This window comes from Leucopleurus acutus (assembly GCF_964270905.1).
Source record: "Leucopleurus acutus genome assembly, chromosome: 14".
NCBI classification, from domain to species: domain Eukaryota; kingdom Metazoa; phylum Chordata; class Mammalia; order Artiodactyla; family Delphinidae; genus Leucopleurus; species Leucopleurus acutus.
Genome location: NC_139156.1, coordinates 1,160,934 through 1,301,610, shown reverse-complemented (window position 1 = coordinate 1,301,610; position 140,677 = coordinate 1,160,934). Strand labels below are relative to the sequence as shown.

Here is a 140,677-nt window from a genome sequence, read left to right as displayed (position 1 = left end):
CACCCCTCGAGTTTATTTGGGTCATCATGATTTTGTGTGTCGTACATATGTCTGGAGTTCTTCATATGCAACCCCACACCCCGGACACTCTTAAGCACAGCTTTGTAATTTTTAAAAGAAGGCAAAGTCTACAGGAAAGAGAAGCATGTAAATATGTACCAGTGCTTGTGAAGTTGTTATTGTCTGTATGTAGAAAGGATGTGCACTGGAAAGGGAAAGTGGCTCAGTGAATGTTTTAAATAATACTTCATGCACCAAATTGCATTTGGTACATTCAGGAAAGCACACATTCAGTTGCAATGCCAGTTCTTCTCTTCAGATATTGTTCTTATTCACGTATCATAGGCACCTTCTTTTCATCTGATTACAAAATCCAGCATTTCAGGATTGGGCTTTTGCAAAACAAAAACGAAGAAGAAGGGCTTCCCTGGTGGCACAGTGGTTGAGAGTCCGCCTGCCGATGTGGGGGACGCCGGTTTGTGCCCCGGTCCGGGAGGATCCCACATGCCGCGGAGCGGCTGGGCCCATGAGCCATGGCCACTGAGCCTGTGCGTCTGCAGCCTGTGCTCCGCAATGGGAGAGGCCACAGCAGTGAGAGGCCCACGTACCAAAAAAAAAAAAAAAAAGAAGAAGAAGAAGAGAGAGAGAAAGGGGCAAACATGAGCCTTTGTCACTGATTCCTGCTGGTCCAATGAGCATCTGAAGAATTCAAGTATTTCATGATAACATGCGCTTTCTAAATTCTAGAGTGTACCTTGTTGCAAAGACAGTGGGCTGGACTGAATTCCCTGCAAGTATCGGGAGTCTCTTACTGCTAGCTCTTCAAACAGGGGACGCGTGTGTGTAAGTGTGCCACTCCCTAATGCAGCAAGAGGAAGGACCCTGAAAGGCTGAAGCACAGAAGTGTTTACTGTGTAACCGGGATGTGGACACGTATACAGCGTAACGGTTATTGCCATAATCACTGTGTGCGCAATACCCAGAAAAACACAAATGTTTTCATTTGTCTAAACTACAAATCCATGTAAATTTCAGCTTTCCTTGTTGACACGGATGTGTGTACCTGCTTCCATGGTCTAGAGCTCCAGTCGCTGAAGGACCGTGGCTCTTCCTCAAAGGGCTCTGCCCTCGAGGAACCTGCAGCCTTCAGGATGCCCCGAGTGCCTTACAGGGCTGTGAACACCAACGCTGGCAGTCAGGAAGGAGGCTGTGCCGGGAGTGGGTTTGGAGGCGCTGTGACATTAACCTACACTGACCATTACTGCATCATTGACCTTAAGATGGAGTGTGTGTTTTAACACAGTAATGGATTTACGTTTAGGCTCAGGAAAATCAAGGTGTAAATTATGTATCAAGTCATATATTTGTTTACTGTATATTTTTAAAAAGCTTTATTGTAAATTTATGCAGAAACGAATGAGGACTTGTTTTCTCACAGCAATGCGCCAGGCAGTATTTGTGTTCCCTGAAGCAATTCCTTAATAACCACACTCTAAACACCGGATAACTCTGTTCAGTGCTAAACAGTATTCAGAGGTCTAAAATAGGTTTGTATGGTGATCAACTACAAAATTTTACACATATTTTTGTATTGTGATTCCTATGATATATACCAGAGAATTTTTACTCATTTGTAAATTATTGTACAGTTTTTAATAAAAGGTTGTTTGAAGTCTTAGAATATCAAAGTTCTCCTCCTCACAAAGTATTAAAGTTTGGACGTATCGGCTATGTTAGCCACTTCTGTGTTCCGTGTCCATGCTCTGAACGACAGTGCCTCTTTCCACACCAAAAAGGGAACTTGGGCCTTCTGCTCACTAGGGAGGGGGTGCCGGGCATCTCACATATAGCCTCATCCTAAGTCATGGGGAGTCTTCTGGAGCACAGGCTCTGAAATCAGAGGTCCTGGCAGCACCTGGCTGAAGTCAGCCACCAGGGAGGACTGCTCCTGTAGCTGTTTGTCAAATGAGAACCAGAAAAGAAAAGTCAACCGCTGAGAATGGTGAAAGAATTTCTGTGAATGAATAAGAACACATTTTAGTCACAGTGATCCCACACAGGTGGTTAAAGCCTGTTTGATCTCTTTGGGGGAGTGGAAAACCAAGGTGGGACTGGGACAAGGGGATGGGAAAGTGAGGATTTAGCTCTGCATGTGTTCTTATGCCAGCCAGTACTGGAGTGTCCTCGCACTGACTCTCACTGTCCCAACTTACGCTTTGAAATTCCGGCTGCACTAACAGAACGGAAGGGTTGGGATGTCTTTTCCTTAAAAAACAGTCCCTGCAGGGATCGACTGAGTGACAGCATCGCCCTGTGACTCTGGGTGGGCTGAGAGTCCTCCTACTGTGTCTCACCCCAAACCTTGAACATTTTTTAAATTAATTAATTAATTTTGATTTTGGCTGCATGGGGTCTTCGCTGCTGCGCGCGGGTTTTCTCGAGTTATGGCGAGCGGGGGCTACTCTTCGTTGCGGTGCGCGGGCTTCTCATTACGGTGGCTTCTCTTGTTGCAGAGCACGGGCTCTAGGCGCGCGGGCTTCAGTAGTTGTGGCTCGCGGGCTCTAGAGCACAGGCTCAGCGCATGGGCTTAGCTGCTCCGCGGCATGTGGGATCTTCCCAGACCACATGTCCCCTGTTCCCCTGCTCGAACCCGTGTCCCCTGCATTGGCAGGCGGATTCTTAACCACTGCGCCACCAGGGAAGCCCTGAACTTGTTTTTAAGGGCAGTCAGGAGCAGCTCCCGTGGGCGCATTCCCCCCCCCCCCCCCGCCCCCGGCCTGGCCCTCCCGACTCGCCAAATGTTTCAGAGTCAGAGCCTCCTTCCCTGACGTGAGATCGCCCACAGGGCCTGGAAATGTGGCTGGAGTTCCGAAAAACTGTGGTTTCTTCCGTGCGTGGTCCCCGCCCGCCCTTCTGCGGGTTGAGCGGGAGGTCGGAACCCCGGTTTGCCCCGGGGGCGAGCTGCGGAGCTTCGCTGGGGCAGAACGCGCGCCCTCGGCCCAGTTCCGGAGCGTTCAGCACTCGCTGCGTGGACAGCGCCAGCTCCGAGCGGACTCCAGGCCGGGCTGAGGGGTGGGGGGAAGGCTGGGGGGGGGGCGCCAGGCCCGGCTCCACCCAGTCCACGAGAACTCGCAGACCCCGCCACAGGAGGCTCCAGGAACCGCCGCCCCTCGCCGGCTCCCGCCGTGGCAGCACGACGGCCGCAGGAGCCAGCAGAGGCTCTGCCCACGTGCCCGGGGATGCGGGGCACAGGAAGACCCGGGCCGGCCCAAGCTTGGCGGAGTCTTCCGCTGCCTGGAGGACGCCTTTGAGAACAAGACGCTGCAGCTGGACGCGCGGGGAGGCGTACACCAGGGTCCGCGAGCAGGAGAGCCCCACAGCGGGCCAAGCTGCCACCAGGAGGGACGCAGCGAGCCAGGCGGAGACGGCCCAGAGGCTGCCGCAAGTCTCCCAGAGAGGCCCAGCGTGGCCCAGGCCCGCGGCCCACAGCAGGTAGTGGCCGCAGTGCAGAGGCGCGGGCATCGGGGCCAGTGAGAGGGGGACGCGGGCCCTGGACTCCCTGAGACGCCACACGTCCACGACGGAGGCCGCTGGGGCGCAGTCCAGGGGCTCGCCCTCTTCCACCAGTCCCCAGCTCCTCCGAGGGGACGCGAGGGCTCTTCTTCTCCCTGACTGGCCGTGTCTGAGCCTGGACTTCTATCCTGCGCGCCCCCCTCCTCAGAACCCGCCCGGAGGCCTGGCCTCTCCTGCCCTGGTCTGCCTCTCCGGTTCGTCCTGGGTCCTGGGTAGCTCTTTCTCTGTGTGTCTCTCTCGGTCTCTTTCTATCCCTTCTGTGTCTCTCCAACCTCCCAACTGACATCAAGCTTCGCGGGGCTGGCCCTGGGGCAGCCTCACAATGAGGTGTTTCACAATGAGGTGTCTCCACTGTCCGGTCCCAGGGCCAGCGCATGGCCTGGCGTTCCGATCCCTGCCCGGGCAATACTCCAAGGAGCCCGGCTTTGGCCTGAAACATCTTTCCGGACGGAGTCCAGCCTGAGCCTGGACTTGAGATTGCATTCAATCCCCGCGGCCCTGGATGCCTCGGGTCATCAGGGAGCTGGTGGCGGGCCCTCGGCTGGCCAGGGGGGAAGGGGGTCCTGGCAGGACATTGTCGGAACGCTCACTCTCCATCCCGGGTGCAGACTCTGCACACACACTGGCCGGGACCGGTCGCAACCCTCTCCTCCTGCCCACCCTAAACAAGTTCGCCTCTCGGTCCTCGCAGGGGCCGGTCCGGGGCCTCAGCTCGCGCCTAGGGCCGGGGTTGCGGGTACAGTCACCGAGCCCGGCCGGGGCGGGGCTTGAAAGCAGAGCGGCAGCGGCGGGCCGGGGGCGTGGCCGGGGGCGTGGCCGGCCCGGGGGCGTGGCCGGCAACGGAGCCGCGCGGCCCAGCGCGCTCACACTTGGACGCCCGGCGCCCCCACGCGCACGCCTGGGCTCTGTGCGCCCCCACGTCGAGGCCTAGCTCGTGCGTCCGCCGCCGGGGACCCCCAGGACCGCAACGCCCGAACCGGGCCGCGCCGGCCAAAGGAGACGGCGGCGCAGCCGGAGGAGCAGGATGTCCTTCCAGGGCAAGAAGAGCATCCCCCGGATCACGGTGAGCTCCGCTCCCGGGACCCGCTCCGCGCCTCCGGCCCACTGCCCCGGGCGGGACCTGGCCTCCGGGCCCCGGGGAAGACCCTCCCGGCCCTGCGCCGGGCCCCCCTCCCTCCGTGTCCAGCCCCCGCGCTTGCCCCTGTGCCGGCGCGCTCCTTCCCGCGCAGCCCGGGGTCCCCGCGAGCGCCGCGCCGGAACCCCCTTATGGAGCCGGCGCATAGGCCCAGACCCTCCTCTGCTCCCGGCGAGGGCTGGGGCCGGGGGGAGGGCTGGGGCCGGGGGGAGGCCTGCTCCCCAAGCGCAGATGCACCTGCCTCCTCCCCCCCCACCCCGCCCCCGTGCGTCCGGGCCTCTCTGGGAGCTCCGATTCGGAGTGGGCCGTCGGCGCGGCCCTTTGTTGACACCCCCGGTCCGGCCTCCGGCCTCGGGGCACAGAGATGCCATCCCCATCCTACGCCCCTCCACCCCGCGCCCACGCCGCCGCCGCACCACCAGGAGCTCTTTGTCCTAGACAAAGCAACTCAACCCGGCCCGGAGCCCTTGGCGACCCGAACCCCTCCATGGAGCCGGGGTTCGGAGCCCCCGGGGTGGCGGGCGGTGGGGGAGAGAAGGTGGCTCGCTAGTCACTGTGCGGGCATCAGGCAGCTCAGGTCCGGGGAGGCGACCCTCTAACAGCACACGCACTGCTGCGGGAGGTCCCACTGTCCACCCCGCGCTGCCAGGAAACAAAGCCGCCCCCTCCGTGCGGCCAGGAGCCCAGCGGGAGGGAGGGAGGGAGGGAAGGATGGAGGGAGGGAGGGAGGCGGGCGCCTGGGCGCCAGCTGGACGGTGCCTGGGAACCCACGGATTCAGATCCAGCGGGAGGCGGTGGGATGGCCCAGGGAGTGGCCAGTTCACTTCCTGAGATACTCAGGGAGGAAGAAGCCCGCCCCACCCCTCGCAAACAGGAGAGGGTCAGACCTGATGCAGGCAGGGAGCCAGCCAGGGCCGGGAGGGGACTGATCCCGTCTCTGGGCAGCTCAGACGCAAGTGGCTGGTTTAGGGGAACTTCTGCCCACATCCTGAGGAGCACGGCACCTCATCCTGCTGCATTTCCCCCTTGGTTCCAAACCCAGGAAGGCTCCCAGAATCGGAGTCCAGACGTCTGAGCATTGGAGGGTGGGGGATTGAGCACGGCACCCAGGCCACAGTCACTTCCTGTCCAAAGCCTTCCGCGTCCTCTTCTTGGGCATCTCTGAGAACGCGCTGGTCCACTGGGGCTGGAGTTGGGGCTGTTGGAGTGGGGGCACTGCAGGGGGAGGCAGGAGGGTCTGAACACTGGCTCAGAAGGTGGGCAAGGTGGGTCCTCGTGATGTGACCTGTCAGGGCTGGGTCTAGGGCCCAGGGGACCGGGCAGTGAGCCTCTGCAGAACCCAGAAGGGAGAGGCCCAGGCAGCTGGGGCCAGGCCATGTGGTAGACCAGGAGTTGGCAGTAGGTCACACAGTAGGTATTTTCAGCTTCGAGGGCCACACTGTTTCTGGTGCAGCTGCTCAGCCGTGCAAGAGAGCGGCCCTGGGTGTGACTGCTCCAGTAAACGCTGAGCTTGGACATCGAAACGTGAACCTCATGGAACTTTCATGAGTCTTGAAAGTCTTCTTGTGACGTCTTTCAACCAGCACAAGAGGCGAGCCGTGCTCAGCTCGGGGCTGCACGGGACAGGTCGAGGGCCGTGCTGGCTGTGGCACCGCTGGCCGCCCTTCTGTAGACCGTGCGGTGCTGGTCTTACCGTTAGTCAATAGAAATCTGAGAATTCAGCCCAAACGGTTAGATGTTCATAAGAACAGAGAATGATGTGATAAGGCTCATAAGCGATGAATTATTTATCCTCTCAGCAGATTCATAGGAGAATCTGGCATCAGTCAGTTCTCTTGGCGTCAGGCTGATGGTGTGCAAAGAGCCAGAACCCCCGGCCCGGAGCCCTAGCCTGGCCTCTGGGTGGGCACCCCTGAGCCCCGGGCCAGGTCCCAGAGCCCCCTGTGAGACAGCTGTCACTCCGGCCTGGTCACGTCGCAGAGAGTGGCAGGCTCCAGCAGGTCATGGAGGGAAAGTGCTGCGGGGCTGGGCTCTCGCCCGCTTCGTTCTGCACTCAGCTCTTTGCTCCTGCTTTGTGTTTCTCTCCGTTTTTTTCCACTGAGGTCAGACCATCACCCCTGACATCATGCACGGCTCCATTACTGGCTCCCCCTCTGCCTCACTCCCTCCTTCCTGACCATCAGAAGTGGGCTTATGGCTGCCCAGCTCCGGGCTGCGGGGGCCCCGAAGAGCTGGCCGAACTTGCTGCCACTTTGTTCACCCCCTTGGGCCACCCGCAGGCGGCACCAGAACCGGCAGGCGCCCCGCTGTCCTCCGGGCCCTGCACCCCCATGGCCTCTGCATCAGCAGCCCCTGCTCCCCAACTCCCAGCCTCTCTGGAGTCCATCTCTCATCCGCCCCATAATGCCGGCCTGGGGCCCCACATCTCACCCAGACCACATCAGACCCCACTCCAGCGATGGCCCTGTTTCCATCCTTGAACACCACGGGCTGCTCTCTACAACAGGCTAATGTGAACTCTGTACGATCATTTAAACCCCAGCTTAAGGCCTCCCAGGTGGCGGCCCACTGATTCCCCAAGTCCAGCATGCCCCACTCTACCCACCTCCCATTCCCCCCCACCCCCCACCCCGCCTCGTTTCCTCTCCTGCATCAACCAGACTCTTTCCTGCCTCAGGGCCTTTGCTTGGGCTGTGCCCTGGCCTGAGCTTGAGTCACCTCCAGTTTTAGCTCCTCCAACAGGCCCTTCTCGGTCCCTGAGGCAGTCAGGCCTGTCTCCCATCACGCTGTCACGTCACCTGCTTTGTGCTCTTGCGTCTGTCACCATCTGTGACGGCCATGTGTGTGATGATGTCTGTCTCCCTCCCCAGGGGTAGGGCCCCTGCCTGCCAGCACTGCCTCAGGGCACAGAGATTCTGGAAGGCGCCTGCCCCAGCTGTCAGCCGGAGCCGCCTCTGTGGGTGGACGAGTAGGGCAGACCTTCCAGGCCAGCAGGGGCGAGTGAGATGTGGTCCACCTCCGCCCTTGGCCTGGGCTTGACAAATTAGGCGACGGGTGTGAAGATGTACGCGTGGTTCACTGCACCGCTGTTCGCACCGCCTCGGCTTTGCCGTGGGGAAGCGGGGAGCTAGCTGGTCGTACACCCTGTGCCTCTGGCGAGGCCAGACTGCCTGACCTGTGTTTGCAGGTCGTGTGCGGGACCCGTAGGCAGCTGCCCCCAAGGGCCACCGTCTCGGGCACCCTCTGCCCGCCCTTGGTGTACCCTCTGCCCGCCCTGGGTGTGTGCTGGCTTTCAGGCACACAAATTGTGCCTGAATGTTTCCATCATAATTCCAGGGTAAAGCTTGTGCTCAAGATACTGTTGAGTCACTTAGTTTGGAGGAAACTTACCCATTTCTTTGTTTCTGATAGAGTGACCGCCTTCTGATCAGAGGCGGGAGGATCGTGAATGATGACCAGTCCTTTTATGCCGACCTGTATGTGGAGGACGGTTTGATAAAGTGAGTTTCTACCTCAGATATCTTCATGGTCACACGTTGATCACACACTACCCAGAAGTTTACTTTTGGGCGAGATCCACGTGAATGGTTCTTTCTTTCCCAAAAGCTCGTTCCCTGGAAATAGCTTTTGCCCAACCCGAGCCTTCAGTGAAGCCTCAGAGAGCGGAACGATGGCTTCCTCATTTCTTTGTTCACACAGCTTCAGTACGGTGTGGGGCTCAAAGTAGGTGTTTAATAAATGCTTATCGACCACACCTATCAGCTTGTCTGCTCGTGCCTGTCCAGTAGCTCCAGGGACTTCCCTGGCCGTCCAGTGGCTAAGACTCCACGCTCCCAATGCAGGGGGTGCGGGTTCGATCCCTGGTCGGGAACTGAGTTCCCACATGCCACGCGGCAGGAACAAAACAAAACAAAGGAGCAGCTCCAGCCTCTGGTCAATAAGCAGCGAGTGGACACCTAAGTGACTGCCACAAGGTTGGCTCCTCCGTGTTGACGGTCCTGAGCCCCAGAGTGTGGGCTGGTCAAGTCTTGGCCGTATCGCCCTTTTCCTCAGGGACAAGAGCCCAAGGGCAAGAGTCCCGGCTCTGCATCATTGCCAGGAGCCCGTTCACGTTTGCTCAGGGCTCTTCCTAACCAGCGAAATCTCTGTTGCTTTCAGACAAATCGGAGAAAACCTCATTATCCCTGGGGGCATGAAAACGATTGACGCTCACGGCCTGATGGTCCTGCCGGGCGGAGTGGACGTCCACACAAGGCTGCAGATGCCCGTCCTGGGCATGACCCCGGCCGATGACTTCTGCCAGGGGACCAAGGCCGCCCTGGCAGGAGGGACCACCATGATATGTGAGTGTCTCCTGTGGGGAGTGTCCATCCCAGCCCGTGGTCCTCTGGCAGGTTTGCATGTCGCAGGAAGAGCTTCCCCTGATGGTGTTTTTCTCAGGCCTCTTTCCCTTTATTACGTCTCATTCTAAGAAATCCTTGAGTGCCTGTCTAACCCTGTCCCTCATCCTGAGTCGTGCTGCCTGGGCCAGCTCTGGAGCGCGCCTGGGATTTCCACGGGAGCACAGGGGTGTGCGCCCAGTAATTTGTTATTTCCCGGGAAGCTAGCAGCTGGCTAAGGACCAGGTTTGGAAAACCCAAGTGCAGGGGTCGTGTTGCCTGAAATGTCAGACACATTTGCCCCTGAACCTCACACCCTCTGAGGCTTGGTTTGCAGAAACTCCCTGCCCATGTCAAAAGAGCTAAAGACGGAGGCTGTGTTTTAGGAGAAGGATGATGAAAAATACCATTACCCTATCAACAAGCCCCAGAGGTACCGTTTCTTTAGTGCCGACCCTGTGCCAGGGCACGAGCGCCATCCTGATGAGTCTCAGCTCCATGCTCTCCTCGTACAACCCCCTGAGCTGCGCAGAGAAGCCCCAGTTAACAGCTTGTGAGGTGAATTCGCTTGCCCACCGCGAACTTGCTCGTGGCCAGCGCAGGGGCCAGGAAGAGGCCCCAGCGTGCAGCCCTCCTCCCGTGGCCTTGAGCGCCATCAACTCCGCAGTCCCGAGCACAGACACATCCACTAGGTTAGACCTGGCCTAACACACCCAGTCCAGCCCCGGCTGCACCGCATCCTGGCTGTGACTGTAGGCGACGCAGCTCTCTTTTAGACGCGTCTCGCCTCCCTGATCTGTCAGGCGAGAGGAAGCGGGCGGAGGATGGAGCACGTGGGCGCGCGTCGTGGCTCTGCTGTGTCCGGCACGCAGTGAGCGCTGCCACTGCCGCCGCCGGGAAAGGCTGCTCTGGGGCCCTGGGCTACTTCGCAAGTGACATTTAGGTGTTGCAAAATCCTGGCCTGGTGTGGTTTACTGAACTACGACGTGGAAGGGGAAACCCAACAGTGGTCCACCTTTTAGTCTGATTAAATCGCGAGGTGCGATTTCAGGCCCTTGGTCCTGCGTGTCATTGGCGGCCCCCCGGGCTGAGCAGGCGCCGTCGTGTTATGTCACCTGCGCCTGCGGGTGCTGAGGCGTCAGACCTGCCGTGAGGACAGAGATGCTGCGGGGCCGGGCTGGCCTAGGCGGAGCCGCCCGCAGCTCCAGGCTGGAGCTGTGAGCGCCCTGCAGGGTGGGGCCCTGGGCTCGTGACCTGAGCTGTGGGAAGCAGAGGGCCCACGTGCGGGCGCGCTGCAGGAAGGCACGGCATTTGCCTGTAACCCCGGGCGGTGTGCCTTTCCCCCCCCCCCCGCCCCCCCCCCCCACCACCGCACTCCCAGCTCTTTCCCTGCACCTGGCAGAGGCTGCGAGCTGGGTTTGGACCTTGGACGCGGGGTTGCCGGCCGGGGGTGGGGGGGGGGGGCGGTGACGGTGCAGTGTCCACGTGCGTTCCCAGTTTCCCCGGGGGGTGGGGTGGGAGCACCGCTCAAGGGCTGTGCGGCCAGTGAGGCAGGAGGGAAGCCAGCCCCGTGCGCTGCTGTGGGCAGGCTCGCGGGTCCAGCGCCACGGACAGTGGTGCCGCCCCTCCCCCTCCAGGGGCACCACACTCAGGCCAGGCCTGTGCGGGAGGTGGAGGCCTAAACTGCCGCTGGGCTCTTTGGGGGGTGACGAGCGGCGGGAGACGCCTCTTTGGCCAGAACCGACGGGCAGGTTCCCAGCAGCCTCAGCCCGGCGTTGGGTGTGAGGCCTCTTCTCTGCTTTTCTCAGACGTGCTTCCTGGTTTCCTGGGAACACGAAGCCGCTCTCCCTCGGAGGCCCAGGTGGTCCCAGTGGCACGGGTGGGGGGCTTAGCTGACCACGCTGTCCCCACAGTGGACCACGTGTTCCCCGACACGGGTGTGAGCCTGCTGGCAGCCTACGAGCAGTGGCGGGAGAGGGCGGACCGTGGAGCCTGCTGTGACTACTCCCTGCACGTGGACATCCCCCGCTGGCACGAGAGCACCAGGGAGGAGCTGGAGGTCCTGGTGAAGGACAAGGGTGAGCGGGACGCCCAGCCGGGCGGAAGGGCAGCTGCAGGGCCTGGCCTCCCCGGCCTCGGGTGGGCGCTGTGTGCACCTGAGCCCGGGGCAGGGGATCGCGAGCTGGGAGAAGGTTGGACAAGAGCCATTCGAAGATCCGTTGGGCTGAGAGGTCACCTGCGTCCGAGGCTGGGGACGCATCCCGTAGCTGTTGTGCTCACAAGAGGACACAGCAGGGACTTCCCTGGAGGTCCAGTGGTTAAGACTTCACCTTCCAGTGCAGGGGTTGGATCCCTAGTTGGGAAGCTAAGAACCCACATACCTCACGGTCAAAAAACCAAAACATAAAACAGAAGCAATATTGTAAGAAAATTCAATAAAGACTTAAAGAAAAAGAGGACCCAGCAGTCGCAGCTGTCACCTCGGTCCTCTTGTGTCTTGGCCCTGGATGAAGGGTAAGCGCTGTAAGCCTTCTTAGCATCTTAAGAGCCTTCAGAAGATGCCTTAAAACCTACTGCCAAAAAAAATCAAAATAAAATAAAACCTACTGCTGCCTCAGCTGAAACAGGACGGTTTACAGATAAGGCTTAATTTTTGTTTTAATCAGAAGTCCTGAAGCTGAAACCACATCAGAGTTTATAGAGGATTTGACAAGTTAGCTGGACGTCGTAACTGAGCTCCGGCGACTGGCTTTGAGGGTGGGCCTAGCGCACAGCCGGGAGAGGAGCTGGAGGGGCTGAGACGGGGGGTGCTGGCTGCAGACCCCTGGCCGGGCCCTGGAGGCCACAGGGCCCTCCCCACAGGAGACGCTGCCGCCCGCCCCACTGTACCTCCGAGGGAGGCAGGGAGGTTCATGGAGGCCATTTCCCAAAGCGCGACGGTCCTCACACCAGTAGCCTTTGGCATTTAGGACCCCCAACCTGGGGGTGGGCAGGGGGCTCTCAGCCTCTGCACCTCATTCCAGGCAGTGGCTCCGCCACCCGGGTTGTTCCTTAACAGGATCGGGAGGCCTGCGGCCTTGCAGCTCCAAGCAGAGGTAGAAACCAGGCACCTGCCGCCACCATCCTCCTGCCGTGGCAGAGCGCTGGTCCTGGCCTGCTGCGTGGCGTCCAGGGACAGGCCTGCATGCTGACCAGTAGCCTCCACCAGGCGCCCTGGGGCAGGTTGTCACCTGGGGGGTCGGCTCGTGCAGCACTGGGTGACAGTTTCCCCCGCGTGCCTTTGCTCAAGTTCGCACTTTCGACCCAGCGAGATGACAGGGAGGAGGGCGGGGCCGCGCGCCGCTGGTTTGGATGGTGGGGGGTCAGGTGAGTCCCCAGCTGGTCCCGAGTCCACACAGCACAGGAGCTCGACCCTGGCCTGATGGGCCCCTGACGCCGCGGGCAGCCGGTCCTGTTCCTTCTGCTTTTCCTGAGGGCCTGAGCGGGCGCTGTGAGCGGGACCTGTCAGGTGCCACTGAGGCCCGCAGGCTAGGTGGCCAACATGAGGGCCACCCCAGCGCCCAGTGCGGGAGGGGCTCCTGTGCAGCCCGGGCGGAGCTCAGGCAGCGAGCCTGCAGCTCACGGCTCCCTTCCGTCCAGGGGGCACGGGGCTCCCGGGGCTCCCAGGGGCCATGGGGGTTTAGCAGGTGGGGGGCGGGGTCTCACCTGGCTCTGCCACTGGGGAACAATTGGTTCCTGACCCCAGAGCTCGAGGAGCAGGAGGCGCCGGGGTGACTCTGTCCCCATCCCGGCCCAGGAGAGTGTGGGGCTGGTCCCCCAGGGCCACGAGGCCAGCTGGTGGGGCCCCTGGAGCTCGGGGAGAAGTGGAGGCTCCTGGCATCCACCCCTCCTGCCTCCCCCCAGGTGTGAACTCCTTCCTGGTCTTCATGGCATACAAGGACAGGTACCAGTGCACGGACGGCCAGGTAAGGCCAGGTTTCGAGTGGGGGAGCGAGCAGGTGTCTCATGCTGCTGTGGATGGGAGACACACAGCCTCACGCAGCCCATGTGTCTCTCCCCAGATGTACGAGATCTTCAGTGTCATCCGGGACCTGGGAGCCGTGGCCCAAGTGCACGCGGAGAACGGCGACATCGTGGACGAGGTGTGGGCGGGGCTGGCGGGGTGACCCCTGCCCACTTGGGTGTGAGCACTGATCCCACAAACCCTGACGGAGGGAACCTGGAACTTGACCCAGTAAATGGCTTGCCCAGGTCAAAGGGAAAGCAGGCAGGGCGTCAGGGAGTCTGGGCGGCTCTTGGCCATAACAGATTTTTCCATGATCATCACACTTCTGATCAAAAAGCCTCCAAAACCAGGGACTTCCCTGGCGATCCAGTGGATGCGATTCTGCACTTCCACCGCAGGGGGCGCAGGTTCCATCCCTGGTTGGTGGCGGAGCTCCTATGCTTCGCGGTGTGGCCAAAAAAAAAAAAAAATTCTCCGAAATCAAAGTGTTGCTTCTTGGTGAGGGGTGCCGAGACTGGGGTCTCCGAGCCCTCCGCCCCCTGGACTGAGGCCCCTCCCATGAGCACACCTGTTGGGTTAGTGGCGCTGTCCTCAGTCGCGCCCCAAGCTGCCTGGGGGGTGCCTGGCCCTGCTGCGCACGCCCCCACCTTCCCTGTGGGCCCAGGGCTGTGAGGGGGGTGCCCCCAGCCTCTGCCCCTCACCCCGTTTTCCCGTCCGCCCACAGGTGCAGGTTGGGTGGGGCGCCCAGGATCTTCCAGGCCTCCTGGGGACCTGGCGGGAGGTCGCACACACACGGCCACCTCCCCAACATTCCAGACCCACAGAGAAGCTTCCTGGGACCCGTAGGGCTCTGCCCCTCCCAAGTTCAACGGGAGGGTGGTGACACTCAGGAGGGGCATGTGGGGTTCCGGGCATCGGGTACTGTATGTGCTTCCAGGGTTCGAGGCCAGGCCCGGCAGGAGACGTCGTGGGTCACGCTTAGTGTTCAGGACGCTGGGCCGCGAGTGCCGGGGAGGCTTATTAGGGGGTCGGTGGGATTCTGCTCCTCCATTCTCCACGCCGAAGCTCGTTTACACCGTAGGGCGCTGTGGCTCAGACCTGTAGTATGAGTGAACTTGCCCAAGAAGAAGCCCCATCCCCGACTGCGCACAGCCGCCACGCACACCCCGCCGCGCATGCCCCCGACCGCACTCCCCGCCGTGCACGCCCCCGACGCACACGCCCCCGACCGCACTCCCCCACACGCACGCACGCCCCCGACGCACACGCCTCTGACCGCACTCCCCCGCCGCGCATGCCCCCTCCACGCACACCCCGCCACGCACACCCCGCCGCGCACGCCCCCCGCCGCACACTCCCCAACCACACTCCCCGACAGCACGCCCCCGCCGCGCACGCCCCCACCCGCACTCCCCGCCGCGCACGCCCCCCGCCGCACACTCCCCAACCACACTCCCCGACAGCACGCCCCCGCCGCGCATGCCCCCGCCACGCACACCCCGACGCGCACGCCCCCGACGCTCACCCACTGGGGAAACAACACGGCAGGCAAAGCTGTGGGGTCTTGTCCCCTCACTTAGGTCCTGCGACCTTAGGCAAGTCCTTGCCCTTTGCAAGCCCCGTTCTCTCATCTGTAATTGGGGGCGCTGAAGTCACTCCACTTCGGGACCCCTCTGCTCCATTCTGAGTTCTCTGGGATTGGTGACCCTCAGGGGCCTGGAAGTCTGGGCTCATCTCGGGGAGCACGGGTCGTCTCAGGGTCAGGGTGTTCTGGGCTGTGTCCAGGCTGGAACGTGGTGTGTATTTAGGAGCAGAAGCGGCTGCTGGAACTCGGCATCACCGGCCCCGAGGGCCACGTGCTCAGCCGCCCAGAGGAGGTAGGTGTGAGCTTGCTGGGAACACTCCCCCGACTGGGCCTCCATCAGGGGTTGGGCCTGGCCCCGTGGTCCCGGCAGGGCTGTGATCCCTCTGTCCTCGTCTGGAGGCGTAAATCAAGGCTCACGTCCCCTCCTACCACTGGTCATCCTGAGGCCTTTATGCGAGGCGAAGAAGGTGGCGTGGTCAGCCCTGGGGGCTGCATGGGTCGGCCCAGATTCTGGGCACCGAGCCCCAGGCTGGGGTCCTCACCCGCCCAGGGGTGCTTCTTCTGGGCCCGGGATCCATGGGTGGTCCCGGGGCATCTCATGCCCATACTGGTCAGGAGGCCCTAGTGTTCTCGTGTGGCCTGAGCGCCCCCATCCCCAGGTGGAGGCTGAGGCCGTGTACCGCGCTGTCACCGTAGCCAAGCAGGCCAACTGTCCCCTGTACGTCACCAAGGTGATGAGCAAGGCCGCGGCCGACGTGATCGCCCAGGCCAAGCGCAGAGGTGAGCGGTGGCCTGGACCGGGGCACGGGGCCAGGGTCTCTCTGGGGGTCTGTCACGTCCTCAGCTTCCCGGGGCTGGGCCAGCTGGACAGAGGCTCAGCGCAGGCAGACCCCACGGGGACGCAGCGCCTGCTCTGCCAGCCTCTTCATGCTGGGGTGGCCTCTGGTGCGGGGTCACCAGGGCTGTGGCCGGCGGGAGATGTGGGCACCTGGTCCTTGTGTGGGGTGGGTGGCCTGAGTCTCCCCTCTTATCCGAACAGCAGTGGAGCACCAGGGGACCTTGAAACAAAAGAGAGGCCTAGTGGCCCTGTTTGCACAGAAGTGAGTGTCAGAGCTGTGCTCCGTGTGTGCGTGTGTCTGTGTGCGCGATGTGTGTGGCATGTGTCTGTGTGTGTGTGTGTGTGGTGTGAATGGTGCATGAGAATAGATCCTCATGTCATGTAAGGGAGCCTGGCCCAGCTGACCCTGGGGGCCCATGTTACTGTCCGCTGGACACATCCTGCGTCCAGGAGCTGGGGTGCGGGTCCTGAGGGCTGGATGCCCTCTGGCCCTGGAAGCCCAGGCCATGGAGGAGGCAGGGGGTCACTGACGGAGCCAGGTCCTTGCACAGAGGCTGTGGCCAGGCGGGCCGGGCAGTCAGTTGACGGTGTGTCACTGCAGCCTGTGGCCCCAGCAGGGGTGTGAGGCAGCAGGGACAGAGGACCCCCTTCGGGAGCCCCAGGTGGCCTGGGCCGGGCGCCTCCGGAGCAGGGGAAAAGCTGTCCCAAAAGGCTTGGGGGATCGAGGGGCAGTTTGCGTCAGCCCTGGGACCACAGGGCCAGACCTACCCCACGGTGCAGGCCGGGTCAGGGGGGCGTTCCCAGGCCCTGTCTGGGTCTGGGGACATGGGGGCCGGCAGTGCCCCTCACGGCCTCACCGCAGGGGTGGTCGTGGTCGGGGAGCCCATCACCGCCAGCCTGGGCACCGACGGTTCCCACTACTGGGGCAAGAACTGGGCCAAGGCCGCAGCCTTCGTCACGTCACCCCCCCTCAACCCGGACCCCAGCACTGCAGACCACCTCGCCTCCCTGCTGTCCAGGTAAGGAGCTGCCTACGTGCCCCTCGCCCTGGCCTGGCCTGTGCCCGCCGGCAGCTCCAGGCCTCTTGCGTCGGGAGACTCCACACCGGGGTCCTTGCCCTCCCACCTGCGCCCCGAGGCCCCAGCTCTGCCCTCTCCGACAACCTCTCCCCCACCCCCCGTGGGCCGAGCAGCCAGGTAGGGGTGGAGCCAGCTGGGCCTTTGGCGGCTCAGGAAGGACAGGCTCCTCTGGGCTCTGACTCCGGCTCTCCTCAGCGGGGACCTCCAGGTGACCGGCAGTGCCCACTGCACCTTCACCACTGCCCAGAAGGCCGTCGGCAGGGACAACTTCACGCTCATCCCCGAGGGCACCAACGGCGTGGAGGAGCGCATGTCTGTGGTCTGGGAGAAATGCGTGGTGGGTGCAGAAGTGGGGACGCAGGGTCCTCCCCACAAAATGCTGCCTGTTCATCAGAGAGGGAAGCCCCTTGAGCGGCAGACTCACCAGAGCAGAGGTCGGGGCTTGTGGGCCCCAGCGTGTTGTCCCCCCAGCCTTGCCATCCAGGGCTCCCTAGACATTTGCTTCTGGTCCTAATGCACACGACCCAGGGAGAGCAGGGTCCCTGCCCTGGTGGAATTACACTCTGCAACGTGTCCCTAGGAGGCCTGAGATTTCCTCAGACATCCATCTCGCTCGGAGGGTCCTGCCCACGGCCTCTGCCCCCATGACCCCGGCCCCAGTCCTGAGCCCTTCCCTGAGCTGAGGCCCTGACCCCAGGCTCCTGGCCACCCCAGGGGGATGGTCGCGTCCTTTGGGGACACAGACATCATCGTGAAAGCATCAGCATTCATTTGCCCACAAAGTGAGCATGGAGACCAGCTTGGTGCCCAGGAAGAACCAGACCTGCAGGCACGACTGAGGCACACGACACGCGGCCTAGGGGACAGGGGCCACCTCCACACAAGAGCCCCAAGACCAGACCCCGCCTGCGGTCAGGAAGGGCGCCCCCCCGACTCACCCCCGCCTCTTACTTCTCAGGCCTCAGGGAAGATGGACGAGAATGAGTTTGTTGCTGTGACCAGTACAAATGCAGCCAAAATCTTCAATTTTTACCCAAGGAAGGGGCGGGTGGCCGTAGGCGCCGACGCCGACCTGGTCATATGGAACCCCAAGGCCACGAAAGTCATGTCTGCCCAGAGCCACCACCTGGTGAGAGACGCCTGGGCCCATGTCGGGGGCGGGGCCTGGGGAGCCCCGCAGCCTTCCTGGGGGTTGGGCAGGGCAGCGGAGGCGGGAGGGTGAGCCCTCTGCTGGCTCCTCCCGGACCGCTCTGTGCTCTGAGAACCATGCCTCAGGGGCAGGGGTGCAGGGCGCGGCGGCCACTCCCTCTGAATCCCGGCCCGGCCGAGTGGGCGCCCCGCTCAGGGGTCCTGGATCAGGAGAACGCTGAGCAGCCCCTGGCTGTTCTCCCCAGAACGTGGAGTACAACATTTTCGAAGGCGTCGAGTGCCGAGGAGCCCCCGTGGTGGTCATAAGTCAGGGCAGGGTCGTGCTGGAGGACGGGGCCCTGTTCGTCACCCCCGGGTCTGGCCGCTTTATTCCGCGGAAGACCTTCCCCGACTTCGTCTACAAGAGGATAAAGGCTCGCAACAGGGTAAGGCCTGAGCCCGGCAGGCGGGTGGGCATGAGCTCTCAGGCCTCCTCCAGGTCAGCCCTGCCCACGGCCACTGTCAGGACAGCACAGCGGCCCCGTTGCTCCGGGCGCTTCTTAGCGGTGCTTCGCCCGCGTTCGTTACCAGGCAGCCCGTGTCACTGTAGAAAGCGTGGGTGTGAAGCAAAAAAAACGCCTTGTAGCCACCCCCCAGGTACACCGCCACTAAGGCTAGCAGAGCCCGCCCAGGATTTCCCCGGGAGCAGACGGGATGTTAATAAATTAAGGAAGGAGAACACGTGGTTTACCGGCATCCGTGAACCTGGAAGTCGTGAGCCCTCGTCTGCCCACGCGACTTGGCCGGCTGCCCGCTGAGTCTGGTGGCTGCACCAGTGTCCACCCAGGCCCTGCGCTGCCCGCACAGGTGGTTCACGCCTGCGCACAGTCACATACACACACACAGCTGCACACGGGGTTACTGTACGCTCTGGTTTGCTTTATCCCAGCCCTGTTTCCAGTTTTCTAGACTAAAGACGTGTCTGAGCTCGTATGAGGAGGGATGGCTTTCGGGCTGGGCTGAGGGCCAGGTGCTGGTCTCCTTCCCAGGAAAGGAGAGCGGAGGCTTCCCTAACTCGCAGACGCTTCTGTCTCAGGCTGCAGGGCCCACACCACGGCTGCTGCCCACATCTGACCTGGGCACAGCACCCCCTCCTCCCTCAGGGTTCGAGCAGGGCTGAGAGGCAGGGTCCAGGGCAGAGGGCTGGGCATCGCACCCCTTGGGGTGAGGGCCGGGGCACCCCTGGGCATTGGCCACTGGGAAGCTCCGTGAGGTGGCAGGCCAGCCCCACGTACAGCCGCAGCACGGAGCAGGGAGAGGGGACGGCTCCCCGTCGCACACCCGGGGTGATGGGGGCAGACCCGAATCTGCAGAACTCCACACCCCACAGTCGCTCTTGCCCTGCGCCCCTGCCCCACTGTGACCCCTGCAGGGCAGGATCTGGTTCAGCCCTACAGTCACGAGTGTGAGGCACAAATCCCCAGGCAGGTGCCAGCTGCAGACACAGCACAGCTGAAGGCTTCGCCTCGACGCTCGGACTGTGGGTCCGTCATGGTGGCCACTGGGAAGGGCCTCTGCCTCTGGCGGCCCTTTTCAGGGAGGGCAGGACCCAGGGCCACCACCTCAGGGCTTCCTCAGGAACACAGCGGGGGCTGCGTGGGGGCCACAGTACGGTGGGTCCTGAGGAGGCGGGGACTATGTTGGGACCAGTTTCTGATTCCAAAAGGAGCCTCCTCTGCAGGCCACCCCGTCCGAGCATCTCCTCCAGCTCGGGGCACTGCTGCCCAGCCTTGGGGGAGGGAGATGTGTGTCCACACTCGCGGGCTGTCACCCCTGTTGGCGGGGAGCCCCCTGCCCTCGAGCCCGGGGCCCGCGCAGCACCCCCTCACGCCAGCCTCTCGGCCCACAGCTGGCAGAGATCCACGGCGTGCCCCGAGGCCTCTACGACGGGCTGGTCCACGAGGTGATGGTGCCCACCAAGCCGGGGGCCGGTGTGCAGGCCCGCGCCTGCCCGGGGAAGATCTCAGTCCCACCCGTTCGCAACCTGCACCAGTCGGGGTTCAGTCTGTCTGGTGAGTTGAGCCCAGCGTCTGTGGGACCCGAGGGCCACGTGGGAGCCCGGCCTCCAGCCCCTCACTGCCCCATAGCGCAGAGGCACACATGTGAGGTGCATAAGGACGGGGCCTGGGGGCTTCAAGGGCTCTGGGGGCCCGGCGTGCAGCCACCGGGCTCAGGCCTCTGATCAGGGTCTCAGCTGTGCTCCCAGCATGCTAGGATTCTAAGAGAAGCCCTGAGCCCCAGGCACTCTCTGCACACGGAGCCAGACCCTCCCTCTCTCTTCCCAGCCCTTGGTTGGGAGCCCACCAGCCCCTGACATCCTGCCTCAGCCTCCCTACTGGGGAGGTGATGGACGTCCCTGCCTGCCCCCTGGGGATGTAGGGCCAGGGGCGGGTCCCCTTTGGAATCCAGCATCGTCCTAAAGGCTAAAGACAGCCTTCTCCCATCATGGGGGTCGGTGCGGGGCAAGACCTACGGGCGGGGCACGCAGGACTGGCCCAGCCTCTGCTCCTCCGGACCGGATTCCCAGAGGGTCAACCTTGACCTCCAGTCTCTGGCCGCATGCACACCTGGCCTCACTTGCCTGCCCATCTGAGGCCTCAGTGGTGGGAGTGCCTGACTGGTGGCCTGGCTGAGCTGCCAGGGCCGTCGGGGAGCGTGGGGGGCCTGCAGTGTGGGGCTGTGGCTCCGCATCCCTGGCCTCGCGGGTGTGGCCTGTTTGCGTCACCTCGCCAGCGCCACTTCCACTCCTGGCTTCCCCACAGGCTCTCAGGCCGATGACCATATCGCCAGGCGCACGGCTCAGAAGATCATGGCGCCACCTGGCGGCCGCTCCAACATCACATCCCTGTCCTAGGTGCTGCACGTGCCAGCGGCGGGCGTGCCTGTGGGCGACAGCCACTCCCCTCTGTTCCCTTCCCTTCGTTGAACCTATTTTGAAAGGTGCCTGGCCTCACCTTCCCCTCCCCAGAAACTCTCTTCTTGGGGTCCCAGGTCCTGTTATCAGGAGCCCCCGCAGGAGAGGCTGAATTTGGGGAGGTTTCACTGCCAGGGCAAGGAGGCTGGACACGGTGGCGGGGACAGCTCAGGTGGCCCTGAGCCCGGGTGCCAGGTGCCTCAGGAAGACAGGGGCCTCCTAGGATGCCCAGGGCAGCTGGGCCAGGACGAAAGGCTGGGGGTGTTTTGCCCTCGTCCCTATCAGGAATCACTGCCCTGAGGACCCCCAGCTCTGCCACCCGCTCCCACGGGCAGAGGTGCAGCCCGTCCCTGTGTGCCTTAGCGCAGGCAGGAGCGCCCGGCCCTGCCCAGAGCTGCTGTGACTCCAGGGACCCACCAGGAACACAGTGTAGGGCAGCTGCCAGCAGGACTTCTGCAGATTCGCCTGTACACTTTTCCAGGGGCCAAACCTCTGCTTCCGTAGAGCCCGTGTCCAGGGCATTTTAGGGCCCTTTAGCTGAGATGCTTTCCTTTTACTGAGTGTGCGTCGCAGTAGTTTATTAGAACAGCAGATTTGTGTGGTGAGGACGCCTGTAGCCAGGAACCTGCCTGCCACCCACAGCCCAGCAGCACTGTGCCCCAGTCCATGTGACTCAAGTCGATTAAAGGCATCTGGGCTGGAAGCCGACGGCGTGTGGAGAGCCCCGACTTCTCTACCCCTGCGCCATCCCCTGGGGGTTCACGCTTGGGATGCTGGGGAGTACCCTGCAGCCCCCTGGCCTGGCTTCGAGCTGTGAGGCCGGACCTCGAGACCACCTGCAGGGCCAGCTGTGCTTGGCCTCCGGGCATGGGCAGGGCTGGGTCCGAGCCATAGGGAGGCTCTCTGCCTCTCAGGGAAGGGGCCCCAGGCCTGCAGGTCAGAGACAGCCAGACATTCAGAGGGGGAGGGGTGGTTGGGAGGATGCCCGCCTACATTCTACTTGATGGGCCCAAGGCAGCCCAGCAGGTTGGGGGCAGCGTGACCCCTGGGGACCCACCAGGAACAGCACGATGAGCTCACACCTCCAGCGGGCAGCGGCGGGGGGAGGTGTAGCCTACATTCTGCTCCTGTAAGGCAGAGCAGCCCAGGGTTCTGATCCAGACCCATGGGCTGAGCTGCACCAGAACCTTCTAGAAGATGGAACTGCTGGGTTGGCCTCGTGGCCTCAGCCTCTTTCTCATAAAAACGGCGCCAGTCCCCCAGATGTGGGACGCTCCCAGGAGGGGTCTTCACCCCAAGAGCACCAGGAAGGGTCGGGGCAGCCCCGCCCCCCTCACACGGCCAGGCACTCTGGGCCCTGCCCAGGCGTCCACTTCCGGTCATGCTCCCTGGGGGGACATGAACAGCCCCATCTGTGAATCCGGGCCTTCCATGTGCTGTGCTGGACCAGGGCAGCCCCCGGAGATGGTCCGTCCCGGTGGTCCTGCAGCACTCCCGGGGGCTCCCTCTGGTTCAGGTTTGTTTGGTCAGCGTGGCCTCAGAGCTGGATTCCTGGGGCTCCACTGAGGCCAGTGTTCACGGCACCAGTGTCCCCCTCCCCCAGAGGGAGACAGGGTGATCGGGGAGCCAGACCACACCCACATCCCTGCCACCAACTCAGGAGATAGACATGCTGTCCCCTCGGGCCTCAAAACGCACACTTAGGTGTACACAAAAACCCATGTAAAATACGGGTTTATACAAAACCCCAAACCTACTCCCTGCCCAGTTCCTGCCTCTGACATCACCAAGTCTCCACCCAGAACTTTCTCTGGGGATCGGCACCGCCACAGGGCATCCTGCAGTACCGCCCACCTCTGGACCCTGGCTCCCCGGTGCTACCTGGGCCCACGTGCCCCATGTGGGCTCGCTGTACTGTGCTGCTGACCCTAACTCCCTGCACCTGGGGGAGCAGGGGCCGTGAGCTGTTCCAATCCGTGGGTGCTCCAGTCCTTGTCGATTTCACGGTTCTACCCCAGGTGCCCCTGTGCTCTGACAGGCACCACCTGCCCCTCAACCCTGCAGCGGCCTTAAGGCGCCGGGGGCAGGAGACGGGCATCCACCCCAAGGCTGAGGACCGGGGCTCCGGGGAGGCCCTGCCCCAGCAGGCACCGCCCCGACTCCCAGACGAACGTTCTCTGTAACGCAGCAGGCACAGAACGTGCAGAACAGCCAACACCAAGTGGTTCTCATGTTGTTTTTCTCAGAGGTGGAAACTATACAGGAACACAGCAGAAATTACCAGAACGGTCTGTATCTCTATAAAAGACTCTTCACGCCCACACCCCTCCCCCCTTGATGGACAGGAGCCGAGCAGCTCCTGGGCTGGCCCCCCACCCCCACCCCGGCTCCAGGCGGCATGGCCGGGCGAGGCGAGCTATGTACAGCAGGTGGCAGGAGACCAGGGTGCCCGTCCAACCACGTGGCCCGTCGGGGGCCACCAGGAGAGCCCGCGTGCGGGCCACGTGCTTCTGTCCGCCACCGCCTGGGCGCCCCGCCCTCCGTGCCCACTGCTCTTGGCCACACCCACAGCCTCTTGTCACCACGTGCTGCTGAGAGCCGGAGGGCAGCCTCAGCGGTCAGACTGTCCAGGGAAAGTCCAGCCGGGCTGCAGCGGGAGCCGCTGGCCTGGGCCTGGGCCTGGACCCGCCGGGCCGCTCCGTGGGAAAGTCGATGCTGGGCCTCCGCCCGCCGCCGGGTCCCTCTGGAGGCCCCGAGTCTCCGGCGTGACCTGAGCTGACGCCGTGGGCAGGGGCCGCCTAGCCGCTCCCGGCCGAGGGGCAAATGGTGCCGCACACACGCAGGGCCGAGCGTGCCCCCTCGCCGTCTGCCAAGGCCTCTGCGCCCTCCCCGGGCTCAGGTGCGGGCAGGGGCTCGCTCGTGGGGTCCTGGCTCCTCTTCAGCCTGAGGGGAGACACAGGGAGGGCCTTGACGCGGCCTCGCCGGCAGCCCCGGACGCTGCTCGCTGGCCCAGGGCCTGTCCAGGGACTCCTGGAGTGGGTCCCGCAGGAACACGGACACATGCTGGGCATCTCTGCCTAGGCAGAAGCTCCTCCAGCCACACTGGCTCAACAGGGCGTGCGGGCACACGGGGCGTTCCAGCCCAGCACCCGCTGTCTGGCCGTTCGTGGCCCTCGGTCTCGGAGCGGCAGGGCTGGCGAGTCTCAGCCCATTTCCAGCCAGAAGCTAAAAGGGGGCCTAGTTTAAGCGCAGGTTCTGCGGGTCAGCAATTCTGGAACCAACCGCCTGGCCAGGTCCCATCACTACACAGCCTTGACCTCCAGGACGATGGCCACTGTCCTAAACCAGTGTCCACACGTCGTCCTGGTCACTGAGGCAGGACAGAGCACCAGCTAATCCTGCTCACTTGCCAGGCCAGAGCTCAGAGCCGCCTCCTCCAGGAAGTCCTCTGGCCTCGCCCCACTCCTCCTCCTCTCGGGCCCCACAGCACTGGGCCGCCTCCCTCCACTGTGGCAGGTGTCTTGGGTGTCTATTTGTGGCCTGTCGTATCTCCCTGCCAGCCAGCTCTGCCCTTTCTGCCCCACAGGCCTGAAGAACCGACTGAGGGGTGGGAGTTGTGACTGCAGGGGCCGCCCAGGAAGTCGTCTGCCCTCAGCTGGGCAGGTCCACCCAGCGTCTGCCCAGGAGATTCTGGCCACTGGCTGAAAGTGCCCAACGAGCCCTTCCCCCAGAAGCCTGAACAGGGACCTCCCACCCTCTCCCCCAGGGCCACTGCTCAGAGACCCCGAGGAGGGCAGGGGTCAGGCTTCCCAGCCCCGCTGATGCCACGTGGCTGCTGTGGCCAAGAAAACCGAGGCCCAATTCCCCAAAGTCCTTTCTGCCCCCATTACTGGCCCCCAGCACGCACACTCACTTTTCTCTATTAAAAATCACGAAGTCTTGCTGGATGGCATCAAGGCAGTCCTGAAGGTAGTCATTCTCCTGTTAGTCAGAAAGACACAAAGATGAGCGCACGGACCCCGCCAGGTTCCCTTGCATCCCTCAGGTGAGCTCCTGGGCACCCCTGGTCCGCTTCTGCTCCGTGGCCTCCCCCTCTCTGAGGAGCCTGCCTTTGGGCTGTTTTGGCAGCCGGAGCGCATGGGAGTTTGCATCTCCAGGTGACCCTTAGCCGGAGACAGAAGGACGCCCGGCCCCTATCTCAGGGTGGTTGCAGTGTGTGCAGAGCCAGACTCGTGTGGAAGCCACACCGGGCTTGGTTCCCTCCCCTCCCCGACACACACCAGGTCCTCCTGGTCACTTGAGCCTGGTACACAGATCCCATCTGAGGGTCTGACTCCGGGGAACCTGACTAAGAAAGTCCCCGGCAGGAGCTGTCCCAAGAAGCAGATGCTCAGCATGGGGTTCTGGAGTTGGGTCCCGCCCTGGCCAGATGCAAGGAGTGCTGAAGGGCCCTGGCGGGCGTGAGACCCCGACCACTAAGACCCTCGCCTCAGGTGTGTCGGGAGAGGGTGCAGGTGGAGGGGACGCACTGGGACTGCGGGTCAGGGTGGTCGCGCCTGGCCCCATGGGTGTGTGAGCCACGGGCTCGGGGCGGCCAAGCAGCAGCCCCAGCCGCAATGTGGAGACGCTCCATCCCGCAGCCCCGACAGGGAGCTGGAGACAGGCTGAGACAGCGGAACTTCAGAGAACGCTGGACTCACAGCCTTGAAGTTTCCTGCATCAAATGTAAGGCCCTGATAGGGAAGGAGTGGGCCTCTGGGACGTGGGAGGGGCCACCCGAGGAGATGTTCGTGGGCACGTCAACCCTGCGCCCCTGCACTCCCGAGCCCGCGGGAGGGCCTCTCGCCCGCTGGAGGAGAGTGACACCTCCACCCCAACTCCTGCGGACGACGCAGAGCTACAACCACAGCAGGCGAGACACAGCACTCGCCCGCTCAAGCCCTGCCCCCCCTGCCCTCCTCGTCACGTGCACCCCTCGCAACTGCACAGGCGCTCAGCCTGCTGGTAAGGAAGGTGTTACTCAACGAACCGGCAGGACGGGCCTGGGAGGGGCCTGGGGGTGGGGCTATGTGGCTGGACAAGGGAGAGTCTGCCCTTCCAAGGCTTGGGTCTAATTCCCCGGCAAGAGCCCCTGGCGTGTGTGGGTCCTAATACGCTGCAACGTGGAAACATGGGAAAAATGACGGCCCAGGTGAAGAGTCCAGAAGGTTCAGAACGGCCTTGGGAGAATGCCGGGGGGTGGCGGGCGCGTCAAAGTCTCAGAGGACTGGGCAGCTGGAGCGCGTCAACAGACTCAAGGATAAAGACCCTCGGACCCATCAGATGACCGTGTTCCTCTGGAGGGCCCGAAGGACACTCCTTCCAGCCAGATGACAAGGAATGAGCTGGGGGGGGGGGGGGACACGGTGCCCTGGGGAAGCTCAGTGGCGTCTGTCTTGTTCAGGAGGTTCTGCTCCAGGACCGAGCCCCCAGAGGAGGTGATGACGGGACCCAGAACAGTGGAAGCCGTAACCTCGCCTACTCAGCTGCACTAAGGGGGGTGGGACTGCCGCAACAGGCCTCCAGGTTAGAGTGGCACGCAGGGCACCCCGACCCCCAGGGATGTGGACGATGTTCGACAGATCACGGCGCTTCCAGGGGTCAGAGACGGACAGCCAGTGCTTGCACGCGCGCGCGCGCACACACACACACACACACACACACACACACACAGAGAGTAAGATCAAGGGTGCGGGAGCAGAAGGCTGGCGTCGGCCACCTTGATGGAAGGTCACAATTCTTTTTCTCATTTCCACATTGAATTCGGTTCTCAGACCTAGACCCATGGGCTGAAGGAGAGGCAGGCTCCCTGTAGGGAAGGCCCAGGCTAATTCACAGCAAGTGTACACGGCAGCCATACCCTCAGCCCTTCCCAAAGGTGCAGACTTCCCTCATGTCTGCACACAGGAGGGGGGAAACGCCCAGCCGTTTAGGTCTGTTGGAGACAGGGTCTGCGCTAACACTTGGCCCACGTCCATCTTAGCCTACCCAGTGGCTACCGCCCCCTAGCTGCTGCCTGCATAACCAAGACCGATGTATTTGGCATCTAGCAGAATTCTCAGATTAGCACCTTGACCTGTGGAGTAACAGCTATTATCATGGAAAAGCCCAGTGATAGCTCCTGAAACTCTACCCCCTCTCAACAAACCAGCCGAGACAAGAAATAGAAAACAAACCCACCCCCAGAGTGGAACAGCAGTGACAGGTGCCACTGCGAGGGACGTCTGAGGCTTTGCCTTTACCTGTGGGGACCCAAGGATGCTGCTTCCATTGTTTTCCCGTTGAATTCATGAGCCTGGCCCTGCAGAGATCAGACGGCTCGTGGCAGGAGAGGGGAACGGGGACAGATTTAACCTAGTGGTGGCCCGAGCGCCACCGCTGAGCCTGAAGCGGACGCTTTATCAGAACAGATGACGCAGCTGCTGGTGTGTGGCGTGCAGCCACTGACCGGACACACACATTCTTTCCGATCCCATCGGCAAAGAGGGCTGGTATTTTGCATTCACCTAGGACTAACACAGTATAAAGCCAGCCCCCAGTTATGATGGTTCGGCAAACGACTTTTTGACTTTACAGTGGTGTGAAAGTGATATCAGATAGTAGAAACCGTACTTCAAATTCTGAACTTTGATCTCTTCCCGGGCTAGCGATATGCGGTCCGATCCTCTCCTGTGATGCTGGCCAGGGGCTCCAGCTCAGCCCCACGACCACAGGGACCCAGACAGCCATGCTCAGCCCCACGACCGCAGGGACCCAGACAGCCATTCTGGTTTTCATGTTCAGTACAGCATTTTGATCATTTACATGAGACAGTCAACACTTTATTATAAAATAGACTCTGTGTTAGACGATTCTGCCCGGAGTGTTCTAAGCACGTATAAGGCAGGCCGGACTAAGCTACGATGTTTGGTAGGTGGGGGATTGTAAATGCATATTGACTTATGATATTTTCAACTTACAATGGGTCCGTCAACCCTGGCTCAGTGCTGATGATAAACGGACAGGTGCACAAACTCCGGCCGGAGCCAGTTCTGGACCGGAAGCTCAGGCCACTCAGGGCTGAGGGCCGAGGTCACGCCAGGAGGTGAGCCCCTGATGCATGCAGACCAGAAGAGATACCATCTGAGGGTGAGGAGGTGCTAGAGTGGGGATGGGGGATGGAGAGACGCTGTCCGCGGCCTGGGGGTTGGCGGGGGGAGGGGCTGCGGTTCATCTCACCCTTCCGCACCCAGGTTCTCCAAGGACAAGAGACACTCCTGCCCAAGGAGCCGCTCGGAGGGTCTGGGCAGTGATAGAGGCAGACGGTGTGCACAGTGACGTGCCCCAGGGACCCTCCTTCCCGAGCCACGGGCTGTGCTGTCAGCAGGGAGCTGGGGCTGCGCTGCGCACCCCGTCCGGCTCCGGTGCCTTTCCTTGCAGTGGCACATGCGTGTGGTCCAGCGACCTGCCGTGGGCTTTTGGACCCTTTGCCGCACAGAGTCAGGAAGCCACGGAAATGTCTATCCCTCTGGGGCCTTTCGCTGACTGGGTGCCGGGCGCAGGGGCAGGAAAGGCCGCTTCCCCAGACCGTAACCCGCACTCAGGTCCCTGAAGGGCAGGCTGCTCTCCGAGGACGCTGCCTGAAACCCAGACTTGCTGCCCCCCACCCCGACTGCATGAGTGGCTGTTCCGGGCGCCCTGCCTGAGTCAATCCATGCACACGATCCTCGGGGTAGACATCCACGGGCCCTATCGATGCTGATACACACAGCGTCTGACCCCAGGTGTCACCAAGGTGGGGAGTGACGAAGGGCCTGGGCATGGGGACCAGGCACCAATCCCTAACTTTGTCACAAATGACCCGTTGAGCAACGTAGATGTAATTCCCAAACCCCTCAGGATGCCCCGGAAATGCCAGGGACCCAGAGTAGCCGAACCGTCTCGAAAAGGAACAGGTTGGAGGACTCACACTTACTTCCTGACCTCAGAACTCACCAGAGAGCTCTAATTGTCAAGTCAGTGTGGCACCAGCAGGACAGACACACAGCTCAGCGAACTAGAACGGCAAGTCCATAAGTAAACCCCTACATCCACTCCATAAATAAACCCCTACCTTCACGGTCAATTAATTTTTGAAAATGATGCCAAACAATTCAACGGAAGAAAGAAGAGCTCTTTCAACAAACAGCGCTTGGACGACTGCACGTCCACAGGCAAAAAAATCAGGTTGGACCCTACCTGACACTATCCATAAAACTAACTCGAAGCGGATCCTACACCCAAACTGTAAGAGAAAGAACATAAAACACTTAGAAGAAAACACAGGAGTACCTCTTTGTGACCTTAGGTGAGGCAGTGGTTTCTTAGAAATGACACCAAAAGCATGAATGAACAAAGAGGAAACAGATACGTGGGACTTAATCAAAACCAGACTTCCGCTGCAGATGGTGTCAACCAGAAGAAAGAAAACCCACAGGACTTCCCTGGTGGCGCGGTGGTTAAGAATCCGCCTGCTATTGCAGGGGACACAGGTCTGAGCCCTGGTCTGGGAAGCTCCCACATGCCGTGGAGCAACTAAGCCCGTGCACCACAACTACTGAGCCTGTGCTCTAGAGCCCGTGAGCCACAGCTACTGAAACCCACACACCTACAGCCCGTGCTCCGCAACAAGAGAAGCCACCACAATGAGAAGCCCACGCACCGCAACAAAGAGTAGCTCCCGCTCGCTGCAACTAGAGGAAGCCCGCGCGCAGCAACGAAGACCCAGTGCAGCCAAAAGTCAACAAATTAATTAATAAATTTATTTTTTAAAAAAGAAAGAAAACCCACAGACTAGAAGAAAATCTTTACAAATCGTCTGTCTAAGGCACTTGTGTGCAGAATATGTAAATAAATAACTCTTATCGATCAATAATAAAAAACAGAAATAAGAAATGTAACTTCAGCTCTTTCATATAAAGAACTCAAAGCCATCACTCCCACCCCGATAGCAAGAACAAAGTCAGACCAACAGGAAATCAAGGACAGCTCCACACCTGCAGTGCCCCTGCTGGCACCAGGGGCTGCCATCAGGGGAGGGGATGGGAGCCCACCCACCTTCTCACTGAGAAATTGAGGCTTCCAGGGAAGACCCCATCCTGGCCTTTCACCGCAGTGAGAAGAGGCTGACACCCATCTCTCTGCCCAGGACCCAGGCCGGGGGCAGCACAGGCCCCCCAGGTGTGAGAGGCTGCATCCCAGGACATCCCCACAGGCTCGGCCGGGTCCGGGGGCTGGGGGACTGCCGAGCGCATACAGTGTCCCCGCTGTGACCACCACCATCCACACCCGCAGCCCTAGTTGTGTTGTGAACGCTGGCCATGCCCCAGGGACGGGTCCAGGCTGGATCCCCTGCTCCCTGGGAACGCCCCCCACTTCCAAGAGCAGCTGACCTGGGGCAGGATGGGGGCTTTGACAGGTTAAACCATGTCCCCCAGGGTGGGGTCCTGGCCCCATTTCCTCAGAATGTGAAACGACGTCCCTGCAGATGCCACCAGTCAAGTAAAGGGCAGGTCACCTGCACTACGCATCCTACCCAGTGTCACTGGTGTCCTTGTGCGAAGAGGAGGCAGAGACACCCACACGCATGTGCACACACATGCATATGCACGCGTGCACACGCACACACATGCACTCACACGTACGTGCATGCACGCACGCGCACATGCAGCCTGCATGCGCACACATGCACGCGCACACATGCACACACACGCGTATGCACGCACACGCATGCACAAAAGCGTGCGTGCACGCACGCACACAGGTGGCCCCGTGACCACGGGGGCAGAGCCTGGCCCTACGCAGCCACAGCAGAGCTGGGTGAGGCAGGAGGCACCCTCATACCCCGACGGCCAGTGCCCGCCCTGCAGAGGAGGGAGCAAAGGGCAGGCAGGAGCAGCTGGGCTGGGCGTGGGGCCCAAGCTCACCGACTGGGAGCTGTCCCTGCTGCTGTCCCGCGACCTGTTCTTGGCCAGGCGCTTCTTCTTCTTGTGCAGCGGCCGCGACTCCAGGATCATCTCCTCCAGCTCGAAGGTGGGGTCGCAGTGCAGGCGGCCTTTCTGTGGAGGACGGTGCTGAGCCCGGCGCCCGGCCACCCTCGCCCGCCCCGTCCACCCTGGGCCTGCAGGCTTACGTTGGGCACGAAGCCGGGCTCCACCTTCTTCTCACTCAGCTCGGTCCACAGCACATCGGCCAGCGCGGGGGCCGCCTGCATGTCCTGCAGGCTGGACACGCGGTGCTTGGGGTTCACGGTGAGCAGCTGGAACAAGGCCCCGGTCAGCCTGCCCCGGGCCCAGGTCTGTCCGGCGCTCACCGGCCCCGGTGCAGGTCTCCCCGGAGGCATCACCAGGCAGCAGCTGCAGCCTGGCTCACTGCCCTCCCACTTGGAGCCCGACAGGATGGTGGCTGTCACGGCCCCAGGAGGCCCCAGGGCAGCCGTGCGTGCGTGGCCAGCATCAAGCCATCGCCTTTTCCGGGGGAACCAGCAGAGACCCAGTCCAAGGCTCCCCAGCCTGGTGTGTGGACCCTCCTCACCCCCGGCCTGGGCCCGCGGTGGCCGAGGTCCCGCCACGTGAGCCACCTGGCTGCTGTGGGCACAGCTGCGCGGGGCGAAGGCTGTGTTAAGAGCCCCTCTCGGGGGCTGGGGGAGGGCCTCTAGCTGCTTGGCTACACTTCCAGGGCCAAAGGTCTCCGGGCAGGGGCCAGGACCTGCCCGGCAGGACCCCGGGGCCAGGAGACGGGAGCTGGGGGTGAGCCGGGCCACAAATGCCCAGCGCGCCCTCCCTCACCCATCCTGACCCAGCTTCGGCGCCCCAGTGTGCTTGACGGATGGCTCTCCGAGTGGGGAGCTGGCTGGCCAGCCGAGGAGCGGCTCCCCGGCCTGGGCCCGGACCCCAGGGCAGGCACTCCGGTGGTGACGCCGCAGCCCCAGGCCCCCACCAGGCTGAGGCCCCCGGGCCGCTGCTGACTCGCGCTCAGGACCTGGGACGCGCGGGCGTTCTGGGGTTTTCTCTGCTTGCTCCCCGCGGGGCGCTGGCCAGGCCAATGACTGCCCACCTCCAGCAGGAGGCATGGGGCAGGGGGACCAGAGCAGGGCGGCCCCGGCACCCAGCCCCACACACCCTCCCTCCAACACACACGACGGGGTGACCGGCCCTGAGCCTGGGCATCTGTGACGCGCAACCAGGTCGTGAGGATTAAATTCAGATGCACCAGTGCTCACGTGGGCCGAGCTGTTACAGCAGGACAAGGAGCGGGTGACCGCTGGAAGCCCGGCCGGCGAGGGACACAAGTCGCAGAAGGCGCGAACCAGATGCCTTCTCCGGGCCAGGGCCTCCAGGCTGCCCACCCTCGGGACAGGATGCCCGTCGATCCCCACGTGTCCGGCCGGGCCTGCGCTCCAGGCAGGGCCGGGAGGGGCGGCTCACCTTCCGCAGCAGGGCCACCATCTCCTTGGACCAGGTGGGCACGTACTGGACGCTCACGGTGCTGAACAGCTGCACCAGGGACTCCGCGGTGTTGCCCGAGTGGATGTCGTAGGGCCTCTGGGCAGCAGAGGCAGAGCTGCAGCAGGCGCCTCCCCGAACCCAGGGCCACCCGAGGTGCGCCTACATGCCCCCAGCCCCTGGTGCAGGCCCAGGGAAGAGCCCAGGAGGCCAAGCCTGCAGTGCAGCCGGGGAGGTGACCCGAGAGGCTGCCAGCAGGCTGGGAAAGACGCACAGGGCGCCTGGGCCTGGCGGACCAGCTGCAGAGGGCAGAGGGGGCTGCCTTGCCTAGGGCCTTCTCCAGGGCAAGTCCTCGGAGGCCCCGACGAGGAGGTGGGAAGGGCAGATGGTGACCTGACGAGGCCCCCAGCCTCCGGGGCTCCAGCGCTGGCTGGGCCGCGGCAGCTGCGGGGATAGCACAGGGGCCCACCCGCACACGAGCCTCACGGGAAGTCCCGAGGCGGCAGCCCTGCTGGACGGTTCTCTGCCTGCCCCCAGCCCCCTCCAGCGTGCAGCCTCGCTGACGGAAAGCACGGACCGCCCTGAGCACCTGGGGGTGGGGGCAGCCTCACCCCTTTGGGAGCTGGGGCCACCCCGGGGGGACACAGCTAGCTCGGGGTCTGGGGACTGAGCCCGCGGGCCGCAGGAGCTCCGTACCCATCCACGCAGCAGTTCGTAGGCCATCACCCCCACCGACCACCAGTCCACCTCGAAGGAGTAGCCAGTCCCACCGTTGACAAAAGACTGGAAGATCTCCGGAGCTTTCCAGGGAGGGAAGGAGGAGCTGAGCATCCCTGACCGCAGGGCCTGTGACCCCAGCCCTGGTGACCGCAGGGCCCATGACCCCCAGCCTCGGTGACCACAGGGCCCGTGACCCCAGCCCCGGTGACCGCAGGGCCCGTGACCCCAGCCCCGGTGACCGCAGGGCCCGTGACCCCAGCACCGGTGACCGCAGGGCCCGTGACCCCAGCCCCGGTGACCGTAGGGCCCGTGACCCCAGCCTCGGTGACCGCAGGGCCCGTGACCCCAGCCTCGGTGACCGCAGGGCCCGTGACCCCAGCCTCGGTGACTACAGGGCCCGTGACCCCAGCCCCGGTGACCGCAGGGCCCGTGACCCCAGCCCCGGTGACCACAGGGCCCGTGACCCCAGCCCCGGTGTCCGCAGGACCCGTGACCCCAGCCTCGGTGACTACAGGGCCCGTGACCCCAGCCCCGGTAACCTCAGGGCCCGTGACCGCAGGCCCAGAGACCAGGCTGCCGCTGGAGCTGGACTAGGAAGCTGCCCTCGGCGGTCAGTCCGTCCTTCCCCACTGACCGCCTGGTTCAAATCCCGGTCCCATAGCCTGACGAGGGCGGTGGGCTATCTCATTATCAGACCCACAATACACGCCCGTCACTCAGATTCTTCTGCACGGATCAGGCCTGGCTGTTCTTAGCCTGACCGTCCCCTGTTGCTGTGCCTTTAGGTCAGTGACCCGACCGCACCAGCCACAGGCCAGGGGAGGAGACCGGCCGGCAGGCTGGCGGGGCCGCAGGCTGGGAGGGGCGAGCCTCACCCATGTACGGCTTGGTCCCGGCCAGCGCAGTCGCCCTCTCGCCATCCTTTATGATGGTGGCGATGTTGAAGTCAGTCAGGTGCGCGTGTCCTGCGAGGAGAGAGGACAGCGTGACTGTCCCAAGGGGATGTGTCCTGCGGGCAGGGGCGCACACCCTCCGCGGCTTTGGGCTCACACGCCTAGGCTCACCTCGCTCATCCAGGAGGATGTTATCGGGCTTCACGTCTCTGTAGAAAGAGCAGGAAGCAGGGAGATGAGTCCAAAGATTCCGGCAGGGCTGGGGGTTCCCACGAGCTGGGTCCTAAGACCCCCTCCCCACCTGGCAGCACCCTGGCAGAGCTAGGTGCACCCAGCCCTTCACCTCCTGAGGCCAGACGGCGGGGAGAATGCCCAGCACTGGACGCCGAGGGGCACCGAAGCCCCCAGAGGATGAAAGCAGAACCCCCTCGCCTGGACCCCCGAGGCGGGGCCCTCTCCCAGAGCCCCGCAGCTGCGCAGAATTGTCAACTGGGGGTCTGTGGCTCCACCAGCTGGCCTCAGGCCTCGCCTTCCCAACCTCTCGGCACTCAGTAAACGTTCGGTCCTGCACCGTGACCAGGTAACAGAATCCCACAGGCAGAAACGCAGAATCACGTCTACTTCACTTTCTACCACGTGGGATTTTGTGTTTTATCCTGTGGCAGTTTCATCTTTCTCATTTCATCTGCCTTCAGATGCTAAAATTAGTTTGAATGTTAAAATGTTAAAATTAGCTTGCATTTGCCAAAGACATGGCAGATGGGCACAAGGGCACCTGCTGGGCGGGGGCAGGGATACTGCAGTTGAACAGACCAGGTGAAGCCCCCCTCCCCACCCCATGAAGGCCACCAGCCCTTGTGCCCAGCCTCAGCTGGGGATGCTCAGACAGGACCCACCCCAGGCGGCCACCATACGTGCAGCCACGGAGCTGGCCTCAGAGCCAGGCAGACGGGCCCGGTGCCACACCTGGGGCAGGGCTGCGGGTAAGGGCAGGGCAGAGCACACAGGAGCCCATCTGGGTCCTGCTGGAGGGCGGCACCCGCCCCGTCAGGTGTGCACACACCTGTGGATGATGTGCTGACTGCGCAGGTAGTCAAGGGCCAGTGCCGTCTCACAAACGTATAGCCTCACGGTGTCCTCAGAGAACTGGACGTTCTGCTGCAAGTGGTAGCGCAGGTCTCCCCCCGGCAGCAGGTCCACCACCATGAACATGTCCTCCTCGTCCTGGAAGGAGTACCTGTGGGCACCGTGGGAGGACCTGGCATGCGCACGGCTGGGGGACCAGAGTCACAGCTCCTGCCACACCTATAAGAGCCCTGGCCCCAAGGCCACCCCCCACCAGGCACCCCCAGGAGAGGGGCCCTGCCCAAGGAGCCACCTGGAGCCAGAGCCCTCAGGAAAGACAGAGAGGCCTATCCCCATGGGAGGTGCCCAGCTGGGACAGAGATGCCCATGGCTGACTGATGGAGAGTGGAACACTGCACTGTCTCTGGGCCATTTTTCTGATGCCCTGGTTTCCTCTTCTCCAAAAAGGGGATAAGGAGGGTTGTTAAAGAAGAAATTGAGACAGTGAGGAGAAATGCTCAGGTAGGGCTGGGCAAGGGACCAGCTTCTAACAGCCGGCAGCTGTAGTGACTGTGGTGGTGATGGTGGTGATGGTGGTGACGGTGGTGATGGTGGTGACAGTAGTGACAGTGGTGACGGTGATGATGGTGGTGACGGTGGTGACAGTGGTGATGATGATGATGGTGGTGATGGTAGTGATGGTGGTGATGACGGTGGTGATGGTGGTGGCAGTGGTGACGGTGACAGTGATGACGGTGGTGACGGTGGTGATGGTGATGATGATGGTGGTGATGGTAGTGATGGTGGTGATGACGGTGGTGATGGTGGTGGCAGTGGTGACGGTGATGGTGATCATGGTGGTGGTGGTGACGGTGGTAACGGTGATGATGGTGATGGTGGTGACGGTGGTGATGGTGATGGTGGCGACGGTGATGATGGTGATGGTGGTGACGGTGGTGATGGTGGTGATGATGATGGTGGTGACAGTGGTGACGGTGGTGATGGTGGTGACGGTGACGGTGGTGACGGTGATGATGGTGGTGATGGTGACGGTGATGATGGTGATGGTGGTGGTGACGGTGATGGTGATGGTGACGGTGACAGTGATGACGGTGGTGACGGTGGTGATGGTGATGATGGTGGTGATGGTAGTGATTGTGGTGATGACGGTGGTGATGGTGGTGGCAGTGGTGACGGTGATGGTGATCATGGTGGTGACGGTGATGATGGTGACGGTGGTGACGGTGGTGACAGTGATGATGGTGGTGATGGTGATGATGGTGACGGTGGTGATGGTGATGATGGTGGTGGTGATGGTGGTGATGACGGTGGTTACGGTGGTGACTGGTGACGTGATGGTGGTGATGGTGATGGTGGTGGTGACGGTGGTGACGGTGATGATGGTGGTGATGACGGTGGTGACGGTGGTGACTGGTGACGGTGGTGATGGTGGTGATGGTGATGGTGGTGGTGACGGTGGTGATGGTGATGATGGTGGTGATGGTGGTGACGGTGATGATGGTGATGGTGGTGGTGACGGTGGTGACGGTGGTGACAGTGGTGATGGTGGTGACGGTGGTGATGTTGAGGATGGTTTTGGGGATGAAGGTGATAAAGAAGAAGACAGTGGTGAGATGATGAAGATGGTGGCAGTAGGAAAACAATGGTTTAAGGACCTCCGTCCACTTTGTAATCTCTTCTGTGAGCTCTCAGATAATCAGCTGGCTCTTGTCTCAAGAGTAAAGTTACAAAGAATTAAGTTTTCATGTCATGTTCCTCCCTCTTCCCCCCAGAAGCCACACTGGTCTCATTCTAGGGGCTCGCAGGACTCCAGGGAGAGCGGAAGGGGTTGAGCTCACTGCAGCTCCCCCACCCCTCAGCTGGTCTTGGTGCCCAGTCTGTGGAGGAAACTCAGGTTTAGGCGCTAAAAGCCTCCCTCCCGGACTTCAGTGCCAGAAACTTCATGTGTCACAGGCATCCTCTGTGGGGAAGTCCGGGCTTCCTGCAGGCCAGGAAGCCCTGCGTCAGTGCCATGTGTGTGTGCGTGTGTGTGTGTGTGTGTGTTGTGTGTATGTGTGTGTGTATGTGTGGACACCTAGTCCGGGCTTCCTGCAGGCCAGAAAGCCCTGTGTTAGTGCCATGTGTGTATGCGCGCGTGTGTGTGTGTGTGTGTGTGTGTGTATGTGTGGACACCTCCCAGGGCACTGGGAGGCGAGGGGGGAGAGAGGGGAGGGGAGGGGGAGGGTGCCCGGGGCAGGAGAAGGGCTCCACCCCCGCCAGCTCACCACAGGTTCACCAGGAAGACGTGCTCGATCTCCTGCAGGATCTCCAGCTCCCGGAACACATTGCGGACCTCACCCCGCTCAATGCACTGCTGCTTGTTCATGTACTTCATCGCGTACATCTTCTCCGTGTCCCGCTTCTGCACGATGCACACCTGGGGGCAGAGAGCATGTCAGCACCGCTGCTGGGACGCGTACCGCGGCCGTAACAACACTGAAATGACCGGATTTCACGTCCTTGGCGGGAATAAGTCTCCTGTGCAGACTGAAGCCGGGGGGACCCGGCCTGAGAGCACAGATGCCAGGGGTGGCTAGGCCTGCGTGGTGCCCGCGCCCCTCACGGGCCGAGACCTGGGCTCCCCCTTCCCAGGGCTTGGGGCAGTGACTGGTTCGGAGGGTTGATGGGGCATGAACGAGAGGACCCCCCGCTTGGTGCCCTGCACCCAGGGAGCCCAGAAGCAAGAGCTGCTGCTCCCACCAAGCACAGGCCACCGTCCCCATCACAACAGGGACGCTCTCAGATAGTGGGGCCCTTGCACAGCTCAAATCCCAACCCTCTGAGCAGCGAGCTGCAATGTCAGTAAGCAGTGTCGACACTGCCAACACGGGGCTAACTGCTTGCAGAGAGACCAGGATGCAGAGGGGAGTGAGAAGCACAGAATGAGGAGAAACTCGGCCTGGGGTCCCTCGTGGCCAAGGAGCATCAGTCAGAACCCGGACAAAGGAAACCAGGGCCAAAGAACAAAATACTGGGCTGCAGTACCAGTGCCACGCCCCCCATTCAAGTGGAGACACCATCCCCCCAAGACAGGTAACCCCAAGCCATTTCCCACAGGCTTCAGTCTCCAGATCTTCAAGGAGTGACAGCCAGAGACCCGGAGGAAGTGGAAAATCCTGGAGCTCCAGATGGGTGGGGGACGGTCCCAGATGCCTCACCCAAAGGCAGGTGGCTTGGCACTGATCAGACATCTCAACGGGCACCAGATCTTGGGCCAAACCTGCTAGATCCAACCCTTTGGTGAAACCCACGTCCCTCACGCAGGAACGCATCTTAGAAACGCAGTGACTTTTCCAAAGATGTTCTTCCCAGGTGAACAAACTGTATAACACACTTTCAAACCACCTTAACATCCAACATCCTTATGGACATGGGCAAGTAAGAGCAATGAAATATCACACAGCCACTGGAATAATATTTATAAATACTTTTAATGACGTGTGACGACTTAAAAAACGCCAAGGGGAAAGGTCAAGCTACATTATTCAATGCAAACAGTGTAGAAATGACACACCCATATAGACAGAAGCCAGACCTGCTCGGGCAAACAGAGCAGCCCCGCTGGGGCTGGGGGCAGGGCACGCCGAGCCCCTCCCTGGCTTTCGTTCCTGCAGCGTCATCGTGGCGCCATCTGCTGGCAGACGCCCGAGGCCCAGGCGCACCCATGTGGTGAGACAGCCAGAGTCCTGCACACCCACGTCTACCGGCTACAGTGACCCTCACGGGCACAGCTGCGGTTTCGAGGTGACTCCACGCTCAGCCCCGCGCTGCCCGCAGGCCGTGTCAGGAGCCCCAAGAGGCAGAGCTCACAGGGGACGCCCACGGGCACAGAGGGGGCATCTTTCATGGCTGAGCTCGGCACACCCCGAGCCCACACTGCCCCACCTCGAACCCAGGGGCACAAACCCCACCAGGGGCTGCGACGGCCACCCAGATGCCCAGGAAGCCCTGCCTGAAGCTGCGTCACGTGGGCCGACGCCCCAGGAAGACCCCACCCCGGGGACTGGAGGGGTGGGGCTGGGGTGCCGGCCTGAGACCCACATCGCTTCAGGCCTCCAACGACGCCCACCTGGTCTCGAAGCTGTGAAACCACGCGGCCCCGCCGGCGACAGGGCGCGTGCAGAAGGGAGCCCTGGACTGTGGGTGGGCAAGGGCAGCTCTGATGTCCCCCCAGCTTCTCTCCCCAGCCAGAGGGCCCTGCCTCCCGGGCCTGTCCCTCCCCTCAGGCCTGTCCACTCTGACTGGCTGGCCGGTGGCCTCTGAACTTGGCTGACCCTCCGTTTCTCCATGTGGCTCGCGAGCTTGTGAGGGGTCAGTGAGGACGGTGGGTAACAGGCTTCTGCCAACTGGTTGTGGTCAAGGGCAAGTCCGGGCCTTGTGTGCACGAGTCCACCCAGGGCCGTGTTCCCTGCTGTGACCAGCTAAACGATGGGCCCCACGGATGTCCACATCCTCGTCCCCAGACTTTGTGGGCATGTGACGTCACCTGCAAAAAGGACGCTGCAGGTATGGTTAAGCTGGTGATGTCGAGGCGGGAGGCGGTCCTGGCAGGTGCAGGCAGCCCTAATCGTAATCACAGGGTCCTCGCGGGGGCGGCGGGGGCAGAGCGGAGACAGAAGAGGGTCTTGCTCGGCTCTGGCCCCACAACGGAACGCCACAGGCTGCGCAGCTCAAACAACAGGTGTTTCTCTCATGTATTCCGTGGAGGCTGGACGTCCGAGGTCAGGGTGCTTCCTGGCTCGCAGGTGGCGCCTCTCACCGTGTCCTCGCGTGGCCTCGCACGGTGACATCGCGTAGAGAGTGAGCCAGCTCTGGCCTCTTGTTCTTACAAGGACTCCATTCCCATCATGGGGGCCCCTCCCTCACGACCTCATCCAACCATCACAAACACCATCACCCTGGGGGCTGGGCTGCAACGTGGATCTGGGGATCCAGGCCACGCAGAAGGAAACGTGACACCTGGAGGGGCTGCAGCTCTGGGAGGAGGGCTGAGGCAAAGGACAGACTCTCCCCTCCAGCCTCTGAGGGAGCACCGCCCTGCGGGCCCCTTGATCCTAGCCCAGTTAGACTGAGGCCAGGGCTCTGGCCTTCAGAAGCATGAGAATAAATGTGTGCTGTCTTCAGTCACTCAGTGTGTGGTCACTCGTTACAGCAACCCCAGGAAACAAATGTAGCCACTCAGCCCTCAGATGCCCTGAGGGACCCGGACGAGGGTCGGTGTCACTGCCATGGAACACTGCTTTCCAAGCTGCCAGGGCTGCTCGGGGCCGTAACGGGCAACCTGTCACTGAGTACGCCAGGCCCTGTTGGACAGAGACTGGCCAGGAGAGAAGCCAGGGCAGGTGGCCACACTGCAAAGCCCCTAAAGGCCACGCATTTTAGGACAGTGAGCCTTTCTGAATCTTTCCTCTCATTTCAGCAAAACGGCCCCCAGGTTGCCCTGGGATGGCCAGAGCACTCTCCCCAGCTGGCTGCCCTGGGCGTTGGGGACGCACACCCAGAACCTTCCAAGCTGCCCGGGGACAGCACGGGCTTGACTTAATGTACTTTCGTGCGTCTCCATGTGCCCGGTCCTGGCCGGAGAATGTCACCCAGAAATGCAGACTGACGAAGGGGAGCCAGAGACCCGGTCCTGGGCGGCTACGTAACTATGTTTGGTAAAGTGCAATTACACCAGTTAAAAGCCTGTCACATCTGCTCTCCAAATGCCTTCTCAGGACTTCTGAGCCTGTGGCAGGGTTGGGGTGAGGCACTAGACTTCTCCTCCGCTGCCCCCCAGCCAAAGATCCAAGGGGCCGAGAAGGAAGCGGCCGGCAGGGCCCCAGAGGGGCAGGTGGGCTGCCCCACGGGGGCTCCTGGCCGAGGTCACGGGAGAAGAACCGCAGAGCTTCTGCACAGGCCGTGGGGCACATTCCATGGCTGTCAGCCTGGCTGAGTCCCTTGGGAGCGCTGAAGGCCAGTGCCTGCCCCTGGGGCTGCCCCCAAGCTCCGCACGATTCCATCGCTCAGCAGGAAGAACAGCCCTGCCTACCTCAGCTGCAGGGAAAGGCCCTCGAGCCCTTTTAAGTGTGAAACTTCAGCCTTCTTCCCACCCTTGGCCTGGAGCTGGGAGACCGGGCTGATGGGTGCTACCTTTGTAGGCTGCCAATCTGGGCAAGAAAATGGGCTGTTATGCAGACATGGGCCAGAAACACAAGTAAAATTCTGCCACTGCTGAGATGCAAGGCCAATGGCTCCCTCCCAGAGAGCCCTGATGTAGAAACACCACGTCCCAGAATAATATCAGCTCCAGCTCCAGCTGCCAGCCGGCTTCTGATCACACAGACCAGCCAGTGCAACGCCACGCGCTCTAGTGGACGCTGCCCCAGGGAGGAGAGCGCCAGCTTCCCGCGGGCTGTGGTGCAGCCCGGCAGCACCTTCATCACCAAGAGGAACTCAAGGCACCACTGCCGAGCCACCTGGCCCGACTTTCCAGATGCAGTGAAATTCCGGAAATGGAAATCCCCAATGTGCCCACCAGGTGGCCTGATGGCAGAAGGGGGGGCCATCCGTGGTCTGAGGTTTCTGGATCCAGAGGAAGCTGTTAGAGCTGGTCTTGGCCTCAGCATCACCCGGCCCTGCCTGGTGGGGGGAAACCTGGGCCCAACAGGACAGGAAGGGCCTGTGTGCTGAGGACCACACCGGCCCAAAAAGGGCGGGAGCCCGCTGCAGCTGCGTGGGGCTGCCACGCAGGAAGGACAGAAAGAAGCCCAGAAAGGGTGCTGCCGACGTCAGTGAAGACGGCCTCAGGACAGTGATTTTTTTCTGAACTTTCTGCATTTTCTAGATCACTTCTTTGTTTTTTAAGATTTATTTATTTACTTAACTTTATTTACTTTTTGGCTGCGTTGGGTCTTCGTTGCTGCGCGCAGGCTTTCTCCAGTTATGGTGAGCGGGGGCTACTCTTCGTTGCAGTGCGCAGGCCTCTCATTGCGGTGGCTTCTCTTGTTGCACGGGCTCTAGGCACACAGGCTTCATTAGTTGTGGCGCACAGGCTCAGTAGTTGTGCCGCATGGGCTTAGTTGCTCCATGGCATGTGGGATCTTCCCAGACCAGGGCTCAAACCCGTGTCCCCTGCATTGGCAGGCAGATTCTTAACCACTGCACCACCAGGGAAGTCCCTTCTAGATCACTTTTTTTTTTTTCCCCCTGCGGTACGTGGGCCTCTCACTGTTGTGGCCTCTCCCGTTGCGGAGCATGGGTTCCGGACACACAGGCTCAGTGGCCATAGCTCACGGGCCCAGCCGCTCCGCGGCATGTGGGATCCTCCTGGACCGGGGCACGAACCCACATCCCCTGCATCGGCAGGCGGACTTCCAACCACTGTGCCACCAGGGAAGCCTTAGATCACTTTTAACATTATTGTTTTGAAAGCCAGTCGAAATTTTCAAAATGAAAATAAGCGAGGGGGTCCTGGGAGAGCTGACAAGAGCTGTGGGATCGCTGGCCAGAGCGCCTTGTGGGCAGTAGAGATTCCTCCTGGCTCTTCCCTTCCGAATGCAGGCTGGCGGGAGGGAGACACTTGTGAGAGCTGGTCTGCGAACGTGACTCTGGGGGGCGTGGTGTTGGGAGTCCGTGGGTCATCCATGGACATACAGTGCCCAGGAGTGGTCACTGCCGTCCTGTGTCTTGCGTGTCACTTGTCATTCAGAGCCATACGGACCTTCGCCAGCTCCCCCCAGACTGCCTCGTCTGTGCTGCGACATCTCCGCGTAGCCTGTCCAGCAGCACAGCTCAGAGGGTGCTCGGTTCAGGAGAGGCCGAGTTGTTTTTGACCACCTGTGACACGGCGGGCTTTGCTCTTCTGGGCTGACCGTGGGAGAAGCTCTGGATCCTGGTGAGGGCTGCGCCTTCTGTGCCCTCTTCCGGGACGCCTCTGCGTCCGTGGCTAAGTCACAAAAGGCTCATTGGTTTATAGTCACATTAAAGTAGGTAGCCATTTAAAGACTTAACTTTCATTTACCAAAGATTATCCCAGATCACATGAACTTGAAAAACATTTGGATTGGTTTCTGTATTTCTGAGAGTTTTAGAGATACTTAATTTATATAAAGGCTTATTTGTCTAGTCCTAGGACTAGACATGACATTCTGTGTCTTCTTTTTCATTTAATCTTCCCATAGGATGAACAAAGAGTGTATTCATAAAAAAGAGGTCATAAAAGGTTTTTCTTTACCTTTTGAGTAATCTGCCTAGAAAACAAAGATTCTGTGTCTTAACCAAACAATTTCCTGGGCTTCGTGTTGCCTTTATCACATCTTTGATTACTTAGAAAAACGGACTCTTCTCAATATCAAAAGAACTAAATTTTCTTTTTCCTCAAGTATATGGCTTCCTATATTTGCCTTTAAAATCTCTGTCACTTCAGAAACTAACACAACATGGTAAAGCAATCATACTCCGATAAGGATGTAAAAAAAAAAATCTTTGTCACTTAGGTTCAATGGCTAAATATTGTTTCATAGTGACCTGCAATCTTATTTAATCGTGTTTTCAACTTTTTGACATTTTTTACAAACTTCCCAAAATCAAATTCAAAATAAAGTCTTTTCGACCTTGAACTAAGTTTGGGATTTTCAAGAGGGCCCCTGGAGAATCTCAAAAGGTTTATTATCTTACCTTATAAAAAGAGAGATATTAAACTAATTAGGCATATTTGATATGTTAAATTACATGGGAAATATTGTCAAATTAAAACGTGATAAATCTTCTCTATATTTGTATGGGTATATGTTACTTATGTATAAGTGTTTCCAAAGTTATACAAAATGGTTAGAAATCTTTCAGTGTCCTCACTCTCTATATAATCAGTCATAATTCCAAGTATTATCTTAAAATACTATATGCCACAGAAATAACCAAATTTCCATGTCAATTGCATCATTTTTGCAATAAACTCATCAGATCTTTGACCATGGCTACTTTTCAACTTCAGTCATTTACACATAGTTACTGTTTTACTCTGATGCTTTCCTGAAAGCTTTTACAATGAACTTCAGACAAAAGTGCTTCATCTTTAAAAAGTTCACGGAAAGAACGCTGACAAGGACCCTGGAAGACAGGTTTCTGGTAACTAAAACCACACCACTGAACCAGATGAGCCTTTCTAAAATCTAGTGGAAAAACTGATGGGTTCATAAAACTACTAATCCAAGATCAAGGAAAACAAGAATTAATTACATGGGACTAAATGAACTCATGAAGATGATTATTATTTTTATGACTTTTTGTTTGAAGCATTGTTGGTTTTTTAATGTTCTGTTTTCCAGGCTTAAGAAATTATTTTTCTCTTTCTCTTTAAAGCAATCTGGAAAAGTATACCTTTGTAAAGAGAACTGAGACATTTATCTTTTCCCTGATCCCTCCAAAATTCAGAAACTCTTATTAAATGTCCTGTTTTCATGAAAAATTATTTACATATAGGGTCAACAGAATATGTTCTCCTTGTAACAGGATTTAATTTAAAACATTGGTTATGTTACCAGACTTCCACTGGAATGTCATATTTTAAAACGATGTACATGGGATCAAGTGGTTCTAGGTATTTTCACCATAAGAATCTTTGCTGCAAGCAGAGACAACTGATTGGCCATAATACGATTCTGCCATAAAAGATAAAATAATAAAAATAAAACAAAGAGAGACATTTAAAAAGACTTAATGAAACATGAAAATTAATAGCAAAATTTTTTAAGGATTTTATTGTAAAAAATAAAAATGCAAGAAAGATTTGAATACATTTAACATGTGTGTGGATTCATGATTATGGTTGTATTTGGGTATAGCTTAGAAAAAGCAATGAAACTTCCTTTCTTAAAAGTCGACCGGCCATTAAGGATTCAAGATTTAATGTTGGATGTAAATTCTTTACGATATAAAAAAATCCGCTTTCTCTCTGGGTTTCCCTGGAAGTAAAATGAACAGACAAGGGACGCTGCTGTTTTGTATCAATATACGGAATGTACATAACTAGTAGGACATATCTGGGCTACACGGAAATGTTCCATCACACGCTCAGCCCTTGTATTTCTCCAAATCATCTCGGCCAGATTCTGTGCCAAATACCCAAATTCTGTCTACATCACGTTCTCCACCATCAAACAGCAAAAAGCTTTCACCACTTTCAAGAAATGTATTCTCATCAGGAATCACGTAATCATTTCTTTCTAGGGAACAGGAGGAGGCTGAGTCTCCTTTCTCTGCCAACTTCCAACAGTGCATAAGATACATTTGGGAAAGATGGCGTGAGACACTGTATCTAAATTAGCTACGGGATTGATAATCAATGCTCTCCAAGACTGTTGTGAATTACTAGCCACCTCTTTGACATCTGCTGTAGTTTGGGAAACTTTTGGTTTTGACGGGTGGCAGGGATGGCTGTGCCCACGAAGAATTTGCCGACTGATATGCTATTTTCAAGTGTAGTTTGCAATCTGGCTTTTACGGCATGGAAACCCAACTGTCAAACCAAACTGTCAACCGGTTATTTTATCTTTTACGGCCAATTAGATGTGCAGGGAAACTGCTTGGGACAAAGATGTTTACAGCGAAAACACCTGACACTCGAATCAGGTCTGACCACAGACCAAGGTGGACCCTGTGGAGCAAAGCTTGTGGAGCAAAGCTTGTGGAGCCCGGGAGGTTGTGGCCTGGCGCCTGGTCTACGGGCTCGTGTCCTCACGAGTGGGTAAAGGTCACTTCTTAGCAGGTCCAGGGATCGCAGGACGTCTGGGGACATCGAGAAGAGAGGAGCGCACCCAAAGTCACGGGTACCGAAGGTACAGCCTGGTGACAAGTTGCTGGCTTGGCTTCTTAGCCTCGAGAGGCTTTTAAAAGTCTCATCTGGAATTCCTTATAAAAGTTCCAGCAAAGCAGACTTAAAAGACCTACATGTTCAATCTACTCTTGCTGCACTGATATCAATAATCAGGCCAAGTTTAATGAAACCAGACTGATTTTGCAAACAAACTAATCTCCCATTATCTCTATTAAGGATGGGGGGGCTTCCCTGGTGGCACAGTGGTTGAGAGTCCGCCTGCCGATGCAGGGGACACGGGTTCGTGCCCCGATCCAGGAAGATCCCACATGCCGCGGAGCGGCTGGGCCCGTGAGCCGTGGCCGCTGAGCCTGCACGTCCGGAGCCTGTGCTCCGCAACAGGAGAGGCCACAGCAGTGAGAGGCCCGCGTACCGCAAAAAATTAGTAATAATAAAATAATAAATAAATAAATGAATGGGGGTGATTGTAGGGACAGAACTCTGTTTCAGTAACAGTACAGCACACCCTGTGGGGTGTCCAACGGCCACGTCTCTTTGTCAGCAATTAACATTTCCAATTTCTCTCCTACCCTTCTGACCTGGAATCACGAGAAATGAAAACTTCCCCTACAAGCTGAAGCTTGACGACTTAGTATAAACTTCAGAGAAATCACACAGGTCACACGTGGACCATCCCCCTGGTGCTGGCTGGGGGCTGCTCAGAGCTCACCCGACGTCATGGCCACGTCCCAACTGCAGCCCAGGAAAAGCAGCGGAACTGCCACCAGCTGCCCTTGCCCCCCCGCATTCCAGGGAGGCACAGAGACTACCCTCCTGGAAGTGCCCGCGGCTGACCACCCTCTGGACTCAGGCCCGGCTGGACAGTTGGCTTTTCCTTTGTTTCCACAGAAGTACCTCCCATTAAATGCTGATCGCTCAGACCATGCAAAGGCCTCCCTTCGGCGCGAAGGCCCTCCAACACCGTCTCCTAAAATGAGACACGACTGCTTAACTAAACCGACCTGTTCTCGGGACTGAGAAACTGGTTCACTGAGACATGGAGCAGTTCACAGCTGTGACTCTTCCCGACGGGGGGTGTTGGGGGGAATCAGGGCGGTGGGACACGCCCTGAAAGGTGCACTCTGGCCACGATCGCCTCCAGCCAACGACCCTCACAGAGCAGCAGGGCGATGGGCACCTGCACCCCCCTTTCCCTCTGCAACCAGGGAATCACCCCATGTGGACGATCTTGTCCTCAGGATGCGAAGTCCAGGCCGGGAGAATTCTGTGCAAGCAGGCCTTGCTGAAGCATTTTTCTCCTCCTTCGGCCTCCCACGGACTCTAGTTACCTTTCCACGTCGCCGCTTTGTCCGACCCACAGCACAGAAACATTCAGGTTTTGCCTCCTCTGGGTCTTCATTTCCTTACGAGGGCTCCAGCGTCATCCAAAACTTATGCTAAACAATGTGTATGCTTTTGAATGTGAACCTACATTAACTGTGTACGCTTTTCTCCCGTTCCTCTGCCTTACGTCACTTTAATTCTCAGGCCCAGCTGAAAACCCTAGGGGAGGAGAGGGGAAACCCGGTCTCCCCTCCAGCCCCAGGAGGGGCCAGCCCACGGCCACCTCCATTCCAGACCATGGGAGAACACACCTCTGTTGTCTGAGGCCGCCCAGTTGTGGTGCCTTGTCACGGCCGTGAGAACATCCTGCTTCCTGCCAGTGTCCGTGACCAGGCCTGCGGGCACTGGCCCGCCCGGCTCCCACTGGCCTCCCCCAGGCACCCTCCCGCCTCCCTGTCCAGGCGGCCCCAGTCCAGCCCACACCCTGAGCTCCTTCACCACCCTGTCCCACCCAGGCCAGGGGGCGCCAGCGCGGCCCCAGCGGCCCAGACCGGCCCCCGGAGGCCCACGGCCGCCAGGCACATTCACGTTTGTTTGAGCCGGTGCTGGGCTTCCCCTTAGAGTCAGTGGCATCCGAACGCTCTCTGGAGGGGCAGCCGAAAAGGGCTTTAGGCCCCCAGCGGCCCAGCTGGAAGAGGCCGAGTGGGCCCGGCCCCTGCGGGCTCCGCAGAGCCCCCGACGGGAGAGGCTCCAATCAGAGGCCGTTTAAAGCGCTGGGGTTTGGTGCAGAGGGACCCCGGCCGCAGCTCACACAGAGCCGCGAAGGGCCAGAAAGCCTCTGGCATTTTATGGGCAGCCTCCAAGGCTGAGAGCATCGGTCCCATGAAACCGTTTCCTCAGATGGAACTGGTCTCGGCTTCTGAGCTGCGTCCTCCCACAATCGACTTAAGACAGACAAAGAAGAAATGGAGTTAGATCTAAGCATGAAAAGGAATAAAGTCTGTAGATCCCAGGGCACCAGGGCAGCCCCGGGCTTTCTGTGTGACATGCCACTGGCCGCAGCAGCGCCTCCAAGGCCTGGAATAGTTGGGGACGAATGGCAGGGTAATTTTCATTTTAACTGAACGCTGTTTACACGTTTGGCAGATTTTTTTTTCCTGGAGCTGACAAGTTGGTCACATAATTCATAGGGAAAGACAATCACGTGAAAATAGCCAAGAAGAAAACATTAAAAGAACAGCAAGGCAGGGACGTGAGCCCTGATCAGGTGTCAGAGTGCGTATATACACCTTCCGTGATAATGTGCGGTCCTACAGCGGAACAGGCAGGCAGGCCAAGGGGCAGGAGGGAAAATCCAGAAATAGACCCAACGGCATAAGGATACTTAGTACATAACAAAGGACACTTAGTACATAACAAAGGCGGCGTCTCAAATTTATGGACAAAATAGACTTTTTATGAAAAAATGGCGTTGGGATAACCGAACAGCTACATAAAGAAAAGATGTAACGTGATCCATTCGTGACACTTTACAAGGCAGAATAAATTCCAAATGCATAATGGGTTTAACATGATCAGGGAAACACAGACATGCTGAAGGAAACAGGATGGGGTCCTCTACAGCTAGAAGGGGGGACGCATCCCTGTGGCCCCAAACCTGAAAGCGACAAGGAAGAAGACCGACAGACACGACTACACACAAGGAAAAACCCACAGAAACGAAGGTGAAGACAAATAATAAACGGGGAAAATATCTGCAACTCACTTAGAAATAAAAGGTTAAGATCGCTAATATAGTGAGGCTTTAAAGATAAGAGAGACCATCAGCCCAGAAGAAAAAGGGACAAAGGATGTGAAACGGTCTCCCAACATTTTAAAAAGATGCTCAACCTTGCCTGTCATAAAAGAAACGTGAGATGCCATTTCTCACCTGTCGGGCTGGTGGAGGCCCAGCCCTGGCAGCAGCCCCGGGCAGGGGCCCAAGGGCGCGCGAGCCCCACGGACGGCTGGCATGTCTGGCGGCATCACACGTGCATTCATCCTGCATCCCACACAGCCCGCTTCTAGGAACCAACCGGAAGACGCGCCGGGTCACGCGTGAGGCCTGACACCCGCGGCCCCGCCTGTGGTCACAAAGCTAGGAAGCAGCCTGACACTCACCAGGAACACATGTGGTGGCAGGACGACGGGCCCCTACAGGCCCATGTCCCAACCCCTGGACGCTGCGGACGTGCCACCTCATGTGGCTAAGGGGACCCTGCCGACGGGGGTACGTGAAGGAGGGTGAGGTGTAGGGGTTGCTCTGCATGATCCAGGTGGGCCCAGAGTAACCACCGGGCCCTTCGAAGGGACAGAGGAGGTGGCAGGGGGGAGGTCAGAGAAGAGGTGACAAAGGAGAGGAGCTCTCAGGAAGGCAGGGCCACAAGCCCAGGAACGTGGCGCCTCTGGAAGCTGGAAAAGGCGGGACACAGGTGCTCCCCCGAACCTGCAGGAGGGCCCCGCCCTGCCCCACTGCAACTCCAGCCCAGGGCTGACCAGTCTCAGACTTCTGACTCCACGACTGTCAGGCGGCGCGTGTGTGTTGCTGCAGCCGTGGGAGCTCGTCAGCATGCCCGCCCCGTGGCAGGCTGTGCGGCTGCAAAGGGCAGGGATCGGGGTGGTTCTGAACGAAGAGCACGCCTTCCAGAAACGCCGTCAAGTCAAAAGCAAAGCGCAGAGAGCGCGTGAACAGCAGGCGACCGGGCACTTAAGAAGCAGGCCATGCGGATATAGTGAAAAGAAACCAATGGAAACAAAAACCAAGCTTTTCCAAAAGGGATATTCAGGGAGGGAGGGAGACGCAGAGGGAGGAGATATGGGGATATATGTATGTGTATAGCTGATTCACTTTGTTATAAAGCAGAAACTAACACACCATTGTAAAGCAATTATACTCCAATAAACATGTTAAAAAAAACAAAGGGATATTTGTAGGAGGAAGGCGGAAACAGGACAGAAGGAACAGCAGTGGAGGCTATACTTTGTCTTACAGATTTTAACCTGACATCATGCAAGTATCTTACATAATCATTAAATTTAACATAAAAGGTAATCCCTAAGAAATGAGAGCAAAGTAAAAAGTAAAAACATAACGTTAATTGCACACCCAGGCCTCCGCCCCCTGGGCTCTCGGGCAGGCTGACCTGGGCCTTTGGTCCCACGGGGACAGGTTGTCAGCTCAGTCCAGGAAACGTTCTCCAGACCCAGTGCCTGCATCTGAGCCTCGGCGGAGACCCCATCCCACCCGAGGGCGCCGCCCCACCCCCCCTCACAATCACAGCTAAAGCTCTACTATTAAAATACCACAAGGCACCATGTGACCAAGCAATCCCACCGCTGGGTGTGCACCCAGGAGAATTAAAAGCAGCGACCCAAACAGGTGTTTGTACACCCAGGTTCACAGCAGCCCGATTCACACTCACCTAGAGACGGAAAGAATCCAATCCATCAGTGGATGAGTAGAGAAGCAAAATGTGCCCGTCCACGTAATGGAATGCTATTCGGCCTCTAAAGGAAGGAGATTCTGACACAGGCTACAACATGGATGTACCTTGAGGACATCAAGCTAAATGAGTTAAGCCGGTGACAATGTGGGATTCCACTTATACACGATACATAGATTAGCTGGATTCATAGAGATAGAAAGTAGATTTGAGGTTGCCAGGGGCTCAGGGAGCGGGTAGGGAGTTAGTGTTTAATGGGGACAGAGCTTCTGTTTGGGGCGATGAGGAAGTTCCCGAGGTGATGACGGCTGTGCACCAGTGTGAATGTGCCTAATGCCACTGAAGTGTATGCTTAAAAGTGGTAAATTTTATGTTATGTGTATTGTACTCTAATTTTTTAAAAAAAGTTAATATCAAGCCAACGTTATGTCCCAACTAATGGAGTCAAGAAACACCATTGCTCGGAGGTCTGGGGGCAGGGCTCTCTGACAATGGGGACAAATCCATGACATCTGCTTGGGCTGCAGCCATGGACTGGCCCTGCCCTGACTGGGCAGTGGGCAGGGGCGGGCAGAGGGGGCGGGCAGCAGGCCGGCTTGCCTTCAACGATGCTGCCCACGGCCCCCCGAGACCACCTGTGTGGTTGCAGTCAAGGGTGTGATGGGAACACGGAGGCTGGGCCAAACGTCCGGGGCACAGCACGCAGGCACAGGCTTCTGAGATCCAGAGCCCAGATCGGCGCCTGGACATCTCAGGAGAAGGGGCTTCGAGCCTGGTCAGGGAGCTGGACGGTGATGGCAAGGTCCAGAGTACAGCCCTCGCCGCCAGCGTAAACACCAGGATCACAGGGCCGAGGACGGGCTGCAGGCAAAGCTGTCTCCAGCAGCCCCGGTGGAGGCTGTGGACAGCCAGGTTCGAGTCCCAGAACCCGACACCTCCACACCCTCGGCCACAGCTGCCCTCTCCTCACGGCGTTTCCACCATAAGGGATGCACGGAACCCCAGGCAGCTCCTCCTGGGTTAACTCAGCAAGATGCCACAGCAGCACTCGGGAGGGCTGATCACTTGCCACCCGCCGAGGTGTTGCCATAGCAATTGCAAGCAAAGGCTTCTCACTCAGATGGCAGCGGGGGGAGGCTGGGCAAGGTGGCGTCACTGGGGTGCCCTGAGAACAGGGTCCGGGAAAAGAGGCAAGGCCGAGGGCCCCCAGGACGGTACTTGTCCCCCCTGCAACCACTCTCTTGCTCTCCCACCCACCCCATCCTCCAGGTCCACCCGAGGGTCCGGGGGGCAGGAGACTCCTCGGATGGCTGGGATCATCTTACTTCTTTCCCCACAAACTGGAGAAACACAAAGCCATGGGCCTGGGCTCTGGCCACTTCATCCCCTGAGGTTGGTGCCTTCCTTCCCTCCCCAAATAATCACCCAACCAGCCCTCCTTCTGCAGGAGCAAGGGGCCAGGGATGAGCATCTCACCCCCAGGTTGGGCCCAGGTGACCAGAAAAGGGTCCCTGGGCCTCACAGCTGGAGAATAGCCCCCATCCCTGCCCTATTTCACAGCGAGTGTCCTGACTTGGAACCCACGGCCTCCTGACAGGCCTGGGCTAGGGGAGGGCAGAGGATGGCCAGGCCCTCCTACCCCAACATTGACTGCGGCAGGCACCCCAGAAGCAGCCCCTGTGTCAGTTCCAGCCCAGCCTTTGTGCAGATGCAGAGAGAGAGGAAAAAGGGGCACCGTGGGGTGGGGGGTATGCAGAGCAGTGGGTGAGAGGAGGCCTGGCCAGTGAGGGCAGGACCCCATCCAGAGTCGAGAAAAGGCCCCGGAGCCAGAGGGGCTGGAATGCAGGACGGAGCCCTGGACGCCCCCGATCACACGCCAAGTCCCGCCCACTGTGCAGAACTCCGCATCCAGGGCCAGGGCCTCTGGGACTCGCCAAGGGATGCCCCGCCCCCGCTCCCAGGAGCCAGTCTTTCCTCCTGCAGGGCTGTGCCCATCAGATGCCTCGACACTCACTTCCTGATGCTGCCCGGTCTGGCTGGCTGCCCACCGTAGGGATGCTCTGCAGACCCCGGTCGAGAGTGGAGACCCACCTCTGCCCCACGGACAGCATCATGGGAGCACATTTAGCCCCCAACGCCCCTGGTTAAGGCAGGACGGGGCCTCACTATTCCTGGCAGGGATGAGCCACAAGCCGGCAAAGCCAGGCCACCACCCTCCGCCCACACCCAGGATCACCCACCTCCTCAGCAGCTGAGGGCAGGCAGAGGGCAATGGGGGTGGAGGGGGTGCAGCGGGCCGGGGCACAGGAGCCACCGTTCCCAGTAAACTGGAAATAAAGCTGGAAAATAAAACATATTCACAGTAACACAGAAGATAATACATAACAGCTGAACATAAAACAACTATAAGAACTATAAGAACTAAAAGAACCATAAGAACAATATATACTAAACGGGACAAAATGTGAAGGATCCCCGGGGGGTAAGATAACAACTTCCCACCCATTTAATCTTGAAATGCAATTCCTACTCAAATTTCAATGAGTTTATTTTTGATCTTGACGAAATTCATTTGAAAGCTCAATTGGAAAAATAACTACACGAGAGCAGCTGACATTTTGGAGGATCATGGGCCGGGCGGCTGTGACGCTCTGAAGGCTTTTGGGGGTTAGAACGAAACGGAGCCCCTGAGTCAGGGCAGAGGCCGCAGAGAGCCAAGGACAGGCAGCAGTTCCCCCTGAGGACAGACAGATGGACGGATGGACAGAGCAGCTGAGCTCGCCAACTGAAAAATGGTAAATTCCAGAGGGAGTGAAGTTCTTTCCCCAAACAGAATATTTTCTTTGTTCTGAGTGTAAAAGTAGTAACGATCGTTGTAAACAAAGGCCAGTGTGAGACAATGTTCCAGGTGGGCGTGGGCAGACGCGATGCCTCCCGAGAACTCAGGGAGGATGCACGGGGCCTGGGGGCCAGAGGAGGAGGGAGGCCAGGCTGGCAGGAAAGGAAGGAGGGAGGGGGAAGAGATGGGGAGGGTGGGCGGGCAGCGATGAAGCACAGGTGTCATCAGAGCAGCTCCCGGGCAAGTTCCATCTGGAGAGACGGGACATTTGATTCTTACCTCTAGCCCACCGCCCCACCGCTGGGAAAAAGGTGGGGAAGCCACAGGCGTTCCCTCTAAAAGTAGAAATACACCTTCCGTGTCCTCAGGTAACCAGAGCCCTAGGGAAAGTCCAGGCTTTCGGGAGGAGCCGTGTGGCCAGAGAAGGGCCATGTGACACTGCCCACTGACACAGCAGACCGGGGCCCAGCCCCAGGGGTCAGCGTGGCCCCGGAAGCTGCCGCCACCCTGTGCACACGTGCGCCCCCTCAACAGAGCCTGTCCCAGAGGGGCCCCGGGGGCTGCGCCCCTGCACTGGGCTGCAAACACCACTGATCAAGAGGGTCAGGGGCTCGGAGCAAACGCCCATTGACAGGTCCTGCAGTAATCCTGTGACAGTGCAGCGTGGAGCTGGAATTCAATTTCCTGTGCAAATCAAACCTGGCTGGCAGTGCTGGCGGGGAGGCCCCACTGCACGCGTGCACACACACACACACACACGCACGCACACACACACACGGCGGGGCGGTGGATGGTGGCGTTTGAGGGCTAGGCCATCACCAACACCCACAAAATATAGGCCGATCTTCTCCAAGTCTTAATTATTCCACCGAAACGATCTGCCTTGGAATAAACTGCAGCCACGTCGTCCAGCTGGACGGAACTTCGCGAGACCCCAGCTGAGGTGGGAGCTCATGCCCATCACACCTGAAAAGCACCCTCATTCCCAGGAGCCGCTGAGTACAGGCCCCGGGCTGGGCAGCTGGAGGCCGGGGGAGCCGGAAGGACTGCCTGGGACCTTCCAGTTCCTTTGAGGGCCCCAGACAAGGAGGCAGAACCTTGCTCCCCAGGCCCCCTCCCTAGCAGGGACCCCATAAGTCCCAGGCGCCAGGGACCCGTGGCCATGCACGTGGAGGGCAGGGCAGCCCCGAGCCGAGGGGCCCAGAGGGCAGCCACACGCCAGGCTCACCTGGGCCGCAGCCGGGGAGACAGGTGCCCAGGAGGGGGACGCACACCCCAGGGTGGCCCCAGGAAAGGTCAAAGCAAGGGTGCCACAGCCCACAGGTTGGGCCCCAGGGCAGGCGGTGAGGCCACAGCTGGAGGAGTCAAGGGCGGGGAGGTGGCCCTGCCCTCCGCCCAGGGGGCCCGCTGCCCGTTGCACAGTCCCCACGTGGCCCCGGGGAAGCCCAGGACTCTGCTCCAGGCCCCGCTGGGCACTCACTGCGTGCTGAGGCGCCGCTGAGCTCCACGAGAGCTGTGTCCGTGTCAGCTCAGGGCCCAGGGCTGGGGGCTTCTCAGAGCCCAGGATTGAAGGGAAGCAGGGGCTGTGAACGGGGCGGGGTAGGGCCTCAACCCCGGCGGACCCACAGCTGGCAGGAGGGGGCAGGGGCGTGTGTGGGAGAAAGAAACTTGAGGGCGGCCTGTGTGGATGTAACAATGCAGGGCAGCCCTGCCTCACCCTGAGGGTGGGCTCCTTTCAAGGAAGTTTCTAGGGCACAAGGAGGGCCTGCCTTGGGGTGAGGCAGGAGACGCCCCAGCACAGGATGCTTATAAGGGCCCCCCCGACCACGGGACCCTTCAGTCCTGTGGCTGGAGCCGCCCTGGTGTTCAGGAACTGAGCAGAGACTAAGCCATGAGCAATTCCAGAGGAACAGGCCTCTGGGAGTTTGGTTCTTAATGAGCCAGACCCGGAACCTGGGGCAGAGGCAGGCAGGACCCCACAGGCCAGCCCCAGCGGGTAGGCGGGCTGTGCGCTGGAGGCGGCAGAGGTGGCGGTCTGGGACCTATAGCTTGGTCCACAGGGCTGGTGCCCCCAACACTGACCCAGGAGCTGGTCTGAGGTTCCCCAGGGCAGCCTCGGGCCTGGGGCAGGGAGGGAAGTAGAGAAGGGGGCAGGGAGCGGGGTCGGAGCTGGGGAGGAAGGGAAAGGGGAGGAGAGGCTGGCTGGGAAGGGCCCCCAAAGGCAAAGGTCTGAGCCCGGAGCCCCACCTGCCGGGCTCCCCACTCCACGCACCCCTGTGAATGAACCCTGTCTTCGACCCCCGCCAGCTGCTGCTTCTGCTGGGAAAAGACTCAGCTATGCCAGCAAATGCTCTGTGCAGGCAGGGGCAGTGAGGTCAAGGTAGGGACTGCCCAGCTCACGGGGACTGCAGCGCCCCGGGGCCCCTGCCCACCTTCTGCTTGTAACGGATCGCTGTGGAGCCCTATAGCCCACGCCCCAACTACAGTGAGTGGGGCAGGGCAGGAGCACGTGGTCACACCAGCCAATCAGAGGGCTGCCCCGGGCCATCTCAGGCCAGGGCGGGAGGACAGCAGCCTCGTCTCTCTGGCCGTGGAGCTCGGAGGTCATCCAGAGCTGAGCCGGAGAGAGAGGGCCCGGGTGGGCAGAGACCATGAGCACTGACAGGAGCCCAGCCCAGCTCAGCTGCCTCGGGGGCCTTCCCCACCCTGCTGACATTAGCTCTTATCTGTCACCCCTTTCCGCTCTCTTGAATTAAGCGTGTGTCACCTGCAGTCTGAGATTCTGGGTACGACACACAATGCCTGGCCGAGGGCTGCCACGAGCATCGCGGTGGAGGTCCACAGTCCCACTACACCTGCCCCTCCCCCAAGGAGGCCCGCCGCCGGGGGCTCACATCTGCACAGACACGGTCGTGGGAAGCCTCGCAGCTGCCAGCGCCGCGTGCGCACGGGCATGGGGGCGGCGGGAAGTGTCCTGTCAGCAGTATCACTCCGGCCCGGCCTCTGCTCTGAGGATGGTCCCAGCCTCCTCGTGGGGTCAGCTGGCCATGACGTCCCCAAAGGCTGGCGGACAGAGCCCAGTCCACCCCCAGGCTAGTGGGGGCTGTGTTCTCCCCACTCATGGCTGCTGGGCCGGACCACCACCAGCTTCCGCTCTGCCTTGAAGAACAAAGCTCTCTACGCTGGGATACGGTTTCTCCAAGAACTGGGAACTTGGGAGGGGCTGGGGGGTGTTAGCTGGGTGCAGGATTTCATTTCACAGGTTGGAGACGGCGGGGTGACGGCTGCACGACAGTGGGGATGTTCTTAATGCCACTGAGCTGGGCAGTTAAACATGGTTCAGATGGTACCTTCCACGTGCTGTGTAATTTACCACCGTAAAAAACTGGAAACAAACCAAACACAACATCCAGTCTGTGTCCAAGGCCCACATGCAGCCAATCTGGGTAATCCATTCCCGGAGCCACTGCCCTGAAGGGTGGAGCCACCTTGCTGGGGGCAGACGGGTCACGTCACACACACCGACCACTGTGCCTCTGTGCATGGGGGGCGGGGCCGCTGAACATTCACACCCACTTGGCCGAGGGGGCTTCCCCAGCAGTTCGTAAAGCCGGTCTTCACTGGGCGTCCGGGCATGGCTGAGCCAGCGCACACCCTCTGAAATAAGGCCACGTGTAAACGGGTGCGCACGCGGGTGTGCACGCGGCCCCGCCGTGCACGCTGGAGCTGGCTCAGCTCCTCACTCTCTCTCCTCATGGGGTCACCACCAAGCCACCGAGAGCAGCGGAAGGACCAGAGCCCACATTCCAGACACATAACCGCACCTGGCAACGGCAACCGCGGCCCAGAGACCCCTGGAGGCCTAACTAGGGAGCAGGAAGCAGCCCTCCAATTACACCGTAACCTGCGTCTGAAGATACAACCCTGGCAGTACCCCACACTTCCTCCTGTCACCCCACTCTGAAGAGCCCCATTCCTGGGACCCTGTGGCCAGCTGGATTTTCAGAGCCGAGAACGGCAGGAGGAGCCAGAATCCTGGGGTCCTGCAGATACTGCAGAGCGGGCGGGCTGCCCAGCTGTGCACCTGAAGGGAGGACAAGCCCCTCGCAGGGGTGCAGGGGGCCCAGCCTGGGGGGCGATGGGGGTGGGGACAGGGCAATGCACCGCCCACCCCAGTCAGTCTTCGCCCCAAGAGCTTCCCTCCCCGGCCCATGTTCCAGTCATCTGTATGACACCCACGTCTCCCTGTATAAGCCATCCTTCCCAAACCCAGTCTCAGCTGGTGTCCTCCCCCCCGGGGGGGGGCACCTTCCCCTAAGCCCCACCCTGCCTGCCCCCCTCGCCTCCCACATGCCGGTGCTCCGGTGGGAGAAGCCAGGTGGCGGAGACTGTCTCAGGCGCCACCAGCGTCTGACAAGCTCACCGACCAAGGACCTCATCTTTGGATCGACCATCTTTGCACAATCAACAAAAGGCCCAGGTCCATCAGTCACCTCCTGACTCCGAGAGACGTTAAAAATGCTCTCTCCCTAATGCATACAGCATTTCAATGGATTTGTGCAAAGGGGCTAATCTGCTCTGGCTATAATTACCCCAGGCCTGGTAACCTAAGGCAGCACTCGCTGTGATACAATGAGATGGAGATAATTAACAGCATTCAAATACCCTGGTAGCCTGCGCTGGTGGCACAGCAATCCCTTTAAAAGGCGTACAGGGCTCACAGAGACGGCGTCCAGACAGCTGTGTGGGGCGTGGGGCGCAAAGGCCTCATCTGTCAAGCCCTCTGAGCTGAAAAGAAACTGTCCATTGAGAAGGGATTCACTGCAACAGGCCTGGCAAGGCAGAGTCCCGGGAGCTAATTTTAACCTTTGCAGAGCGCTCCTTAAGCCTCTTTGAGTTGTAATTACCCCCCATCTCTAGGCAGGACAAGGCGACAACCAGGAAGTCAGATCTGGCCAAGAGAAACTGAAGCAAAGTGGAGAATGGGCTCCGGGGCTCTCTCTGGAGAAGTGCAGCGTGGCCGCCCACCCTGGGTCCTGCCCCTGCCTGACCTGGAGGAACGGGCACAGGTGAAGCCTGGCCTCTGGGCTCCAGCTGCAGCAATGGTGTCCGAGCGTCGCTGTGGCTCCAGACACCAGGCATCAGCTAAACCAGGAGCGGCTTCTATGTGAAACGCTTCCCTCTCAGACCTCGAGCCGGCTCTGTTCCTAAGGAAAGCTGTTCTGCTGCAACATGGGCCTTGGTACGGAGAGTGAGGGTGTCAGGGTCTCGGCCCTGGAAGAGCCCGGGGGCCGCGCCATCTGCACCCTCAGCTCCTGGCCGAGCTACTAGACCCCCAAAGACCTGGGCTAAGAAACCCTAGCAGCGGTGAGCCCGGCCGGCAGTCCACCCCGCGGCCCCACCATCACCGGCCTGCTTGACCGGAAGCACACCCACACCCTCCACCCACAGACCCAGCTGGGGCCGGCCTCGCTCACACCCTTGTCCAGCCTCGGCCCCCTGCCGGCTGGCCTTACCTTGCCGAAGCTGCCCTTCCCAATGGCACGGAGAATCTGGAAGTGGTCCAAGTTCACTGCAGAGAGAACAGAGGGATGCCAGGTGAGGTGGCAGAAAGGCCCTGTGCCTGCCATGAGCCCCCCCCCCCGCTGGAGCAGTCCCCGAGTGCCCCTACGCTGCGGGAAGCCCCCCACACTGCAGGGCGGCCCTGCAGCCCTTCGGCGGCCCACCTCCCCCAGGGTCTGGCGCTGCAGGGCGGGCCCGAGCCGAGGCAGAGGGGGCCTCCTGGGGGCTGTGCAGCCCCTCTTGCCGGACTCACTGTGGGGTGAGGCCAGGCCACACTGCCCACACATGGGACACGATCAGACAGGGCAGCTCAGCTCAGCCCCAGGCACCCCGCAGCCCCCCAGTGAAAGCGGCCCCCAACCTGCAAAGACCCATAAATAAGTGGCCCGCCCTCTGAGTCTCGGCGGGGGGCTGTGCCCTGTGGGCATCTCTGGACCAGCTTGAGGGGAGCCTGCAAGGGCCCCGGGATGGATAATGGGGCCGTCCACAGCCTGAGCGAAACCACTCGACGCCTTATTTCTACCGACTTTCTTCACAGAATCAGATAACGAGCCCCACCCCAAGGAAACCGCAGCTCTTCTAACTGTCACAGCCCTGCTGAAGGACGCTCCCGCCTCCGTGCACCAGCCTGCCAGCGTGAAGCCCCGCGGAGGGGAGGGGGCGTGGACAGCTTTCCGGGGCTCCCACTTCTGTTTCCAACCTGACGCGCTCTCTGCAAACACGCCACGGGGGTTCACGACGTCCACGCAGGTTTCCCCTCATACTGCTCGGGGGATCGGGTCTCTACCCAGGCCCGGGCCAGCCTGGCCTGTGTGCCCGCAGGTCTGTGCCCCCCAGGTCTCAAACCCCCAGGTCTGTGCCCCCGGGTCTGTGCCCCCAAGGTCTCTACCCCCCAGGTCTCAAACCCCCAGGTCTGTGCCCCCGGGTCTGTGCCCCCCGGTCTGTGCCCCCAAGGTCTCTACCCCCCAGGTCTCTACCCCCCAGGTCTCTGCCCCCCAGGTCTGTACCCCCCAGGTCTGTGCCCCCCAGGTCTCTACCCCCCAGGTCTGTGCCCCCCGGTCTGTGCCCCCCAGGTCTGTGCCCCCCAGGTCTCAAACCCCCCAGCTCTGTGCCCCCGGGTCTGTGCCCCCCACATCTATGCCCCCAGGTTCATGTGCCCCCAGGTCCATGTGCCCCCCAGGTCCATGTGCCCCCAGGTCCATGTGCCCCCCAGGTCTCTACCCCCCATGTTTGTGCCCCCCAAGGTCAGTGCACCCCCAGGTCTGTGCCCCTAGGTCTATGTTCCCAGTCTGTAGCCCCCAGGTCAATGCTCCCCAGGTCTCTACCCACCAGGTCTCGCCCAGGTCTGTGCCCCCAGGTCCATGCGCCCCCAGGTCTGTGACCCACCAGCTGTCTGGGGTGGTGACCAGGTGTGGGAGGCTGGAGGCACACGGGTCCATGGGGCACAGACCTGGGGGGCATGGTCCGTGAAGAGGCCGCCCCAGGCTGCCCCCGCCTCCCTGTCCCCAGCGCCCCCCCAGCTCAGAGGTTGCCTCCTGAAGCCGCTCCAATACTCAGGCACCGTGGCCTCTGTCCATGCGGTCCTGTGCTCCCCACTGCACCCAACACAGTCAGAGAGCCTTGTCCGTTCCGCCACCTTGTTACAGCGCAGCCTCGCTCCCCAGGGAAGACCTCACTACGCTCCGTGGCTGCCTCGCACGCTGGGGCTGCTCAGGCCGTCAGAGAAGCCCCAGAGACCCTGCTGCCCGCAGCCCCCACTGCCGACGTCTCCGCAGACGGTACAGGAGAGCCGGTCTCTGGCGGTGCCTGTGTGCGTGTGTGTGCGTGTGCATGTGTGTATGTGTGTGCACGTGCGCGTGTGCATGTGTGCATGTGCTTGTGGGTGGGGCGAAAGTGAGGAAGGAGGGGGCCCAGCACGAGACCCCAGCACGGCACCTCCTCCGGAGCTGAGCGTCTTCGCCCGCCAGTGGGGCTCACCCCTCCCGTCTGGGGATGGAGCCTGGCACCCAGGGGTGACAAAGGCGCCGGGAACGGCACGGCAGGAGGACGCTGCCCCGTGTGAGCAGTGGCAGGGCCGCGTGCTGGCGGACACCGCAGGGGTGCCTCTAAGCCGCGTACTTGTCAACCTGCACTAGCACAGCCGGGCTGACCAGGCAACCCCAGCACCAGCTCCCACAGCCAGAGAGGTGGATGGCGGGGCAACCCCAGCCCTCGTAGGGACAGTGTCCCCGTGCCAACCTGGGACTGGCCCCTGCCACTGGCACCCGTGTGACCTCCGGGTCTGAGGAGGCCCTCGTGGGCAGCGGGGAGAGGATGGGGCATCGGGAGCACGGGGCTGTGGCTGCCGTGCAGTGGGGAGACGGGCTCTGCTGGGTGGCTCGGGCCCAGGGACTGCCCCCCCCCGACCCAGTCTCCTCCAAGGCCCGGCCTGTTGCTGCCTGGGGGCCCCTGGGTTTCTTCTCCCTTGTCGGAAGCACAGGAGGCCCACACGCCCACGTGCCCGAGGTCGGCGCAGCCCTGGCTGCTCCCACACAGAGCAGAGGACGAGGGCTGTGTCCCAGGCCCAGCCCAGGGACCACCGGAGGGCCTGCGGGGGCCGTCCTGCGGCGCCCTGCGGGCAGGAGGTCCAGCCCAGCGGCCCGGGCGCAGAAGCTACGCCTTCCTGCGGGGCAGCGGCCTGAGCAGACCCCCGAGCACGGGCGCCCCCGGCCCGTGAGCTGGCAGGGTGCTCAGCAAGGGAACCACCATTTTTAGGGAAAAGCGCAAATGCCAGACTTTCACTTTTTCAGGACAGGAAAGATGGGAACGCAGCTGCATTGAGAGGTCAGAAGCACAGGGACGCCCACGTCCCTCCCTGTAGAGGAGCTTAAACGGCTGAATGGATGGCTCCTCTCCTCCCAAGAGACGTCAGGAGGCTAAGGGCGCCGAGCCAGGCCGCGGGGGGAGCCCGGCCTGCGGTCTGCGCTGGGCGGCCCACGGTGCCGGCCCTGTGTTTTTGACACAAGTATCCCCACTTCCTAAGACACCGGCAGGGCGGCCGCGAGACGGCAGACAGTGCAGCGGGCGGTCAGGGAAGCCGCTTGCAGAAGACGCGGGTGGGACAGGACCCCAGGCGTGCCTGCCAGGCATCTCGAGAGCAGTGAGGCCGGGTCCCTGGGCAGGCCCCGGGCTGGGCAGGGTGCACATGGCAGCAGACCAGAAGCCACGAGCAAGGAACATGCCAGTGACCCTGCCCGGAGGCGTGGCCGGCCTGGACCCCTCCAGGTGAGCCGCAAGCCCACCTGGCTAACCAGGGTCACTCTGCCCTCCAGTGACCGGGGGCTGCTCAGGAGACCCAAGGACCACTGCTCCACTCTGATGCCCACGCCCAGCCTACCCCCGCCCACCTGCTGGGGCAGGGAGCGCCTGGCGGTGCCCACTGCACACAGCGGCTCACACCCCCTCCCGAGACCCCGCCCCATAGCCCTCCAGGTGGAACCCGAGACCCCCTGCGGCTCTGGGCCCCTTCTTCCACCCCACGCCTGCTTCTGGCCACACACAGCGCTCTGGATGCACTCCGGGGAGGACCGGCACCTCCCACGAATGCCCCCCACCTACCCCTCCACCCCCCCACCTCCCCACCCCCACCCACCACCCCACCCACCCCCACACGCACACCCACACCCCCACACCCACACCCACACCCCCGCCCACACCCCCCTGGCCCAGTGCCGATGCTTTCAGCCCCGCCTCCGGCTCTTGTCCGGGCCTTCCAAGGACGCGGGAACAAAGGAAACCCACTGACCAAGATCTCTCAGAACGGTGGTGGACAGGTTTGCCGACAGCGATACTGTCATTAGGAGGATGTAGTGGGAGCGGCGCTGCAAACACCACCGTCACACAGACGTCTGCGGGCGTCACTGATAAAGCGTGTCAAGTTCCCCCAACACTGAATCTGGGCGCATCTCACCAATGAGAGGAGGGGGCTGGGCTGCCAGAGCCCCGAGGAACACAAGGAGACGTGTGCGTGTGCACGGGGCAGGGGTCCCAGGGCAGACAGGGGTCGGGGGACACTGTGCTCGTCCACTTTCCTCCCAGCTTCCCGGCCACTGCACAGGGGTCAGAGCCACTGCCAGGCAAAGCCAACTCCCGCTGTCAGCGACTCAGGGAGGGGCTGGGGCCCCGGGGACCGAGTAACGGTCCACCAAGACTCCAACATGATCGACGCCGCTGTGGGACGCTGCAGCACACCCTCCCCTGTGTCCGACACCCCGTGGGTCATAACACAGGGAAAAGGAAAAGGTAATTCTGACCCCGACACGCCTCTGCCGGGAGCCTAAGTCCTGCACAAAGGAAACTTGTCTGCATGGGGTCCACAAGGAGACCACGGGGCCCCGCCCCACGGGCACCAGCACAGACTCCTCTTGGGGCGGATAAATATTGTAAAACAAGGGTTTTGAGAGTATTTATTCTTCAAGGAAGGCTTTTATTTGCAGAGTTAGCCATCGGAAGCACAGCCGTTGCTAGGAAAATAGGTCATCTTGACCCAGTCGACAGCATGAGTGGAGGGAGGCTTTCATTCTATTTCACAAGGGATGAGGCGCCAACACCAGCCCCCTGCCCTGCCCATGGCCTCGGGGGGGCCGCCCCAGGTCCTCTCGGCGCCCTGGCTTGGGTCAGGGTCACGGGCCTGAGCCCAGTGGTCACGAGCCGCTTTCCTCGACACCTGTCTCAGTGCTAAACCCAGGAGCCCAGACAGAGCTCTGTCCCCCCCAGGGAGTCTTCAGCCGTGTTCCCAGACTGGATGTTTCTCATCCAACCTCAGGGCTTCCCCAGGAGACCACCACCCCCAGGGAAAAGTCAAGGAGCTCTCTTCCAGAAGCACGGTCAACAGGCTGATGGCTCTGTTTCCAGGGGGACTAACAAGTCGTCCCTGGCTCACGTCCCGCTGACCCTTTGCTGTCCAGACACAGGAGCCCTGGCACTGTCACGGGCGGCTGCACCATCGGTCCTGCCAATGGCTGGGAGGGGACAGGCCACAGGCTCATGGGCAAAGGGGGTGGAGGGAGAAGAGGGGGCCGCTGCTCCCGGAGCACCTGTGTGAAGCGGCAGAGAAGGCCAAATGCTGGCTCTTGTGCAGTGGCCCCAGGACCCCAAGAGAAAAGGCAAGGCAATGTCTGAACACTCTCCCTGAAGACAAAACTATCTGCCCTTCGTGTGCGCCTGGCCCAGCCTTCTTCCCATCCAAGGAGAGGGACGCCCGGCACTGAGCACCGTCAGGGTCCAGCACTCGGGTCGGCGCCCACCCCCATGGGCAGAGGGCCCCTCCCGACAGGCCACCATGGGCAGCAGCGTCCTGCTCAGACTCCAGGTGCGGAAGGCAGTCCTTCCATAAGCTGGAGCTCTTCTTAAAACAGACAGAAAGCTGCCCCCAACCAGGAAGGCAAGACAGAAGATGGGCCCTGGAGAGTGAGAACAGATGGGCTGCGGAGCCGTGAGGCATGGCTATGGTTACCGGTGAGGATGCAGGAGCCCAGGGGTGGACGCTCCCCACAGGCCTGGAGGGGAAGCCCTACTCCCGACCCCTCACCCCCGCGTCCTAACATCTCGGGGCCTGAGACGACGTGCGGAGAAGCCACAGCCAGAGGGCAGCCCCTGGCCCGGGCTGGACCCAGAACCCAGACCAGGCCTGCCCCTTCCCAGCCTGCCCTCGGAGCTCCCTCACCCTCGAGAGATCCCCACAGCAAAAGTGGGGATTATGTGCAAAGCTGTAACACACACACCGTGGAAATTCATGCCAAAGTTGAGATTGGATTTTGTCAGACATCCTATGACCCGAAAAGCCCTCCAAGAAAATCATCCTTGTTCCTGCAGAGCTGTACGGCCACAGTGCAGCTCTCGCCCGGCCCGCACAGCCTGGCACAGGCCCACCCTGCCTCCTGGGGCACCCGGCCAGCCCTCCTGTGTACACAGACACCTGCGCACACAGGGGAGCCGGTCAGCGGACGGTCACTTCAGAGACACGCCGAGGCCTTGATCCGCTCACCACCACTTGTCCTCCAAGGCCGCAGGTCTGCAGGGACCAAGACCCAACAGGCCGAGAGCAGCGGGCCAGGAGGGGGCCCTCTGCGGAGGCCCCAGGGTCATCATCGTGTTTACTGCTCAGAGCAACCAGGCAATGAGGATGGGTGTTCCCCGAGCGTCCAGCAGACCCCAGTGAGGGACCACAGAAGAGAGGGACGGAATTCTCCACCTGCCGGCTCCACCCTGCGTGGGACCCTGCGACCAGGGGTTTCCTTGGCTCCCAGGGACGTCTCGAGAACCCTGGGCGGGAGGGTGAAACTCGGGGAGAGGGGAATAGGGCATTTGCTCTGGCCTGGGCTCTAGACTCCCGAGAAGTGGGGCAGGCAACCTCGAGGTCGTTCCTGGGCACCTGGCAACGGCCGAGCATCACGTGCGCTGCCCACTAGCGTGGGGGGACCCGTCAGGCACCCCCAGCCACTCTCCACCGTCCTGTATCAGGACAAGCAGCAGACCCTGTGGACAGGGGACAGGTCTCTGTGCCTGAGTCCGCCTCCCGTGGCCCTGGCATCCATCCTGGATCTGCCCCTCGGTGGGGGAGGGGAGGGTGGGGCAGCTTCTCAGCACCCCTCCCCTGCATGGGCCGGCCCTTCCCTCCGTCCGAGACACGCCCGCACCCACTCCGGTCTGGTCACCCTGCTCCCTTCAGACCCTTCTCCAGGAAGCCTCTGCAGGCCCCTCGAAGGGCTCACGGCCCGCCCCGTGCCTCCTGCCCGTCTGTGTCCCCCCAGCCCGTCGGGGGCGCCCAGAGCAGCCCTGCACCTTCCACCACCGCTGCCCCTTCCCAGCACAACACCCGGCCTGAGGGCGGGAGCAACGCCCTCGCCCTGTCCTTTCTGAGAAGCGGACTCGGCCAGGATGTAGCAGCGGCCGAGAGACAGCAGAGGCCTCTGGGGGCCCTGGGCTCTGGAACAATCTGGCTTCTGGTGCCCAGGGACGGCTGGGAACCCAGGGGGCCCTGCGTGGCTGGGCCAGAGACCAGCAGGCTGCAGCCAGATCAATAAAGTGTCTCCGGCCGGCTGGGCCCAGCTCTACCGGGACCTGTGGGGAGGTTGCCCGGGACAGACAGCGCCTCCACCTGCCGGCAGGGGGGGTGGCGGGGGCAGCCACGCCTCCCCCCAGGCTGCTGCCTGAGGCCTGCTGCTGGCCGTCTCCCGCCATCCCCGGGTGCTCACCCCCAGCCCCCCAGTACCACCAGCAGGACAGACCTCCAGGACCCCAAGGCCACGGGGCCCCCTCACCAGCCAGGGAACCTGCCCAGGGGCTCCCAGTCCAGACATGCAGACAGACAGGACCGCACCGGGACCGGGCACTGGGAGGAGGCGTCCCGGCTCAGGTGTCGGGTGGGGGAAGGGATGGGGGAGAAACAGCCCCGGGGAGCCGCCGAGCCCCGAACCCGAGGCGGGTTTGCCTGTGCCAGGCATGCTGACCCCCTATCCGGACACGAGCCCACCCCACTCTCTGGGCGCCCCTCCCTCCTCAGCACTGCTGCGAGGCCCCAGCACACGTGAGCCCCGAATTCGGGGTATGTGCCTCCCGGGCGCTGGGGGCCAGTACTGGGAGCACAGCAACGGATCCACCAGGGAGAGAATCAGGCCCTGGGCGCAGACCACCAGGAGAGGGACAGAGCAGGGCACCCCCTCTGGGAACAGGCAGCTCCCTGGGGGCCTGTGTCAGCAGCAGCCCAGCCCCCAGCCCCCGAGAGCGGGGCCCGGCCGGGAGCACGTGGCCAGAGCAGGCCCTGTGTCCCGGGGCAGCACGAGCTGCACACAGAGGGGCCCTGGGCCACACACAGGGAGCCTGGCTCCTGGAGGGGATAAGGAGAGGGTCGGGATCCGTAGAGATCCGGGGAAGGGCCCTGGTTAGAAGTCAAGGCCAACACTTGGTGGGAGATGCTTGGCTCAGCACAGGGGCTGGCAGAAGTCCCATCTTTCCATCCATCCTTCCGTCTGCCTGTCTGCAGCCTCTGGGCTCCCGACCACAGACCTGCCAAGCCACTGCCGCCTTCCCCAGAGAGGAAGGACAGAGGGGCCTCTGAAGAAGGGGTGGAACCTGACGGCCAGAGACTGCAGCAAGGGGGCACCGAGGTCCCCGGGTGCCAAGCAGCAGTGCCAGGAAGAGGGGCGCAGGCGCAGAGCCTGGCACCCACCATCTACTTTCCGGCTCTGCGGATGTGACAGCTGTAGGGACCTCGTGTGAGTGGAATCCCACGGTACCTGTCCTTTTGTGTCTGGCTTATTTCACTGAGTACAGGGTCCTGCAGGCCCATCCACGTCACAGCGTGCGTCAGAATTGGCTTCCTTTTCGAGGCTGAACGATATTCCACGGCATGGGGAGTCCATGGTTTGTTTATCCCCCCATCCGTGCTGGGCACCGAGTTGCTTCCGTGTGTTAGCTGCTGTGAACGTGAGGGTGCAGATGTCTCTTTAAGACCTGCTTTCAGCTCCTCTGGATAAAGACCCAGAAGCGGAGCTGCTGCATCATATACGGTAATTCAGGTTCTTGAGGAACCATTACAGTTGCTCCACACCCTCACCAGCACTTGTTGTTTTCTGTTTTTTGGGGGGCGAGGGGGGCTCCAGGGATCCATGAGCAATCGGGTGCCCGAGGTGCCAGGGTAGGGGCGCCACATGCCACCTGACTGGGAAGGTGTGTGCGTGTGTGCGTGCGTGCGCGCGTGCACTTGTGTTTGCACATTTACACACACATGCATGCACGGCTGTGTGTGCAGAAACTGACCTGTGCCCAGGCTTGGCGGGGCCCCTCATCCACCCGAGTTCCAGGCCCCCAAAGGCCCCCACACCCTGGGGCTTCAGGCTGTGCCACCTGCAGCACTGCTTGGACTAAACGCTGCTCCTACCCCCTTCTTCTCCAAGTGGGGCCCCCAGACCGCAGGCTGGGAGATCGTCCTGACCCCACCTGAGCGCCTTCCCCTGAAGCCTCCCGGGACACCTGGCCAGGTGGGACCACCAGCCCGGCACATCCTCCCCTCTGTCAGGGCTGGGATGTAAGCGACTGACCGGGGGCCGCACACAGGAAGTCAGAGCCTCCCCTACAAAACGCTCACCTCAGACCGTTGGGGACGGGGCCCCTGCTGGGCAGCTAACTTCAGTGGAGGAGCCAGGTTTACACCCGCCTTAACGATCCATCAGCCTTCAAGTGGCGACTGGTTAACTATTAATCCTGCCCCACGTGCAGCCTCCACGTTGCCATGGTTTCCTGTTTCTGGACAAGGGCGGGGCCCAGAGCCCAAAGCCCAGAGCCACACACATCACAACACAAATGGCATTAAGTTTAATTCAGGAAAGAAAAAGTACAGGCAAAGCCCCGGTGCTGGGAAAGAGGGGGCCACAAGGCAGGAGCTCCTGCTACAGGGCCATCCCCGCCCCCGTCCCCAGAAGTGGTCCCACGCCCCGTGCCACCAGACTTGGAGACTGGCCGTCAGCAGCCTCGGCGGGACCCCGCCTGCTGGGCTGGAGAGAGACACACCGAAGGCCCACCTGAGAAGGAAAGGCCAGCTGGGTTTGGGACAGCGCAGCTGCGGGGCAGGCGGCCGGCTCAGAAGACCGGCCGTGGCGTCAGCAAGGCTGACCCCCTGGGGAGGGCAGGCAGCGCATCTCTGCCCCTTGGCCCCTCCCGTCCCGTGGGCAGGAGAACCACAGCACCCCAGCCCCAGCCCCGCCACACGCAGGCTCCTGCACCACGACCCGAGGGGGCCGAGCCCCTCCAGCAAGAAGCCCCGCGCGCTGCGTGGGGGATGGGCGCAGCGCCAGGGCCGGCCCGGGCCCTTGCAGGAAGCCGGAACCCCTGCAGTCGGTCCCCGGGTGCCTGCTCCCCGGCCCTCGCCTGGGGGACCACGTCGCTCAAGGCGCAGGTCCGCTGAGGCTCATGCCGACGCAGTGCCATCAGGTGCCGGCGCGGCACCAGCTCTGCTCCGCACACGGGGCACCAGCTCGGGCGGGCTGCGCGCTCCGGAGGCGAGGCCCCGCCCTCTGCCCTGCCACGGCAGCCACGTGGCACCCTTTTAATCGCGGGATGACGCACGTCATTATACAGGGAGGGAGGCGGGGGAGACGAGGCTCCATCCAAGTTTGCTCCACACACCACAGCAGCGCCTGTGGGCTCCCTACATGGCCAAGGCCCAGAGCCAGGACGCCCAGAGGACTGGCTGCACCCCTTCTCCTTCCAGACCCTCTGCCACTGGACCGTCCCTCTGGATCCCACCAGGAGGCTCAGGTTGGGCCCTCATCCCCTCCGTCGTCCCTGTGGGGGTGGGACGGCAGTCAGACTGGCTGCCACCCCTTCCATGGACCTCAGGGGGCTCGAACACACCCTGAGTGACGGTCACCGCTTCCCCGGAGCCAGCAGGCCAGCCCGGCGCCCGTGCGTCACACCAAAGGCCCCGATGTGCACTGGGCGGTCCTAGACAATCCCCCTGGGAAGTAACCTGCCTCCGTCCCTCCCGCCCCCTGTGGCCAACACTCATCCTGCACCCCAGGCCTGAGCCGGGCCACCACGGAACCAGACAGAGTAGACACAGGCGTTTCCTGCACGTCCAGGCTCCGTGGGGAGGACACAGAAACAGAAGGGGCCCAGGGCTTCTGGAGGGGCAATCGCACACAAGCTCCCTGCCCGGCTCCTCCAGCCCGTCCAATCCACGCGGAGGTGCAGGACCGTCCACACCACACCTGCAGCGCCCTGGAAGCCCCTGACGTGGGAAGGAGGCAGGCCCAGGGTCCTGGCGCTTGTTCTGTTCCAGCGAGTCAACCCCACACAGGTGCACACGACACCCAGTGAGGGGAACACCGGGATGGGGGCCTGCTGGAAAGTTCCAGCGGGGTCCACGGCGGGATAAGACAGTAAACAGGAGAGGATTCGAGGAAGCGCATGGGGGCCCCGAGGCGGTGCTGGACCCACAGACACAGACGCGGCTGAGGACTGTGGACACGGAGCCCACGGAAGCAGGCGGAGAGAGGGCGGGAACAGCGCAAGCAGGGCCACCCCCGCCCCGATGACCCCAGTGCCCGTCAGCTCGTAACGGATAAAGGCGACGTGGGAGGTCCACACAACAGGGTATTATTCAGCCATAAAGGGGGTGCAGCTCTGACGCCCGCCAGGGTTCGGACAAACCTTGAGGACATACGCTGAGTAGAGCAGCCAGCCCTGAACACCACGGTGCAGGATTCGTGCACACAGAGCGTCCAGAACAGGCAAACCAGGGACGGAAGTGGACGGCGGCCTCCAGGGAGGGGGCATGACGCCGACCACGCGGGTCCTCCCGGGGCCATGACAACGTCCTGGACCTAGACAGAGTGGTGGCTGCACAACCCTGGAAACGCACTGAAGGCTGCCGCGTTGTTCACTTTAAAATGGCAAATTTTATGTGGCTCTCGCCTCAGTAAAAGAAATCAGTGTTATTCAACAGGTGACTCACGGCCCAGTCAGATCTGCGCGGGCTGCACCTCATTTCCTACCCAAGGCGGTTGCCCCGGGTGGGCTCGGGAGCAGGACCGCCCTGAACCCCGCTCCTTCTCGGTGGAAGAGGTGATGAAGTCACGTGCGTAGCTGAGGCGGCTTTGTTCTGACATTAAACGATGCTAAGTTCATAAAAATCCCAGCCTCATCCAGCAAACAATCTGTATTTTATTTATATTCAGCCTAGTTTCAAAAAAGCGCTGGAGGCAGTGACCCGTTTCCTTGGCCCGTCGCTGCAGCAGAGCGGCGTGTTCCGTCTGGAAGGATGTGGGAGCTGACACGACAGCCCCGGAAGGAGCGAGCTCTGTGCAGTCGCCCTCCAGCCAGCACAGGCCGCCTCCCGCCTCGGCCCAGCTCTCCGGGGACCCGGCGCCCTCCCTGTCACATGCTGCCCGGGCCTGGCCTGTCAGACTGGAGCGGCACGAAGGCTGGAGGAGCAGGTGGGGCCATCACCACACCCTGGGGAGCCCGTCAGAGCCACGGCTGGAGCAAGGACAGCGGAGCTGAGCTGGGCGGCAAGACCTTCAAGGCCAGTTACCCCCCACCCCCAGACTTCCCATTCCTCGGGCCGTGTCCGCTTCTCACTGAAGGCCCTTGAGTTGGGATCCCCGAGGCCAGGCTGCGTCTGACTTAGCCGGGCCACCTGTGCCCGGTGTGGCTGGCTCTGCACCCCCGCTCTGGCCTGCTGTCCATCCTGAGCTGATGCCCTGTGGGCACACTCCTGGCATCCACTGGGCAATGACTGCTGACACCCACCGCCCAGAGGTTCGCTCTTCTCCAGGGGCCCTTGTTCTCCCTCACATGTTCTCAATCAATGCGTCAAGTTCTTTGGAATTCACCTGGGCTGTACATCAATTTGCAGAGAACTGACATCTTTCCGGGACTTATATCCTTCGCTTATTTAGGGCCCCGTTTCTCTACACAGACGTTGCACATCTTTTGCTAGTTGTTGCTGTCATACAAGGTATTTTAAGGGCTTTCCTGAGGCGTAACTGACACACAGTCAACTAAACCCCTGAGGTGCAGGACTGATCAGTCTGACATGTGCACATGACGCAGAACTGTCACCACAGTCAGGAGTAGCTCGTCACAGGTCACCATGAGGAGAGTAGGGTCTACATCTGAGGGGGAGAAGGTACTTGCCATACATATATCCACAATATCCAGAATATATAAAGAGCTCCCACAAATCAATAAGAAAAACACTAAAACAATAGAAAACCACTATAGGTCCTGAATAGGCAGCTCATGAAAGAGGATATCCTAATGCCCAGCCTAGCCAACAGGAAAGGGAGCTCCATGCTTTAGCCACTAGGGATGTGGAACTAAACCATGGTGGGACTCCAACTCACCCACTAGACAGCCTGAAACTACAGAGGCCGACAAAGCAGAGGCTGGCAAGGGTGTGACCAACATTGCTAATGGGAGTGAAACTGTGCCATTACTTCAAAAACTGTGGGCCAATAGCTGGTAAAGTTAAGTGGATAAGATCCTATGGCCCAGGGACTTCCCTGGTGGCGCAGTGGTTAAGCATCCGCCTGCCAATGCAGGGGACACGGGTTCAAGCCCTGGTCCGGGAAGATCCCACATGCCGCGGAGCAACTAAGCCCGTGCATCACAACTACTGAGCCTGCGCTCTAGAGCCCGCGAGCCACACTACAGAGCCCATGTGCCACAACTACTGAAGCCCACGCGCCCTAGAGCCCATGCTCCGCAACGAAGAGTAGCCCCCGCTCTCCGCAACTAGAGGAAAGAAAGCCCATGCGCAGCCATAAAGATCCAACGCAGTCAAAAATAAATAAATTTTTTAAAAAAGATCCTATGGCCCAGCCAATCCTCGCCCAGAGACGCACACGTATGTTCACCAAAAGACATGCACGAGGGGTCAGGAATATATGGTCAAAACTGGAGAGCACCCAAGATGCCCAACATCAGCACAACACGCCAGCACCGTGTGATCTATTCACACACAGAATTCCAGACACAGAGGGAGTGAACGGACTCCAACGGCAGCCAACAGCTCTGGTGGACCTCACACCCTACCCCCAACGTGACACACTGAGAGAAAGAAGCCAGGCACGTAAGACTAAGAGTTCATTCATACAGGGCTTCCCTGGTGGCGCAGTGGTTGGGAGTCCGCCTGCCGATGCAGCGGACGCGGGTTCGTGCCCCGGTCCGGGAGGATCCCACATGCCGCGGAGCGGCTGGGCTCGTGAGCCGTGGCCGCTGAGCCTGCGCGTCCGGAGCCTGTGCTCCGCAACGGGAGAGGCCACAACAGTGAGAGGGCCGCGTACCGCAAAAAAAAAAAAAAAAAAAAAAAAAAAAATCCACTTACAATAGCACCAAAAGCATCAAATACATAGGAATAATATATCTGAAGAAAAGTGTGCAAGACTCATACATATAACATCACAAAACACTGTTAAGGGAAATCAAAGAAGGCCTAAATCAGTGGAGAAATGCCCCTTAGCCCTGGGTTGGAACCGTGAACACTGAAGAGGTCACTTCTCCCCAGATTTATCTGTAGAATCCATGCAATTTCAGTCAAACCCCTAGCAGGCTTTTTTTTGTAGAAACTAGTAGGCAAAGACTAAAATTTATATGGAAACGTAAAGGACCTAGAATAGCCAAAATAATCCTTTTAAAAAAAGGAGAGCAAAGTTAGAGGACTCACACTATCTGATTTCAAGACTTAAGACTGGTGCCGGTGTGAGGACAGACACATGGAGCAAAGGACAGAGGGTTGTTCAGAAACTGGCCGGCACCATCCGTGGCCAACTGGTTTTGGACAAAAGCACTAGGGCAGGCTCACGGGCAATGTCCGCCTTCAGCAAACGGAACCAGAACCACCAGGCTGCCGTCAGGAACAACATTAACCTTGACCGCACCTCACACCATGCCCCCAGATAATTCTAGACGGACTACAGACGTAAACCCAGAAGTTGAAAGTATCAACTCCTAGAAGAAAAACTAGGATAATATTTTTGCAACCTAAAGACAGGCAAAGATTTCTTAGACATAATGCCCAAAACACCAACCGTAAAAGAAAAAAGTTGATAAGTTTTGCTGCATCAAGATTTAAAATGTGTGTTCTTTAAAAGTCACCATGGAGGAAATGAAAAGTCAAACCCAGGAGAGGTATTTGCAACACATCTGCAACAAAGGACTTGTAACCAAACTATATAAAGAACACTTGCAAATCAATAATAAAATGACAAACACGCAACTTAAAAATGGGCAAATATGTGGATAGACAATTCACCAAGGAGGATGTACAAAAGGCCAACAAGCACAGGTAAGGACACGTAACGTCATTGGACAGCAGGCAATGGAAATTACCACCCCCCGAAAGGGGTACCACCGCTTCCCGTCGGAACAGCCCGTGATGGACTGACACACCAGGGGTCCACCCGGATGCGGAATAGTCAACCCCGTAAGCTCTGGTGGGGATGCAGCACAGCACGTCACTTTGGAAAACTCATTGGCAGGTTCTTACAAAGTTAAACATACACGGACTGTGCTACCAAGCAATTCCATTCCTAGATATTTACCCAAGAGAAACCAAACAGATGTCTACACGGGAATGTTCTCTGCAACCTTATTCCTAACAGCCACACCCTGGAAACAACCCAAACACCCATCTGCAGGAGAGTTGAGAAGGAAATTGAGTTATGTTAGTACAATGTAGAACAGTACTCGAAATTTTCTTTTAAAAAAAGAACAAACTACTGATACGTAACAAGATGGATGAATCCTCAAAACACTGGACTGAATGAAAGAAGCCAGATTTAAAAGAGCACGCTGTGCATGACTCTGACTACGAAAGTTCAAGGGCAGGCAAAACTAACCCATAGTGACGGACACAGCACCAGCGTGTGCCTGTGGGGGAAGGTGTGCTACCTGGAGCAGAGCAGGACGGAAGGCTCCAGGACTGCGGAAATGCTTGGATCTGGACTGGGGTCTTGGTCACACAGGCGGACACGTGTAAAAACCCATCAGCTGGACGCTTCAGCTCTGTGCACTTTACCGTAATTATACTTCAGTGGAGATACACAAATACATATTATGAATATTTTGTGGAGGGGGAGTTTGGGTACCCAATTTACTGTATTACAGGAAAGAGTCCTCCACTATCTGAGCGCAGGAAACTAAGGACCAACCAGAGAGGCTGGGCCACCTGCCCACAGTCACAAAGCCACCGAGCAGAGCGGGCAGGATCAGAACCCATGACCCCGCGTGTCAGGATGGGGGCGGAGGTGGCGGTGCGGAGGCGGGGGAGGGGGGCGAGTTTATGGTGAGGGCCGGGAGTCGGCCAGAGCGCTTTCGGGGCAGGGGTATTCAGAGTGGGCTCAGACGGTAGGAAGCGGCTCCCAGGAGCACAGATGTCACAAGAGCAGCACGTCGGGTGAACAGCCAGCCCGGGGCCTGGGATTGAGGGGGAGGGGAGCTGTGAGCACAGGCCAAGAGGGGCTGCAGCGGCTGCCTCTGCCACTCGCCAATGTACTCTGGGAGTGGGCAGCCCGGCCAGGGCGGCGGCTAGGGCTGGGGGCGGGGTCTGCTGGGCCAGATGCCCTCCCCCACGCCTGCTGCCACGGAGTAAGCTCAGCTGGCCGTCTAGCCCACACAGAAGCGGGCGAAGGCTGAGACCGCTCCAGCAAGGCAAGCTGGGTGACCCCGCACAGCCCATCAGCACCAGCCTGGGCCCACACAGGCCCACTGCCCCCTCTCCTCTCCCCACCCCAGAGCTTATGCCCACAGCAGGGCGCACAGCTGGGACTCTCCAGGCCAGCCCAGGCCTACCCGGCGCGCTTCCCCCCTCCGTGGCTTCTCTGGCCGGTGACGCGTATGCCCTGGGCAGAGCGAACAGCTGAACCAGGGACCCAACCCCCCTTTAGAAGCAGGGTGCTGGGTGCAGAGCGCTGGTCTCCTTTTGGGGTCCCTTGAAAACTGGCCAAAATGGGAGAAGTTGGCCCAGCACAGAACTCCCTTTTACTCTGAAGCCCAGTGGTGCACTCAGATCACACCTGTGTGCGCGTGTGTGCCTGTGGGTGCAGCTCTGTGCGTGTGTGTCCCTGTGTGCACGTGTGCACTCACGTGTGTGCCTGTGCCGGTAAGCATGTGTCGGTGGGTGCACGTGCACGTGTGTGCCTGTGGGTGCAGTTCTCTGTGCGCGTGTTCCTGTGTGCACCTGTGTGTGTGGTGTGTGTGCGTGCACAGTTGTGGCGCACAGAGACCTGCACAAGCCCTCTTTGAGTGGCTGTACTGAGCGCCAGCCCCAGGTCTGACAGCCACGTCCTGCTGGAAGCTGCCCGCTTTGCTGGCATCCCGGCAGTTCCCGAGCTGCGGGAAGAGATGCAGCGGGCAGACTGTGCCCGCTGAGCCAGATCTTCCCGGCCACTGCGGGGAGGCGGGGGTGCTTGGGAGAAAGCTGTCGAGGCGAGTATGGGGCCTCGCAGCCATTTATCACCCCTCACCCCCATCGCCCCGCTAAGAACGCCACCTCGCCCAGCCTCCTCCCTGCACCTGCTGGGCCTCAGGCTGGCAGATGGATGGGTTCATCCCCAGAGGCACAAAGGCCCTCGCTGAGCTGACGAGAGGGGACGGTCTCACTCCCAGGTGCCAGCGTACACATCGAGAGCTACCAGGCCCCAGGCCGCCCATCTACCTGGGAGCACCTCGCCTCGGCATGCAGAGGTGGGGCAGCCCCGGGTCCCTCTTAGCTCACACGCCCTGGGCATGTATTATTGGTTAATATCCTACACATTCACCAAAGCCTCACCAACAGCCAGTTCCTATCCACTTGGCCTCCTAACAGCTCTCAAACACATCAGTGGGGTTTTTGACGGTGCTTTTCTATGTTCACTAAAGGGCCTCACCCAGAGGGCAGCCTCCAATCAGAAGAAGAAGTTGTTTGTCCCAAAAGGTACTCTGAGGTTCCGGTTCCGAGTCCCTGGCAGGCGCACGTTGGGGTGACTGCGGTGCCACCTGAGGGACTCAGCAAAGCACCTCTGCAGCACCAAGCCCGGTCCTCTGCACCCACAGAGGCTTGTTGAATGAATGAATGAGTGAACAAGTGCGTGAGTGAAAGACGAACCACAAGGCCACCCCCTGCGCTGACCCCGGCCCCTGGCCAATGGGGCTTTTCCCTCCGAGGGGGACTCCTGCCTGACCAGATGCTGACCCTGGCCCCTGGCCAATGGGCTTTTCCCTCCGAGGTGGACTCCTGCCTGACCAGATGCTGGCCTTTGGTTACTTGTTTTATAAGATCGTGGGATTCTGGAAACACACAGGGAATCCAACCGTTTGCAAGATGAAGTGTTCAGGCCGGAGTCAAGGAGAGAGTTGCCACGGGTCTGTGACCCTGAGGGGCTTTCGCACGGGACAGGGAAGGATGGGACGGGGCAGGAAAGGGCTGACCAGAGCTCTCCAGACCAGAGGGCGGCCGGAGGATAGCAGACGTGGAGGCAGGCTTCTGCCTGGTGGGCTAAGGCCCCGCAGTCCCAGAGCTGGATCTCCCCTATAACGGCTGGTCCACCCCTGCGTGTGGCCACCCAGGGGCTGTGACACCGACCCAGCTGGGACTCAGCTGCGGGAGACTCCCGTGAGCAGGGGGGCTGGTGCGCATGGTGGGGGCCCTCCTGGCCTGGGGGGCAACTGACAGCCCCGATGCAGGCTCATCTCACTCACACCAAGGCAGCTGGAGTCTTAGTCAAACGCCGGTTCCACACCCAGCATCGTGAATGAAAAGTTGCTATTTTAAATTCCACCTCACAGGTAAGTGCACGGTTTTATTTCAGACCTTTTCTTGGAAAAGAAATTTGCATATGCTTTCGATGGAAAGTGGGTACTTAAGATCAATAAACTGCACGGTTGCTTGTTCTGCAGGAGATGAGTGATGACAAAGCCTTTCACGAACCTGTGGAGGCCACGCCACCTTACGGACACTTACCCAAGGCTGGGGGCCTCGTGCAGCCTGGCCACGGAGCGTCCCCTGCCCCTTGCCCAGGTGAGCCCACCCAGCCCTCGGGCCATCTCAATCCTGCAAGCACTGGCCCGTCTGCAGAATAAACCGGGCAAAGGTAGACCGAGTGCGTGGCCACGCAGGAAGGGCCCGTAGACGCCCCAGTGCAGAGCCTGATCAGTAGATGGGGCCTCCCAACCGCAGGGCTACTGCCGACCAGGACCAGCACGGCAGGGCTGAGTCACCTGCTCGTCCACTGCCCCGAGGGCATCCCTGCTGTGGGAGCGCAGATAGCCGCACCTCGGAGGAAGGCAAACCAGGGGGACAGCCACCGCAGCGACCCTAAGAAATCGGCCCTGGGCCCCAGCCCCAAGGGCACACCACAGGGTCCTGCTGCACGTGTCATGGCTCCTAGGACCAAGGACGGCCACGACTGTACAAACCACACGGCTTCCTAGAGGTGCCGCGGGAGCCCAGGCCCAGTGGGCCCTGTCCCAGATGCTGCCCAGCCGCCTCGGGACGGGTTCCACCCCCGCGTGCACGCCCTTTGGGGGTCACAGCCTGGCCTGGCCTTGACGAGTCTAGACTGGGCGCCAGGAATGGGTGATGAGAAGCGGTCGCTTTGTCAGAATCCCAGCACGGGGGTAGTCGGAGGCCCGCCGCTTCTCCAGAAGCATCAGAGTCTCGAGTCTGTCTTCTACTTCCGACTCGTTTCCCCACGTTTTCCCCACAACACGATGTCACGGCTCCAGCAAACCACCACGTGGCCGGCGTCCAGCGTGACCCTGAGCTCCTCACCACGCCCCGACTCCAAGTCGGATGGACCTCCTGTGCCTCCTCTGGGGTCAGGAGACCCTCGGACGACCCTTCCCGTTAGAGACGCATCTGCCTGCAATCAAAATCCCCCCAGGGGCCCCATTTTGTCCCTCCCCGGCTCCTTCCTCCCCTGGCATCTCTGTGAGGAAGCACAGATGCTCTAACCTTGGTGGGCAGAGGAGAGTTTACAGGGAGATCCCATCTCTCCAGGAAATACAGGCTCCCCTTTGGGGCTGTGGCCTCTCTGCGGACGGGTGGCAGTGAAGACAGAGTTCCGTACGGCGGGGCAGGGGCTTGTGTGCAGCCGACAAGAGCCGGCACACCCGCACGACAGCGCGCCCCTGCCCCGCGGCCTCGCCCAGGCTCACCCAGACCTTCACCCCGAGGCTGGACACCAGTTTCTGATGACCGACGTTTTGGTCGCCAATTTCTCCAACCCACAGAAAATTAGAAGGTGGATGTGCAGCTAGAAAACAGCACAAAAAGAGCAGCAAAAAACATGTTCGAGGAAAGATACAAGAAGGTGATTTTTAAAGAGTCACAAGATGCCAAAAAGCTGAGTAGTTTGGGCTCGGCTTGCCGGTGCCCATGATCCTGCAGACGTGGGCCTCCCGCGCCCTCCCGGCACAGGGTGGGGTCAGGGCCTCCGCCCTGAGCTGGTTCCCAGGTGTTTAAATGGGTTTCCGTGTGCTGTCTAAGAATGCCAGGAGGACACCCACCACGTACTAAGGCACACGTGGCTCTGCTCCGGGGCTGGTTTCCTGGGTGACCCAGGCAAGGCTCTCAAGCCCCCATGGCCAAGCCCCAAACGGCCGCGACGCTGGCCCCCTCCTCCCCCTTCCAGTTCAACAGGCTGGATTATTATTCTGGAAAAGGGATGGGTCTATTTTTGGCCAAACTGAATAGAATTAAGGAATGACATTATTTTGAGACGGAGCATAAGACTTCTGTTCTCTTTTATGCTTCCAAAAATAAGAGTCAAAGAACTGAGCAGAGCCGGGAGCCTGCATCCTCGTGGGTGCTCAAGTCTGTGGTTTCCAGGATGAGCGTCTTGGCCAGGATACAAAAACCACATGACGCAGCGATGAGGGTGGCCAGGACAACAAGAAGCTCCCCAAAAGCTTCTGGGGGGAGATCCAGAGCTGACCCCGCTTCCAGAGAAAGGCACAGCGACCGCCACGAGACTGGGGTCCCGCCCCCCGCCGGCCGCGGGCAGGGAGGTGGCAGGCTGGGGGTTTGCTGGGACAGCCCTGGGCCTCTGGACCTGCAGGACCATCGGCATCCTGCCTCTCCTGCGACCCTCGCAGGTTTCTTCTTGTGAGGAGGCCTCAGACCTGGAGAGCCAGCCTGGCCCCCAGCGGCCTCCGCTGGATGGAGAACTGAGGGCCTGAATTACCTGCTGGCCTGTGACCCCTCAGGATTCACACACACACACACACACACACACACACAGCGAATCCATAAGCGTTCTAGGGGAAAATGAGTGAATTTATTCATAATTCTGGAGCAGCAAGAGACCCACATGTGTGTGTATGACACAGGTCTTCACTCTCCATTTTCTATCCTCAGGCAGTTTTAATGTCTGAAACTTGCATACGAATTGCGTTTTCATGCCAATAGGGATTATCTGGGTATGAGAGTATATGGGCTATTTTCTGTTTTCTTCTTTATACTGCTGTTTATTTTTTTAAAGCGCCTTTTAAATGAGATGTAAAAGAGGACCAAGCTATTCCTACTTACTTCACTAGACCTCCCCTACCGTCTGCCAACTCACGTCTTAAGGGGCCTGGACCCATGTTTCTCACGCTCAGTATGAACAGCCTTTTTTTCATTTAAAAAACTTTTTATTTATTTATTTTTGGCCACGTCGGGTCCTCATTGCTGTGCGTGGGCTTTCTCTAGTTGAGGTGTGCGGGCTTCTCACTGCGGTGGCTTCTCTTGTTGCGGAGCACGGGCTCTAGGCACATGGGCTTCAGTAGTTGTGGCTCGCAGGTTCAGTAGCTGTGGCTCGCGGGCTCTAGAGCGCAGGCTCAGTAGTTGTGGCGCACGGGCTTAGTTGCTCTGCGGCATGTGGGATCTTCCCGGACCAGGGGTCGAACCCGTGTCCCCTGCACTGGCAGGCGGATTCTTAACCACTGCGCCACCAGGGAAGTTCCCTGAACGACCTTTTTTTAAAAAACAATATATTCTCACGCAGCCCAAGAATATGCTCCTGGAACCCAGTCTGGAAAGCACTGGAAACATTGTCTTAGGAAATTAAAATCTTCCTCTGAGAAAATGGCTACACAGATGGAGGTGTGTCCACTCTGCAGCTGGTCAAGAGGCTTTCACAGGCCACCGTACGAGGAAAGCAACTTCTCACAGGGCTGCGGCCCTACAGGGTGGGCTCGGGGACCACGGGACCTCAGGCCTCAGCAGGAGAAGCGGAGCATCGGATGCGGCTCCCCTAGCCCACGCGGTTGTCCCGGCCCAGCCCCCGAAGGCACCGTCGGAGCAGGGAAGGGAGGGTGTGAGACCACAGTCCCACGTGCAGGGGAGGGGGCTGTGCTCTGCGGCCCACGCCATCCTCGCGCCCCATCAGGCACACACAGCACCACTCAGCGGGAGGGCAGACGGGGGAGAGGCGCTGAACTGCACCCCAACGCTGTGCTCACACAGAGCCTGGCCGGGCTGCAGACACCCGGAGCCCAACCTCAGAGGCGCCTATGACTGCTGCCCCCGCGAGGGCTCCACAGAACCACCCACCGCCACTGCTGAGAGCAAGCAGACTAGTGCCACCCCCTCCCCAGGCCACGTGTCCCCCGGCGGAGCCAGTGCCAGCCGCGACCGAAAAGGCTCCTGTGTCGCCTTCTGCAGGTGTCAGGAACCGCCGCCCCCAGACGGAGCGCCGAGGTCTCTCAGAGACAGCTCCGTGGTGAAGGGAGCAGTGGCCCGGTGGGTACCTGAGCCTGGGGACCTGATGGCCTCAGGCTCGCGGTGGGGGAGGGTAATGTACTAAGGAGCACGCTGATGCCCCCACTTGGGAGGAACACAGCAAAGGCAAAAGGACCGGTGGCAAGAGATGCAGCAAAGGGCGCTCTGATCACTCGGTTAGCCTGCGATGAGCCGGGGCCCCCAGTCAGACGTCCCGACCGCCAGTTGCCACTGCTCGATGGAACTCGGCCGGAGGCGGGGATTCTGCTTCTCCTCTCTGTCGCCAGAGGGAAGGTGCAGCGACCCGGGAGCAGGCACGGGGCGAATGAATGACAGCTTGGCTGGTCTACTTCCAGGCCCTGAGCCCACCCCTGGGAGGCTGAGGCTGGGGCGGCCGCCCTGATCTGAGTTCTCTGGGTCCAGGGGGCTCACACCCTCTGCCCCTCGCCACAAAGGGCCACCACCAGCACAGACACCCCACCACGCAGGAAACCCGCTGCGCGCGCAGGGGAGAGAAGGGTGAGGCCCGGGCAGCGCAGGTGGGGGCCACGTGGGTGGGAAGGGGCGGGGCCGGAGCGGGCACAGGCAGCGGTCGGCCGAGGCCTCAGGCCCAGGGCGGGGCCTCCTCGTCTCAGCATCTGCGAACCGCGTGAAACAGCCCTGGCACGGCCTCCCTTTCACTGCACACGGGGCGGCTTCGGGCCCGGACACGGAGCAGAGCAGGGCGGGGCTGGCGCGTGAAGGGGTTACTGGAACGGGAACTGTCACCGAGGCTCAAAGCTTCCAAGGATCCGAGGCCGAGCCGGTGCCCCGGCGGGCCTTCCTGGCCGTGTGACCCAGCAGCCCGGACACGGGCAGAGACGCCCGAAGGGAAGGGAGCATCGTGCTGGGCCGGCCTGGGGCCACGCGGGGGGAAGGCGGGAGCTCCTGGTACGTGTTCTGAGCCTCCTCTGGAAGCGGCCGCCCATACTCCCCGGGCGCTGAGGAGGCAGGTGAGGGGGCGGCCTGCTACCTGGAGCAGGTGGGGGGCACCGTTCTCCCCACCAGCCGGATTAGCCCGGAGGGCCCGCCGGCTTTCCGAGCCCTGGCGTCTGCTGCGAGCCCAGGCCTCTGCAGGGAGAGGAAGGTGCAGACGGAGGCTGTCATGGAGACGACCCAGCGCCCCAGGGGCAGGGAGCTGAGGGCTCGGTGACAGCACGCAGTCTGGCTCTGCCGCAGCGGTGACAGCGTGGACACGGCCAGCTGTCGCCGCCCACCTCTCCTCCCCACGGTCCCAGATGGCGCCCGCTTCTCCCCGACCGGCGTCCAGCAGGCCCTGCCCAGCCCCCCCACCCCCCCACCCCCCCACCACGGCCACAGGCGCGGACCCTCCCGACGGGGAGCCAGCGGCTCAGGACCAGCAGCTGTCTGGCTGCAGACACGCCCTCCTTTGTCACAGTTTCTCCGAATTCTGGGACTCGACTTGCTGCTGCGGACTTTCTGGGCGTTTGCAGCCTCGGGTCCCCACTGGCCGAGGGAAGGGAGGCATCTCACGGATGCCAGGATATGGCATTAAAGAGGCCTGAGACCACCCAGACCGCACACCTAGGGCCAGGGGCTCGCTGGGCTACAAGGAGAGGCACGGACATCAGCCGCGTGGGTGAGGAGGCGTGGCTGGAGGTGGGACCACAGGACAGTGCGGGCACCCCGCACAGACACTGCTGACCACACGGCCTCTTCCATGCACATCAACAGCCCGAGGGCTGCAGCACCGGGACCACCCATCCCAGAGACAGGGGGATTCAGTACATGTATTCAAGGAACAATCCCCTCCCCTCAAGGGGTCTATGTTCTAACATGGGAGACTGAAGATGACAAATCGATGGGGATAACAAATGGAAAAGTAGAAAAAATAGCAAGATTGAGCCTTAAATGTATGGACGGTTACGTTCAAGTAACTGGATGAACATTCCAATTAAAGAGCAGGCATTTTCAGGCTGGATTTTAAAAAGCAAGAGTCAACCATGTGCTATTTATAAAGATACCACTTCCCACTTAAACGTACAGAGGTGAGAGGTTAAGGGTGGAAAATGGCTGCCCACACAAGCACCAACTAAAGAACCAGGAAGCCACGTTAACATCAAAGGAGACTTGAAGCCAAGGAACGTTATCAGACATTTCTTAGGGATAAAAGGTTCAAGTCACCCAAAGGACACGGCAGTAGCACATGTGTATGCAGCCAAAATCAGACCCAGTGTCTGAAGCAAAACCAACAACAAAAGGAAGAAACAAACTCACCAACAGAGCTGGCGATTTCATCATTCCTCTTTGTCACTGACAGACAGAAAAGGAGAGAAAACATGAAACACTGACATCAGGAGTAAAACGGAGGCATCACTACAGACACTGAAAGAAAAATAACCCCTTTATGCCAACAAACACAGCTACTTGGATGAATGAGGTAAGTTCCATTTCTTGAAAGACACAAATTACCAAAACCAACACAAGAAGAAATGGAAACTCTGAATACCCCATATCTATCAAAGAAATCGAATTCGTCATTAAAACCTTCCCACAAAGAAAATTCCAGGCTCAAATGGCTTCACTGGTGACATTTAGCAAACATTTAACAGAGAAATAACACCAACCTCACACAAACTTTTTCAGGAAACAGAGGAGGAGGGAACACCTCCAACCCCTCTTATGAGGCTGGCATAAACCTGATACTAAAACCAGACAAGGACATCACAAGAAAAGAAAATCTAGACCAATATCCCTAGTGAGTATAAATGTAAAAATCATGAAATATTAGCAAATGGAATTCGGCAATATCTAAACATGACCCTAACAATGTGAGATTGGAATACTGTTCCAAAGTCAACCAGTGCAGTTTAACACATTGGCAGAATAAAGGAGGTTATCTCCACAGATACAGAAAAAGCATTTGGCAAAATTCAACAACCATTAATGACTTAAAAACAAAAAACTCAGCACACTACGAAAAGAAGGACACTTCCTCAATCTGATAAGGGAATCTCTGAAAAAGCTCAGCTGACATCATACTTTATTTATTTTATTTTGGGGTCTTCGTTGCTGCATGTGGGCTTTCTCTAGTTGCAGCGAGCGGGGGCCACTCTTCGTTGCGGTGCGCGGGCTTCTCATTGCGGTGGCTTCTCTTGTTGTGGAGCACGGGCTCTAGGTGCGCAGGTTTCAGTAGCTGCGGCACACAGGCTCTACAGCGCAGGCTCAGTACTTGTGGCGCGCGGGCTCAGTAGTTGTGGCGCACAGGCCCAGTTGCTCCGCGGCATGTGGGATCTTCCCGGACCAGGGCTCGAACCCGTGTCCCCTGCATCGGCAGGCGGATTCTTAACCACTGAGCCAACGGGGAAGTCCCTGACATCATACTTAATTGTGAAATATTGAACACTTTCTCCCTAAGATCAGGAAAAAGGCAAGGATATCTGCTCCCACCACCTCTCTTCAACCTTGTGTTGGATGTCTAGACAGGATGAAAAGGCATAGAGTTGTAAAAAGGAAGAAATACATCTGTCTTTTATTCACAAGTGACATAGAAAACCCTAGGAAATCTAAAAGTAAGACACTAGAATAGGCGTGTTCAGCAGGGTTTTAGGATAGTCAATATGCAACAATTTATTTTTTAAACATAAAATATGTAGGGATAAGTTAAACAAAATATGTGCAGTCCCTGCACACTGAAAACTACGAAGCCATGCTGACAGAAATCAAAGACCAGAATAAATGCATGGCATGCCATGTTCATGGACTGGAAAACTCAGTGTTAAAAGGTCCATTCCTTTGTAACTGACCAACAGTTTCATGCAATCCCAATCAATATCTCAGCCAGCTTATTTTAGGAACTGACAAAATGATTCTAAAATATACGTAGAAAGGCAAAGAATCTAGAATAGTCAAAACAATTTGGGAAAAGAACTAAGTTGGAGGGCAAACATATCAGCTTTCAAGACCTATTTTAAAGCTACAATAATCAATACAGTGTGGTATTGGTGTAAAGATAGAGAAAGAGATCAATGGAACAGAATAGAGTCCAGAAATAGGCCCACGATTGTAAGTTCAACTGACTCTCAAGAAAGATGCCAAGGAACTTCAGTGGGGGAAAGGATGGTCATTTCAACAAGTGGTTCTAGATCAAACAGACGTCATATTGCAAAGCAGGAGGGAGAGGAAGAGGGGAAAGAGGGAAATGAGAGGAAATAGGGAGGAGGAGGGAGGGAGGGAGGGAGGAATGGGAGGAGGAAAGAAGAGGCAGAACTTTGGCCCTTACTTCTTACCAATACAAAAATCAACTTGAAATGGAGCATAAACAAAATTAACAGCTAAAACAAACCCACAAAAGTTCTAGAACAAAGGGAAAAAATCTTTATGACCATGAGTTAGGTAAATGTTCCCTAGAAAGGGCACAAAAGGAACAAACAAACCATAAAGGAAGAAACTGATGAAAAACTGGCCTCACCAAAATTAGAACGTCTCCTCTTCCAGAATCACCATTAAGAACTGAAAGGGAGTGATACGAAATGCAGCACTGGTTCCCACCTCCCAGCACATGACCAGATTGGCTGTCAAGGGATACAGGGAAACTTCCTGGGGTGGTAGAGAGACTCCACACTTGACTGCAGTGGTGGTTATACGACTATATACATCTGTCAAAACTCACTGAATCACATCCTTACAATTGATTCATTTTGTTTCATGTTAATTAGACTTCAATAAAACTGATTTTAAAAATTAACTCTATTTCTATGTACCAGCAATGAAAAAATCTAAGAACAAAACTATAAAAATAATGCCACTTATAACAACATCAAATAAACATAAAATACTGGGCGATACATTTAATAAAAGATGTACAAGACCCGTCTACTGAAAATTGCGACCCATTGCTGAGAGAAACTAAAGCAGACCTACATAAATGGAGAGACATACCATGTTCATGGATTGAAGACTCAGTATCACTAAAATGTCCATCCTCCCTAAAATTGATTTGTAGATTTAATACAATCCCAATCAAAATATCTGCAGACATTTTTGTAGAAATTGGCAAGCTGATTCAAAATTTGTAAGAAAATACAAAGGATCTAGAATTGCCAAAATAAACATGGAAAATGAACAAGGTTGGATGATGTACGCTACCTCATTTCAAGAATTACTATAAATCTACAATAATAAAGATGGCATGTCATCAGTATAAGGAAAGATAAAAAGAGACTCCAGAAATAAACTTACATATATAGATCAACTGACTATTGACAAAGTTGCCAAAGTAATCCAGTAGAGAAAGAAAAGTCTCTTCAAAGAATGCTGCTGAAATAACTGGGTACCCACACAGGGAAAAATGAACTCCCCTGCCTCACACTCCACACAAAAATTAATTTGAAAGTTATCCTAGATCCAAACTTGACGTTAGGGTAAACAAGGATTTCCTAGACAAGACACAGAAATGACTAATCAAAACACATCCATCCAAGGACTTGAATCCAGAACGTTTAAAGAACTCTTACAACTCGATATTAATGACACACACACAACACAAAATGGGTGAGAGACTTGAACAGTCACTTCACGCAACAACTGCACAAAGGGCCAATCAGCAAGTGAAAGAGTCATCTACAGCCTGAGTCGTCAGGGAAATGCAGATATTCCTAAGCCCAAACTTTCTCTTTGTTTCTTTTGTTCATCACGTTTGGAAATGCCCCTCGTCTGCCAACGTAAGAGGCATAATTTGGGGGTCACTGTATAGTCCTCCACAGCAACCGATGTGGCCACGCCTGCTGGACAGATCCTGCAGAGCCTCTGCAGTACCAGCTGGCCACCCTCTGGCCAGCATATGCCTTTACCCCAGACCCCATGAGCACTCCCAGGACCCAGCCAGAAAGGAGAGCAGGGCTGGGCTGCGTCTGCCCCCGGCACGCTCCGTAACAGTCCCTGGAGGAGATGGCGACACCCGTCGGTCACAAAGCCCCCAGCTGGGGCTGGTCTAAGCACACCCACATTGACTCCTCCGTTGTCTCTTTCTGTCCAGTTTAGTTAAGTCCAACAAGCATTTACTGAGAGCTTCTTAGGTGCCAGGCCCTGTGGAGCCCAGAGTGAACACAAGGCAGCCCCGCCACCGTGGCTCTTCCAGAAGTGGAGAAAAACCCCTAGAGAAGGTGTCTCTGCACTGGCCTGGGTCCCATACCAGGGCCACCCACCCGGGGCCACCCACCCCAGGCCCCCAACACCAGGAGGCCCAGGGGCAGAGGCACAACCCATCTCAGAACTGCCCCCACCTCATTCCTCTTAATGCCTGTCCTGCGGGAGCCATCATTTGCTCCTTGACAAGATGGAAAGTGACTGCACTTGGGAGAGAAGGAACTGCTGATGGAAGTGTAATTAACAAACCTTCGGAACCTTTCAATTAACACGTCTGCACATGAGTGAACCTGCATTCTCTGGGGCATTGTTTTTTTTTTTTTTTTTTTAATTAATTAAAAGCAACTTGAGTTCGTTTTGTAAAGGCTTCTAGAGATTCCACTGGACACAGCTCCTAGGTCCAAGGCCAGGCCCACCCCACCTGGCTCCGGGCGACCACTGTCCCCTTGGCCCCCTCAGCCCACAGTACTCTCACTCCAAGCTGCACACACGGGGCCAGAAGACGTGTGTCATCCCCGGGGGAGGGTGGGCAGGACAAGTCCCTGCCCCGGAAGTGATAAGCCCCAAATTAAGCTGTGCTGAACAAACCTTGCCTCCCAGCCCGATGCACAGCTCTGCGAGCTGCCACCTGTGGCTCTGACCTTCCCTGCAGCTTGGCATGGCGCCTCCGGCCTCAGAGCTGGTAGACACAGCCCGTGCAGGCTCCAGGCCTGCCTGTGTGCGTGAGACGGCCATTCCTAGCCTGCGGCCCCTGCAGACTGGACGCTCCAGTGGGAGGTACGTGGGTCTCCACGCCCCCGCCATCCCAGCAGAGAAGGGGGCAGGAGGCAGAGCCCCACACAGGGTCAGTCGCCGGTTTTGCCTCCCCACCCAAACCCTGGGCCTCGCCCCATGTCCAGGGCGTCCCCTGCAGGAGACCATGGGGCCCTTCAGAGACGGAACCTCCCGGGGCCTTGACGACTCCAGACACTCCTTCAAGACGCAAGGAAACGGAACACCGGCGGCAACAGCCCACGAGAGTTGCCCACCCCCACCCCGGGAAGGCCAGAGCCACCACGGCACCTGCACCTTCACGGGGACAAGGGGTCCACAAAGGTGGGACAGCCAGGGCAGCGGCATGTGAACCCGGCCTCGGCGTGCACCCCCCCAGGCACACACATTCACACACATGCCGGTGCACACACGCACACCCAGGTTAACCCCAGAACCCCAGGTAGAGCCCAGGTGCCCCGAGAGTTCTCAACCCTGGAGCCCCCAAAGCAGGCGCTGGAGTCGGCAGAATGAGCCAAGCGAGGCCAGGCTGCGGCGCCTGGTGCAGGGGACACGGGGGGACCTGGGGCCTGGCCTACTGCTGACACCCACGGGGGCCAACGCTTCTCGGAGCCTCTTCCGCCCCGTCTGCACCTTTCTGGGCCCAGAAGCCTGGCCAGGGGCCGGGACTCCCAAAGGCACTCGGAAGCGACACCGCCCGCCCCAGCCCGGCAGCTACGGCCTCAATGCGCTCCCCAGCTGCAGCCACAGAAAAGCCAAGCTCCCTGTTCTCACTGCTGGGGACGGTGTCACCCCCAGGGGACACGTGGCAATGCCTGGAGGCATGATGAGTTGTCAGGAACGCGGAGCGGGGTGTGCTCCTGCATCAGTCAGCTGCTGACAGCCCCCTCCCCCACCGCGCACGGGATGGCCCTGCCCCCCGGGGCGACTGGGCCCAACGCCAGCACTGCTGCCTCTGCCCAGGTTGGAAGCAGCCCCGCTCCATGCAGCACAGGGCAGCCTCCACTCTCAGGCCTGTGGACGTCCGGGGGTCCTACGGGCACAGCCTGGCACTGCCAGCCCCAGGACCCTCTGCGGAGGGAGGCCGCCCTGGCCCTACATGCGGGCATCCCATCGACCAGACTCTCGGCTCCAGTCAGACGTGTGTTTCATAACCAGCCCACGTGCAAGAGCTTCCAGCCTAACTCAGGGAAAGGACTTTCGGGGCAGGGGCGCCCGCAGCTGCCGAAACCCCTCCCTCACACCTGTGCCTCCTTCAGTCGGGCTGGGCCCGTCCTGGCCCTGCAGCTGCTGCTCCCTGGCTTGTCCTAAAGCCAAGCTTTCTGCACCTCTTTCTCTGGTGACCAGCGGGCCTGACCTGAATGTCCTGACAGCCCAGAACAGAAGGCACATGCGTCAGAGAAGGGGGAACAGAGTCAGCAAGGACGGAAGCCCAGGTCTGACTGTCCACAGGGACATAGGCCCCTGCTGCCCAGGGAGGTGGGGTCGCCCTATGCCTGGCCCCCCAAGGCCGGGGCCCTTGCCGCCTGACACAGACAGCACTGTTGAAGGAACAGTGCCCTGGGCCTTAATGCAGCAGAGTGGTCGTGCTGTCCGGGGCGAGTTAGGGCCCTGGAAGGCCTCTCTCTGAGGTGTCTTACTGCTTGCCCCGAAGTGGGCCCTTCAGGAGAGTCATGGGCGTATAGCCCCCCTCACCCCATGTTCACTCGGTTCCCGCCCTACCCAGGTGATGTCAAGTCACGTGAGATACAGGAAGGAACCTAGGAGGTGAAACCCCACCCCGTGGGATGTTGACTCTGGGGCGGGGGCTGAGATGAACGCAGATGTCACAGGCTATGCAGCACACAGTTGCCAGGGTTAAGAGCCCAGAAAGCAAAGCAGGACAGGGGCCTGGCAGGGGCCCGGTGGGTCCCCAGGCACAACTGTAAAGTGGGCCTCCCGGGAGAAGGACGTGCAAAGGTTTGAAGGAGACCTGGTGATCCGTGCTCTGGCCAAATCACTGCCCCACCCTGCTGCCAAAACACTGGGCCAGCTGCTCTCCTGGCCTCTGGGGGGATCGGGCCACGCGATGCTCTGCGCAGGAGCTGTGGGCAGATGCCACACGGAGAGCCACCCCTGGGTGCTAGGTGGGCCATTGGCGTGGAGGACGCCCAGTAGAGAGCATCACGCTGGACTCCTAGCAGAGAATGAGGGGATGCCCTTGGGATACACTGCCCTGCAGAGGTCAGAGGCACACGTGGAGGAGCGGGGACCAGGGTGCTGGGTGCAGAGGAGGGGCGGGGACCAGGGTGCTGGGTGCAGAGGAGGGGCGGGGACCAGGGTGCTTGGGTGCAGGTGGAGGAGTGGGGACCAGGGTGCAGGGTGCGGGGAGCAGGAGGAGGGGCGGGGACCAGGGTTCGGGGTGCGGGGAGCAGGAGGAGGGGCGGGGACCAGGGTGCGGGGTGCGGGGAGCAGGAGGAGGGGTGGGGACCAGGGTGCTGGGTGCAGAGGAGGGGCGGGGACCAGGGTGCTGGGTGCAGGAGGGGGGGCGGGGACCAGGGTGCTGGGCGCAGGAGGAGGGGCAGGGACCAGCGTGCTGGGTGCAGGAGGAGGGGCGGGGACCAGGGTGCTGGGTGCAGGTGGAGGGGCGGGGACCAGGGTGCTGGGTGCAGGTGGAGGGGCGGGGACCAGGGTGCTGGGTGCAGGAGGAGGGGCGGGGACCAGGGTGCTGGGTGCAGGAGGAGGGGCGGGGACCAGCGTGCAGGGTGCAGGAGGAGGGGCGGGGACCAGGGTGCTCGGTGCAGGAGGAGGCGCGGGGACCAGGGTGCTGGGTGCAGGAGGAGGCGCGGGGACCAGGGTGCTGGGTGCAGGTGGAGGGGGGGGCATGGGGTGCCCGGGGCCTATGGGAGGGAGGGACACAGGCAGCCCACGCTTTGGAAGGTAGAGCGAAGGTGACATGAAGGGCGGGGAGGGGCTGCCACGTGGAAGAGGGCTCCCGGATGGGTCTAGGGGCATTTGGAAGGATGAGGTCAGCGAGCCAGGAGACTTCAGGGGTGCAGGTGTGAACGCGTTCAGGAGATATCTGTGATATACGAGCCAGAGACTGGACAGAACAGTCTGGAACGTGTGAAGCAGGTCCGGGCTGGAGATAAAACCTGGAGTCGCCGGCACATGGATGATATTTGAAAGTGTGAGACTGTCCGCACGAGCGCAGCAGAAAAGGAGGGAGCGGGCAGGAGCCCCAGGTGCTCCAGCGTCACCGTGGTGGGGAGGGGAGAAGGGTCCTAAGAGGGGCCGAGAAGGAACCGCAGGGCAGCGGGCGTCCTGGAAGCTGCGGGAAGAGAGGGAAGCTGGGAGGGGCCCAGAGGGTCAAGCTCTGCCGTGGGTCCAGGACAAGGGAGCTGAGAACTGGGCGTCAGACTTCGCCCCATGCAGGGAGCCCTCACTAGGGCTCCGAGGCCGTGGGGACAAATCCTGGCTCCTGCAGGCTCAGGGGAGCATCGGAGGGCAGGCCTGGCACCTGAGAGAACAAAGTGCTGTCAAAGAGTCTTGCTGAAAATGGGGAGCAAAGGAATGAGGCCACGGCATCAAGCGAAGCTTCTCAACACGGGCAGCGTGAGGCAGGCGTTTGTTCTCTCCCCAGCCCCACATCAAATGTCTTCTGCACACCTGGCGTTCGTCTCTACCCTGGGGACACCAAAACACATGGTTCACTCCTGTCCACCCTCGGGGGCCTGTGATGTGACGAGTCAACAGTTATGAAACGTGCACTCGGCACAGTGCACAGCTCAAGCTCAGCCCTGGAGTCCCGGGAGCCTGACCTGCAGGCTTCTCTCCTCCACCCAGAGCCGGTACCTTGGACAGCTCTTCCCCAGCCCCAGAATTGCCGGGTGGGAGGCTGGACACCAGTGGGGTTTTTTAAATATTCTTGTAAACTTTTGATTAGAGTATAACAAACATACAGAAAACGTGCACATCTGACAAGTGTTCAGCTCAAACAACGGGGCACCCTGGTGCCCCTCCAGGGGGACATGGGCTTGACATCTTGTGGCACAGACCAGCACCCTGGCTTCTGTGCTTGTCAGCACGGAGTCAGCAGCGGGGACCCTCGCTCCCTCGGCAGCAGGTTAAGAGGTGCACCGTGTGGGGTGCGGCCATGAGGCCTTCACTCTCACGGCACAGAGGATGCACAGAACGAAGACCCGAGGACTCACTCGTCCGAGTAACGTCGGTGGACGCTTGGTCCGGTTCCAGCTTCCGGCTACCACACGTCGTGCTGTGTGGACTCCCGTGTGTGCGTCTCTGGGTGCACGGATGTACACGTTTGGATGGGTCCCACCTAGGAATGCAAGCCTGGGCTGCAGGTGTCCATGCCCCCAGCCAAAGACCACCAGAGACCGCGTAAGGCTGCACACACCCGTGTACCGTCCTCGCAACAGGGAGAACAGGGGCATCTCCGTGAGGGTCAGGGTTTGCGCTCACGTCAGTGACCTTCAGGAGGGTTCAAGCAGCATGGCCCCACGCTGTCTGGAGGCTGCGTGACTTTACGATCGGGCACCTTAAGCCCACTACAGAGGCTGAGAAGGAGTGAAGCGAGAACTGCAACTGGCAAAGCAGCGGCCAGGACCCAGGAAGTCCGGTCATTTGGGCCTGGACAATGGTCACGCTTTTGTCTATGCTCCAAAAGGCTTATGGAGGGCTCTTGTGTTTGTCTTGACCCACCACGGTCAGAGGGGTCTGTTGCGGGCGCTCTGTGAAATCGTTCACGTGCAGCAGGAGAATGCCAGGGCCAGCGGCGAGGTCCAGGCAAGCTCCTGGACGTCAGGGCTGTGCTCTCTCTCAGAAATGGTGCGCCACGCAGCTTCCCAAGTGGTTGTATCAATTCACACTCCCTCCCGCCTGCAGTGCACAGAGCAGGTGCACAGTAGGTACATTCAGTTGAACAAAGGCAGTGATGGGGGACCCCAGAGCCTTACGCCAGCGAGCAGTGTGGTCAGCTCTGTGCTTTATTTTTTTTTAACATCTTTATTGGAGTATAATTGCTTTACAATGGTGTGTTAGTTTCTGCTGTATAACAAATTGAATCAGCTATACATATACATATGTCCCCATATCCCCTCCCTCTTGAGCCTCCCTCCCACCCTCCCTATCCCACCCCTCTAGGTGGTCACAAAGCACCAAGCTGATCTCCCTGTGCTATGCGCCGCTTCCCACTAGCTGTCTATTTTACATAGATAGCTCTGTGCTTTAAAAGATCATTATCTCCCAGTAATGGTGAGCACACCTGGCACCCAGATCTTGGTTTCTAACACCTTCCCCAATAGAAGGACCAGGGCTCCCTGGAGAACTGGCTGATTCTAGGGTTGGGTCAGGGAATATACATGATGAGCCTAGAGCATCTTCTAGTCCCAGAAAGTAAGGAAGTGCTCAGAAAGAAGCAAAGACAGAAAACAGTGAGGACAGCAGGCCAGAGGGTCACAGGAGCCAACGGAAGAGCTTCCAACGGCTAACGCTGGACAATCTGACCAAAAAATAAACAAACACACACAACAGTATTGGACCGTAATGCAAAGCATAAAACAAACATCCATGCGTCCACGTGGGTTCAAATGAATGACTGAAGAACAAAGTAAATGGGAAGAATACACAAATCTTCCGGGTAGAAGGATTCCAAATAGTTTTATGTAACTACCTTCCTCTAAAGGAGGTGGACCTTAACCCCCCACCCTTTAAGTGTGGGCAGTGCAGTGTAACTTCCTTCCAAAGAGCACAGTGTGGACAGGGGGGCCGAGTAACCTGACAGCGGAGACCCCTGACGGACAGGACCTCGACCAGGTGATCAAGGTCAGCGTCAGCAGCAATAAGTTGTGCTGAGAGTACGGACCTTGACAGGACGTGACGAGAAGGGCACCTTTCCTGTGGTTTTCCTCCCAAAGACCCATAACCCACGTCTGGCCGTGAGAAAAACGTCACAAATCCCAGCTGAAGGATATTCTGCAAAATACCCGACCAGCTATTCTCAAAACCGTCACGGTCGTCAAAAGAAGTCTGAGAAGCTGTCACAGCTCACAGGAGCCTAAAGAGGGACAGCTAGATGTCATGTGGGATTCTGGGTGGGATCCTAGAACAGAAAAAGGATATTCAGTAAAAACAGGTCAAACCTCAATAAACTACGGCTTCAGTTACTGAGAGATTTCACATGTCACCTTGACTGGCCCTGGGCACCCAGATTAAAGTGTTCTGGGCGTGTCTGTGAGGGAGTTTCCGGATGAGATTAGCAGTTGAACCGGGGACTCAGAAGGGTAGGTGGCCCTCCCAGATGTGGGTGGGTGTCAACCAGTGCCCTGAGGCCTCAACAGAACAGAAGGCGGAGGAAGGAGGGAGGCCCCCCTCTCCAGCCCTCAGGCTGGGACCACACCTTTGGCTCCCCTGGGTCTCAGGCCTTCAGACTCGCCCTGAATCACGGCACAGGCTCCCCCGGCGCTCCAGCTCGCACGCGGCAGGTTGTGGGACTTCTTGGCTCCACAGCTGCCTGAGCCAATTCCTCTTAATAAACCTCCTTAAATACCTGTATGTAAGCATATGTGTGTATACATGCACACATGCACACACGCGCGCGCGCGCACACACACGCGCGCACACACACGCACGCGCACACACGCTACTATTCTATTGGTCTGTTTGTCTAGAGAACCCTGACTAGTACAACCATGTCTCACCACTGGTTCCCTAGTTATGACAAGGGTACGATATTATGTACAATACATGTACGTACAATACATACAATAATTATGACAAGGGTACGATATTAGCGTTAGGGGAAACCAGCGTGGGATATACAAGAACCCTCTGTTACCACCTTCACAACTTTTCTGTAAAGCTAAATGTTCTAAACAAAATTTACTTTAAAAAGTTTGCTAAAAGTAATATATATATTGTATGTATTCAAGTATGGATTGGAAGGCGATACGAAAAAGCGCAAATGGTTGTTATAATAGTGGTGAGATTACATAAGACACTGAAAGTCTTAATATTTTTCTTGTCACTTTCCGTTATATAATAAAAAGCTATAAAGGAAAAAAGGATCATCCGGCAACAGTGTCTGGCAGCTAGAGGGGCAGCCATATAATCTATCATCCAAACTGGGACACGTCTAAGAGCAAAAGGAGACACTATTAATAATGATGCCCGGTCACCGGACAGGAGGGCACCCACGGGTGCACGGCCACTGTGAGGAGGCAGGAGCCGCAGGCTCCCGCCCGCTGATTCCCGTAGGGTCAGTGACCCTGGAGAGGAGCCCAGGGCAGCGGGGGGTGAGGGGGGCTGAGGTCGCTGGGGGGCAGCCTGGGACAGAGGGAATTGACCCCAATTCTCGGTCCCTCCCACCACTTCCTGCTCTAATGGTTCACACCCCCGGCACCAGCACAGGGTCTGCTCCAGGCCCAGCCCCGGGGACTCTGTTGGCTAAGCCCCTTGCTGCCAGCACATTCCAAGTGCTGTGGGCTCTGGAAGCGAGCCTCAGATCCACACAGCTGAGGGTCCACCGTCCGACTCTAGTTCCACGGGGCACAGAGCCCGGGCCTCCCTCTCCGCTTCGTCCCCAGCTGTCCGGGCGGCAGCCACCCACCCCACCGCTGCCCACTCGCTGCTCCATCTCAGCTGCCACTGCCCGCAGCACCAGGCAGATCTGCTGCCGGGCAGGGCCACGCCGGCCCATGCACAAGCACACGGACGCTGGGGCCCAACCCTTTCTTCAGCGCGAGATTTTTTTACCCCCCCTTTTCTCTGCATCTTCCGTCCTTTCTGTCTTATCTTCCTCCTTTTCTCCTCTCTCAGTCCTGTGCTAACTTTGCAAATTATCCTTTCTGCCTGAGGAGCTAAAATATGATTTCAGAAACACAAGAGGACCCTACACGGAGAAAAAGAAAAAAGGAAAGAATCGGGGACAATGCAAGCAAACATGACTCCACGACAGCCACAGGGGCTCCTACAGTGCAGCACGGGGCCGGGATCTGAGCCGCCCCGGAGAATTACCAACTCCCAAAACAAGGACGTGATGTGTGTCGCTTTAAGCCGCTATGTTCTGGGGCAATGTGCTAAGCGGTCATAGATAACTGATACGCAGCCGCCAGCAGGAACTGAGACCCCAGGGACACCCCACTAAGGACACCCCTCCCCCCAGGAACACCCCCCCCCGCCCCCCCGCCAGGGACACGACTCCCGCGGAGGCTTCCACCAGCCTGAGGCCTCTGAGCCATCACGAGGCACCGTGAACGGGAAGCCCCCAAGCACGTTCTGGTTCCGCAGGTGGCGTGCGGAGCAGGGGACCCATCCCCACTGGGCCCTGTCTAGAGTCCCAGGTCACAGAATCTTGAGAAATGATAAAAATGGTCATTGCTAAGTCACTAAGTTTGGGGGTTTTTTATTACCAGCAATAAATAATAAAACAGTGCCCGGTTTGAGCTACCGGGACCAAGACCCTGCTCCCGGCTCCCAGGGGCCGGGCATTCCGGAAACGGGCCCGAGTCCGACACAGGGCCCGGGAAGACAGCACTGAGCACCTCGGACCCTGCTCAGGGCGGGGTGGGGGGTGTGCCTGGTGCCCGAGAAGGCTGAGCGTCCTGCCAGGCCTGACAGACTCACAGACACACAAGCGCAAAGCTGCTCGTCTCGGGCTTCGGTGACAAGCCCCGCCTGGTGTGTGTGAAGGAAAGGCCGTGATGTGAGAGCAGCGTGTAAACACCAGGAATCTGAATGTGCTCAACTCCTATTTTTAATAAATTGGGGGCGACACTGACTCTCACCCACATCATCTCCTTGGCTTCACGACTTAAAGAACACCAAGCCGGGTCTGCACAGTGCAGACTGCGGCCACGCCTGCTCGGGCCGCATGCTGGAGGCCACCGCAGGCTCCTGTGTCACACCTGGGGATGCGGAGGGTGGGGACAGATGACCCAGCTGGGGCTGGACGGAGCCACACTGATCTCGGTCAGCTGCCTTGGTTTTTAGATAATAGATTCCAGGTCAACGGGCAAAACAGTTTCTGATGAAGCAGGCTTCCCAGTTTTTAAAAATAACAATAATTTTATTAATTGTAGCTTCTCCTATTATGAGCACTAAAATCATTCAGCACGTTGGGCCCGGCCAGTGTTTGGGGAAGAGGCAGGCCCAGCGTGTTCTGCAGGCCGCTGATCAGCGTGTGCCCACCCCCCAGGCGGGAAGGAGGCCCCAGAGGAGCCATCGTGGACGACGTGTGGCCCCGACCCGGGGGACAGGAGCAGGGCTGCAGGGGGCGTGCACACAGCTTGCGGGACAGCAAGGCTCAGCACTCACCGGACCCTCACCAGCCCGCAGGAACACTGCGTACCAAAGCCTTATTTCTACCTAGAGTTACACAGCGATAGCAGAGTGAGGCAGGTAGGAAGAAACACGAAGTTCTACATCTTCTTCAAATGAGGAGAAACAATCTGACTGGGAAGGAAAAAAGACACCAGGTAGAAGGCCTGCTCCCACACTAAGGCGAACGAACACCAAATCTGGTTCTGAGCTTCCTACTGACAGGGGAATCGGGACCAGGGCCACGGAGCACAGACCCTGAACACAGGAACCACCGGGCTCAGGTGGCCTAGAACAGGGGACACCCCATGGCACGTCCCGGGCGTGGGGCTGGACTCTCAGCGCAAGTAGGACAAGAGGACACAGTGGCCAGAAGGGGGGCGTCTACACAGCCTGGGGCCGCCTGCCTCTGGTAGCGCGTCCTCTGCCACACCTGGGTGAGAATCAGAGGACATTGCTGAGTTCTAGTCATTGCAAAGGAGGAAGTTCAGGCTGTAGCATCACCTGAAAATGCAGGATACAAAATGCTACTGATCCAGAAGGGGGGTGTCTACACAGCCCGGGGCCACCTGCCTCTGGTAGCGCGTCCTCTGCCACACCTGGGTGAGAATCTAGTCATTGCAAAGGAGGAAGTTCAGGCTGTAGCGTCACCTGAAAATGCAGGACACAAAATGCTACTGATGTTTTGGGTACGTGTGTAGCGGGCTACCCAGAGAAAAAGAACACAGAAGTAAGCACAGAGCTAAATGAGATCCCTCTGCAGGAAGAGCCAGCCCATCTCCAGACGAAGGACGAGCAGTAGCTTTGGAAACTCCCACCCACTGCCAACACCATTGCCATGACCCAGCGGAGCACCAGAGCAGGCGCCCCCTGCTGCTCCCTATGCATCGGGCCAGTGCCTTGGGGGCCACGCCCACTCCACCACCCACCTGCTGGGTCCTCGCTAAGCCCTCCCACCCAGGGTGTGTCCTCAACGTGTCCAGCACGCTGGCACCGTCTGGGGCCGGATGGGAACACAGACCCTGAGGCCCCACCTGAGACCCGCTGAATCAGAATCCGCATTGTCACAAGGTCCCCAGGGGACCCTGACAGCTTAGGAGCCACTGTGAGCTGCCCTGACCCTGCTCCGAATGAATGCTTGTCCGTGGCTTTGCCTCCCTCAGACCACCCTGGGGCCTTGGGCGGCTCCATCCTCACAGAGAAGCCCTGAGCAAAACTTACCTCCAGCGCATCCTCGCACTACTTCTCAACTGGGAGGATGGGTGGTTAGATTTTTAAAAGAAAATCAACTTATTTTTAGCATTTTAAAACACACAGCCAGATGGATAGACGTGCAGAGCTGACATTTGTTACATAAAAAAGTACGACAGTGGGTCCCAAGTCCATCCCAGACCAGCCTCGTCAGCCACAGGAACGCAGCAAACTCAGCGCCACCCAACGGCCCCGCCGGGACACCTGGCACTGCATGTGGGAGCCCAGGGAATCCAGGAGCAGGGGTGCAAGGCCAGCCGGGACCACACGCCTCCTCCCCACCTTGAACCCAAATGCCCACCCCTGCACCGGGGGCCTCTGCACCGTTGCTGCCAGCTGGTAAAGGAACCCAGGGGCTGCAGCCACCAGGCTGCTGGCCACCAAGGCCCCCGCATTGCAGGGGACGGGGTGTGAACTGCCACCAGCCCGAGCCTGGGCCACACAGAGAGCTGCCACCCCCATCGCCAGCCACCCCCTCTTCCCAGGGTCAGGAGGGAAGGGAACACCTATTAAAACTCAGGTCCACGCACCACTGGTCAAAGACTCAGTAAACAGGGCTAGACTGTCACTTTGGAACCACGGCCCCATCAGCACGATCGGGTCAGCCCCCCGTGTGCTCAGCACTGCTCTCCGCTGCCCGTGAGCCCTGGGCACACGACGGGGAAGAGGGGCATAAGCACCGTAAAGTCACCGAGTCATTGCTGGCAGGTGACACGACCGACCACCCAGGAAGCCTGGGAAAATCAACTCAAAAGCCATGAGGACTAACGGGAACCTTAGCAGAGCAGCCACACACGGGCCGGATACTTTTCAAAGTTAAGCTTTCCTTCCTACCAGCACTAACCAGGGTGGAACGTGATGGTTGCAAAGATCTCGTTCACAATTCGACAGAAACAGGCAGTGAATGTGCCCAGCCTAAGCAAGAGCAGGACCCACCGGAGGAAACCGTTCTCACTGTGGCCAGTGTGAGTCCAAACCGACCAAAATTTGCAACATGAAAAGTGAAACCACAGAAGTACTAGAAGAAAGTGCAGGTGCAGGTTTGTAAATTGGGTGAGTATCACTTGTGCTTGGTGTTAACAGGGCACCAAGGCCAGAAACTGCCAGAAAGGAAGATCTTGACGAATCTGACCACACAAAAACTACGCACATCCACACGGAAGAAAACTAGCAACGTAGAAAGATACATGACTGCTCCGGGGCATGTGCCGTTGTATACCGGGAACCGTGAAAAGAAACCGGGCAGCAGACATCCCAACAGGGAGCACAGGTCAGGGGTAGGAGTTGGCAATTCAGGAAGGAAGAGCACAAACGCCCCAAACATGCAAAGAAAAACGTTACCAACCTCACTGGTAATCAGAGACTCGGAGCACTGATACAATCCTTTTACCTTTCAGACGGTCAAAACACAGACATCATTAACACCCAGAGGCGGTGAGGGTCGGAGAAAGAGGACGCGTGCGCTCCGAGAGCAGGCAGACGGGGTCTCCCTCCCGGCCAGCCGCACCGGACACGGGCCCCCCTCTTCCTCTCTCCTCTGGCCCCTCCTGCCCTTCACTACATTTATTCATGTTTCCTCGTCTGCTACTGGTCTCCCCACCTCCTCCTTTGTCTGGGTACCCCACACCTGCAGCAGCCCCATCCTTTTGGTCACCGCCACGTAACAACCGTCCAGGACAGCCATGTCTTGTGCCGGGACTGCCCATCTCCAAGGGAGCTGGCCAGCGGCACCAAGCCACACTCCGTGCACACTCTTCTGACTCGTCAATGTCATTCCTAGGAGTTATCCTGAGGAAATAATGTCAAGTGTACAAAGATGAACATACAAGGATGCTCACTGGTAAACTGTTTATGTCCTGGTGCCTGAGCCCCAGCGCCCCCCAACTGCACCCCAACAAATTCAATCTGAATTTCCGGAGGAGGCAGCCACAGTTTTTAAGAGCATCCTCTGAGTCTAGTTCACAGGGTTGAGAACCACTATTGTAAATTTAGCCAACAAAGGATGCTGCAGATCTGTAGACGGTCATGACACATCGCTAAGTAAAAGACGCAGGTTGAGACAAAACCGTATTTGGAGCATGATCCCATTTCTGTATCAAAGACATAAAGAGTGTTGCTCTGTGGCTGATGTGTGAGTACATTCCTAGAAAAAGGCTGGGGCAGAGGCACGCTAATAGGTCTCAGTGCTGAAATTACTGATGTCTTGGTTTTCCTATATAAAATAATTTTAGCAAAGTCTTAAACTCTTTTACAAATTTATACACTTTAACGCTTCTTAATTAAAAAAACAAAGGTTTTATAAATTTTGGAAAAGGTTGTAAGACTCTGGTAGCCCCGTGTCCCGCCTTACTGCCCACCCTACCCAACACACCCAGGCCAGGCGTTTCAGCCCTCGAGGGCCCCCTTATTTCCAGTTCTCTGGGCAAAGGCAAACCTTCTCGGTGATTAGTTGCCCCCCACTAGCAAGCTAATACCATGTTAGGTTTGAGACTAGCCAGACTGCTGAGAATGGCGGGTGCCCCCCAGTTACCAGTTACTGAGCTGCTCAGCAGAAAGTGATGGAACCCCATTCAGCACCCTCGTGGGGACACCCAGACGAGAGGAATGAAGGGGCCTGCCCAGCACCCCGCAGCACTGGGGCAGGTCCCGAGCAAGGTCAACCCCTAAATCAACTGCTCCTGAAGCCCAAGAGGGGTCGCACGGGAGGAGGCATGGGGTTTCGGGAAGAGGAAAGGGGACCCTTGGTTCCGGTATGAGGAGGAAGCCCAGAGAATTCTGAACAAGCACCCAACACCTGCCAAGTAAGGACAGTGGCTCAGACACCTCAGGGTTAACAGGGAAGGGGGACATTTAAGATCCCACGTGTCATAACTCCACTTTGTAGTTGGAATCTACCTGGCACTCTGTTAAATTGCACTCTTATTTTCTCTTTTCCTTTTCTCTGCATACCAAATCTGATATATTAATTGGGTATTTTAATCTAAAAAATTCATCAGAAGGTCTCACATTGCCATGGCAACCGTGCAGTCCCAGTAAATTCACGTCCTCAGCACAGCTCTATCACCTCTTTCAGCTCACCCTGCACGGGGCCGAGGAAGTGTGGGACCCTCCCTGTCTGGGGGGACGTCTTCACACCCTGAAAGAAAGGTGGGGTGCAGCCTTTCTCCTCTTGAAAGACTGGCCTTCCGCCTTTCCAAACCCCACTCCTTCTGCCTAAATAAACCCACAGGCTTCAGGCCAAGAGCTGCACAACATTCTCTCTGCAAACACCTACTGTGATTCCCAAGTCGTGTGCGCCCTGACGATAACGTGAAAACATGGAATAAAAGTGGAACAAAGTGGCCGCCCACCTGGATCACATCCACGGCCATTGGACCAGGGCCAGGCTTGGCATCCTAATCTTACCAAACAAAGCCCAGGCAAGTCTCGTGCTGTGTTCAGTTTGGAGATGTGGCCACCATGCCCAGGGATGAGCAGGTGATGATGGGCACATGTGCTAAAGAGCGAGCACCTGTAGCCGAGCCAACAGCCCACCTTCACGAGACCAGAAGAGCCAGCACCTCTGCCGTCCTGCTTCAGGCAAACGGGGACAGGGGTGGGGAGAAGGGGGTCGTGTTAGATAATTCTCAAATCCGATCGCGCGCAGCACAGCTGGATTCTGTGCTCTTGGTTCCTCCTTAACGATCCCTGGATCCTGAGACATAACACACTGTGAACAGGTGGAAAAATTCTACCTTTCAAAGCTGAAGGCAGCCACTGTGCTACCTCAATTTCTCTCTTTCTACACCACCTGCCTTGGGGAGCATAATGCTAAGACATGAAAGAGTGGCCAGCTCTCAGCTGCCACCAGCGAGTACCGAAATCAGACATCTGATGGATTTCTCAGACGTTTTCTCATCGTGCAGCCAGAAGCTAGATGCAAATCTCCTTCCTGATTAGTTCCTAATTCACTCTGGGCTTTCTTCACTTTGAATATTTACTCTAAAAACAAAAACATATAACATAGGAAGCACTCCCAGCAGTGAGCTGTGTTCCAAAGTTAGAACACGAAGACAGGTCTCCCCAGAACACACTGAGTGGGCATGGCTGGTCCTGGATGCCCCTCCAGCAAGTCCAGGCACCATGCCCCTCCCCGATGACCGGGGCCAGGCTCATCAGAGCCCAGGCCCCCCTGAGCAACAGGCTCTGCATCGCTGTCTGTGAGGACGCCCACATGGCCTGCACATTCTCCAACACTGGCCTGAGGTCGTATTATTGTAATTTCCTATAATGCTTAAATTATGTATCAGAAATAAATAGCTTGGGCTCTTTCGCTGAGCTGTGCTCTAAAATTATAAAAGATCCATCCTACTTCTGCAGGCTGCCTACAAACGAAAAATGCATATTTCGACTATTTTAAGAAAATGTCAAAAAAACATCAAATGTGTCATCTTGTAGCATTTAACTTATCTGCATGACATCTGCAGAGAAGAGCTGTATGTTTGCCTGTGAAAGTATCACAGTGCCCCAGGGGCGGACACTGCACAGCCACCTTTCCCGAGGGTGCTAAGTGAAAGGGCCGTTGTCAGGCAGGGCTCCAGGAGGCGTGCCTGCAGGTCTTTCCTGCTTTCCACCAGCGTCCACCTCCGGGTCACTAGCTTTACCTGCAGGGGGACCTGAGGGCAAACTAGTTCCCAAAAGGGCTGGTCTTTGCACAAAGGCAAGCCTCCACCGCACGTCTGAGTGCAAAGGTGGGCACGCCGGCAGCCACGCGGCGCCGTCACCTACACTGAGCTCCGAGGGCCGGGCCCCCGCGCCACCTGTGGGGCAGGCATCTCCCTTCGCAAACTCGGCACACCTCACGTGCAGAGTAACAACCGAGCGCTCACACCTCGCAGAAAAGGAAAATGCAAACACAGCGCCCTCGCTACTGCGGGGGCCTTCGCGCCTACCGACCGCAGACCCTCACCCCGCAGGGACGGCCTGCCTACTCCGCCCGTCGCGCCGCCACTGGACACGGAAGACACGCGTGGGCATCGCAAGCACCGTTCGCGAGTTTCCTCGGAAACCGAGACGCCCCTGACGCCTTCCCACCGGGAGGCCTTGGTGCCCCGACCCGCAGAAATCCTCCCGCCGCGGCCCCGCTGCGAGAGCGTGCGGAGTCCCCAGACGGCGCGGGTCCCAACGCTGTCCCCGCGAGCGGCCCGGAGTCTCCGCCGCGGCCGTTCTCACCGTCCTCCTTGTCGTCAAACACCGGCCTCCGCGCGGTGGCCGCCGACATGGACGAGCCCATCCTCTTCTTCCACTTGCTCCACGGAAACAGGGGGCGCGGCTGCGCGCGGGCATCGCCCGTGTCCCTGGCCCGGGGCTGGCCGGCGGCGGGCGGCGGCGGGGCGGGGGGCGCGTCGGGGCCGGCGGGGCGCGCGCGGCCGGTGGGCGGCGAGCCGGGGGGCGCCGCGGCGCTGCTGCCCCTGCGCTCGGCGCCGCTCCTCATGGCCGGACCGGAGTGCGCGCCGCGGCCAGAGTCCGGGACATGGCCCGCCCGCCGGGCGAGGAGCAGGAGCTGGAGCGACTGGCAGCGCTCGCCTTGCGCCCCAGGCTCGGCGTTCGCGGGTCCCGGCCGCCCGGGCGGCTCCGCCGAATGCTAGCGCGCGGGGGCGGGGCCGGGGCGGGGCCGGCGGGAAGGAGTCGGGGCGGAGCGAGCGCAGGGGGCGGAGACGGGGCGGGGCCGGAGCGGGGTGCGGCGAGCGGCTACGGGTACCCGCCGCCCGCCTCAGTAGGGGCAGATGCAAAGCACGACGACGCGGCGGCAGAGACAGGAGAGAAGGAGGGGGCCCCTTTGGCCTTTGTGAACAAAGGTGGCTTGCGGACTGCTGCCGCCCGACCCGGGGAAGCCTTAAACTTCATCCTGCGGCTCTGCCCTTGGCGAGACCACGCGCGGGACTCGGGATGGGGTGGCGGGAAACGGCTGTGCGGGGGCCGAGGCCGGGTCGGTGTCAGGACGCGCAGCCCCACGGTCCCGGGTCCGGCGCCGATACCCCCATGCGGCTGCACCGCCGAGGGAGGGACGGAGGTGGCGGGGCGGGGTCGGGCCCGGTGCGCGAGCCCCTCTCCGGTCGGCCGGCCCAGAGCCTGACAGCGAGCGCGCGCGCACACGCACGCACGGGCGCGCCCGGGGTCACGGCTACGCTGGGCACACGCGCCTGCGCTCTCGGGGTACCCTTGGTTGGGTCTCCAGTCCGGCCCTCAGTGTAGTCCGCCCGGCACGGTTCCCGAGCGGAAGCCCTTGGCGACGGTCCGCGCCTCAGGCCGCCCGGGGACCTTGTACAGCGTATGGGGGTGGGGGGTGTGGTCCGAGGCGCGATTTGACCTCGATGCGCCTCCCGACATTCGATTGGCCAGGAGGGACCTCGCGGATAAAGCGCTCTGCGCAGCCAACGACCCAGGAGGAGATTCTCAGTACCGCCCAGCTCCCTGCGCCTAATACTTTTTCACTGAAGAATTGTTTTGTTATGAGTTGTCTTAGACTTTTGGAAGCCTTTGCCTCCTTAGGTTCTGCCCGCAGAGCTGGCGGTTCCTTCCTACCCCAGGAAGTCCTGAAAGGGCCTTCCGCTGTCCCACCATGACAGAGGACCACCCACCCCTGCCCCGCCTTGACAGAGGACCACCCACCCGGCTTGCAGGCCAAGGCACCGGGCCCTGCGGGTCTCTCCCGCCACCGCCCGTCCCTCCGTGGACATCTTTCAGCCACCCTGGGCTCTGTCCTGCCCTCGCAGCCCCTCAGCTGGCTCGCCCCCCCCTCAAGTAGTGGCACTCAGTCTTGGCTGTTCCCGCTTCCCGTCCACTGCCCGAGGTAGAACTACGCTTGTCCCCGACCCCACCGTTGAAATTCGGTGGAGCCCCTTGACCACTGTGGCCTGCTTGACCAATGAAATGTGGGCAGAGGTGAACTGTGTCATTTCTGAGCCACACTTCAGGAGCCAGTGTCCAGACTGGCCATACGTGCCCCCCTGGCTAAGAGGGAGTCCCCATCACTTGGCCACCACCTTCCAACCAGCAGTGGATGCACAGAACAAGGGAGAAATCGGCCACTGTGGGAAGCCCTCGAGATTTGGGAGGTGTATTTACCGCAGCATAACCGGGCCGACTACCACCTGCCGTGCATCCAGTCTTGAGTTAAACTCCGGGGAGGCAAGTTCCCTGGGCTCTGGGCTCCCAGGCTGGGCTCAGCCTCCTTATGCTGAGCTGCAGCCGCTCTCGGAACATGGCTCCCTCCTACCATTGCCCTCTCCCAGTCAGCACGTTGAAGGCACCCAGCTCAGCGCCGGCACAGAGGAGGGGCTCTGTAGCCATCCTTCCGGGGCAGCAGCGAGTGAAGGAATGTTTCTGAAGACGGTGGGGGGGGGGGGCACCGAGGCAGAGTGTCACCCCAGGCAGGCTGAGAGCAAGGGGTGCAGAGTGGGCAGGAGACAGAGCAAAGGCCAGGAGCTGCCTCACCCGAGAGCAGACCAGGCTGCCACACTCCACCGAGGGCCACTGTGAAGTTCTAGGGGCCTGGGAGGGACTTACCTATGAACGGGGAGGGGGCAGTGAGGCCAGCAAAGTGTCCCTGTGCCCAGGGGTGCCCACAATGATCAGGAACTTCAGCAGGGTGAGGACAGGGGCTTCTCCATCCTGTGCCAGTGACAGGGGACTGTCAGTGACTCAGTAACCAGATAAACGTGTCCACGACACCCAGCACATGGGAGCGCCCACACAGGATCGTGGGCAGTGCGCGATCACAGGACTGCTGCAGCTGGGGCGGTCGGCAGGGGTCCGAGCAAGTGACCTTGTGAAGGCCTGGGGCCCAGGAGCTGTGATGACACTGTCCCTGAGATTGAAATGAGAGTGTGTGCGAGGGCAGAAAGTGGCCAGTGTCTCTGGCAGACGGCGAGTGCCCACTTAGGGCATGTGCAGAACAGCAGGGGTCTGATTTGTATTCAGGGCTCAACCCCTGTAAACACAAACACAAACGCGCCTCAACCCATAATTCATCCAAAAAGCCAAGCTTCCTGAGAGGGTGCGATCGTTGGCAGCCTCCAGTTTCCATGTGTGCTTTGTCCAATAGCATCATTCTGAAATTAACACGCTGCCTGCACCTTTGTAAATAGTCCTGTTTTTAAACTCCCTTCAGATTGCCCAATTTGAATGTGCTGTTTCCTGCTGGGAAACATACCAGAACTGGCCCCAGGAAACAGGAAACAAGCTCAAATGGGATTCCGATCCTGAGTTGCTCACTTATGTGGGAAACCATGAGTCCCCTTCCCAGCAGGAAATGGAAAACCAGGTCATCCCTGGCTGCGGTGCCATCCGACTTAGCCCTGGTGGGACATGGGACAAAGTACATGTGGAAGCAAGGACGTGGGGAGCCAGGTGCTAGGTGGCTGGGTGGCTTGGTGATGGTATTGATTCTCGGGATCATGGGGCTGCCTGGCTTCCGATGACTCCAGAGAGCATGAATGGGGAGAGGAAAATGCTCAGTGGGGAAGAGGAGCCCCACGGCTGCTGGGAAGGAATCCTTCCTCTCTGTTGTCATGGTACCAGGACTGAAGCACAAACTTGCCGCTTAACTCCATGAGGCTCCTAGTGTGTCAGTTCCCAGGGCTGCTGTGACAAAGGACCACAGACTTATGGGTGAAAACAACAGAAGTGTGTTTTCTCCCCATTCTGGAGGCCAGAAGTCGGAAATCAAGGTGTCAGCAGGGGTGGTCCCTTCTGGAGGTCCTGAGACGTCTCTCCCAGCTTCTGGCGGCTCCAGGAAGTCCTTGGCATCGCTCGGCCTGCAGAGGCATCACCCCAAGCTCTGCCTCCATCATCACATCGTCTTTCCATCTGTGTGTTCTCCTTTATCAAGACATTTGTCATAGGATTTAGGACTCACCTTAACGCAGGATGATACCTTCTTGATTTCTTTAACTTAATTACCCTCTTTCCAAGTAAGGTCACATTCACAGGTTCTGGGTGGACATATCTTTTGGGGGGCCACCACTAAACCCACACTACAGTCCACCGTCTGGTCCCCCCAAATCTAAGCCTATTCCATGCACAGAATACATTCACCGCATCCCAGCATCCCCAAAATCTCACCGTTAGAGCTTCAACTCTAAGTCCAAAATCTCATCTAAATATTATCAGCTCAGAAGTCCCAAGTCCCACCATTAAATCAGGTCTGGGTGAGACTCCGGGTATAAGCTACCCTACAAAACACCTCTCGTGACCATCCCACTTCACAGATGAAGGAAAGAAGGCCTGGGAGGCAAGTAACTGCCCAAGTTCCCAGCTGGAGCGTGGGAACGGCGCTGTTGACATCCAAGAACGACCCCCAGGCTCAGGCTTGAGCAGGAATGGGTGTTAGGACTCCCCCCGCCCCGCACCCAGTAGACAGACAGCAGACGCTTGGTTCTGTACCCGCCCCCACTGCAGCCCTTCTTTTGCTGTGTAGCAGGATGCAGACAAAGGGACGCACGCAAAATATAAACGTTCTGGGAACTCCCTGGCAGTCCAGTGGTTAGGACTATGAGCTTTCACCGCCGAGGGCCTGGGTTCGATCCCTGGTGAGGGAACTGAGGTCCCGCAAGCCACGCAGGGAGGAAAAAAAAAAAAAAACACCTTAAAAAAAATACAAATGTTCTGAAGTGTAAGAATGAAATAGCCCTTAGCCGCCACCCAACTCACCAGCAACCCCGCCCTCTGCCCAGGCCTGGACTGAGGGACCACCTGTCCTTGGACCTCCACTGCATTGGTTCCTGGGGCTCTGCTAACAAAACCTGCAGAGCAGGCAGTTAAATCACAGAAATTTATTTTCTCACGGTCTGAGGCTGGAAGTCTGACATCAAGCAGTCAGTAGGACTGGTTTCTCCTGAGGCCTCTCTCCTTGGCTTGCAGACAGTCGTCTTCTCCCTGTGTCCTCATGAGGTCATCCCTCTGTGTGTCTGTGTCCTAATTTCCTCTTCTTATAAAGACACCAGTCACACTGGATGAGGGCCACTCAATGACCCCATTTAATATTAGTCACCTCTTTAAAGACCCTATCTCCAAATAAGTCATATTCTGAGGTACTGGGGGTCAGGGATGGGATTTGAGGGACACAGTTCAGCCCATAACACCCACCAGGTGCACCCCATCTCCTGCTTCCCCCGGCTCATATTATGGGCCAACTCGTCTCTTGATTTTTGGTTTTAGAATCTTACCATTCACATTTGCAGCTTATCATTTAGTTTTGCTGGTATGAAAAGCATTTCATACTCTATGAAGTCTCCTGGAATTTGCTTTTTCTGTCAAAAGCTGTTTCTAAGATTCATTCTTGTTGTTGTGAGTAGCTATTGTTGGTTCATTTCATGGCTTTCTCTTTCTTGGCCTTTGGGGTCCTTCCCAGGTTTTGCTAAAATGAGTGAGGCTGCTGTGAATGTCTCTGCCCACGTGTCCTGATGAGACTCCAGAGGGGAACGGTGGGGGTCTCTGCACGTGGGGATCCAGCCCGACCGGAGAGCAGCCTGCTCTCCCAGATGCCCCAAGTTCCGGTGGACACCCTGACAGAAGAATGAGCTACGGGCATGAACACAGGTGTTCCCAGACTTCTTCATTTTTGCCAGCTGAGCAAGGGTAAAACAGTCTCTCATTTCAGATAAAACTGTATTTCCCTGCTAGCTGGTAAAGTGGAGCATCTTTTTATATCTTTATTGGCCATTTTTTTTCTCTCCTGGGAGTTGTTGGTTCATATCTCTTGCCTATTAGTCTAAATGTAACTATTGTCTTAAGCTTTTAAAAATTGAATTATAGGAGTTCTTTATGTATTCTGCATGTTAATCCTCATTGGATTATATATTGTGGATACTAATCTTTATTGGATATGAGAATTGCCAATAACTTCTCTCATTTGGGGCTCAACTTTTAATTTTCCTTATGGTATCTTTTAGATAAACAAGAGTACTTTTAATGTAGTGAATTTATCAACATCTGTTTTTATGGTTAGTGCTTTTATATCCTGTTTAAGAAATCCTTTCTTAGCCTAAGAATAAAATAAAATTCACCCATATTTTGTTCTAAGAACGTATATAGAATAAAGTCTAGTTTCGACATACAGCATACATGCAGAAAATATTCCTCACTCCCTTGTTCGTGGAAGGGTTGTTCTGAATGGCATCACCTGCCATGACCACAGCAGAAATCCAAAGTGATCATTTTACAACAAGGCGGGCCTTATGTTAAAATCAGTGTGAAAGTCTTCAGTGGCTCTTGTAGCTGACACTTCGGGTTGCCTGCTCAGCGACCAGTCACCCCTTTCCTCACTCCTATCAGTACCTCCATTTGTTTTCCGGTATCGTGGTGGCTGTGCGATGTGTCAGTGTGTATAGGCTGAACTACTTCTCCAGAATCCTCTTTCCTGCAGGTTTCCTAACTCGGCCCCAGGAGGCACTGTGCATGAGATTTGAGGGGTTAGGGGGTGCAGTGAGGTAGCAGCTGTAATGATTTTATACTTGGACGGCCAGGGCAGGGGCCCAGGTGTGGCTGCAGCTCCCACACAATGTCCTTTCTCTGCCAGCTCACCTCACTGGTTGGGGGCAGGCGTGCAGCTAGTCTGTCTCCCCGAGTCTTTTAGCTTCTCCAACTCCTGGGCTGGGTGTGTGTGTAGTTCTGTGACCATCGGTGCCACGTGATCCATCCATCCTCGTGGGTTCCAGCTTGGGCTCGCTGGTCCCCCCTTTACCTCCACCTTCCCTTCCTGAATACCTGCCCTGCACACTTCAAGCTGCAGCATCAGGCGGAGGGCAGCAGCCTTCAGAGATTGTCCAACCAGCCTCCGCAATGGCAAAGGTCAAATCCCTTAATGACGTCATCCTCTAGTGGCTCGCCGCCTGACTGATAAGAGGTATGCAGACCCTCTACCTGAGTGCTTGAGAAGTGGGGGGGGGGGGGGGTCCAGACCCACAGAGAAATCCTGATTGGTCCGAGCCCTGTGGTGGTCTCATTTCCTTTCTGCTGATTGGTCTAGGTAGCCGAAGCGATTCCGGCCAGATCTCAGAGGCAGTTACTGGGGGCTTCGTTCTCCTCCCGGGTGATGGGCGTCCGAGTGACGACTGCAACCGGGACAGCCATCCTGTGACCCCCAAGAAGACGTAGGTCTGCCTGCTGCAGACGGGAAGGTATAAAACGGGAAGGACTTTCAAGTTCTTGACGCCAGATGGTCAACTTGAAATGCGAGCCTTCCCGTGTGTATCCTGCGGTCCCCCGAAGAGCCCACCGGCAGGTGCCCCGCCGCCCGCTCCGCAGAGGCGCGCGCTCGCGCATCACGACACTCCGGGCCTCGGCACACATGTCCCCTTCGTCCGGAACGCTCAACCTCTGTGTGTGTCACCGACTGCCCGGCAGAGGAGGTCGCGGGCGGCGCGCCAGCGCTGCGGCGCTGCGGCTCCGGGCGGACCGCTGGAGTCTGGATGAGTGCCACGTGCGCAGGCGCACCAGACGCCCCGCGCGCCCCGCGACTGCGCGCCTTCCGCCCGGCTTGGCGCCTGCGGGCCCCCGTAAGGCGGGGCGTCTCCATAGCGACCGCGTGGGGCCGGCAGCTTCCGCTGCTGGACTGCCGCACTCGGCGCCCGGGTCGTGCAGGCGTCGGGTGGGCTGGTGGGCGCCGAGGGTGAGGCAGGGCTGCGGGCCCGGGGTCGGGGTCGGGGGCCACTCGAGAGAGGCTGGGGCGCCGGGTGATGGGGGGCGAGGGGCGGGCCGGGAGCGGGGGCGCATCCCGAGAGGCTGGGGGCACCGCGGGCTTGCGGGGTGCGGAGCTGCGGGGCCTCGAGGGCGGCCCGGCGCGGTGGAGAAACCGGGGAGGGCGCCGGGACCCAGAGCCGCCTCCCCGACCCCACGGAGCCCGCTCCGCCCGCTTTTAGGCCCTGTGGTTTTGCTCTCGGTCCTGAGGCCTTCTTTCTGTTCAGAGGTTTGCGGGAGATTGAAGCCTCTCTCCCCCTAAAACACAGAAAAGGACCCCAGGGGAGGCCCAGGGTCTCCAGGGAGCGCAGGCAGCCTGCGGTGGGTTCGCCCCCCCACTCGTTAATTGCTTGACCTTTGGGCGGTTCCTCGTGTTCCCCATCCCTAAAATGGAGGGAGGGAGACGCACACACGTTTCCCAGGTGTTGGCTATCGAGAGGTTTTTTAACATCTTTATTGGGGTATAATTGCTTTACAATAGTGTGTTAGTTTCTGCTTTATAACAAAGTGAATCAGTTTTACATATACGTGTGTTCCCATATCTCTTCCTTCTTGCTGTCGAGAGTTTTGTATCAATGAGCGAAGGCTTCTGAGCCCTGAAACATTCCAGTGTTGGCTGTTATTGCCGGATAAATCGGGAATTAAACACGGACGTGTGCCTCACCGAATGAGGTTCTGGTGAAATACAGTTCTTAAACTTTGTGTCGAGCAAAACCATTGTTGAACAAGTAAAATTCAAGGTTCTAGTTTGACCGGTTCCCACCCCCAGCCTAATCTGGGTGCTAGCCAGACCCAGCGCTGATCGCTGAGTCAAAGCGGTAACCTGAGCTGTCAGGATTCTCCGTGGAGCGGAACACTAATGGAAATGCCACAGAACCGCGGAGCAAATAAGAAAGTGCGAACTTAGGAACCCCGCTGCATTTAGGGAAGGGATACACTAGCTTGTGCGCTTTGAAATCTTCTGACTTGTTTTCATCCCTAAAATAGCCATTGCATTTTCCAGGAATTAAAAGTCAAATCTTGGAACTCCATGGTGCAAAGGAGGAGCAGAACATTTTCATCTGAACCTTCTTGCAGTCCAGTTTGTTTTACAGAAGTCAAGTTTATGATACTGATTATTAGAAACAATGGTCTTTGTAAGCAAACACAAATCTGCCATGAGCTAGACAGTGAGAGTGTGCCCGTGTACCTAGTTGTTGCTGCATCTCCCCTCCCTGTCTGCAGGTGACTCCAGACCCGGGAGGATGAGCGGTGGTCCCCGGAGGATTGCTTCCTCCTGGCTGACGGATGGAGGGATGCAGCTCCTGCAAGGCTGCCTGTGGGGCTGCTGATCCCGGAGAGCGGCGCTGGGCAGGCTGGGAGCAAACCTGCGTCCCCCTCCAGGGAGGCTCACGAGGGTGTCAAGGGGGTCATCCTCTCTTCATCAGTTTTAGACTTGAGTCACAGTGGTCTTCACCATTTAGGAGCGATCTTTAAAGTTCTCAACCTCGGAGTGAGTGGGGCACCTCTGGGGCATGGTACGTGTGTGCGACATAGCCGTGATTGAAGGCTCTTCTTACGTGCAGTTTTCTTTTAGAGAGAAATTCGAGAATGAGATAGAGGAGGGTTAACTTGGGGTTTTGTGTGCTGCTCTGATGTCCTCTGATGTCACAGATGATGAAAACTCTGATGGCCTCTCCTGGGTTTGGGGGGCGACTTGCCGAAAACACCCTTGGCCTCTTAATCAAAACACAACACCCCTAAAATAAGTGCAGTAGAAACTGTCACCCACAGCTTTGCAGATGTCACAGGCTTGACTCTACCTGGTGCCTCTGGTGCCTTCACCAGGTCCGGCCCTTGCCTGCTTAAGATCTAGTGGGTCTGTCTCCTCCCGCGATTTCTAGAACAAGGTTCCATCACACAGCCTTGAGGGGAGACGGGCAGGGGCCCTCACCAGCAGTTCTCTCACTGCCCAGCAGTCACGTAATTTCCTTAACCCTCATCATGTCCTCACCTGGAAGATGGGAATGAGAATCTATTTATGGGTTATTAGGGGAATTAAATGATAAGCATATAAGGCACAGTGTCCTCAGCATGGTACACACACCCATGCATTGCACTGTTACCCTGTTGATTGACGGTTTTGAGTGCTTTTACAAAAGCCGTGTACTTAGATTTTAAGTAGCTACTCAGTTTATTAACCCCGTTTGTGTTGCGCACCCTGTTTTTCCCGTCAGGCGAGCCCTGGTCTTGCGGTCTCGTCTCTTAGCACTGCCCTCCATGAGTGATTACTGGGCCATCCTGTAATGCACCACTTTTAATGAAGCAAATGCTCTCAGCTCTGAACAAGGAACCCAACAGTGTCATGCATAAAGAAAGAAGGAGGACATTCCAGAGCCTTCTTCAGGCTTAATGAAGAAACTTTGTTTATGCTTCTCAGAAAACAGAGACGTCAATATACATTTTACTACCATGGCAACAAATCACTGAGTGAGGTGACCACTCAGAGTGGTGGACTTCTGGGGGTTACGGGTGCATTTTGCAGCCATAGCAACACTCTCTGGAGCCACCATTATCACTTCCAGAGACCCTTATGATCAGGGAACACTGACCCTCATCTTCACACGGCCTCACAGAACCAAGGAGGGAGGACGGGCTCGTGTGATGCAGTCAAGCCGGCCCCTGTGGGGCGACGGCAAATGCTAGCTTGTCTCTGAGATTTCCTTTTCTGGTGTTTACCAGGATCTGCGGCTTCAGCGCTGGGGCTGAGAGAGCAAGAGCCTGAAGCTGACCTGGCGGCCAGGCCAAGAGTGTCCCGGCGCGAAGGCGTCCCCACACTGTGTCCAGTCGCCCTCACTCCCCAGAGGCTGCGCCCGCCGCCAACAGCGAGCGACGGTGCCGCATCTTAGCTGCTCGGGGATTGTGTTCTCAGCATATTTGTGGAGTGTGGTTTCTAGCCGGTGTTTCTCAAGTTTCTGCCTTAAACTTGAAGGGACTTGGAAGGTGGTCTTGGCAGCAGAGTTGGGAGCTGAGAAACTGGTGGAAAGGGAGCGGCCTGCTGGCGCCACGTGCTGTGCCCCGCGGGCTTCAATAGAGCAGTGCGGTCGCGGCGACCGGCGCTTACCTGCACCCCTGTGTGCCAGGCGCCGCTCACTTGCTGCACCCGGAACAGGCCAGGCCTCTGGAGCACAGAGAGTTCGGGAACTCGCTCTAGGTCACACAGCTCATAGATTTTCGAAACCTAGATGTGAACCCAGGCAGCTTGGCTTCCAGACCAGTGCCCTTAACGCCTACACTCTGCTGCCCTGGTAAATAGAGACACGTAAATACATACGTGTGTATAGTATACGTGATCATGTAAATCTGTGCCGCGTGTATCAACAGCATTAGAGAAGGGATGTCTGTGTCACCCACAGTCCTGCCACACCGTGACTGTAAAATCGTACTTGCACGTATCGCGGGGGGAGGGTCAGTGTGCGTGTGCCCTGTCCTCTCCCCTTCGTACTGTCCTGTCTTATTTACGATCCGACCTGAGGGCCCACTGTGTGACGTATCAGACTTCCTGACGTGATGGTTACTGGCTGTTGCTGTGCGGCCGTTGCTACCACAGAGGACGCCAGAGCTAACGCAGCGTGTGTGTTCTTTAGTTTCCTTTTCGGTGTCTCCTTGCATGAGAACCAAGGCCCGGCCGTGGCTCCTGCCCTCGTTCTCTGGGCAGCGTGGGCCCGGGAGGGAGAATAGGATTCAGATGCCCTTGGGGATGAAGTTGGATGTTAAAGGATAGTTGATGGGAGAGGTGTGATGTGTGCCAGCCGGGCGAGACGCAGCGTCTCCAGGCCGGGAAGCCACTCTAGCAGCTGCGCGGTGAGGCCTGGCCTCGTTTTCCTGACACTTGTGTCTCCCGTTTAAACGATTTAAGGGTAAATGTTATGGGTTTTCTTTGAACTTGGCATGTATGACTACAGTCACCAGTGGAAGCGCTTTGAGGATGTGGCATGTTTTAAATTTAGTTGTTTGACAAAAACATTCTCTCTTTCTCCCCGTGGCAGCAATCGCACCGTCAGCGGAACGCCCTCTGCATGGTTCCTAAGCGCTTATCTCAGGGGCTGCCTAACCTCACCTGGCTGCACCTCCGCTCTAATGGGATCCCAGCGCTGCCTTCTGGGATCGGCTGCCACAAGTGAGTTGCATGTTTCCTTTCCCAGGTTAGGAGGTCACCATCATCTCCTTCAAATGCCCGAGTGCCTGTTCTTTGGCTGCCTAACCACACCCCACCCCACTGAGTGTCGACTTTGGAGCAGAAGCGTGTAATGGCGTTTTCAAAGCCAGCTCGGAGGTGCGGTGGCTGCAGGTACCAAATGCACCTGTATGGTTATAGTTTAGGACGCGGAGCGCCGCGGAGCACGCCGGTACCACAGCACCTCTGATGGGTGGTCCACGCGGCTTCTGCAGCCGGTTCCACCTCTGACTCCCTCACGTGAAGCTGCCTGAAGGGTCAGAAATACCGTACTGAAGAACCTAGGGGTAAGACGGGAATAAAGACACAGGCCTACTAGAGCATGGACTTGAGGGTGTGGGGAGGGGGAAGGGTAAGCTGGGACAATGTGAGAGAGTGGCATGGACATGTGTACACTACCAAACGTAAGGTAGCTAGCTAGTGGGAAGCAGCCGCATAGCACAGGGAGATCAGCTCGGTGCTTTGTGACAGCCTGGAGGGGAGGGATAGGGAGGGTGGGAGGGAGGGAGACACAAGAGGGAAGAGATATGGGAACATATGTATATGTATAACTGAGTCACTTTGTTATAAAGCAGAAACTAACACACCATTGTAGAGCAATTATACTCCAATAAAGATGTTAAAAAACAAACCAAAAAAAACAAACAAAAAAAGAAATACTGTCCATGAATTAAACCAGCGGCTTTGCTCCCAAGGGCCCGTGTGTAACTGCGCTGGTTCCTGGTAAATAATGAGTCATTCTTCCTTTCTGGGAAAATCAGAAACCCCAGAGCAAGCTCTGTGCCATCCAGCCACAGTCCTGCCACTCCGATGCCGGGCGTCTCCTACCACTCCCACTCTAGAACTGGGGCCAAGCTGCCTACCCCCTTCACCCGCCCCTCCCAGCAGCCACAGGTCAGCCGGCACCCCCCAGTCCTGGAGCCACATGCAGCGTGAGGCCACCCCACTCTCCTGGCCCCTGTGCCTCAGTGCCCAGTCCTTCTGTGCCAGCTTCTTAACCTTTAGGAAACCTCATGACGTGAATTTCAGACACGCCTTTAACATTAGTGCACGCTGGGCAGAGGGAGAAGCATGTGCAAGGGCCATGAGGTGGCCGTGTCCTTGGGCATGGGAGGGGCAGCAGGGAGGCCATGTGGTGGAACAGAGGAGGGAAGGGGCCGGAGGTGCCTGCAGAGGCAGTCGACCAGAGCTGGGAGGCGCGATGGGTAGTTTGAATTTCATCACGAAAGAGGCAGGAAGTCAGACGGTTTGAAGGGAGGGACGGGGCTTTAAGATCACTCTGAAAGGAGGGCTGAGCGTGCCGCAGCGTGGCCAGCTAGGCTGCTGCAGCTGTCTACGCAGGAGAGCCGGGGGATTCAGGTGGGATGGGCGGCGTGGGGGGAACAGAGGGGCCCAAGGGTGGCCCCTTCCTGCTAGAGTCACTGCAGCCCCTGTGAAATGGCAGCGCAGAGGCGCAGAGGCCCTTCACGTGCCTGGGCTATTGTTCACTGGCTTTAAAAGTATGTTTAAAGAAGCGGGCATTTTGCCTGTGCACCAGCGAAAAGCCCCGTGCGCCATCCGCGCCTTTTCAGGCTCTGCAGGGAAGCAGCTAGTTTCTGTTGGCAAGTGGGTGTCTCCGGCAGGGTGGGGACACCCCCGGGAGCTGTCTTCCTGGAGCTCCCGGGCCTTCCTGGACCCACCGGGTCGGCGCCTGGTTGCCTAGAGCAGTGTCCTCAGCTCCGGCCAGTGCGTCTGCCAGCGGCAGTGTGACAGGCAGCCATGCCTTCTCTGCCTCCACCTGGTCCCCGCCAGCGCGACCCGGTGGCCCCAGGCGTCTCTGAGTGTGTGTCAGGGAGGCTTGGGGGGGCTCCGCTCTTCACGGGGAACTGGGCTGGCGTGTCGAGGGCAGTTTCATGCTTCTGGTCCATGGCTGTCTTAGCAAAATGGCACTCAGTTCTGGAGAGTAATTGCTCCTCGAAGGATAAAAACTAACTAGGGCTTGTGCTCATAAGCACTATTCTTTATTCTAAAATAAATACATGGTCTCAAATTTTGGAATTCTTTGACTTTGCCAGTCAAAGCCACCTGCTTAATGTTGTCTAAGATACAATTTTGCGTGTGATTTATAACCAGTTATATCATTAAAATTAGATCAGCTTGCTAAAGAGCTGAAACATTCATTAGAAATTTTAAGTAATTATGGGCTTATTGAAAGCCTTAAACTTTCCAAAAAGCCTAATTAAAACAATGCCAGAGGGCTTCCCTGGTGGCGCAGTGGTTGAGAGTCCGCCTGCCGATGCAGGGGACACGGGTTCGTGCCCCGGTCCGGGAGGATCCCACGTGCCGCGGAGCGGCTGGGCCCGTGAGCCATGGCTGCTGAGCCTGCGCGTCCGGAGCCTGTGCTCCGCAACGGGAGAGGCCACAACAGTGAGAGGCCCGCGTACTGCAAAAGACAAACAAACAAGCAAACAAACAAACAACGCCAGTGTTCACATTCTCCCCCCTCAGTGTCTTGGATGTGTAAGCTTGCTAGCAGGGAGAGAAGGTTTACAAAGGCCCATCAGTATATGTGCTTCCTTAGGCAAGCGACCCCAGGCCAGTATATAATGTGTGGCGTTCAGTTGAAAGTCCGTGAAATGAAATAATCAGTGGTTTACTGATAGTATTTGTGAATTTATCACTTAAAAGTATGCACAAGAATATTTTAATGTATTATTATACAAGGTGGAGAAATCCCCTGTACACTTTCAGGTTCATAGTTGGCTAACATGCCCCCCGCAAAACAAACAAACAAGTAGACAAACAAGTGGACTGGAACATCCTTGGCTTTGAGAAAGGCGTGTTGGAAGGTCCAGGGTACGTGGCTGCCTGCACATCCTGTTGAAGAATCTTAGAAAAGCAAACGCCGTCCTCCTTGCCTATTTTTGTATTAGCGAAATTAAAAGGGGACTAAACCAAAACCAATACGTTGAAGTAACGATGTTTAACTAATTTGCCTTTGTGTTTACCAAGGAAAGTTTAATTCCCCAAGTTTACTTCTTAAAAACTTTAAATAATAGGAAAATCCAAGACAGTAAAGGGAAAGAGAATTGTCTGGTCCTCAGGAAATCCAATTTTCCTTTAGGGCTGCCAGTCAAAAAGTTAAACTTGGTTTAAATGAATACTTACTAGAGCTCTCAATTCTGTGTCTGTGAAACTGTATTTTCTCCTTTCACATCTTGGGGACTCTGGTCAGTGTGGTGTTGAATTTTAATTTTTTCACCTTCCAAGGAAATGAGACGCGAGACCGTCCCTCCCTCTAGCTGGAGCGTCATTTGCTGATGGGGTCTGCAGGGGGCTGTCTGTCTGAGGAACGTTTTTGGGGAAGGAAAGCTGAGGATGTGGGTACAGGTGAGCCTGCATTCCAGGCCACTCTGCTCCCCATTGGTCTCCCAGGGCTGCTCAGGGCATGGAGCGTCACGCCCAGTGACAGAGAAGGCAGGCGGAGCTTCTCTGTCCCTCCAGGGCTGTGAGGTCCTCCCCCGTGAGACCGCAGCTGTGTCTGCTGCAGGGCAGGTGTGCGGGGCGCCAGACTGTCCCTGGCGATGAAATAGTGCCTCGCCCCGAGGATTCCTCAGTCTCTCGGTGAAGCCTGGGTGGAGCAGGGCGGGAGACGGGCGTCCTGCCTCTGCCTGGACGCCCAGGAGAAGGGGCCGTCACACCCCTTGGCTGAAACACTGAATGAGCCAGGGCATTTGAAGTCTTTTTACATCCCTGAAAGCAACAGAGAAAGAGAAAATGATCATGAATAACGACGGAGCCCTGATGAAATGTGGAAAAGCAAAAGCAGCCGAACAAAAGGGGCGCCATAGAGTTTAATGTGAACCATTTATCCTCCGTTGTCGTTCAGTTCGTAAAGTTTTATTGGACATCTTCTACCTGTCTATGATACGTCTTTTGCCAAACCTTGTAAGGGATATTAATAGCTATTAAGTGACAGAAGAGCTCCCTGGTCAAATACTGGGAGAAACACCCCTTCACCATGTTTCCTGGCTTTGAGACTTCAAAGAGGCCTTAGTGTGCGAATTCTTCATCTCTAAGCAGAGCAGATACTCTGTCTCCTGGACATCCTTCCGTGAATATTCTCAGGCAGGGCGATTGTGCCCCAGTGGACGTTGGCATCATCTGGAGATCTTGTTGTTTTCACAGCTTCTGGGGGGGGAGGGCATCTAGTGGGGTGAGGCCAGGATGCCGCTAAACACCCACCGGGCACGGGACGGTCCCCCCAACAAAGAACTGCCTGGTCCCAAGTGTCCGCAGTGCTGAGGCCCAGAGCCTGGCCAGATGCTGAGACGTGGAGTCTATTTGCTGGTGGGGGCAGAGCATGGGGTAAACGTCTGCATTGAAGCCGCTCCCTTAAAGAGAAGACAGATGAAGAAATTTGATGGTCATTTGATTTTCTGCTTTTAAATTACATATTTTTTGTTTTGTTTTAAAGGCATTTGAAAACTTTGCTTTTAGAAAGAAATCCTGTCAAGATGTTACCTGTGGAGCTGGGTAAGTGCTAAAACAATAAAATAAAAGACAGTTTTAAACGCGGCCTTCTGCAGTTACCAGACCTGTAATGCAAATTCAGGCCTGACCCAGCAGGGAAGGCCAGCCGATGCTTTAACTCCCTTCCACGCCATCCTTCTGCCCCTGAGACAACACAGATCCGATCGCAAGAGCTGTTGCTGCTATGACGTGTGTCCTACATGTGAGCACAGGGTACGAGCAGTGCAAACGCGGAGCCCTGTACCTGCTGCTCAAGGAAGACCGGCATCAGGCCTTTGTGGACCCAGGTGTGCTCGTGAGTCCACCTGCCCCCTCCCCCCAGGCCAGCGTGACTTTTGTTCATCCTTCATTGCTTTCCTTGAAAGCATTACCACTTACTATCCCTACACAATACATGTTTAAAGGGCCTTCCTTTCAAACTTTTTCTAAGTTGCATCATCCCTTGTGTATTCTTGGTGACCTGGCGTTTGGGGGCTCAGCACGATGTCTTCCAGGCTTGTCCATGCGGATGTGGACAGCTGTTGTGTGTTCATTTCTGTTCATTCTCCAGTGAACGGTTAGCTCCATTGCCTCCCTCCTGTCTTCTGTGCTGCTGTTTTCGTGAATTTTGCTTTGATATGTGTAATGGATCCAGTAGACACTCTTTGAACTGTCTTATTTTGTTTGCTCACACGGTCGCCCTTCTGGTACTCTTCGTCTCCTCTTGAAGTTTCGTGCTTCCATCTGCGATGACGGTGTTGGCCTAAAGAGCTGTCTTTTGTGTTATATTGAGTCTTATTGTAATGAATTATTTCAGGATTTTAAAAGGTCATCTTTATTTTCCCTTCTTTTTTTTTGCGGTACGTGGGCCTCTCACTGTTGTGGCCTCTCCCGTTGCGGAGCACAGGCTCCGGACGCGCAGGCTCAGCAGCCATGGCTCACGGGCCCAGCCGCTCCGCGGCATGTGGGATCTTCCCGGACCAGGGCACGAACCCGCGTCCCCTGCATCGGCAGGCGGACTCTCAACCACTGCGCCACCAGGGAAGCCCTTCCCTTCATTTTTGAAGGTTGTTTTAGCAGACTGTATAGGCTCCTAGACTTTAGGCATCGTGACTGCTTTAGAAATACCTTTATTGTCTTGTGGACTCCATCGTCTGTCGAAAAGTCAGCAGTCTTACTGGTTTTCCCTTAGAAGTAATACATCTTTTTTCTATTTTTGTTTAATTTTCAGCAGTTTGTTTGGTTTTGTTTTTATAAATTTATTTATTTACTTATTACTTATTTTTGGCTGCGTTGGGTCTTCGTTGCTGCACGTGGGCTTTCTCTAGTTGTGGCGAGCGGGGGCTGCTCTTCATTGTGGTACAGTGGCTTCTCGTGTGGCACGTGGGCTCTAGGCACGTGGGCTTCAGTAGTTGTGGCACCCGGGCTTAGTTGCTCCGTGGCATGTGGGATCTTCCAGGACCAGGACTCAAACCCGTGTCCCCTGCATTGGCAGGCGGATTCCTAACCACTGCATCACCAGGGAAGTCCCCGTTTACAGTTTTTGTGTTTTGCCATTTTGCTTGACTTTAAAAACTATCTTTGCTGGCATTCACCCTCCTTCTGTTTGGTGTCACTATGGGTCCAGTTCGCCTCTGGCTCTAAGTCGATTGTCCACAAGCAAATTGGACAAATACATTCATTTCTAGTCACTCCTTAGGATTTTTTAAAGCATATCTTTGCCCACTTTGTGAACTGTTTTTCTTTAAAAACACTGATCCCCAGCGTGTAGTGGTCAGGACTTCGCCATCCTGGACTCGCGTGTGCCGTGCCTGGTGCAGACACAGCATGTCCTGCTCGGCCGCCCTTGGCGGTCCCTTGGGAGGAGACCTGGGCCTGGGGTCCCATGAGGCGGTTGCAGTCATGCCAGCACGTGACATCCAGGTGCTCACCTGGTTCTCCTGTTTGGATTCCACACTCTCCGAAAAATGTGAAAGAAAAGTTTTTGCTTCAGGAAACAAAGTTGTAAACCACTGACACTGAACATATTTTGTAGAATTTAATATTTTATTGTGTAATTAAAACCCATTGTCTTTCAACCCCAATTGTAGTTTCTATATGTATTTATACAAAGAGGGCTATACTGGTTCAAGTATAATAGATACATAATCAACTAGAAAAAAAAGGTAGAAAATAGCTAAATAAATTAGACTGAAAGGCTGAAAATGAATTCACTCCGTACAAGAAGGTAACTTGGACAGGACAAGGCTGTTTCAATGTGTTTAAGAACACAGGGGGCTGCTGGGTCTAGAGAGCCTGCCCCAGGGCTGAGGCCAGGCTTGGTGGGCAAGCCCCGCACCCTCACACCCTCACACCCTCGCACAGCTCCAGGCCCAGGCCACCGGGCTGTCAGCACGTCTGTGTCCCTGCACGTCCAGGGAAAGGAGACCTTGTGAGGCCAGGTGACACCCGTCTCTGGGAAGCTGTGGCCCTAACGCCCGATGAGGGATCTGGCACAAATTGTGGATGAATACGCAGTGGGCCAATTTTCTCTCCCATAACTTTACTAGAGATCAAAGTGTTTAAAAGGCAGCAAAAGCATTGCAGTAAAAAATACAGGTGTGTGGGCTGAACATCAATTAGAAGCAGATACTAGAAGGTCTGGATGGGGCAAATATCTTCATTTATATGGATTTATGTGCAGTGTGAGGGCCTGGGGCACAGGGACCAGCCCCTACCCAGCCCTCTGCGCAGGGAGCAGGCTCCAGGTTTGCGCGCGTCTCAGGCGTGGACGTACAGTCTACTAAAATGGCCTTTTATTCACTGTCGATTTCCCCAGTTAAAAAGATGAGCGTAAGTGAGGCGCCACCTCCCCTGGTGGATTTATCCGCAGAGCGGGACCCCAACGAAGAAGCCATTCATTCTCAGGAGGCAGAGGGAACCATGTTAACAGAAAAGGCAGGCTTTTTCCCACCTGTGGGAAAACTAGACCTGCGTGAGTGCAGAAGGTCCGCCGAGCCTCCGGAGGACTGGCCGAGCGAGGAGGAGATCCGGCGCTTTTGGAAGCTGAGGCAGGAGATCGTGGAGAACCAGCAAGCGGAGGTTCTGGAGCGCCAGCGCCTGCCAGCGGAGCTGCCCCCAGCCCTCACGGCGGTGCTGAGCGACAAGGAGAAGCGGCGACCCCGCCCGAGACCCGTCTTCAGGTAAAAGTTGAAAGCAAAGGTGTACTTTCTTGATCTCTGCGCAGCTGTAATATCATTTTGTGATTCTCTGTTAAGACGTCGGGTGGACGTATGTCCACGTCGCCATCGTTCGTTACACGGCAGATGCCAGGCCTGGTTTAGGTTAAAGTTACCCAGAAAACAGGCTCAGAGGAAGAGGTTACACGAGACAAAAACTCAAATCCTGTTGGGGGGGGGGTGGGGGGGGGTGTGCACACGTGTGTGGATGTGTGAATATACAGAGAGAACGTGACCCAGTAACATTGGGGAATACAGCTCATACGTCGGCAAGGGCGGTGATGTCACGTCCAGGGCACAGAACATGGTTAGCAGCCGCTCCGGTCTGTGGCCCTGCGGGTGGTGTGAACACACGTGCCGGTGTCTGGTAAAACTCTGTGGCGGGACAGTGAGGAAGGGCCCGTCTGAGAAGGCCGCCATTGGGCACTATTGGAAAACAGGTTGAAGAGCTCTGATCCGCGTGCAAGGTGTGCACGTGTCTACTGCACTGTTGTTTCACCTGTTCTGTAGGTTTGAAAATTTTTCAAAGTAAAACCTTGTTCAAGTGTGATTACCTGGCCGTAGCCCTGGGAGGGCTGGAGGTGTGCAGGGCAGGTCTCCCCGGCCCACAGACCCCCGAAACCAAGTTGGTACCTCGTCCAAGTCAGTGCGAGCCTTTTCCCGGCATGGCACAGTTTCACCGGTCCCAGGTGTAGGTCCAGCCATGGCCTGGCCCGGGGAGCGGGGTGGAGGCCCTGACGGCCGACCCCGCCTACGTTGTGGATTCTGGGGGTGGCAACTGTCTGTGACCGTCGGGGCATCTCCGTGCAGCCAGCCCGCGGCCCTGAACTCACCCTCGGGGCCGTCACGGGGCTCAGTGCGGTGCTCGGCTGACGCCCTGGTATCATCGTAGGACGAGGACGCCCTCCTTCAAGAGCGTCCTGCCCGAGGTGGCCCCACGGCAGCAGGCCCGGGGCCGCACTGGCCTGCCGGAAGAGAGTATCAGCCCAGATGGAGCAGCGCAGGAGGTGAGGTCGGGGGCAGCGGGGCGGGCTTGGCCTCGCCTGGAAGCTGCTCCTCGCGGGCCGTGTGCCCTGGGCGGCTGCAGGCCCTCAAGTTCGCCGCCCCGCCTCTGCCCTGTTCCCTCCTCTGGTCCCTTGCTCTTCCTCTACCCGTCCTCTCCTGTCAATCACCCAGCTTCAGGTCTTGTTTAAGAAAAGTGGCTTAAAAATACCGTGCCTGTCGGGGGTGCACCCCTGCCTCTGCCCCGCGGGGCCGTTGCTGGCTCGGCCGGCCTCGGTGCGGGGCCAGCTCGGGCCCTGTCCTCACTGTCCCCTCTGTCCCCTCTGTCCTCCAGCCCCACCAACCGCCTGTCTCCACCACGCTCTGGGCCCGCGAGGCCGGCTGGCGTGGACGGCGCCCTCCACCTTCTGGTTGTGTTCGGCCGGGGGGGGGGCTCCGGCGGGAGGTCAGAGAGAAGCGGGGAGGGAGGCAGGGTCCCTCTGCCCTGCCCACCGCTCCCGCTGCTGGGTGCCGGCAGCCCTTCCTTCCCTCACCCCAGGGTCCCGGGGTGGCTGCCGCCCATCCTCCTAGCAGGGCCCCTACTCCACCTTGCGAATAGACCCTCCTGACATCACCCGCCTGAGTGTTTTCTCTTGGGGCCCTGCGGATGCAGATGGTCCTCAGGGCACGTGTTCTAATGGGCCAGCGCGGTGGTCCCGACACCAGACGTGCTTTTCAAGTCGGGTTTCATGTCCTTCAGGGAGAGGCTGGGTGACGTTAGGCCCTCAGACCTGGTCAGGGTGCACAGTGGCCCTGCCCTGGGGCTGGCATCCTGACGGCAAGGACGCAGCCATCCGACAGCGAGGCTCAGATGTGACTGCATGGCCTGGGCCCCCAGGGCCATGGTGGTCGCGGGCCACGCCCCAGAGTGTCCCTCTGCGGGAGTCCAGGCTGCAGGGCGGGAGTGGGCCCTCACTGTGCGTCCCGACGGCCCTCTGCCCTGCATCCAGGCAGGTCCCGCTGCTGCCCGGCTGTGGAAGGTCAGCACCACCCCCCCCGCCCCCACTTGCTAAGCACTTCTGTCTCCGAGGCTCAGCTGCCCCCGCGGCCACCGTCCACACCCTCTGGCTCCGGTGGGCACCTGGCTGGGGACCTCGGGAGGCCGGGCAGGACGTGCCCCTCCCCCCAGGTCGGGCTCGCCAGTGCCCAGGGTGCCGCCCGCCTTCGCTGAGGGCAGCTCTTGAATCAAAGGGCGAGCAGCAGCTCTCTCCGTGGTTTCTGTGCCGTGGGCCCCGAGACCACGTTCGGTGGCCTCCTTGGCAACAGCGTGGGGACCCCGTCCAGTGGCTTAGTCTCCACACAGCCCCGCGGAGCACGTCACACTTCCTGGTTACCTGTGCCCCTGAGAACGCTGCCCTGTGCCTCTTGAGGAACCTTCCAGCCCACTTCCCAAGAGGTGGCAGAGACAAAGACAGGCCCCTGCGCCCAGGAGCACCGCCCCTGATGTCACAGAGCCACAGTTCCACGCGGAGCACCGGCTTGGGTTGGGGGCTCGGGAAGCAGCCTCGCAGGCGAGGCGGGCTCTGCAGGGGTGCAGAGGGGGTGCCCGGCCCTCCCTCGGGCCTGGAGCTGGGGGAGCACGTAGCCAGATTCTGCCAACACCGATCTCCCGCCTCATCGTGGAGATAGGACAGAGGCTCTCGCAGGGCAGCGGCCAGAGCCCAGGAGGGCCCAGCTGCTGTGACCCTGGGCACAAAAGGGCCCCCGACGCGGGCAGCGGGAGAGGCCAGGGTGAGTCTGGGATGGTGGCCAGGGTCTGGGCCCACGATGGAGGGCTCTGCTGAGAGGGGAGACCGAGGGCCAGATGTGCAGGTGGGATGGGAGGGCGCTGACCATGGGACTCCGTGGAAGATCCAGGAATGGGGTCAGACAGGCAGGTGGAGACCCAGGCTGGAGACGTAGCATCCAGACCCAGAGTGCGTGGCGGATGAAGCCCTGGCCCCGTCCCGGCCCCGTCGCCACAGCCGCAGCCTGGGCAGGGGTGGCTTCTGCTCAGCTCAGAGGCTCCCCAGCGTTGCGGCGCCTCTGTGCTCGCGTGGGCAGCAAGTCCCCTGGGCGTTGCCGTGGGCAGTTCGCAGTGCAGTGGGCGAGACGCAGCCAACAGCACAGTGACACCGCGGGTGACGGGGCTGGAGAGACAGGGCTCACGCTCTTAGGTGAGGCTCGGGCGTCTGAGAGGAAGTGGACCGGTCAGCATCCCCTGGGCCCCGTGCAGACCAGTGAATGCCTGAAGCCTTTGCTGTGGAGCTCATGGCCACGACCCCGACCGGGCCTTCCCTGAAAAGTGTCCTGGTGCCTCACTGGGCAGGGGCTGGGCGGGGCCTGGCTTGTCCCCGCCCAGGGAGCTCTGCCCACACGTGCGTTTCGGAGCCCCCAGGCTGCCCGTGTGTCCGGCCACGGGATCAGGAGTGAAGGGCTTTTGTGTGAAGCTTTAAAAGTGACAGTAGATGGGCTTCCCTGGTGGCGCAGTGGTTGAGAATCCGCCTGCCAATGCAGGGGACATGGGTTCGTGCCCCGGTCTGGAAAGATCCCACATGCCACGGAGCGGCTGGGCCCGTGAGCCATGGCGGCTGAGCCTGCGCGTTCAGAGCCTGTGCTCCGCAACGGGAGAGGCCACAACGGCGAGAGACCCGCGTACCGCAAAAAAAAAAAAAAAAAAAAAAAGTGACAGTAGAAATCCTTGTAGGGACCTCCCTGGAGGTCCAGTGGTAAAGACTTCACCTTCCAGTGCAGGGGGTGTGGGTTTGATCCCTGGTCAGGGAGCTAAGATCCCACATACCTCGCGGCCAAAAAACCAAAACATGAAACGGAAGCAATATTGTAACAAATTCAGTAAAGACTTTAAAAATGGTCTTTTTTTAGACCACATCAAAGAAAATCTTAAAAGAAATCTTTGTAAGCTGCGCACGAAGCTGCTTTTAACAACAACATCCGTGTTCCGCTGTGTCCTCCAGAGACAGGCGAGCGCTGCAGGAGTGGAGGGTGCTGGCCCAGGAGGATGCAGAGGAGGAGGGAGGGGCTCAGCCACCTCCCGACCCCACGGAGGAACCTGGTACGTCTGCGGGGGGCAGCCCGTTCAGCCCCGAGGGGTGGTGCGGCTGCCTGTGTCCAGGCTCACGGGTGAAGGAGGCTGCCTGCTCTGCAAAGCCTGACCGCTCACCGGCCTCTGCCACTCAGCCAGCAGCGACCTCCCCTTAGAAAGCAGGCCACCAGTGGGCCTCCCAGCACCCCGCCCTGGCCCGGGCTCGTCCTCCCTGTTCCCCAGCCTCTACCAGCCACCCCTCTGCAGCCCCGGTGCCCACTCCCGGCCTCCCGGGAGCCTCCCTGTGGCACTCGGACCCCAGCCGCCCCCCCACAGCCGCCCCGCACTCCTCCTGCGTGGGCTTCAGGCTGGCTGGCCACGTGGAGGGAGCGTCACTGCCCCTCGCCCTCCTCTGGGGGAGCTGTGCTCGTGCCCTCCTGGGGACTCCTCTGACCTCCTTGTTCCCAGGTCCGGTGAGAGGCTGTCTGTCCTCACCCGGAGGGCCGTCCCGAGGCCTGTCCGGTCCTCTCTGTGCTCGAGCTCCCTGAGGCGGCTCTGTCCTGGCGTCCAGGCCTCTCCTCGCTCTGCTCCCGCTCTGATCACGGCAGCCACTCACCCCTGCTCGTGAGCCCGGCATAACGAAGTCACCCCGACCCCACCCTCGCCAGGGCCCAGAGCCTCCCTGCTGTCCCTCCTCTCTGCCCGGTGCCTTTGCACGCCGCTTCCTCTGCCCTTACCTGCTGGGCCCCCCCGTCTGTGTGTCTTCAGAGCAGGGGTGGGACATGAACGTCTGCCTCGACCTGCACGGGCTCCTGGGCTCCAGACACCCGCTGGCCGGACTATGCAGGCGCCCCCGTCCCACCAGACCCCTAGGCAGCCCGGCCCTGGCTTCTGGGGCTGGCCACGCGCGATCATGCTGGCCTCCTGTCCTTCTGCCTGGTCCCCAGCCGCTCCTGCTTCCTGGGTGCTGATCAGGGGTGGACAGAAGGGGCTCACGATGGCGGGCTCAGGGCTCCCAGGCTGGACTCGGTCCCCAGTCCAGGCCACACGCCACATGACCGCAGCGGAAGGGCGATTTCCCCTCTGCCCAGGCCCCCTCAGCCTCTTCATGACAGCGAGGGCACCTCCTCTCCCCGCAGACCACAGAGAGGATTGTTAAGATGACCCCCAGAGACCATGGACCCCCGGGGCAGCTGGAGCTCTGGGCAGACTGGTGCACCTTCTCCCCCCTCCCGCCTCCAGGGTGGTATTTAAGCATCATTATGACCATGGTGGCTGTCGGATGGGGAGCCACTGCAGGTCACTCGGGCTTAAATACGCGTAACATATGATAAAACGTACCATCTTGACCGTCGTTAAATGTACAGTTCAGAGGCATTTAGGACAGTCCCACTGTGTAACCGTCACCACATCTGTCTCCAGAACTTTCTCGTCTTCCCAAACGGAAACTCTGTCCCCGTTAAACACCAAGTCCTCACCCCACTTCCCCCGGCCCCCAGCCCCGCCCTCTACTTTCTGTCTCTGTATTTGGCTCCCGTGGGGACCTCCTGTGGGTGGAATCACACGGCATTGGTCCCTTTGCGTCTGGCTCATTTCACTGAGCATAACGTCTTCAAGGTTCATCTGTATCGTAGCCTGTGTCAAAATTTCCTTCCTTTTTAAGGCTGAATGATATTCCATCGTGTGGACGGGCACATTTTCTTCTCCGTCCATCCATCCACAAATGCGAGAGTTGCTTCTGTCATGTGGCTGCAGTGCCCATGGGCGCGGCATTGCCGGCGCTAACTGTCTTTTGTATGTGGGTCACTCCAGCTAGAAACGACTTCTGTGATACTGTGCAAGAAGCAGCTTATCCCATTGTGTGTATTTTTGTATATTACAGAGAAAGGTGGTCACTATGTTTTACAGCGTGGAAATTGACAAATGTCTGTATAACCTGGAGTAGCACAACATCCCATAAGTTAGATAGGAAATTTAGAAGCTCTGAAACTCACAGCAGGAAATCTTTACTTCATAAAACTTAAATATTTTATATGGCCTAAAATACTATAATTAAAGTCAAAAGATAGGGGGAAATATTTGTGACGTATGTTTGTAACAAAAGATTAATATCTAAAATATAAAGAAAAACCACAAGTAGATTTTTTAAATTAAAGAATGCAGTAGAGAAACGGGCAAAGTGTAGGACAGGCAGTTCACAGGTGAGGAAGCCCCAGTGGCGGTAAATTCAGAAAAGAAGCTCGGCTGCTCGGAGCTCCGGGTGTGAACACCCACGAGCACCGCTCGGGAAGTGGCCGGCAGAACAGAGGCCTCGGGCAGCAGGCTGCCGGCCACTGCTGCTGCCAGGGCGTCAGCTGCTTGGAAATGTCTAGTAAAGTTAAAAATACTGATTTCTTGGAAGACTTCCGGTGTCCCGCCTCACAGAAATAAAGCAGTCGGATCACAGGCCTGTCGTACAAAGACGTGGGTTTGTGGAACCCACAAAAGCATCGTCTGCACGCCCACCGCATCCTCTGTCCCCCGGCCGCACCAGGCCCTCCCGCGTTCCGGCTGCACCCGTGTGCTCTGTGGGGTCGCCCACGTCCTGCCCCCCAGAGCCTGAAAGCAGGAAGGGAAGGGAAGACTCCTCCCGCATGGGCAGGGGGCCTGAGCCTCCTGACTCATCACCCCCTTTATAAAAGGCCTTGCATTTTCATTTTTTACGATGCTCTAAACCCGGCAGCTGTGCCAGTGGCCTCTGGATCCATTTTATTGGCCTGAAGACTAGCCCTCGTCTGCTTGACGCTCAACATATGAAGCTCGGGGTCAAGGGACTCCCCTGGCTGTCCAGTGCTTTAGACTCTGCACTTCCAGTGTAGGGGGCCCGGGTTCTATCCCTGGTCAGGGAACTAAGGTCCCACATGCCACAGAACACGGCCAAAAAGTAAAACAAAACAAAACAAAAAACTCGGGGTCGAGCCACTCTCAGCCACTAACACGGCGCCGTCCTCCTCGCCTGCTCCGCAGGGTGCAGGGCCCTCCCTCCTCTGTACTTTGTGATAACAGTAAGATATGGCTGGGGTTTCAGTCCAAATCATATACTTCTAAAGGTTTTAAAGATAAATGTCTGACTTTAGGAAGTACACCTAGTGGCTTTAGTTCTTTTCCCTGTGTTGGAGCACTGTTGAGGAGAACCCTGATTAATGACAGCGTGTGTGCCGGCTCCCAGGCAGCCAGCAGGTAGTTTCAGTTCTGCTGCGTCTGCAGCCTGGCAGCATAGGGGGGAGCAGAGCAGAGGAAAGGTCGGACGTGGTTTCTGCTCCCCTCCCCTGCCCATCCAACCCCCTCCATCCTCCCTCCTCTCTCCCAGCCTTCCCTGGCGCTAGGTCCTTCTAAGAGTCAGACAGGTGCTGGGGTGGAGCTGACGACGCAGGCGGACAGGTCCCGCCCTGGTAACCCGCTTAGAGGTGACCGGGCAGATAAGCCCTGCTCTGATCCCCCTCGCCTCCCCAGGACCCGCACGCGCCCTGTCCCTGCAGCAGCTGTGCTGCCCCGACCCACAGACAGACAGACAAGCACAGGTCTAAAGCTGCCTGAGGAGCGCAGGCTCGGTCTGGTTCTCAGACTTGTCCGTTCGGGGGGGTGGGGGGGCAGTAGCGGGCAGCGCTGGTCAAGGGCCCTGGTGTGTTTCCACTCACGTCCTTGTCACATGGGCGCAGGGACCCCGGTTTCTGGCGCTGAAGGCGGGATCGTACCAGGGCCCCCGGGGCAGGACGAGGCTGCCACGGGATGGCTGGGGTGGGACGTGGCAGAGGTCACAGGTCCTCAGGAAGCCCCGGGCACCCCAGCAGAGCAGTGAGGACATACCCCCAGCAGCAGGGTGTCGGGCACCCTCAGCAGCACGGGGCCTGGCGTGGAAGCCGAGGAGGTCAGGGTGCAGGAGGGCTCCGACCAGACATCCAGTTGTGGCCCAAGGAGGGAGGAGGGAAAAGGAAGGCTCTGGAAAGGCAGACCTGGTAGATAGAGAACCAGGGAAAGGGGAATCGGGTGGGAGACGGGGGGCCACTTTGAAGACGTGGGTGAGCAAATCCAGATGAGACACACCAGGTCCAGCTGACCAGAAATCCAGGTGTGACGTCCGCGGGCCCTAGAAATGAGGAATTCGCTAGCATTTGTAGCGCTATTTCAACATATTTTGTGTAATGCTGCAACCTACAAGTTTTAAGGAATTTGTTGTTTTCAAAATAAATTGAGGTGGCCTGTGAATTCTTACGGAGAGTTTCCAGAACCACGACAGAACTACCCTGTCTTCCTCTGCCCCTGGACATGGCCCCTCCACCCAGTAAAACCCGTGGCGGCTGCTGGGGAGAGCAGAGAAAGCATCCTGCAGGAGGCGCTGGACGGTAGCCATCTGGAGCTCGCAGGGTCCCTGAGAGCATCGGAGCTTGCCTGGCCTTGGGCGCCGGGCATGGGGGTAGGGAGCTAGTTAGCGGGACGCACCTAAGCTCCAGCCGTGCCTGCACGCGTGCAGGAGGCCCTCCTTCGCACTCGGAGTCACAGCAGTCTTACTGTAGCAGGAAAGCCAGCACTGGGTTACTTTCTGCACGTTTTCAGTTGCTTTGTGTCAGTTTGTTGTGCCACTGATCCAAGCTGGTGAATCTGTCATTCGGGTTTTCCGACGGCGAGGCTTCTTCTGCTTTCCCCACTTTATCAGTCAGGTGTGAGCCCTCGTGTGTTAGCTTGACGTAGTGATTTAACACAGAGCCGTACGAGAGGCGCGGGGCCCCTGCAGAGTGTTTCCATCTGCTGCGCTGGCGCCCCCGGGCCGCTGAGGAGCTGTCCACCTGCCCCGTGTCCTGCGCTCTGCCCTCACCCTGCACCGCCGGCCAGCCCAGGCCAAGGGTTGGGGACCCCAGCTTGTGGGGCACGAGTGTGCTGCACCCGAAGCCGCCTTGGTGTTAGCGGCTGTGTATTCCCGGATTCCTGAAACCCTCTCGCTGCGTTTCCAGGTGGCGCCCAAGGTTCCCTTTGCCACTGACCTGATAGGTCATGAGAAAATACCGATGCATCCGCCTGGGAAACTGAGACAAAGCAAAGAGAGATAATTGCAAGCAAGTGAGGAAATGAGGTGGGCACCGGGTCTCGTTCCGTTCTGCTGGACGCGGCGCCCTCCGACCTCCCCCTGCAGATGCATCTCTCCCGCTCCCCCCACCTCACCCCCGGCGTGCCCTGGGCCCCTCCTGCAGGTCCAGGTACACTCAGGGACAAAAAGCAGGAGAGCCGCCATGCCGCCACTTTTCAGCTCTCACTCCCGCAGTGTCCACTCGACCCCTAGATCGCCGCCCTTTCCGCCCCTCGCCCCCCCGGGACAGCGGCTGCTTAGGGTCCTGGCGAGCCCTCGTCCTCCTGCGCTGATGCTGCCCTGCCGCCGGGCGCTCTGCCCTCGGCCCCCTGCCGACCCAGAGTCCGCACCAGGAATGACCGAGGGGGCTCCGCGCTGCCCTCCCCGCCTTCCCGCCGCCCCCGTCTGCACCAGGCCCACCGCAGGGAGGCACCTCCATGGGCTCAGAGGCCACAGCTGAAGTAAACCGGGGGGCTCGGGGTGGGGGGACCCGCCTGCCCTGGGCCCTGGCACTGCTCCCACCACGGGCACCAGCTCTGGTCTGAGGGCCTGGGGGAAGGTCATCACGCTGTGACCTGTGGACGGCAGAGGGCTCATTCCTTCTCCCTCCCCCCTGGAAATCGGGGAAACGTCATAGGTCTGCGCCTGGGGCTAACCCAGCCACGTGGGTTGGAATGTGCTCTCATGTCCTCCGGGGAACTTCCGTCGCCCCCGTGGGCCCTCAGCAAGCCACAGCAGACGACATCTACACGGACGCCCCTGCGCCGTGGACAGGATTTCCTGAGAGCTGGGCTCTGAGATGCTGGGCGGGCAGGCCCTTCACCCAGCCGTCTGTCCTGCAGGCCTCAGGAGGCCGCTGTGCTGGTGGGGCGGGGTCTCGGGAGGCCCGGCCGGGGACCCACCAGGCTCTGCCGCCCTTCCCACTGAGCGCCCGACATCCCGCGGGAGGGCTCTGGGCCATACCGAGCAGACGACGTGTCTAAAATCCTACTTGAGGCCGTGCTCTGTTCCTCTCTTTGAGGGTTTATTAAAGCTGTGTGTTTCATATGAAAACAAAGACACACCTTCTCCTTCGCGTGCAGAGCGTGCAGTGTCCTCGGTGTGCAACATCTTTCGTGAGCTGGTCTGGCAGCTGTGAGGGCAGGCGGGGGCGGAAAAGGCAGCCTGCCTGTCTGTCTGGGGGCTGGTGCCCAGCCGGGGCCGGCCGACCAGCCCCGGGACTGCTGTTTTGGCCAGAAGGAGAAAGGGAAAATTCTCCCTCCGTGTTCAGGCAGAATCCTTTCCTCGCTGCCCTTTGTTTCCCCAGTGCCTTCCGAGAGGAAAAGCGGAAACAGCACATCCAGCAACTGCGGGAACGAAGAAGCAGATTCCGAGGGTCGGCACCTCTCGAGGAGATAGGGAGGGCCACGCAGGACTTGGAAATTGTAAGTATTTGTCAGCTCGACTTGAAAATAAGATTTGATTAAAACTCGAAGGGAACCACACGTTCTCTAAACTTGTGGAGTCTTCCCAGCATCACGGGTGGTCAGAGGATAAGGAAACATTCCCGCAAGCGTGCGCCCCCGGGTGCCGCACCACTGGACGGACCCGCGGCTGTGGTCCTCCCGGCACGCCCACGTCTGTGTGGCAGGAAGGTTGCCACCAGCATCAGTCAGTCCATCCCACAGACGTAGATAAGCACCTACTGCGTGTCTGGAGTGTCCGCCGTTACGAGAGTGACGCAGAGATGGAGGAGACACCTTCCTGCCCTGCCCAGCACATAGTCAGCCCACCCCACCCCCACCCCACCCTCCCCGCGAGCACCCAGGCCTCCACGCATCCCCATCAGCTGCCCCCGCTGCCCGCGGGCACTCGCTCTCCCAGCCGCAGGAGCACCTGTCTGTCCTCCCAGCACCCAGGCCCCAGCTCGTGGGCCTGTTCTGAGCCGTGTGTCTCACCCCGGCGCGGTGGCCCAGAGCCCCTCTCCCGGGTCTGCTGCCCCAGGGCTAGCAGCATCGTCCCCACCGCCCGCCGAGGGCTCTGTCACTATTGTCCCCTCTCTTGGGGCCCACAGGGATGGGGGGAAGGAACACAGGCAGGGGCTGGGTTGCTTCGTAGAGACCCCACCCTGCTCAGACTCTGCCCCTCTTCTCAGACTCTTTTCCTTCCCGGCCCTGCCTTCAGAGGAACCTTTATTCTCTCCAAATCTGTCATTGACGGGAGTAACCTCATTCTTGGACACCCCAAACCCTACCTCTTAGGGCTTCTGAACAGCTGTGTCTCATCGCACTGCTTCAGATTAGAGGCTCAAAAGTCTGTTTGGTGTTGGGAACAACTCTGTGCTCACAGATTTCATAACCTATTTGAAATGAGTCAATTCCTTGAAAGACACCATCAGCCAAAACTCAACAGGAGAAGAAACGATCTGAATAGACTGATACATATTAATGAACTTGAATCAATAATTAATAAGCTTTCCAATGGGTTCACTGGTGAAGTCTACCAAACATTCAAGGAAGAAATTGTGTCAGCTCCCTTCCAGAGGCTAGAAGCAGAGGGAATACTTTGTAACTCACCCTATGAAGCCAGCATCGCCCCAGTACCAAAAGCAAGGGCATTACATGAAAGGAAAACTACAGACCAGTCTCTCTCATGAACAAAGATGCAAAAACCCTCACCAAAACACGAGCAAGTCAGATTCAACAACGTATAAAAAGAATAACGAACGACCAAGTGGAATGTACCCCAGACATGCAAGGCTGGCTCAGCGTCTGAAAGCCAGTTTACATGACGCATCACATCCACAGGCTAAAGAAGAAAAATCATAGGATTGTATCAGTAGCTGCAAAAAAAAAAAGCGTTTGACAAAATCTGACACCCATTCAGGATAAAAACCCTCAGCAAACTGGGAATAAAGGGGAGCTTCCTCGGCTTGTTAAAGGACATCCACAGAGACTCTACACTAACATCATACTAAATGGTGAGAAACTAGACGCTTTCCCCCAAGGTCAGTAACAAGGCAGGGGTGTCCCCTCTCACTGTTTCTCCTCAGCATCTTTGTTCTTAGGTGGCATGATTGTCTGTGTAGAAAGTCCCAAAGAATTGACCCAAAAAATTCCTGGAACTAGTAAACAATTATAACAAGGTTGCAGAATACAAGGCTAATATATAAAAGTCCATTGCTTACCATATACCAGCAATGAACAAGTGGAATTTGAAATTAAAAACAATACCATTTATATTAGCACCCCAAAAATGGTGCTAGGTGTAAATCTAACAAAATGTGCACAAAATCTATATGAGGAAAACTACAAAACTCTGATGAAGGGAAATAAAGAAGAATAAATAAATGGAGAGATGGTCCATGTTCATGGATAGGAAGACTCAGTACTGTCAAGATGTCAGTTCTTCCCAACTTGATCCATAGATTCACCTTAAACTCAGTCAAAATCCCAGCAAGTTATTCTGTGGATATTGACCAACTGATTCTAAAGTTTATATGGAGGCAAAAGACCCAAAAGAGCCAACACAGTATTGAAGAAGAAGAACAAAGTCGGAGGACTGACACTACCCAACGTCGAGACCTTCTATAAAGTTACAGCAATCAAGACGCTGTGGTGTTGGTGAAAGAAGAGTCAGATAGATCAATGGCACAGAAGACAGAGCCCAGAAATGGACCCACACAAATACAGTCAACTGATCTTTGACACATGAGCAAAGGGAACAAAACAGAGCAAAGAGAGTGTTTTCAACAGCTGGTGCTGGGCCACCCGGACATCCACATGCAGAAAAATGAATCTAGACACAGACCTTATACCCGTCACAAATATTAACTAAAAGTGGATCACTCTTACCAGACTGTGTACATTGAATATGTACAGTTTTTTATATAAATTATACCTCAATAAAGCTGTAAAAACATGGGTCACAGACCTAAATGTAAAATGCAAAAATATAAAGCTCCTAGAAGACAACATAGAAAACCTAGATGACCTTGAGTTGGCGACGCCTTTTTACATAGAACATCAAGGTGTGAAAGAAGAAAATGGTAAGTTGGACTTCATTAAAATTTTAAAATTCTGTTCTGTGCAGGACACTGTCAAGAATAAGACAGCCACAGACTTGGAGGAAATAGTTGCGAGAGACATATCTGATAAGCCACTGTTGTCCAAAATAAGCAAAGAACCCTTAAAGACTCAACAATAAGAAAGCAAACAACCCTATTAAATGATGGGCCACAGACCTGAACCGACACCTTGCCGGAGAAGGTACATAGATGTTAAGTATGCTTATGAAAAAGTGCTGAACAAAGTACTTCATTAGGAAATGCAATTTAAAGCAACAAGGAGCTAGCACTGCACACCTGTTAGAATGGCTGTGATGCAGACACGGACCACACCAGCTGCCCATGGACTGAGGAGCAGCAGGGACTCTCACTCACCACAGGTGGGAACACAGAGCAGTGCAGCCACCTTGGAGACAGCGTGACGGTTTCTTACAAAATTAAGTATACTCTTACCATACAGTCCAGCAGTTGTGCTCCTTAGTATTTACCCACAGGAGTGGAAAACGTACATCCACACAGAAACCTGCACGCAAATGTGTGTAGCAGCTTCATTCGTAACTGCCAAAACCTGAACAACCAAGATATCCTTCCGTAGGGGAACGGGCTAATGAACTGTGGTCAATCCAGACGCTGGAAGATTACTCGGTGTGCAAAATGAGCTAAGAGGCCATGAAAGACAGGGAAACACTTTAAATGCTTATTACAAAGTGAAAGAAGCCAATCTGAAAAGGCTGCCTACGGTATGATTCCAACTCTGTGACATTCTGGGAAAGGCAGAACTATGGAGACAGTAAAGAGACCAGCGGTTGCCAGGGGTTGGGGGGAGGGAGGGGCGAACGGGGGAGCACAGGCGCTGCTTAGGGCAGTGGGACTGCTCTGTATGACACTGTGAGGATGGATACGTGTCACTGTACGTTTGTGCAAAGCCACGGAATGGACAACACTAGGAGTGAACCCTAAGGCCAGCTGTGGGCTTGGGTGGTGACGTGTCAGCCTGGGCTCATCAGTTGTAGCAAATGTCCCCTCTGGCGGGGGGTGAAAACTACAGAAATAAAGTCCCGGGTGAAGTGTGGGTGCCCGAGAGCCACGCACACGGTTCACAAGACAGTCTCGACAGCGTTTGATGCACCACCGGTGGGAGAAGGTGGGCCCCTCGGCCAGGAGCTCACATCAGGTTGGAAGGCCAGGAGGTCTGCATCTGGTGAGAGGGCCAGCTGATGCCCGGCAGGCTCTCCCTCCAGGTGCGCGTGGCCCCTTTTCTCGTGGGTTAGTCTCCAGTCTGCCCTGCGGCCCCACTGGACAACAGGAGAGGAGCAAAGTGATGCAGCTCGTCAGCACAAAGGAAAGGCAGAGGAGAGGCCAGCTCCTCCCATAATCACGAACAGAGCATGGGCCGCCCGCTAGAGGCCACGTTTCCCAACACCCCTTGCAGCGTATGCGACGGCCTGTGATTACGGTCGGGCCAGCAGGACAGGAATAGACGTAGACGTGTGTATGAACTTCCTGAGCTTGTCCTCCCCTCCCCCTGCTGGAATGCACAGGCGATGGTGGGAGCTGGGGCAGCCATCCCAGACCCTGAGGTTGAGAGTGTGGAGTGAGGGGCAGAGTAACGTCCCCATGCTGACAGCAGCCCTCAGATAAACCGCCGCACCTGGTTCGGCCTCCCCATCTGGGCCTTTGTTCCAGCCGCTGAGCCTGTAACCTAACCATTCACAGGCCAGCTTGGTTCTGGAGGAAGAAAGCCACCTGCTGGTGTGACACGAGGGCCTCTGAGAGGGAGGCTGGCAAGAAGCGAGATGGCTGGTTCCACGGGGCCCACGGACTCAGGACTGGAGAGGCTGAGGGTGGAAGGTCCGCAGCACCCTCACCACCCTGCTCAGCTCCCCTGTCCACCCAGCAGGACGCGTGGGGGATGGACTCTCAGAGGTTGAACAAGGAGGTCTGGGCCCGTGGGTCCTCCCGCGGAAGGGGGGCGCCACCCGATGCCTTCCTGAGCGCGGGAGCCACGAGGATCAGGCCGGACGCCTGCTCCCTGCCTTGAGAGTGGGAAGGGGCCCCTGAAGAAAACTGGCGGAGACACATGCCCTCAGAGCCCTGGCTCGTGGGCCCCCCTGTCCCCATCCTGACTGACCAGCAGGGCCGCGTCCCAGTGGGTACGGCATTTCAGTGCCTACTCCTTGAGTGGGTGGGAGCCGGGACGCTGGGCGCTCGAGGGAGGGACCAAAACGGCCGACTGGAAACGTGCAGACGAATTGAAGTCCTCTGGGCAGTGATGGAAACCAGCTGTTACAAGAGTGGGCACTCAGGTATCTGAGAACTCGAGTTAAGTGGAAAGTACAGCCAGAATCGCTAAAAGTTAAATCACCAGATGAGGTCGAGCAAATCCCCCGAGAAGCGGAACAAAGACAAAAGGACGGATGGAAAGCAGAGATGAGTCAGACCCTAGGGTCGACCGGAGAGGCCTGACCTCCGAGATGCTCTGGAAACTCACGGGAAAACCCAGGGAGGTTCAGGAAGCAGGCTGTTTCCAGGCTGCCGGGCGGCCATGGGCCCAGACCATCCCAAACAGGCTCTGAGGTCCTGGAGCCCCCAGGGAGGGACAGGGCACATGCAGAGACTGGGCCAGGCGCCACGCGGGGACTTGGGGACGTCCCTTCCCTTCCCTCTGGAGCTGGAAGAGAGGGCGTGTCCTCCCAAGACGGGGAAGAGACCCCGGGGGAGGAGCCCGGCCCGAGGGTCTGCAGGGGAGCCAGGCTGCTTGGATGACCCCAGGACAGGACGGGCCTGGGGAACTAAGTGGATGTTTTTAAAGGAGCAGTCAGCTCACAGAGTACACATCTCTGCCGGAAGGAAACCGGAAGCAGTGGGTACTCAGTGGACGGCAGCAGAGGTTCCCCTGGGCCTCACGACACAAGCTCTGGGCCTCACGACACAAGCTCTGGGTGTTAGTTTAACCCAAGATCGTGGTAGATACATCTTAGGGGACGAGGTGGCGTAGGGGTCTCAGGGGGGCCTGGGCTGGAGATGGGGGTCCAGGCTATGCCCCAGGGAGACAGAGCTGAGGGGGCGGCGAGGGGAGGGAGGGGAGCGTGGAGGACACGGCCCCCCGGGGGTGGGGAGGCCCCGCGCAGACACACCTGCCCTCAGACACGGGAGGGCCTGCTCCTTTTGCTCTGGCCGCCTGGTCCCCTGCGTTCTCCATCTCACCGTCTTCTGGCCCAGCTGATGGGTCGGGGTGAGCAGAGGGGGTGAGGCGTGCTGGGGGGGCCCCCCCTCGGGAGGGCGGCTCTGGGCCCAGGGGACAGGTCCCACCCGTCACCCGGCGCCCTCCCCAGCCCCGTGGCCAGGCTAACCTGACCCCTTCCTTTCTCCCCAAGGCCAGGAGGCTGCAGGATGAAGTAATGAAACTAGAACTGAGGTCGACCTTGAACAGAAACCATCAAGGTACAGCTCTCCCTGGAAGCCTTTCGCTCGGCCCGACTTTGTTGCAGCCTCAGAATATATTTTTTAACACGAACTATTAAGAACCTGCAAACGTTTACAGATGCTAATGACAGAGTATCACTGGTACAGACTGAGCATCTTCTCACCTGGAAAACAGGCTGGCAGCTCGCTGCCCCCCCAGGGGTCGCCCCTGTGCAGGGCGTGAGGTTTACGGGTCCCCATCTGCGCTGCCTATTCAGAGGCTGCAGGAGGTCTGAGCTGCATTAAGAGAATACGGTGACGGCCGCGTAGCGTCCGTTTGCAGCCCGTCGGCTGGCAGAACGTGGTGTCCGCACCTGTGCCCCCCGACCCTGCTCACAGCGGGGATCAAGCTTTCAAGACTGACTAAAGTGGGGCCCGAGGTCCGTGGGGCCGTCTTTGCTGGGGAGGCAGGAGTGCCCTCCTCCCGCCCGGCGGCGCTGCCCCTCCCCTGGCCCTGCAGCACCGCCGGGCCCCGTCCCAGGCCCCCGGGCTCTCACCCAGCGTCGGCGCGACTTAGTCTCTTGTGCCGAACGTCTGATTAGATGTGAAATAAGGGCTTGATCTTGAAAAGACCTTTGATTTGATTTCTTTAACAGATGTAGGATAATTCAGATTTTCTATTTCTTTTTGTGTCAACTTCTTTGGCAGACATGTTTTTCCGTGAGTTTTTCCATTTCATCCAAGTTGTCAG

The 140,677-nt window shown here is 58.4% G+C and overlaps 3 protein-coding genes across 3 annotated transcripts; 2 read left to right on the top strand and 1 right to left on the bottom strand.

The window, feature by feature from the left end:
• Positions 1-4,597: 4,597 nt before the first annotated feature.
• On the top strand, positions 4,598-20,637 carry DPYSL4 (dihydropyrimidinase like 4; the record flags this gene model as incomplete). Its single annotated transcript, XM_082854982.1, has 14 exons — positions 4,598-4,636; positions 8,120-8,208; positions 8,867-9,051; positions 11,001-11,165; positions 12,991-13,052; positions 13,149-13,229; positions 14,902-14,970; positions 15,338-15,458; positions 16,379-16,535; positions 16,791-16,932; positions 17,554-17,724; positions 17,990-18,169; positions 19,633-19,795; positions 20,546-20,637. The coding sequence occupies 14 exons, from the start codon at positions 4,598-4,600 to the stop codon at positions 20,635-20,637; spliced, it is 1,716 nt and encodes a 571-aa protein (XP_082711108.1).
• A 2,858-nt stretch (positions 20,638-23,495) lies between these two features.
• On the bottom strand, positions 23,496-104,140 carry STK32C (serine/threonine kinase 32C; the record flags this gene model as incomplete). Its single annotated transcript, XM_082854608.1, has 12 exons — positions 23,496-23,640; positions 24,611-24,678; positions 30,681-30,812; positions 30,887-31,012; positions 32,181-32,297; positions 32,895-32,998; positions 33,794-33,883; positions 33,983-34,020; positions 34,875-35,048; positions 37,162-37,313; positions 58,913-58,968; positions 103,879-104,140. The coding sequence occupies 12 exons, from the start codon at positions 104,138-104,140 to the stop codon at positions 23,496-23,498; spliced, it is 1,464 nt and encodes a 487-aa protein (XP_082710734.1).
• Positions 104,141-111,278: 7,138 nt separating this feature from the next.
• On the top strand, positions 111,279-140,045 carry LRRC27 (leucine rich repeat containing 27; the record flags this gene model as incomplete). Its single annotated transcript, XM_082854434.1, is given in 15 exon segments — positions 111,279-111,319; positions 112,612-112,719; positions 112,721-112,904; positions 114,109-114,266; positions 115,416-115,546; positions 120,060-120,118; positions 122,913-123,276; positions 124,205-124,319; positions 124,649-124,883; positions 125,192-125,333; positions 127,308-127,405; positions 127,619-127,731; positions 127,844-127,848; positions 133,783-133,900; positions 139,899-140,045. Coding segments are annotated over 14 exon segments (1,914 nt in total). The 5' UTR covers positions 111,279-111,319; positions 112,612-112,674.
• Positions 140,046-140,677: the final 632 nt, after the last annotated feature.